The sequence below is a fragment of the Cynocephalus volans genome, chromosome 10 (genome assembly GCF_027409185.1).
Source record: "Cynocephalus volans isolate mCynVol1 chromosome 10, mCynVol1.pri, whole genome shotgun sequence".
NCBI classification, from domain to species: Eukaryota; Metazoa; Chordata; class Mammalia; order Dermoptera; family Cynocephalidae; genus Cynocephalus; species Cynocephalus volans.
Window position 1 is genome coordinate 1,243,924 of NC_084469.1, and position 118,448 is coordinate 1,362,371.

At 41.7% G+C, this 118,448-nt stretch overlaps 3 protein-coding genes, 1 non-coding gene and 1 pseudogene across 10 annotated transcripts; 3 read left to right on the top strand and 2 right to left on the bottom strand.

The window, feature by feature from the left end:
• Positions 1-4,750: 4,750 nt before the first annotated feature.
• On the bottom strand, positions 4,751-8,745 carry TMEM106A (transmembrane protein 106A). Of its 2 annotated transcripts, XM_063108953.1 has the most exons (7): positions 8,544-8,745; positions 7,909-7,972; positions 6,612-6,765; positions 5,956-6,096; positions 5,813-5,856; positions 5,246-5,299; positions 4,751-4,871 (listed from the first exon to the last, which is right to left on the bottom strand). In XM_063108953.1, the coding sequence occupies exons 1-7, from the start codon at positions 8,743-8,745 to the stop codon at positions 4,751-4,753; spliced, it is 780 nt and encodes a 259-aa protein (XP_062965023.1). The 2 variants fall into 2 exon arrangements, with proteins under 2 accessions (XP_062965023.1, XP_062965024.1); XM_063108954.1 differs by lacking the exon at positions 5,956-6,096.
• A 1,460-nt stretch (positions 8,746-10,205) lies between these two features.
• On the bottom strand, positions 10,206-36,344 carry NBR1 (NBR1 autophagy cargo receptor). 6 transcript variants are annotated; one of them, XM_063110862.1, is made up of 23 exons: positions 36,229-36,344; positions 35,579-35,626; positions 34,333-34,391; positions 32,855-32,965; positions 30,398-30,460; positions 29,115-29,133; positions 27,560-27,582; positions 24,889-25,083; positions 24,467-24,544; positions 23,965-24,179; positions 23,271-23,438; positions 22,780-22,989; positions 21,962-22,121; positions 21,578-21,868; positions 20,693-20,842; positions 20,127-20,202; positions 19,299-19,409; positions 18,888-19,049; positions 17,294-17,708; positions 16,028-16,119; positions 15,571-15,628; positions 14,769-14,874; positions 10,206-11,960 (listed from the first exon to the last, which is right to left on the bottom strand). In XM_063110862.1, the coding sequence occupies exons 4-23, from the start codon at positions 32,954-32,956 to the stop codon at positions 11,787-11,789; spliced, it is 2,868 nt and encodes a 955-aa protein (XP_062966932.1). In that variant the 5' UTR covers positions 32,957-32,965; positions 34,333-34,391; positions 35,579-35,626; positions 36,229-36,344; the 3' UTR covers positions 10,206-11,786. The 6 variants fall into 6 exon arrangements, with proteins under 6 accessions (XP_062966932.1, XP_062966934.1, XP_062966937.1 ...); XM_063110864.1 differs by having other exon boundaries at positions 35,570-35,626; XM_063110867.1 differs by lacking the exon at positions 35,579-35,626.
• LOC134389782 (U6 spliceosomal RNA) lies at positions 28,739-28,842 on the top strand. Its single transcript, XR_010024756.1, has one exon. It is a non-coding gene; the product is annotated as a U6 spliceosomal RNA (small nuclear RNA).
• Positions 36,345-38,319: 1,975 nt separating the features above from the next.
• On the top strand, positions 38,320-100,542 carry BRCA1 (BRCA1 DNA repair associated). Its single transcript, XM_063113173.1, has 21 exons — positions 38,320-38,399; positions 53,079-53,132; positions 61,115-61,203; positions 61,781-61,920; positions 62,923-63,025; positions 64,106-64,151; positions 65,963-66,039; positions 66,665-66,778; positions 70,514-70,602; positions 77,798-77,966; positions 82,402-82,528; positions 84,362-84,552; positions 85,926-86,236; positions 88,614-88,701; positions 90,860-90,937; positions 91,419-91,459; positions 93,977-94,060; positions 97,301-97,355; positions 98,960-99,033; positions 99,392-99,452; positions 100,418-100,542. The coding sequence occupies exons 1-21, from the start codon at positions 38,320-38,322 to the stop codon at positions 100,540-100,542; spliced, it is 2,196 nt and encodes a 731-aa protein (XP_062969243.1).
• Positions 91,641-91,755, top strand: LOC134389905 (5S ribosomal RNA; annotated as a pseudogene).
• Positions 100,543-118,448: the final 17,906 nt, after the last annotated feature.

The following is a 118,448-nucleotide window of genomic DNA, read 5'->3' on the forward strand; positions in this document are numbered from 1 at the left end:
TTCTACATGGCTAGTAGAAAATTTTAAATTATGTATAGCACATATTATATTTTTATTAGACAGTGCTGTTTCAAAGCATTTGCAAGGAATTGTTCTTTATCCTCTGGCACTGAAAACTGCCTTCAATGCCCAGCTCCTGAGCTAGGAGGAAGGTGCTCAGAGACAGTGCCATTTCCTGGACAGGGGTTATGCCAGGAGGCATGTCATCCAGCAGCAGTTCTTGGGTGTTGTGGTGGGTGAGGAGAGAAAGCCTAGCCCTGGGCTTCGGCCTCCAACTCCCGGGAACAAAGACCCTCCCGACCAACTACACCTCTGTATTTGCTTGCCTTGCTCCCCAGAGTTTCTCTGGCAGATGGGTGACTGGGTGGGGAGGGAGGAGGATGCCACTTTCCGTGGGCTTCTTGCCAGGAACTGAAGAAACTCCAAGAGGAGGAACAGCAATCTGAGAAAAAAGCCCAGATACCTCAGAAGTCAAAGGAGCCACAGCCCAAAACACTAACAGAGCCACTGGCACCACCAGCACAGCCACCACCACAGCAGTCATCAGGGCAGCCACCACTGCAGCCAAGGGAGCAGCCACAGCTACCGCCACCACCGTCACCACCACAGCCACCATCTCAGCCAACACAAAGTGCTCAAGACTGTCCTCAGTGCTTCTCCAAGTCCAATCTCCAGAAGGATTCTCAAAGACCAGGTCCCCAGCTTGGTTCAGTGGGGGCCCATCAAGCTGGAGAGCAATCCCACTGTATGAACACCGACAGGTTCCAAGGGGGGCCAAACGCCCTCCCAGGCTCTGGTGAGTGAGGTGCCTCAGAGGCGGAGGTGACGGAGAAGAGCCCCTTGCTCTCATCCCAGCCCTACAGGCCATAATCCACATCTGCCACTCCACTCTCTCTGACTCGCCTTGGTGGTCCCTCCCTCTGGGTGGGTTTGTGTCAATTTAGGGCTGCAAAGAAGCCTGCCAACTTCTTCAGAGTATGGCTGAGAAGTCATCAGCCCTTCTTTCCAGGAAAGGGTAACAGAGGAGGTGGGGGTGGGACCAGAAGGTGGGATATGAGTTATAGGCTTAACAAAAGATGTATCGGGCCTGTGAGGTCTGCAACAGGGAACCACAGCATGGCTTCCCAGTTGAGAATCTTCAGGGTGAGCTCAGTCTGTGCCTTGCCCTGGTAGAGGCCTGCCCCCGCCTCCCGGCCCTCAGACATATGATAAGGAGACTAGCCCTTCCATGTTCTATGCTCAAAAAGTGCTGGATGAGTAACTTGTACCTTGTTTCCTCATCAGGTCTCATGAACCCATGCCAAACTGGTCCTACCAAATACTCTGGGTATTCAAAACTCACGGTAAGACAGAGCCACAGAGCATGAAAGGCATGTGGACTCTGGCCCAGTGTCTGAGAGTGTGTATGCTTGTGTATGTGTTTAGTTTAGAGAGGCTTCCTTAGTAGGACTGGACGGAGGGGACTGGAATTATTTCAGAGTCACTTCTGAATGGCCCATTCCTCCACTCTTTGCCCTCATGAAAATCTCTGGGTAGGGCCTGCTGATCAGCACTAAGCATAAATGGAAGGGTTAACAATCTATTTGGGAAGACAAGTGTCAAAGAAGCAAAATAAAGGGGTTGGTTGGGGCAGAGGCAGTTGGGGCAGAAGGCAAGACCTGAAGGCAGAGGCTAGGTCTTAGGATTGTGACTCCCTGGTTAGCAATGAAAGCTCTGAGCCTCAGCTGCCCCATCTGTAAAATGAGAATAATACCACCTACTCAATAGAGCTGTCATGAGGACTGAACGTAGCAATTAAAGGAGGGCATTCAAAGCACTTAGCTCATTGTAGGCAATCAAATCCAGGATGGTAACTCTTAATGAGAAGAAGCTTTGGGAAGGTTTCTCTGGCACAGGTACAAAGGCTGAGAGGTTCTCTAGCACTTTTAGGATGAGGACTGGGCTGCTATATTTCACTCTGAATCCTAATGTTCTGAAACCAGCAGGCCTGGAAACTAACTAGCTTGTTTTGCTTCCTGTCTCTCCCTTTCTCAGTCGACAAATTACACACAGCAATGGTGATCCAGAGATTCAACCCAAGAATCCACTGGCCATCACCAAAAAACAGATGAGCAACTACATCTTTTTACCACCCAGCAACATCTCCACTACAAAAGCCATCCACTCTAGAAGAGGCGGCTAGCCTGGAATAAAATGTGATTTCTTCCCGGAAAGAATCACGAGACTGATCAACTTTATGAGACGGGGATGAGGGAAAGGGGTCAGCAGGACCCACAAACAGGATGGAGAGTGGAAGGCTTCCATGCTTCTCTAGGCAAAGCCAATGGGAGAACTTGGTCTTGGGCCCCCCAAGTCTGCAACTCCTACCACTATTACTATTGGCCCTTACTCAGCAATGAGAGGTCTGTCAGGGGCTTCGGCCTTAAGACTGTCACTGGAGCCATCACTCCTTCCCCCAAGCCCCATGCTTACTGAGATACAGCCCAGGGAAGGAGGGGTTACATCACACCTGAGCAAGCCTAGAGCAGCAGCAGAAAGAGCTAGCAGGCAGGGACATCCCCCGCTCCAGCCCAGTGCAATGCCTGGTCCACAGTGGGCACTCAGCTGTTTAACAGATGATGGGGCCAGGGATGGAGAGAAAGAGCTTAGAGGAAAGGAGGGCTGTAGCCTCAAGCACAGGACATCTGACCCTGAGAAGGAAAGGGGGGGTTGCCTACTAAAATCCTCAGGCCTCTCCCTCTGTGTGTCTCCACCTTTCCATCTAGCAGAGACAACCAAGAGGCTCCAAAGGCACCAGACATTATCCTTACCAGGCCAAGGTACAAGAAGGGGAAGGGCTGGGGGATGCAGGGTTTCAGGCTTCAAGAAGGTGCAAGCCCTGGGAAATCCCTTTTTCCCCCATCCTGAGAAAGGCTGCTTCAGTCACCCCAATCACAACCCAGGTCCAAGGGATCAGATGGGTCACTTCATTACAGCCCTGCACAGCATTGCCTTTGACTCAGACTGAAGGAACCCCGTCTCAGTGCAACCCAGGAATGCTTCCTGAGGGGAGCAGCTGGGGCTGATAGTAGTGGGGGATGGGGGAGAACAGGAATATTAAAGTTGGAAGAGAATTTAGAGATACACAGAAAAAGAAGGAGAGAACAATCTCCTGTGAGCAATCTCTCAGAAGCCAGAAATGCAGGGCACATTATCAGAGGGGCTCAGAGGTCTGGGAAAAGACCTTGACGCCCACACCAACATTAAGAAACAATTTTGAGATAGGCAGTGTCCACCAGCTCCCACCTCACTCCCAGGGGACTTTTTTTTTTTTTTAAACACTGTTAAGTATAGTTTATTGAATACAATATTAAACCTTTACATTTGGTGAGCTAGACACAAGAACTCCAGTCTAGCTTTCCGTGCTCTTGCCAACACCACCTTGACCTCAGCTACCCAGGCATGAAAGCTTGGAAACAGCATGACTCCCTTCCTTCCCCTCACTCCTCCAGCCAGCTAGTTGCCAAATTCTGTCACCACTTCCCCCTCTTCATCTATCCTACTTAAATTCAGCTTTCCCCAACCCCTATGCTCATCTCTCCACCTATCTGAATGATAAAGACCTAGCCACCTTTAGCGAGCAAATACCATTCCTGCTCCATCAAAGTACAGAAACGACCTCCACTAGGAGCCCAGTGGGAACATGGGGGTTGTCTGGGGCTTAGCTCCAGCTAAGCGACAGGAAAGAAAGGGTCCAGACCAGTACTTGCTGTTATGCTGCTCCATACTGTCAAAGCGTGGAGAGGAGCAGAGGCCTCTGGGAGCAGAGGGTGGGCCCTGCTGCTAAGCTGGAGGTGGAACAGAACCCAGCCGCCTTGGCTAGATACTGATAGCTTCATCTGCAGGCTTATGTAAGAGAGCAGCTCAGCCCACCATTTAATTTGCCTGTGTCCACTCTTTTAATAAATACCTTTAAAAATGACTCTAGCTTTGGTTCTGTTTTTCCTGTGTAGGCCTCGGGGTGCCAGGTGACTCCCTTGGCTCCTGCTATAAAGAGAATAATAAAACTGTTTTATAGAGAGGAGACGCTTTAGCTGGAGAACAGCTCTGTCTTCCTAGGAACCAGGGATAGTCACTAACAGGAAGGACAGAGAGCCAAAAGGTCTTAGCCAATCTTACTGTCAGATGGGCAGGGGACAAGTTACCAGAGAGATGTAGGCCATCACCATCAATTTGTCAAATGACCAAAGCAGAGAGGCATAAGAAAGCATCTATGGTCCCCTAAAAGGCCTTCGAGACAGCACTGCATGTCCCCAAAGTCACTTATCATTGGGTGGAAAACTTGAAAAGGGTCTATGTTTTAAAAAGCAGATATAACTACAGCGCTCTCCACATTCAGACAGGAGAAGGGCCAGCCCTAGTGGAGCTGGGCAACCAGTGTGCTCAGCACAGAAAGGGCAGTTGCCACTCCAGGGACTCTAGGGAAGCCCCAAGAAAACATCAGGTGAGACTTTCCTCAAGACAGACCAAGGGCAGGATCTGATGCCAGCCCCTGAAAGAACATGTAGAATTCAGAGGATGTGTGCGTGTGTGTGTACGAAGTTAACTACTCAGAAAGCTTCCTGTGATGAGGGTGGGGGTGTCAGGGTATGATAAAGCAAGGCTTTTCCTCTGGCAAAGTCACTACAGGTCCTTCCTCGGAAACCATGGAGTTGTGGGAGATACAGACCAGGAGTGCAGGTGCCTGGAGTACAGGATAGCAGACTGCAGGTCATGGTGGGTGGGGGCTCAGCAGGTAGGGCACTGATGTGTTTCCCCGGCAGTCCACATATTCATAGCTCTGGAAGACCACTTGCTCTGAATGGCTCAGGTAGGAACAGGTCAGTGTGCCCCTGGAGAGGAAGCAGTACTTGTTGCCACGTCTGGGAGGAAAAGGCAAGCTCTGGCCCTGTTCTGCTGTCTGGGAAGGGTCGGCTTCCTCAGACCTCCTTCCCCCTACCTTCTGCTCCCCACTCTGCCAAGGCACCTGGGGTGGCTGCCCCACCTATGTTCCAGCAGCTTCCAGACAACCCTGTGGCTGTCACACCAATAGCTTAAAAGCAAGGTAAGACCTAGAGAAAGGGCTGGACTTGCTGTTCCCAAGATCCAACTAAGATTCATGGGGTCAGCTTGGAAGACTCTCCCCCGACCCACCACGAGGTGGAGCTGAGGTGGGACTCAAGTCAGAAGTGGGAGAGGGGATATCAGAGCTCCAAGCCCTACTTACTGGATGTGCAAAAGCACATGGTGGACTTTGATTTTCAGCCAGGTACAGATTTTGCTGAGAGAAAGAGAGAGAACATGGGAACACGTTTCGCATTAACTGGCCTGTCAGAAAGTTCAGAGGACCTGTGGGTCCCAGTTTTCCTTGTTTCCCAGGTCCCTTTCCTTCCATCAGGGACTCCAAGATGCCATTCCCACACCTTCCCTCTCTCTTCCTCTATGCAAGGTGAGCACGGTCACCTTGCTGCAATAGCATGGTCACCTTGATTGGCCCAGGTATATGCTGGCCCTCCTCAGCAGAAAGCAAGACACTTATCTTTCTTGGCAATTCAGGCTGAACAGCCCAAGATCACGTTTGTAACGATTAACCAAATTCCAGACTGTTTTTCATTCCAATCTAGGTCCAAATAGGCAGAGGCCAGGAACCCTGAACCCTTGCACATTGTGGTCTTGGCCACAAGAGGGCAGGCCAAAGGCTGGCTGCAGAGATTGTTAAGCAATCACAAAACCTGGTGGGTATTAAATGGGTTTCCAAGCCAGGCTAAGGGAGAAGAGATCAAGGGGCACTCACTATGTGTTTTCATCCCATATCCTGCTGGCTACTGCATAAAACATCTGTCAACCAAACAGGCACAGAGTTAGCCCCAACTCCAGCTGCCCCCTTCCCAACACCACACACCTTGGGACAGGGCTGGCCATGGAGAGGGGAGTCACCTGTTCACTGGCCAAAGGGCCAATGTGTAGGAGGAGGCTATCAGAAACCTGCCCCACCACAAGGGACAGGTGCAGAACCTCGATGGTCAGCTGGGTCACAGTGATAGGGTAGTAGTTGCTATTGGAGATGTTCAAGATATTCTGAGGGTGAAGACAAGGAAAGGGAGAGGTGAGGGTGGCCATCCTTAGAAGGGAGAAACCAACAGGTGCAAAAGCCTGGCTCTCCAGCCTGAACCCCACCCTACCCCGATGGGCCTCAGGTGCCCAGGACTAGTACCAGGAGCACTTCAGAAGGGCTCTTAATGGCAAGGGGCCACCTTTAAGAAGTTAAGCTGGCTCAGGATCCAGTCCCACCCTGGATGGCTTCTCTCTATTCAGTCCTGCCCATCCGGGGGGTCTCAAGCACCACCGCCCCACTCCACCCTATGATTTATTTATCTGGCCCTGATTCTGACCCCTCACAGTGTAGAGTCTCGATCCTACACAATTTGTTACAGGGCTCATGGTTGCTTCTGCTTCTCCCCAGACTCCTAGCACCCTCTGGGTGTCATAAGATCCCTGGCTACCCATGCCCAGGGATGCAACACTGGACAGAGGCTACAGACAAGTGTTGCCGGGAAGGTGGAATTGGATGGAGCTCAGGGGCAACCACTCACTGTTATATTGAGGTGGATATCAGCTTCATCAAAGGCCACTGTAGAGGAGTTGAGGCCTGCAGGTTGCACAGCGATAGACCGGGGAAACAGGAAAAAGATGATAAAGGAGGAGGTCACCAGGCAGATAAGCACTGCCAGGAACACGAAGAGCTTCCTGTTGGAAAGTAGGACCCAGGATGGAGGAGTGGAGAAGTCTGAACACCAAGGAAACTTGGGGAGGGGGTTCAGACACTCTTCGCCATACATAAGGCTCTCCCCTACACATCACTCCCAACAACTGCACATTAAGTTACCCAGATGTGGCCCTGAGCAGGTAGGAGCACAGGATTGAGAGGCAGGCAGTCTGGCTTCCATTCCCAGCTCTCTGTTCCCTCTAACCAAACAACTCCAAGCAGCCATATTAACCTCCCCAAGCCTCGATTTCCTAGTCTGTAAAATGGAGACAATTGTACCTACCTCACAGAATTTGTTATGAGCAAATGCATGAAAATACACTAATCGCAGGTCTTGGCACATAGCAAAAGCTCAACAAATGCTAGATATAGAAGCAGTAAGTCCACATGAATTTTGAGAGTTCTGAATTTTGATATTGATATTCAGAACAGGACACCATCCATCCAACTAATTCAAAATTGAGATATGCATTAAAGAGCCAGCACTTTTTTAGCATCTTATGAGGGGCACTGCTAGTTTCTAATTCTAGAGTGGTGGGGGCAGGCTGCGGGGGTGGCTCCCAGGCTTAAGCTGAGGACCTTGGGAGGAGGTTGCAGGGATCCATGTCAAATGGATCCAGATTACAAACAGGGTCATGAGCCCCCCAGTGAAACCCAGGGCTGCCTCTAAGGTTCTGAAGAGTCACAGAACAGGGAGCAGTTTGTTTTCCATCTCTCCTGGGAAGAAAACAAGCAGGTCTGAACTGCCACAGCGTGGGAAGTACTTGGGGAAAGCTGACTGCCTCAAATCAATCACAGCCAGGGATGCTCACTACCTCCCGGAAGGACTTGCAGAGCCAAGATGTCCTTTCTGTCTTGGATAGGGGGTCATGCTTCCAGGAAGCAGTGATGCTCAGCGAAGGATACCAAGTGACCTCAGACAACATCTGTTGTGGCCAGGGCTTCTTAAACCAGGAAAATCCTGGGGAATAGGAAGTTAGTAGGTCTGAACGCAGTGAGGCTCAGGTTTTTTGGGAAAGAACCAATCGGAAAAAATTAGGGGGTATCAAAATGGCGAGACAAACAAGTGGGACAGCCCCCAGGGGATAATGGCTGGTGGAGCTGGGGGAGGAAGAAGGGCTTACGTGTGCCTGGGCTTCAGCCTCTGGTCCCCATAGGGGATGAGGGCCACCAGCTGCTTTTCCATCTCTGTAGAGAGAAAGAGGCTGAGAGGGAGGGCCAAGAAGCATCCATGACAAATGTTTCCTGTGCCACCTTCCCAAAAGCACCCCTCCACCCCACAGCAATGTCAGAAGCATGACACCCTTGCCCCACAGCAGGACCAGGAACACTGGGTCATGCTGCCGAAGTCGGCAGCTCAGCTTTGCCATCTCTAGAATGGAAGTGAGATTTCCCTATATAGGTGTGAAGAATCTCTGAAAGCCACCTGAAAATCAAAGACACCCAGCTTCTTTGGAGAAGTAATTTGTAACTTCCTGAATGCGACAACACAGAGTGTTGGGGGCACTGAGTGGCTAGAACCCCTCCCACCTCCCATCCCTCCACCAGGGCTGGAAAAATACAACTAGGGCAGGAGGTTGGGTCTCTGCAGGGAGCCCAGGGATAGTTAGCATCTCCCTGGCCAGGCTAAGACTGAGAGACTAAAATCAGAAAAAAGATCCAAGTCCATCCAAAAAAACTCAGAAGGGCTACCACCAGGCCAGCTGGCTAAGAGCTTTTCCTGGATTCCAAGCTATTTTGAGAGCCTTGGGCAACTCACCTCTGGGGATCTCCCCACTGCCTTGGCAGGTGGGACAAGTCACAAAGCTGGCATCAGCAGCCCAAGGCACACAGGAACAAAAAGACTTGCTGCTATCGGTGCTGAAGTAGTTGGCAGCCTTACTAATGGTTGGGTCAGGGGGCAGGATCAACTCGTTCTCATCCTCCTGCCAAGAGCCCAGCTGGGAGAAAGTCTCACCCATTGTTCAGGGGGGATTTTTCACTAATGAGAAAAGAACAAAGTTCAGTGTTAAGCTTGTTAATATTGATGCCAGATGTAATTTTGATTTGAAGTTCTCAAGACTGGCAAGGAACCCACCAAATTTAAGCAAGTTCAAGCCTAAGGAAGAAAGGTATGGAAAGTTGAGCAGTTACAGGGGACTCTCAGATCAGAAATCTCAACACATTTCAGTTCCTTTTATTATTGTAAGAGAGATCATTCTGCCTATGAAAGGGAAAAAAATAGCAGAAGTATTTCGCTTTAAGGAACTTCCCTAAGTGAATGGCAGAGCATCTATTTTTTTTTTTTTTTCTGAGAAAGTTCCTTCAGGGGAAGGAAACTGGATAGGGCTGGGGGGTGGGGAGGGCAGCAGTCTGGAGAGTCCCTTCATCCTCCCCAATCTTGTGATTACTCTGAAGAGGTCTCTAAGAGCACCAGGGCAGAAATGCCTGAGGTCTCCCAGCTGGGTGTGGAAGGAAAGCTTCCATTTCTGAGCCTGAGTGCTGGCTTAATAGGAAGGCAGAGACTCTGAAACAAGGAGAAAAGAGGCTACACTGGTCACAGGTGTAGCTAACAACCCTACGCAAACAAGTTCTGAGAGGGAGCCTAAATCTCTTCCTCGCTGCTGAGGTGGGGTAGAAAGCAAGCCTGGGGAGGGGACAGGAACCTCAGGGTCTGTCCCCCTCACTTGAAAAGGTCAAAGCTAAATCTTGACTCTTCCCAAAAGACTCAAGAGTGGTAGCAGAATGAGATGGGCAAGGTGAGCCACACGCAGATCCTCCTGGGCTAAAATAAAGCGAGACTCACCCGGTCCGGGTCTGGGATCCGGGGCTCCTCTCAACTGCCAAGAGGTCGAGATTTCTGGTGTGCGTCTTTGGGGAGAAGGGCCTCTAGGGCTGGGTGGTCGGGAGGGGCTGGGGCTAGGGCCCGCCCGGACAAGCAGCCCCCTTCGGCAGAGTCCTGGGGGAGCAAATGAGCCGCGTTGGAGGGAGCGGGGAGCAAGGACCCTGGAATCCCCGGAGGGCCGCGCTGCTTCCCACCCTACTCTGGGGCTTTGCCGTGAGCCGGCCGCGTAAGCGCGAACGGAAAAGGTGGGACTTCATTGAGGGACGATTTCAAGTCCCACCAGACACCCCGAGAACCGTCAGCTGAGTTTGGTGCCTGCGTACGCCTGTGTTGGGCGAAGAGGGGGCACAGAAGGTTCTTTGGCCCTAGTCATCGGAAGACAAAACAGGGAGGGAGGGAGGGTCCCGGGAGTGCCTTACCCCAGGACAGGAGCGACAAAAACGGCTGCAAGCGGAGTCGAAAGTGCGGGAGAAGAGCACTCGCTCGGGAAGCTCCGCCCCAGCTGCTCCGGGCCGCCTCCCCCCGCCCACGCGCTGCTGGAGACGCTCTCGCTCTTCAGATGTCACCCGAGGTTCGGGAAGGAGCAGCCAGGCCACGTAAGAGTTTCCGAGAACATTTATTTCACCATTCTTTAAATGGTTATGTACAAGTACAACAGGGCGGATGACCGAACCCACGGGCCCTCTTGGACCCTTACTATAAGACTCAGATGGTCAAGACAGGTCCCGCCCGAAATCAACCCGATTACACACACCCTGCCGCTCGCCTTCTACCCAGAAGCCCCGAAAAAACGTTTTAAATAATAGTTGTTGGCTTGCGGTCTGAATCCCGGTTTATTTAGTAGCATTCAACAGTTACACTGTAAATAAACATCATTATGGCTACTGATTAATTAAAATCGTCATTCATTATAAATACCAACCAGGCTAATAATACTATTTTAACTATCCTTCCTCCTTGGGGCTGGGGTACAGATTCTTCTGGAAGTCATTTTCATGAATAAAACCTAAAGCATTTTTTGTTACCTCTTCCTTCACCAACCGTAGCCAAGACTGCTGTCTGTAAACAGTGTGAACCTGGGCCCCTGGAAGCAAGCTCTTTCCCATTCATCCCGGAGCTAAACCAAAACTTTCAGTGAGTTTGCCCCCACCCAGGTTTTGCAAAACACTAGCCGCGTCTTCCTGTTTCAGGCTCTCTAGGGCTAGATACCTCCGAACAGATTTCAAACATTCAAGAAGTCATCAGCATTTCCTATGTCTCTCACACATATCCTCACCCCTGAACTTTACTGCTATTAATGAAGGTGTCTTTCACTTTTCACGTTTCTACTACCCCCACTCTACCGTAAAATAAGATCTGCCTTGACATTAAGACAAAAGGTTACTGTTAAACTTAATTTTCCCTTTAAGTAACAGAAGGATTTTTTTCCTTTTCTACAGGATTAGCAAAATATTTCACACTACCTAAACTTTTTTCCTTAAATAAAAGAAAAATATATGCAAAATTACAATGGACACTGCTCCAAAGGTGCTGGTGGGTTAATTAGCACACTTTTCTCTCCTTTCGTTGAAATGCAGAGATTTACAGAAGGCAGATACCTTTAAATGCACCAATAGGGTCTTTGGAAAGAAACGGTGCCGATTACAAAGTCTTGCAGGAAAATGACTTTGTTCGTGAGAAGGAAAGAGTAGCAACGTTTCTATCATGCTCTGGGTGTTATACCAATGCCACATAGCTATGAGGCTTGGGGTAGGTTACAGAAATTATAAGAATGATTATTGAAAACAATTTCCAAGGTTAATTTCTTTTAAAAACTGACAACAGATATCCCCCTAAAAACATCCACATTAAGCAAAGAAAAATAACTACAATACAAGCAGAAAGAAAATGGTTGTACAGGAAGTTATACTCTTCTAAGCACTGAAATGGAGTTTTATCCAAACCAATTGAAAAACTGTCGTCTTACTATTCGTCCAAAGTCTAAAGTGAAAATTTAAGTTCTGGTCTTTGATTTGTTCCAAAAAAATACTGTAACAGGTATTGTCTTGATAATTCAATCAAGGGCTCTATATAGATTCATCAGATTAAAAAACAAGCAAGGGCTTCTACCTCACACCCCAATGACAGAATAAAGATAATCTGAGCAGCTGGCAGTTATTTAATACAAGGTCACTCTCTTCAATAGCGGTGGCTGTACCAGTCATTGTTGTTGACCTGAAGGAGTTCTGTCACAACCTGAAGGATGTTGTAATTGTGTTTCTTCAGCAGCCTTAGGTTCAGCTGCCTGTCACAGAATCCCATTTCAAAGAGATGGGCCATCAGGGCTGCTGTCTGATCTTCGGAAACTACTGGCTGTGCAGAGATGAGAAAAGTAAAACAACATTTTCTGTTTAATTTAAATGTTTTTCTTATTAAGTAATGTTTAAGATTACAGCATTCTTATCAACCTGATACCTGATACCAATGGGCCTTCTGAGGAAGTATGGACTGGGAGAGCCCTGCTTTAGATTAGCTATGTTTGTACCCGAAGGAGGAGAGAAGAGAAACCGGGGATCTAATGAACTATCCTTCGTACTAAGAGAATGCTTCAGAAGGGATTTTCTGAAAGAAAAATTCTTTGGCCAGATAAAGGAAAAGATAAAAACAACCCATGGAGACCCTGTGAACATAAAGGTAATTATGATGATGGATAAGTATGAGCAAGATAAGAGAGACTGCTATGAAGATATGGAAAATTTTGTCAGATATGTAAATGAGCTGGACAAACAACTGCTTGCAAAATTACATCCGGGTCAGGCTTCTTGACTCTCCCCCAAAGAATAGAAGCAATCCAGATAAGAGAAAGCTAACATTCATTTACCTCCCTCTTTGGACCAAGGCCTGTGGCAGACACATTACCTTCCTAAATCCTAACAATACTTGTTCTATTATTATCTGTGGAAGCTTATTGACTTTGGAGGCAGATAACTTAGGCTCAAACCCTAACTCTACCATTTACTTATCAAATATACTAAATATCAATCCCCTTATTTATGAAATGGAGATGCAATATACTTTCTATTTTGCAGGGTTGTTAAAAAAGTATATAAAGATGAGAACAGTATGTAAACATATTGAGCACAGCCTCTGTCGTTTCCCTCTACACCTAATTTCATTCTTCCCCTCTTCCCTCTTATTTCAGAACAGATTATCCGTCCTCCTTTCCAGGTTAATCATTCCACATGCCCTTTGCTTTGTATCTCATTACCAATCACCACTTCAGAAATCGTTATCAGTTATCTGCTCTCTTATCTTTATCATTAACTTCTTTTGCTACTGGCTTGCCCATCTCAAGTCTTACCCATCTTTGAAAATGTCTCCTTCTGCCTTATGCCTCCTAGCTTTTACCCTCTGCTTCCCTTTGTGGCCTAGCTATTTCAAACTGGGGCATACTTGAACTCTCAAACTCCTCACTAACCATTCACATCTCTCTACAGCATCTAACACTGTTGACCATGGTCCCCTCATTAAAACTCTCTTCCCTAAGTTCCAGCACAGAACTCTCTCCTCATTTTCCTCCTAGTTCTCAGTCATCTTTTTTAGGGTCCTCCTTTTCCTGATCCTTAAAGGCTGCTTCTTGCCTTCCCTATTCTACCTCTCATCCAATCATATGGCTCCTGCTATAACCTGTATGACAGTGGCTCTCAAACTTTATTGCTAGGCCAAATTTCTCCCCTATGATCCAAATGTATATATCCAATGCACTCTGGATATCTTTACCTTTACCTGGATATGCCTCAAACTCAACACTATCCAAGACTGACCTAATTTTCTTCTCCTACTACTCAAATACATCCTCTCTTAATGAATGGTATTTTCCACTGCCTAAGCCAGAAGCCTGAGATTTATCCTTGACTTCTTTTTAGCCACTTAATCATGGTCTCCAAGTTCTGCCATTTCTATCTCTTAATTATTTCTTCTACCCTTCCTTTCCACCTAAACATGGATTCTTATATAGATTTCTTTACTGGCTCCACCAGCCCCCACACTGCAGCAGAGTGATCTTACTAAGAACAAATCTGATCATGTTAATTGCTTCCCTAAAACCCTTGCACAGTTCCTCCCATTAGCCTTAAAATAAAAACCCAACCCCTTAACACAGATCTGGCCTACATATTTGGTCTTTCCTCTTCTACTCTTTTCCTCAAACCAGACTCGCCCTCCACACTCCCATTTCTAAGTATTTTTACTGGTGATGGAGTTTGGATGTGCTGTCCCCTCCAAAACTCATGTGGAAATTTGATCTCCAATGTGGCAGTGTTGGAAACTGATTGAGTCATGGGGGCGGGCCCCTCATGAATGGATTAATGCTCTCCCTGGGGGAGGGCGGATTAATGAGTGAGTTCTCGCTCTATTAGTTCCTGTGAGAGCTCGTTGCTTAAAAAAACCCTGGCACCTTCTCTCTCTCTCTTGCTTCCTTTCTCTTGCTTCCTCTCTCACCATGTGATCTGCTTGTACCTGCCACCTGCCTGCCACTTTTCTGCCATGAGTAGAAGCAGCCTGAGGCCTGCGCCAGATGCAGCTGTCCCAGAATCTTAAGCCAAATCAACCTCTTTTCTTTATAAATTACCCAGTTTCAGGTATTCTGTTATAGCAACACAAAACTCACTAAAACAACTGGCTACTGCCCTTTCTAAAAATCTCTCTTTCCTGATGAACACTTACTTTATCCTTTAGAACTCAGTTCAGGCATCATCATCTACCAGGAAGCCTTCCTTGGCCTCACCAGGCTGGGGTGTTCCATCTATCTGACAGCACCAGCATAGTATCTTACCCTGTATTGTAAAATCTGTTTACCTCACTTGTTTCCCAAAGTCTTTCCCATAGTCTTCCTTTGGGCAGGAACAGATGTCTTTTTCATAGTGTAGCTCTAGCCCCTTGGATAGCTCCCCTCTATATATAATAGGTCCTCAATAAACATTAGGTCCATCTCCTTTCCTCCCTTAAGTAACTTGGCTAAAGTCATAGAGCTAGAAAGTGGCAGAGCTATATGTTAACCAAAAACCAAATCTAAAGCCCATGCTCTTTTCACAATGCCATGTTATTCTCTAACCCAGACAGATGCCATCATTTTCACTGGTGACTTGGAGTTGAGGTTCAGCAAATAAAATACACACTGACCTGTGCAGTGACTGGTGGCCCAGCAAACAGGGCCTTGTATGCAGAGGCAGCAACAGACAAAGCCCCCTTCATCAGTCCTCCAGCAATGCTGTTACCATGGTGGTGCCTGTAGAGGAAAACCAAATTATATCCCCAAATAAACATAAACCATTATCTTCTTACAAGATAATCTGGGCTTTAATCCTTGAAAGAAAATGAGATTTCCTTAAGAGAAAAAAATCAGATGTAAAAAGGGAATGTGATTGTTTTCATATCAGTTTTATAGCTATAAATCTTAGTTTGATGTAGGGCCCAGCTCTGTTAGTGCAAAATATGGCACTGAAGGAAACACACCATTCTTGGTTAGCATGCCAGCTTTCAATCCTAGCTGGAAATTAATGTGGTCAAGGGCACCCTGGTGTATTGACAGTCTGTCTACTGAATTATTATCTCAAAGAAAACACCGCAAAGGAAATGTGATTTTCTGGACACTGCTCTGAGGTTACTGGGAGCAGAGAGGCAGGTGTGTCTAAGAAAAAATCACTAAGATGCACACTGCGCTTGACCTTCCTGCCTTCCCTTCTGGTACTAAGGGTGAGGTGAATTTGAGTGCACACCTTTCTTGTCTGGAATGTGAACACTCCTAAACATCAGCTTTAGCCTTTTGTACAGTGTTGCTCAAAAGCTTTAGGAGATATAAGAAGGAATAAGAGCTCTCCTCTGCTCTCTGAAGATGGGCACACGCTCTGAGAGGCTCTTTTAAGCAGAAGCAATACTCGGATATCCACCTGCTTCTGAAGAAGAGACTGCACAAGGTCATTACCTTGAGTGGTCATAGCTCTTCTGTCTGCTGTTTACAAGTCCTGATGAGCCTCTGGGCTCTAAAAGCAAAAGAGCTGTTGGTTAGATGCAGCATCCGTTTAAGTGCCTGTTTCCTAACCCACAGCAAGGCTATTACCAAGGCAGGTGGCAATCTGATTACAATGTTTGAAGTCTCTCTTTTTTAAAAAAGTATTTGGGAAGTTTTACGTGTGGCTTAAGTAAGTAATAAGGAGAAACTGTCCAGAAATGCAATGCACAGTGACTGTTTATTGAATCAGAAAAATTAATTCTACAATCTTATCACACTGTTATATTAGTTCTCTAGTACTTTTAGGTCTGGCTTTTTGGGAAAAATTGAGGAGTAACTTTGAGGGTCTATTCACAACTTCATAGTGCTATTGTTGGTTTCCACTAAAAAGGAGCAAAGAAAAAGAGATAAAGCTCAAGCTAGTCATTACCTCCTCTGCTCTGATCAGGGATTGAAGAAACTTCTGGTACGTTAACTGGTAAATCCACTTCTGGGGAACCATGACGCTGTACACGAGGGGTCCTCTCAGAAAGATAGAATATTGAAAGTAAGTCAAAAAGGCACCTATGGCAATGGTGGAAAAACAGAAAACACAACACAGCAGTGCCACATTCTATACAGAGGCTTCACATTTCTGATCCAGATCACATGTGAATCTACAGCTCGGTCAGAAAGGCTGCACTCAGGCTGAGCCCGTGGCGCACTCGGGAGAGTGCGGCGCTGGGAGCGCGGCGACCCTCCCGCCCGCGGGTTCGGATCCTATATAGGAATGGCCGGTGCACTCACTGGCTGAGCACCGGTCACAAAAAAGAAAGGCTGCACTCTAGGGCCAAGCCCGTGGCGCACTCGGGAGAGTGCAGCACTGGGAGCGCGGCGACGCTCCCACCGCAGGTTCGGATCCTATATAGGAATGGCCGGTGCACTCACTGGCTGAGTGCTGGTCACGAAAAAAAAAAGAAAGGCTGCACTCTACTCCCGGTTTTCCTCTTTAGCCACAGTTAAGCTAGAAAGATTGGCTTCGGTTTGGTCACTTCTGCCTATGTCAGCTGGTGTTGACAAAGGGAAATGTCTAGCTCCCTGGGAGAATGGTTATATTATAGTCAAGACTCCAACATTTTCTATACTATCAGAAGAGAGCAATGACTCAGATTGAGTAGAGAATTAAAATATTTTCTATTTGGTTTTGTTGTGTATATTTTTTCCATGTTAGATTTAACTTTCTAATTACGCTTTGTATGGGTTAATATGACTGCTTGCTACCTTTACCCATGAATCAATAGAACAATCAGGGAAGGTCCAGGAATGTTTGTGTTTAAAAACTGGCTCTTGGGCTGACCAGGTTAGCTCAGTTGGTAAGAGCATGATGTTGACAAACAGGTCAAGGATCTGGTTCCCCATACCAGCCAGCCAACAACAACAACAACAAAAAGCCTAAATAAATAAATAAAAACTGGCTCCCAATACTCAAAGAATAAGCAGACAGACTAAACTCAGAAAATTAAGGTTGACTAAAACAAGTATTTCTTTAAATCCAGAATCCACAAATACCGGGAAATAGGACTTTTAATCATCTAAATTCAGACTTCACTATGGATAATAGTCTCTTCCCATGCTGATGAAAAAGCAGGTTTTGAGATCAAGTTGATTTCTCTCACTACTTTACTTCTGAAGAACATGATGGGGGTGTGGATGGTACCTGGGCAGCGGTGGTGGAAGCTCCACCACCTCTGGGATAAGGGGCACCATTTCCAGAGTCTGTGAGGTCATGAGGATGTCACTGATGCTGTGCTCCTGTGGCTGCTTCTCCCCTCCAGGGAGTCTCTCCTCAGCTTTGGCTGATTCCTGCCCAGCCTCAACCCCACACTCGCCTTCAGCCCCTCGCTCCAAGCCTGGCTGAGAGAGTGCAGAGCTGTACATGGAGTCCCCCAGGGGGCGGCTGGTATCAAAGCACTCAGGCAGGATGATGATGTAATCCTCTGAGGAAGCAGAGGACTGACTCTGAACTTCATCTTTGAACTCCTCCTCCTCCTCCACAACTTCTTCCTCAGTGATATGGATAATCTCCTCCCTCTCATCTTCAAGTAGTCTCTCTTCATGCAAGGCAAATTTCACTAAAGGATGAAAGCAACCAATTTTAAGGCAGAAGCTAAAAACATCCCCTAGTACTATCCTTACTTGGAACCTTGCCTTGTGGACCACGAGCTAGAATTATAAAAGCCAGAGAAGAAGGAAGAACCAGAGGGAAGGGCTGCTGCTAGAACCATGGCTATATTCTAAGTTTGAAGACTACGTAAAATTAATAGAACCAAAGCTCAAAAACAAGGTAGGCAGAAACACTCAGCTCTCTTTAATGCACCAGGAATCTTAAAATGAGGAGGCCCTGTTCCTTCTCCTCTTCAAATGATGGTTACTATACTGAGATAGGGTTTAAATCAAAACTGATATACTAGCTAACAGTGCTATAAAAGGTACCCATAAATCCTACCAGAATAATGACGGTGAACATTTTGGTGTAAGTCCTTCCAGAACTTTTTGTTATGCATTTGTACATATGTGTGAAAACAGTAGATATATGTATATACTTTAAACAAAAGTGAGACAAATCATATTTAAAGGTACAGGTCTAATTTCATTATAATAAATACATAATTTTAATTTTTGGATAGTTCTTGAAATATACAGTATTGGTTTTACCTATCTGGTATTTAGAAGTCTGTTATAAAGGAATTTATTACAGCAGAATTTAACCTTGAGAAACTTAGTTTGGTTCTCCTGCTCCTACCCACTATTTCAGACTATTGCCCTTGCAGAAAGCGGACAACTCAGCTGCCAAGAAGTCGTCTCTGCTGAGGAGTTCTGTCAACTTACAGGAAGACTCCTTACTACAGAATCTAGGCAGCACAACTGGCTGCTGTTCTTCTGTGGAATGCAGGTATAATTCTATCCCTGAGAAAGTGTAGAAATGAGTTATGGTAGTTTCTTTGCTCCTGATACTCTAATTAGAACAGTCACGTAGCGTATGCAAAGACTAAAGAAACAAATGATCAGAATTTCTAAGAAAGATCACTCTCCCTCCACACTCAGTGAAGAAGAGTACTACTGGGCTGGCCCATTAGTTCAGCTGGTTACAGCACAGTGTTGCTAACATCAAGGTCAAGGGTTTGGATCCCCATACTGGCTAGCTGCCCCCCCCCCCCAAAAATAAAAGAAGAGCACTGTTAACTACTCAGGCCTGGAAATCACAATTCAAGTGCCACCCGACAAGGTGGGAAAAATTTAGGGACACTCACTCTGCAGGGACTTCTGTCTGCAAGGGGGGTTGTGATCGGGGGCAGCATCCAAGGTAAGGGATCGGATTACAGTCTCACACACAAACTGGGTCCCACTCAGGTCTTCTGCTTCCTCCACTGAAGCAGTGTTCTCACCCTTCCTCTTTACTGACACTGTCGAATCTGAAAGAGACATGGACCTTGTCTGCACATTGTGTTCAAAGTGCTCAGGAGCTTTTACCAGTCATTACCCATGCTGAGACTATGCCAAGGAAAAACTGTTATCTATGCCATGTGAAGGTGGAGACTTCAAAAAATAAGGTGCTACAGAAAACCCATTTAGATGCTATGGTAAGTTTAGTAGGAAGTAGGTGTAAAAATAGGGTGTGGTATGGAAGGATGCAAATACTTTACAAATATTTAACCCCTTACCAGGAAGTACTTTAAATCCTGCCCCTTCACTCTCTTCCTGTATCTGCCCCAAGACTGGCTTCTCTATTAAAGGACTGTCATGTGGCAGAGGAGACATGCAGGGAGTCATATCTGGAGAATGAAGACAGGAGAACCATCAACAGAGAAAAAGCATCACATCGTCAACAGTTAGTGTTCCAAAGCAGCAGTTCACAGCCATCCTGCCTCCTATAGAGCTAAAATAAACTCAGGTATGCTTCAACACCTGTTGTAAAGATTTTCTACAGATTATTAGGTGTGCAAATATCTCAGAAAGATCAATCCATCCAGGAAGAATCATAAACAGTTATTTGGGGGGCTGGCCCGTGGCTCACTTAGGAGAGTGTGGTGCTGATAACACTAAGGCCACAGGTTCAGATCCCATATAGCGATGCCCGGTTAGCTCACTTGGGAGAGCATGGTGCTGACAACACTAAGTCAAGGGTTAAGATCCCCTTACCAGTCATCTTTAAAAAAAAAAAAAAAAAGATAAATGGTTATTTGGCCTGGAATGCTATGGCCAAGATGCAGGGTTGTCAATTTAAAGGACCAAAGGGACACAAAAATCTAGAGAAAAATAGATATAGTCCCATTATGGTGAGGAAGTCTTGCACAAGCCTTGTTGTTGCTTCTGACAGACAATGAGGAAAAAAGGGAAAAGGACCCATACATACCAGCATTACTATCACATTGTGGGAGGAATCCTTGCATCTATTTCCTCAGAATAAAACACTAACTAACAGAGGCTAGGCTGCGGTATTTCTGTGCCTACTAATAAAATAAACAAGATGAACTTAGTAACATTCTTACCCACAGGGGTGTTGTGGGGCACTCTCTCCAATTCTTGGACAATGTTTATATCCAAAAGCTCAAAGGACAGCAGGTCCTGAAAAAAAAGATGGGCAGTGTTAGGCTGCTTGCAGTGCATGCTGAAGCTATGTTTTGTCTCGATGGAACTTAGACCATTGAGCTCCATATCATCTTGGATTCAACTCTGTCCACATTCATGGCTCTCCTCAGTCAAATGCAAACAAGAACAGTTAAATGGGAACTAGATGTTCAAATGACCAAATGGCAGGAAAGAGAGAAAATGCACGGGGTGTGAAGGTGAACCAGATAGCTAAAATGAAGAGGCAACTAAAAGGAAGTTGTGGGGAAGCACAGGATTGAGTTCTCAATTCAAAGAGAAAACAGTTTATAAACTTGCTTCCACAGGTGATCTCCTTCCCATTAAATGCATCTGACTAGATCAAAGTGGATGCATATCTCTAACTTCCTGGGTCCCACCTATAGCTATACTTTCTCTTCAACAAGGTAAAAACTCTTCCCCCAATGCTCTTTCTGTCTCTTGCCCTTCAAAGTGCTGAATCTTCCACCTGGGCAGTCAGAAGGTCCACAGATGGGATGTAGAGCTCCCTCTCGCTGGCAACATTTTTTGTCTTCTGTGGGATGCAAGTTGCTGTCCCTTCCATCTGCTCACTGGCTTTACCAAACTGAATTTCTTCTTTAGACAGAAGAAAAGTTTCCTATAGAGACAAACCATTGGGACAAATTTTAGGCCCTCAACAGAACTCAAGAAGCAGGTTGACAATGCTTCCCCCTAAAACAAAAACAGTGCTATATCTCTACATTTAAAAAACAAAAACAAAACTGTTTCAGTATAATTTTAGATTTAGAGAAAAGTTGCAAAAATAGTACAGAGAGTTCATATATTACCCCTTCAACCAGCTTTCCTTAGCAACAGCAACTTATATTAACCATACAAACCAGGAAATTAACACTGGGTAACTCTAAACATAAGCAGTAAATACTATGCCTCGCTAATACAGGGAAGCTGCATAAGAAATTCTATTAATCAAGTAACAACAAGGGCAAGGCTTATTAGTATTTAGGGAACATACACAGGGATATTTCAGTGGAGAATATTAAGGAGCAAAGCTATCAGTTCAGCAGTTCCACAGGCCAGGCCAGGCAGCCCTTCTTGCCCTTGTGCAGCCAAGAAGCTGACCAAGCACCATTATAAGGAGATACAAAAGCATTCAGGGACTGCCTACACCAAGATTCTAAGGACATTAAAACAAAGCCCCTAAAGACTAAGCCAAATATCAGCATAAAATGTGTTGGGGAGGAGAAGATAACCTTTCATGATTCATGGAAGAAAGACTAGTCATGGGTAGGCTCTTTTAAGTTTCAGTCACCCCACTCCCCCAAATCTGAGTAAATATCTTGGGATACTGGGCCACAGCCAAGTCAATACTCACCTCTTGCTGGCAGGTGAGATCATCAGCTTTGCCTGAGCTTATCAAGCCCTTTTCAATGTCATCAGGGCTCTCTGTGGAGGGGAAAGGATCTACTATGATACTGCACCAGACCCGAGGCCCAAACTGTTGGCCTTTGTGAGAAAGACGCCAATGGGAAGTGTATGTTCCCTCCAAGGCTGGAGCAATGAACTCCACAGACACAACTCCCACGTGGCCGGCCTTCAGGCAGGGAACGAAAACATCCTTCTTTTCTGTAGAAGCCAAAGTCAGGTTTCCCCACATGAACTTGAGCTGAAAAGAACAATAACAAGAGAAACAAAGCTTGTCAGCTGAGCACTCTGCCACTTCAAATCACATCTTCACATTTTGTGGGGAAAAAAATACCTTAGTGTCTGCACTCCATTTTACATTTCCTGTATTTTTCATCCTCCAATGTTTGATAAACTTGGTTCCTGGCTGAAGGTGAGTCCCATCAGGCAAATTCTCATCCACAAATGCTGCGCTGAGTGTTGGCATAACTGGGGCACAGGGCTGCAAAGGCAGCCTGAACAGAAATTCAGATGCTTGGTTAGTTCCTGTTGGGTGTAAAGGCTTCTGAATATTCCACGCTGTAGCTCGAGAAGCTGACTATGACTCTTGAGGATGTACTAATGTATTTGCCTTAAAAATAACACTAATAAGGGCTGGCTGGTTAGCTCACTTAGTTAGAGCATGGTGCTGATAACACCAAGGTCAAGGGTTCAGATCCCCCTACTGTTCAGCTGTCCCCCCCACTCTCCCCAAAAGAAAAACCTAATACAACAAACAAACAAACAAAACCCAGAGGACAGATCTGACTCCTGAGCTAAAAAGCCATGGAGAGGATAATTGATTGGGTCCATAAATACAACAACTAGAGTCAGGCTCTTAAAATATTTGCTACTTTTGCTTCAAATCCAGACTGTCTACAGTGAAGAGAGATCACACCAACCAAGTTCTGAACCTTACTGGTTTCTATCTTTCTGAAGAAGGTAACAAAGCAAGAGTCAAAAATAACTACTGAACCACCAAACCACCCTTTAATAAAGCTAGGATTAGAGAATGGAAAGTTTTAAGGGTTTGAGTGTTAGGGGCTGCCAATAAATAAGATAGAAGTTGGCTGAAGTTCCAGTTTTAGAGAGGCAGACCTAAAGTCTTGGCTCCCACCTTGGCCCTGGGCTTACATCAAGGTATGAGACTGGAGCAAACTCTCAGGTCGGCCCAAAGCAGCCTTGGGGCTCTGGAGTCCATGGATGGAATTCCACAGATGAATCTTCCTGTGGAGTTTAAGCTGCTTTTTAAGTTCCTTGACCTCTGCTTTACGCTGTTTCTTCTCAGCTCGCAACCTTTGTTTTTCTGCTTTAAGAAAGTTCTTATCAACCTGTTTCTGGAGCCTGTGAGACAATAAATGGAAGTCTTATGAAAAAAAAAGCCCTCACGAACAAATCTTGAAGCTATCTGGAGACAACTGCAGTCTCCATCAGTGTCTAGTTTTGTTTCTTAAATTCTTTTTGTAACTATCATTTCCATTTCATTAGCTTTGGATAATTGTTGTTATTGTACACCAGTTGAAAACAAGAACTAAGGGGACTATCTGTAGTTTTATGACTCATACCTTGTCACCAGAACCAAGAAGTCAATCAGAGAACAAGCATTCCCATGTATATGGTTTTACCTGACTTGTTCCAGAGCAGCAGGGAGACGAGGAGTAGAGTACTTTGAGTGAGAGAATGGTTCAGAGGGACCCACAATTGGTCTCCGCAACTTCATTAGGACATGGTTAGTGTCATGGGCATATGGCCCTGCTTCACAATCCTCACAGATATTGTAGGATGGGCATAGGCTGTGGGGAAAAGAATGACACAGTACAGAATGACAGAGTAGGAAGTACCTGAGGTAGGGAGATACTCATATCAGATCAGACTTCTTTATCTGTTCCATTACCAGCTAGGTGGTAACCTGAGCAAGTCACCTGACCATGCATTGTCTCAATTTTCCTCATTAATAAAATGAGAATAATAACACTTTTCTTATACCCATTCCCAAGAAAAATCTATGGGAGGAAGCAAGACATGAAAGCAACTGGAACAACAGGGGAACTATCCATAGTGATCTAATTTTGTTTTGGGGAACATAATGTTGTCTGGCACTGCTAATCCAAACACATATCTGACCACAACAATCTGAACAGTTACCCCTCAACCTACAAAGAATGTGGGTAAAGAGCAGCTTGTGCTTCTAATCCAGAGCTACTACATCTAATGCTCAGAGATAGAGCACACCTAATTTCCCCTTACCTACCCAGAATGCCAGGAAGTTCACAGCTCTAAGGTCTACCAATAGCAAGCTATTCCTAAGTGACTGCTTACCTACACTGGTAGCGCACACCAACGATCCGTCTTTGGCAGCTGCTGCAAGCAATATGCCAGCTGAACTGATTTTCTGGCAAAAACAGTGTTTCTTCTGAAATAGGCATTGAGATTTCTGAGGGACAGGAACCCAAGGGTGGGTTCTGGAGGACAAGCTTCTCACGTAATTTCTGTTCAAGCTTCTCAACCGTTTCTTTAACCACTTGCTCTCTGAACTAAAACACAGAGCAGAAGGTGGGGGAAAAAACTCAAGTTGCAATATTAGAAAGGTGTAACGATATTCATAGATCTGAAACTTCACTGTTTCTAGTATAAGAACATAATAAATAACTAACAGCTACTGAACGAATGAACAGAAACATAGCCAAAAAAGGTCTATTCCTTCTTCAGCTAAAACAAGAGGAAATAGCAAGAAATCCTTTTGATGAGTAGCTTTCTATTTTTCTCATATTCTACCTATGCCATCACTGCTGCTAAAACCCAAGCCAGAGGAAACACTCACTGTCTCCAGGTAGCTTGTGAACCAGTCTGGGGGCTTGTCTTGAGGCTGGTCTATGTCACATGAAGCAAGTGGAAACAACTGTGAGAAAACACAATCCAAGATCTTGGAGGTTACTTTTTTCCTTTCTATTTAAAAATAATTTTCCTGAAATGTATGATTTTGAGGTTTCCTTTGTCAAATTATACAAGCATATAGTTAAAAAAAAAAAAAAGTCACAGCATGAAGTATAAAAGGAGAACAAAGTCTCTATCCAACCCTGCTCTGGCTTCTGCAAAAGTAAACCACTGTTACCAGTTTCAAAAAGTCAGAGACAGAAATGATTATAATTACTCCCAAATCTTTGATTAACACTCAAATCTTGGATCAAAGACAATGGGGCATACGGTCAGAAAGTTGAATAGACAGGTTCATCCCCTCCGTACCTGTGCTGCAGGCTCCTCTGGAGTCTTCATGTCTGATCCTAAGACTCTTACCAGTGAAGAATAATGTGCAAGTGGCTTCTTCCCTGCTCTGGCAGCTAGTCGTTTTTCTGCTACAACTGGGCGTGGGGCTTCATCAACAACATGGTGCCCTTCATGTACTTGCATCTGCAGTTGGTTTCCCTGCTTAACTGCCATCTGAGAGCATATATTATGAAACAAAAACATACCGTGTGATTCTCCTTTCCCAAACTAAATTTTAAAGACACCTAAACAGAAGAGTGTGGTGAATTATGCTGGAAAATATCAGGATTTGTGTTTGCTTTATTAGATGAAAATGACATATACAATGTTAACACTCAGCCTGTTGTTTCTTTGCCAAGAATGTTAACTAGGAATGGTTTTGTTAGTAAAACCACAAAAGTAGGTTTTTGGCATAGCAACTTATTAGAGATGAGATTTTTCAGTAACTGAGTTACTACTTTTCTGTTTAACTGTTTTTTATATACGAGTCCATCGATGGCCTCTAATTTCAACTTTCTAAAAATGTAAATCCCAGACTAACAGAACTGAAGGAACTTAAAGCTGTATCCTATAATTTTATAAGCATTTACTTTTCCATTAAGAATATTATTTTGGGAAGCAAGCTTAATGGTCACATCTCTTTGAAGAGAACCTTCCTAAAAAAAACTATTTTAAAATCTGTACTTCCAGGAGTATTTGGGGTTCCACGAAGGCACTCCGATGTCTAAGAGATTAGGGGCCAAGTCAATGGGGTTCAACCCTCACCACTGTCACCCACAACTGTTCTTCTTTTATCTATTTTTATACATTAGATTTTTCAAGCTTCCATTTAAAAACAGCAGGGTACGTATGAAGTGATGGATACGTATTAACTTGACTGGGGTAATCATTTCACAATATATATGTATAAAAAAAATCACATTGTATACATTAAGTATACACAATTTTTAAAAATTAGAAATTCTTAAAAAAAAAAAAAAAAAAAAGAGCAGCATTCCATAGCCAACAGTTTTGAAAGCTGTTATTCTAGACCAGGGATCTGTAAACTTTTTGTTAAAGGGCCACATAATAAGTATTTTAGCCTTGCGGGCCATATAGTTTCTGTATAACTATGTCACTGTACTACAAAAGCAATGGCATGGTTTTTGTGCTATAGTGGAGTGGGCATGGCTGTGTTCCAATAAAACTTTATTTATAACAACAACCATCCAGCCTACTGGCTATAGTTTGTTGACCCCTATTCTAGACCATAAGCCACCAAGAAGCTTTTAGTAAAATGCGTGGGAGAGTATGTGGAAAAAATTGCTCAAGAAAAACTGTAATGAAATGTGTAAAAATATAAACATAGTATCTTTTTTGTTGTTTTTTGGTTTTTTTTTTTTTTTTTTTGGTGGCTGGCCAGTAAGATCCGAAACCTTGACTTTGGTGTTACCGGCAACATGTTCTCCCAAGTTTGCTCACCGGCCAGCCCTAAACATGGGATCTTAAGTACTATATAAGAAAATGTTTAGAAAGTCTTGCTTTCTGAGGCAAGACAGGCTTATATAAACTATAGTCTCCTGAGGTTAGAGCTCCCTGACTGGATCAGGTGAGCTAATGGTGGCTGTGGGAAAGGTATTAGAGTTATGGAGACCTTAAAAGACTTTCAGTGAAACAATTATAGCTTTGGAGAACACATGAACAGAAAACTCAGGAAGAGCTGAACAAAAGTTGAAGGGTTCAGGGGTACAGCATGTTAGAATAGTTTAAAAGCAGAGAGGAAATAGGAAGACCACATGAAAACTGGAGCACAAGGAAATAGAAGTAAGAACTGATGAACATAGATGGGTATTTCAACTAATTTTGCCAAATGTCCAAAACTAAGAGACTAGCTGGTAAATAAGGACTTCTTAGTAAAAATCAGGAAGCTGTTGGCTAAACTGCTGAAATAAGTGGCAGCCAGGATAGAAGTTCTGACCAGAAGCCAAAAAGGGTAGACTTAGCTCATGATTTGAAAAATTCCATGACTTTCCTTCTAGACCAAAAGTGATTATGTATTGAAAGGATAGCTTGGCACGCCTTAAAGAAGTGACCTCCAGGAATGCTCTAATTCATTACTGACTAAACATGAGATTGTAACTGGATGGTTTATACCATCCCTCACTTTATATTGTAATATTCTATAATAGAGCTATAGGGAACAGGGTGAAAGAAGGAGATGAAAAATGTGAACAAGTAAGCATCACTCCACAGTTTTGGGATTTTTTTTTTTAAAGATGACTGGTAAGGGGATCTTAACCCTTGACTTGGTGTTATCAGCACCACGCTCTTCCAAGTCAGTTAACTGGCCATCCCTATATAGGGATCCGAACCCGTGGCCTTAGTGTTATCAGCACCACACACTCCCAAGTGAGCCACGGGCTGGCCCCAGTTTTTGGATTTTTAAATGCTAGGACAGTGGCACTGGCAATGAGATGAGAAAATAACTAGGAAAAAATTTTCATTAGGAGCTGCCTTTTGCTGAGTGATATGTCCTACTCATCACGGTCTCCCTGAAAACAGATTTCACTGTTTATACTTATTAGTTTCTCCCCATAGCTAATAGAATTCAAGTTCAAGTTTTAGTTAATATTTTTTAAATTATTTGAAAATGAGGTAAAATAACCATTACCTTAAGCGCTTCTTCATATTCTCCTAAAAGGACAAAAAAAGTACACTGTGATATTTCTGCACCAGCCCCAAAGATTCCATAAGTGTTGCCAATTCTAAAAATCTAATGTACAACATAAGGACTATAGATAATAATAGTGTATCATATTCAGGATCTTTGCTAAGTGAGTAGATTATAGCTGTTCTTGCCGTGGGGGTGGGTAAAGATGGGTAATTACATGAGATGATGGATATGCTAATTTGTTTCACTATGGTAACTATTTTACTGTATATATGTATCTCATAACATCATGCTATATACCTTAAACATAAACAATAATTTTTTTTTTTTTTTAAGATGGTCGACCAGTAAGGGGATCTTAACCCTTGGCTTGGTGTTGTCAGCACCATGCTCAGCCAGAGAGCCAACTGGCAATCCCTATATAGGATCCAAACCCATGGCCTTGGTGTTATCAGCACCGCACTGTCCCAAGTGAGCCACGCGCCGGCCCCAAAATTTATTTTTTTAAAAAGTACAGCTAATACTGACTTTTAAGAATTCTTAGCTTATAATTCTTATATATGAATAGATACTACCTTTTTGTGACAAACTGTCTTCTCATTCCACTGCAAACAGAAGCTACTGCAGATCTGTTCTCCTCCTTAAACCCCTTTCTTTGCAACTGAAGTCTTCCAGCTACAAAATCTGAACCAGCTCCCTCATACTAAGCGTTGTGAAGCTCAGGACTCAGGAGAGTTCATGGATAGTTTTGATACTATCATTTCAGATGGTTAAAATAGACTTTTAGGAGCTAGCCTGGGAAACTAACCTTCAAATATAACATGATTCCTGTGGGAAAATGCACTCCAGGCTCTGAACAACCAACCATCTGATAAATAAACTTTGGAAATACCACTTGTTTATAAGTTGATATTAACATATATGACAAGAGAGAAACAAATGCAACACTAGGAGAACAAGAGACATATGAGGCTACTTCAAAAAGTTCACGTAAAAAAAGAATTAAAAGATAGCATGAATCTTTCTATGAACATTTTGAAGTACCTTCATATATATGTCAAACTGGGACGCATATTATTTTCAGAATATCAGCATCTTAAATATAAGAGAACCTCTCATTAAAGTTGTCCTTAGGGTCCATTCAAAATCACCATCCTATATACAAAAAACTGCTATGCAGTGCTTGCTTTGGCAGCACATATACTAAAATTATAATGATACAGAGATTAGCATGGCCCCTGCACAAGGATGACGCGCAAATTCGTGAAGTGTTCCATATTTAAAACAAAAAACTGCTATGCAATAAAAACCCCTTGGTAACACATGGAGGACTGAGCGCAATGCCAATGATTTATAGTAGACTAAATTCTACTTTTTTTTTTTTTTTTTTTTTTTTTGAGGTTGGCCAGTAAGGGCATTTGAACCTTTGACCTTATTACCACCAAATTCTACTCTAAAGTAAATATTGCAACAAGTTTTGAATGGAAATGGAAGTGCCACAATGAACAAATTAAGGTTTTTAAATAAAGCTGAATAGATACTCTCAGGGACTTACCTTGACTATTGATGGATACCTGTAAAAGGAAAAAAGCAACAGTGAATTACAAGTGTCCCATCACAATTGGCCATTTAAGTTTAATAGTAAAAGACTGGTTAATGATAACAATGCATCGTAAAACCTTCAGAAGGAAAGGAGAATGTTTTGTGGACCATTTTTTTGTGTGTGGCAGTTTTAAGTTACTAGTTTTTAAAATCAGTACTTTTTAATGGAAACAACTTGACTAAAAATCTGTTACAGAATTTTGAGACCCATTAAAACAGAGTTTAATGAGAAAAAAAAATTATAAGTGTCCCATCAATTTAGCATTTGTTACTAAACTAGCTTCATAGGATAGATATAAAATCTCAGGTCAAGGGTTCACTTTTTCTACTATCACTTGCTAGTCATGAATAATAATTAAGGAATTTCATTGCTTAACTACTATAACCTCCTTTATTTTAGATACATTAAGAAGTAGCACAATGTAGTGGTTAGGAGTCTCGGCTCTGTAGCCAGAGAGTATGAACTGAACCCCTACTCCACTACTTCCAAGCTTTCATGCCTTTCGGCAAGTTACTTAACCTCTCTGTGCTTCACTTTCCTCACGGATAAAATAGAGATGATGGTAATAATGTACCTAATACACAGTATTTTTGTCAGTCTGACACATTGCAACCACTCAATAAAGGTTAGCTAATTTTTTTTTTTTTTGACCAGTAAGGGGATCGCAACCCTTGGTTCAGTGTTGTCCGCACCACGCTCAGAAAGCACACCAGCCATCCCTGTATAGGATCCCAACCCGTGGCCTCCGCACTAACAGCACCACTGCACACTCCCGAGTGAGCCACGGGGCCGGCCTAAAGGTTAGCTATTTTTAATTAATTAATTAATTAAGCCTACAGAACCCAGGCAGAATCTCATCCAAGTACTAACCAAGCCTTGCCCTGCTTATCTTCTGAGATCAGACAATTTTAGGTGCATTTAGGGTAGTATGGCCATAGACTATTATTTTTATTATTATAAACTAAATGGCAGCTTGTGATATATTTTAACTTAAGATCAGCATATAATTTTAACAGTTATCTGTCAGATATTCTTCTTCAATGTTGCTTCCCTACTTCTCAACTCCACTTTAGATGCCACAAGACTTCTGAGAACGTGCAATTATCAAATCCATTTAAACCACTGCACAAATGATATAGAAAACACTATTCTGAACTTTTCGAGCCCCACATCACTCTGAAGAAATAAGATTTCTATTCTGAATGCCTAGCAATGGATAGCATAATATATTTTACCTCTTCATTTTCCTCATCCAGGTATTTTATTTGAATAGTGTTCAAATCAAATGAGACTTTTACCTGCAAATGAAACACACACACTATATGACCAATACATGAAAAAGGCAGGTTGTAACCAATACCTAGAAGTCACAATGGAAAGACAGGCATATTTCACTACATAAAAATTAAACATTTTATATGGTAAAAAAAAAAAAAAAAAATACCACAAAGTCAAAAGGCAAACAACAAACCGAGAAAAATATTTTTTGGCAGCTGGCCAGTATAGGGAACCAAACTCTTGACCTCAGTGTTACAAGGCTCTACCACAACCAACTGAGCTAACTAGGCAGCCTGGGAAAAATATCTGTAACCCACAATAGACAAAGGGTTAATATCTGCGACAAACACAGAGCATCAGCAAAACTGCTAATAAGATTAACAACCCAGGTAAAATAGGCAAAAATGTACAGAAAATTCACAGAATAAATCAGAATGCCTAACAAATAATACAAAAAGATGTTCAACATCACTCATAGTCCAAACAATGTAAACTAAAGCAATGAGATGCCATCTCCTCAGAATAGCAAAAAAATTTTTAAAGCTATAACATCCAATGTTGTCAAAAATTCAGGGCACTGTCATATACTTCTGTGAGTTGCTACAATTATTCTTTAAAGCATCTGGCAGTAACTATTAAAATTTAAAATCACATGCTTTGTGACCCACTAATCTCACTTTTGGATAGGACAGTTTACCATATAGAACAGTGCATAACTTACATGTACACAGAGATATCTCTTAAGAGTTTATTTTATAGTGGCAAAAAAAAAAACCCAAAATGGAAAACAATCTGTTGGGAATATAGAATAGTTTAATCAGGCTCCCTCGCCTCAGGTCTAGTTGGGTGTGGTGCAGCACACTGTTTGTAAACAAATTGTGTGGGTGGGTGGAGTTAGTGCACAGACACCCAAACGTATCTTTTTAGTTTTGTTGCTATTGTGTGTTCCAGAGTTGTGCGGAGCAGCGGCCAGTGGCCCTGAACTGCTGGCCGCAGAGAGCTCATGTCTAAAAATAGAGCATGTTTACTTTGTGGGCAGCTGCTCAGTTTCTCTTTGGACTGCCTAGCTCCTAGATGTGTGTGTGCAGAAATAAAGACTATTCTTTCTTCAACCAAGGCTCCAAGGACCTTTTTCTGGTTGCCTAGCTGGTAGACCTGCATGTGAAGGGTTTGTGACCCAGTCTGGACAACGGACTTGAGGGGTCTGTGAGCTCCAGACCCAGCTCTAGCTGTACACAATCTTTCAATAAAGGATGGTTAACTAAATTATTGTACAATACTAATAATGCTGTGGACTACAGCTTTAAAAAGAATGGGCTTTGATCTTTATCTACTGATTGAGAACTACATCTAAATTTATTGGTGGGCAAGAAAAGCAACCTGCAAAATAAGCAACCAGTATAATCCCAGTATGACATCTGTATGAATATGGAAAATGTGGGTAAGTACTCACAAGGCTATTAACATTGGTTACCCAAAAGAGGTGGAAATAGTGGATGGGAGAGATGGGAGAATGAAGGGATATTAACTTTTTCTTTACATATGTTTGGATTGTTTTACTTCTTATAATGGGCATGCATTACACTTTCATAATTTAAAATTTACAATAAAGAAAAAATGTAAGCTGTAGAACAAACAAGATCCAACTTCTTTCTGGATAACCATCTGTCTAAGACAGTACAAAGAGCTATTTCCTGGAAGGCAGAGGCGTAGGTCAGATGATCTTTTAAGGTCTCTCCACCATTTCTTTTCTTTTTCAGTTACCATCACACATAACCAGGTAAAGTAGGTTCTTCCCAAAGGGTTTCATTAGAGAAACAGTCACACAGGAAGTAAAACATTCACCATGGCAAAACAAACAAGAGTACAAAGGACAAACCAAGAGGAGAAAAAGCATTAGCAAAGGAGCATACAGATGAAATAACTGCTGACTAAGTATCTATGAGAGTTTTTTTCTGCTCAACTTTGAGCTACTCAGCCTTTGACCTAGCAATAAAAGTAATCGATAGGATCTTGCAACACACCAGTTATATCCTTGGCAGTTCACAAACAACACTAACATTTCTGTTCTCAAGCAAGTGAACATTCCCCTGGGGCCTGGTTGGGGTGGGGCCCACACCAATTCTTTCCTCAGACTGTTTCTAAAATTAATAGGTGTTCTAAATCCTATCTCCCTTTAAAAAAATAATTTTACCTTTCCTTTCTAAACTCTTCAAAAGGAACTTACTGGTTTGTTGCCTTTATTGGAGCTTATCTCCTATATGAATACTGAATCCCTGTCAAAAACAATTTCTCAAAGGCCCAGAAATGGTAAATATGACAGACTTTACAGCTATTAAATCACACTGCTAAAAATAGCTACCTTTGGAAAAATCTATGCCCAAACCACTGAGAAACAACAATGTAACACTCACCATAGCTTCCACATCAGCCCAGGTTGTATTTTCTGGATCAGAAACCAGAAAGCTTTGAGTTTCATTTTTAAAAGTCACATTTAGAGTAACCTGTGGTTCCATGCTGTGGGGCTAGAGTTGAGAGAGTGGTCGGGAGAGAGAAAATACATTAGAAAGGGTTCTATAAATTGCATAAACATTCATTCAACAAATATTTGTAAGGGCCTAATATGATTTAGGCTTGGGAAACACAGCAGTGAGCAAGAGAAACAATGTCCCTATTCCTACAGAATTTACAATCTAGTAGATGGTTTAAACCAAATCTCAACTGTTAAATATGAATTGTTCTAAGAAATAAAGATGTTAGTGTTAAAACTTTGCCATAAAGATTTGTACTTAAGCCACATAAATTATTTCAAAGTTGTTAGAAACTTCCACATTAGAAATAAAAGTCTGCTGAAGGCTGGTTGGTTAGCTCATTTGGTTAGAGCACAGCATTGTAACACCAAGATTAAGGAGATCTCCATACTGCCAGCTGTAAAAAAATTAAAAATTGAAAATAAAGTCTACTGAGAGTATTGGATAATACCAAGATGGGTAGGACAGACAAGGTCTTTACCATCAAAGAACTTAAATTCTGTATGACATGAAAATGACATTCTACATTTTTCTTGGAGAAGCAGATTTTTTCTCACTTGAGCAACTCAGGTTTTCTATTAGATCAATTTTAATAATTTAGAGGCCAAAACACCAGTCAAGAAACTACACAGGGTTAGCACTCAACATCCTTCATCCAAGTTACTATGTTTTTGGACTGTACTGATTTTGTTTAATGCGAAATCTCAAACCAACATAAAAGTGGAGAGAGATGAGAGTAACAATCAACTCAAGGCTACTTTCATTTCATTTATACCCCTATCTCCACCTTTACCCCTCAATATTAGATTGACTATATATAGTCAGCTAATGTTTTAAACAAACTACAATAATTTTTTAAAAACTATTTATTATGGGAAATTTTAAACCTATGCAAAAGTAGAGAGAATAATATAATGAATCCCTATGGATCCATCAGCTAGCTTCCACAATGATCAGCTCAGGATAAGTCTTGTTATGGCAATACCCCTTCCCTACTACTGGTTTATTCTGACAGACATCCATCCTTTCATCCCTAAATAGCTAAGTATAGTATATACCTCTAAAATATAAGAATTTTAAAAAACAAGCACATTATAATGCCTAAGAAGTTAGTAATGCCTTGATCAAATATCTATTCTAGTCATTGTTTTTAATTAAGGATTTTATTTACTGATGAATTGTTACATTGAATTGGTTTGTTTTTGTGGCTTTATGAAAAAATAGTCTAAGTTGTTTAAACATAAATTGTAGTGAAAAAAGTCAGCTCTTAAGGGGCCAGCCCATGGCTCACTTGGGAGAGGTGCTGATAACACCAAGGCCATGGGTTCAAATCCCTATATAGGGATGGCTGGTTCACTCACTTGGGAGAGCGTGGCGCTGACACCACCAAGTCAAGAGTTAAGGTCCCCTTACCGGTCATCTTTAAAAAAAAAAAAAAAAGTCAGCTCTTAAACATATTCATCAACAATTTTTTAATCTGTATTTATAAAGAGTCAGATTCTGCTCCAGGCAGAGGAGATAAAAGATGAACAAGATTAAGTCCCACAAGTTTACAGTGGGGGAGAGGGGGCAGTATAAGAGGTGGGAAGACTTGGGTTCCAGACACAGCTCCAGCATGTTGATAGTCATACAAATGTGAGCAAGTCAGTAAAACTCTGAGCTTCAGTTCTTCAATCTGTAAAATAGGTCTAATATCTCTGCTTTGCCTACCTCACAAGGTAATCATAAGGATCAAATAAAAATAAAAAGAACTTGTGTACAAGTTCTTTGAAAACATCATCTAACTATAAAAATTATTATTATACTATACTGGCCGGCAAAAGAATTATTATTATAATAAACCAATCTTTAAAACCTCAAAATAGTACTGTTTTCCATGGTATTATTGCAGTGCCCTGTGAAACAATACAACTGAGACTGTTATTGTAAGGACCTTTAACTCTCTGAAGATCAGGTAGTTTTTAAAACCCAAAGACAATTATCCCCCATTCTTTGTCTTCACCTAGAGCCGAGTTCACCACCAAAGTAATACCTGTCTCTAGCACCAATCCTACTGACATCTAATATTCATTCACATGAAATGCAATTCTTGGGGTCCTTATGATTTGGGCAGAATCCCTGTAAACTTCCCAGGACCTTGGGCAAAAAATGAGGGAAACTAAGTGACTGACTCTGTCTGACAAAAGTGGGTATTTCGAAATATATTCTTACTTCTCAGCTTCAAGAAACACACTTCCACACTTTTGAGGGTCTGGAAGGAAACTAATCTTCCTCCCCTTTTCCTAAATTACACAATTGGAAATTAGTTTACATACTTTGGAGCTCATCCAGCTGGTCTGCCAATAGGGAGAAAAACAGGAAGTGGGAGATTCTAGCTTAGCTGGACCATATCCAAGTCTTCATAAATAATTGCCTTTCTCTCTTTGGCTTACATGTGAGAATTCTCTCAGCATGAGCATTAATCCTGAACTTGTGGAAACACCAAAGCTATGGTTATCCCCATCTGTCTCTGTAGGTTTAATGCCAGTACAGTTGGGTAGCTGGGGTCTATGCCTCCAGCTTTCAGAACTGACACTACTGTAAGTTCATGCTACTGACCTGACTCACCTTTGCTTGGCAAAAGTCAGCTTTTCCTCTTAGTCAATGTTTTACAGCCTAAAAAAAAAAAATCCCTTTAAAAGCAGAACTGAGAACCTGAGCTTTGATTACTGTCTCTACCTGTACTAGCTACCCAAGTTTTTAAAATGTGACCTGAAAGATGTGTTTGACAAAAAGGAAAATGTGCCTTTCCAATACAGAAGGTCCCCGACCAAGCAAATCTCATCAAGAGGGAAAGAGATCTCAAGAAGAGGACAATGGGAGGAGGAGGATTTGTGGGCAGTATCATTTTTTTCCTGTAGACTTCATCTTAATTTTCCAGTTAGCGTATCCTAGCACTCCTTGTCCCCAGGAGTGTCAACAGCCCATGAGGACTCTCATTTTCTTTACTTAGGCCCTCTTTGTACTGGAAAGTTTCGGCCTTCCATCAGCAGAAGCCGGGCGTTCTGAGACACGGACCATTCATCCCTCCGGCGCTACCCACCCCCTCGGTCCCTCGGAAAACTAACGGCTCTCTCATCCGGTCACTGAAAAGATCAGCTGTCCCCAAACACGGAAAAAGTCACTCCTCTTCTTTGCAGGAGTCCTTCCTTGAACTTCCCCAAACCCTCTTAGTGCGACAGGACCCCACCCCTAGGTAACGGCAGCTGCTTCCTTACCAGCTTCCTGCCCCCGGCGGGTGCCTGCTGGAGGCCAACGCAGGGATCGTTCACTGCCAGATCTGCTGCTATCGCTGCGGGGTGAATCTAACATGGCGGATAGAGACAGAGTCAGTCGCCTGTTTCTCTGGGTGTCCGACAAGATGACTGGCTCTTGCCACTTGTCCCTCAAAACTACCACCCCATTCATTGGTCGAAGCTACGTTGGCGAAGGAGGGCCAGAAGCTACCTGAACCGCACAACAACAAACACTGGGGCCGAGGGGCGGGACTACGAGTGCGCAGATGTAGGCCGCAGCGATTTCCCCTCCCCAGGCAAATCCGGCGACCCCTGTGTTCCGAGACTCGCGCGGCTGGATGGGAGTTGTAGTTTTCCTAGGACTTGCAGGTTCTTTTGCCTATTCTCTACTCTCAAGACACGAAAACGTTACACTCCGATCCATAGCTGTTAACGTGCATAACCGTTCGGAGGTCTCCAATCTATCCCCTGGGTTGTCGTGAGAATCGTGCCAGCTTCCGGTGTCGGAAATTCCTCTCCATAAGACTACGGTTTCCAAGAAACACTGGCGAAGGCCTTTTGTTCCGCAATGCATGCTGGAAATCGTAGTTTTTTTCCCCCACGATCCTTTTATTTACCTAAACTGGAGCCTTCCATTGCGGCAGAAAGGTTGGGGAAATGGGGCCTCTTCTTGCGACTGTCTTGGGCACTGTCTTGAGCTCACATTGCGGCCTCAGGTAGCGATTCCGATCTTTGTACAATTACTGTGACGTAATAAGCCGCAACTGGAAGCGTGAAGGCGAGGGGGCCGGCGCCTAATAGAAAACTCGGATAGAATTTTGTCTCTTCCGTCTCTTTCTAATGACATCGTGCCGGGGGAGAATGGGTGGCCAATCCAGAGTCCCGAGAGACTCTTGGCTCTTTCTGCCCCGCCCTTCCGCTAACGTATCTTGATCTCGTATTCTGAGAGGCTATCGCTCTGCGGCAGCGGCTGGTTTCTTTGGCGACAGAAAAGCGCGGGAATTACAGATAAATTGAAACTGCGACTGCGAGGCGTTAGGTGGCTGAGGCTTTCTGTATCGGGGGCTTCTTGGATAACTGGGGCCCTGGGCCTGGGAAGCCCGGACGCTTTTCTTTGGGTAAAAGTGGGAGAGCCTCGGGGAAGGGAGAAGGACACAGGAGGTGCTCCTAGGGGACAGGCGGGAAACAGATGTGGGGAGGGTGGGGGGAGAGTGGACTCCCGAAGGGGAGCAACATGGGTGTTTATCGGGCTCGGGGTACGGGGAATGGAACCTGAGGGGCCTAAGACGTTGTGAATCTGCGGGAAATCCAGGGGAGGGGGGCAGTTTGTGGGTCGCGTGGGGAGCACTGAGGATATAGAAGGGGGAATGGTGCGTCCGAGGGGGAAATCCTGGTTATAAGAACTGGAATGTGTTTTGCGGGGGACACTGGCATATGACAGAATGGGACCATGAGAAAGAAGAGGGGGCAGGATTGCGTCTGGGAAGAGGAGGAGACAGGAATTTGTGGGAGGGAGAACCCTTAATAACGAACTATATGCGTTTCTGAGAAAGGACAAGAAGGAAGTACGAGTAGAGGGGCATCGGTAGTAATAGATGCTGCCGGCAGGGATGTGCTTGAGGAAGATCCTGAATGAGTGCAGGTCACTGGGAAACGGGAAGGGTAGGGGTGGGGAAGCGTTCGTTGGTGTTGGTTTTGGTTTTAAGCAAGAAAAAGAAAACAGCCAGGATGATTGGAGAAAGCTGAGGCTACCACTCACTCAGTCACAGTCACTCCGCTGTGGTTTTCCCTTACTTGGAGAAAGGAAAGGACTAAATGCAGGGGTTGGAGGGTATCTGTGAATAAAAAATAGAGAATTCAAACTGTCTAATTACAAAAAGCAACTTGTAGAACCTTTAAAAGTAAAGATTTTTGTCATTAGCTCTATGCTTAGTATAATTCTGAAGCACTCCAATCCTAAATTTCTCTTAATTAAAAATGACAAAATTAAGCTGTCGTTTTTATGAGTCTTTTTAAGTGGTTTATTTATATATATGCTTTTCAATGTGTTAGGGTTTATTGGAACAGAAAGAAATGGATCTATCTGCAGTTCACGTTGAAGAAGTACAAAATGTCCTTAATGCTATGCAGAAAATCTTAGAGTGTCCAATCTGGTAAGTCAACAGAAGAGTTTATTAATTTGGGATTATCCCTTACATGATTATCTCCTATGAAAATATATAGAACTGACCTTACATAGTAGAGAGAAAAATCTGTTAAGATCAGGCTATTGAAGTTGCTGCTTCTCTTAACTGAAGAGCTTTAAAAATATAGAAAAATACTAAAGATAAAAAACAAAAGTAAAAAAATATATAGAAAAGTAGTTCTTTTTCTCCACTTTGCTTCACCCTCTCACTCTCCTGGCCACAGACTATCTTGATTGGTTCTGCATTGGGACAGGTTTGGATTAAGTGCTATTTGGGCTTTTCTTCCAGCTCTGAAACAAGCTTGATCACTTAGAATGGACATGGTTAATAATAGCTAAATTAAATCACAGATTATTGGTGTCTGTGAGGAGATAGGTCTTTGGAAGAACCTTTGACTGAAACTGGCCCTGTACATTTAAATAACAATACTGCAAGTCATCAGTCTTAGCAAGTCTGACTCTTTGAGTGAGCCTTTGTTTTTCTTTATCTATAAAATGAAGAAGGGACTAGGCTATTCCATTTTTTTTTTTTAATTGAAGTTTAAGTTACATACAGTGAAATGCAGAGATCTAAAGTGTTGGCTGGTTAACTCAGAGTGTGGTGCTGACAACACCAAGGTCCAGGGTTTAATCTCTGTACCTACCACCAACAAAAAAAAGGAAGAAAGAAAGTGTGCAAGTCAATGAGTTTTGACAAGTGTGTACATCTGTGTAAACCAGTCCCCAATCAAGATATGGGACATCTTCATCACCCCAGAAAATTCCCTAGTGTGTATTCAGAAGTTCTTAACTTGCAGACCCTCCAGAACCCTTGGAGGCCTATAGATAAAACTGTATTTCAATATAATTAGGGTTTTTTTCGTAATTTTGTATTTTTTATTTTATGCATTTAAAAGCATTACTCTGAGAAGAAGGTCCGTGGCACAATAAAGGTTAAAAACCCCAAGGAGCCATTAGATGATCTCTATAGTTTCTACAAAACAAATGAAAAATCATACTTCAAAATCTCCCAATGGAAAGCCAGAAAGGAAAATTAGAAGAATTATTGTCTATGCTCTCTCCTTCTATTCTCTATTCTGGTCATTCTGGCCCTTTAACTGTTCTTTAGACATGTGACATGTTCTCCTGCCTCTGAGATGTTACACTTGTTGTTCCCTATGCCTACAATGTTCTTTCCCTGATACTTGCATGGCTTGAAAATCTTGATTAAAATACCACCTTTTCAAAGAGGCATTTCCAGACAATTTATTTAAAATTGCAACACTCTCAATACACTTTTTATCCCCCCTTTCCTGCTTTATTTTTCTCCCTAACATTTATTACTATCTGACATTCTGTATAAGTTATTCATCCCTTTTCTCTACCCCCACAGAATATAAACTCCATGAGGGCAGAGATTTTTGTTTTGTTTACTTCTGTATCCTCAGAAGTTAGACTAGTCCCTGGGACATAGTAGACAGTCAATACACATTTCTTGAATGAATTTATTAATAAACTAAATTGGTTCTTGGTAGTTTAATTTTTTTTTTTTTTTTAATGTGGTGGTCATTAATGGTGGGTAACATTCAAAAAATAATTGAAAAGTTGCACCTATTGCTCCTTACCCTCAATTAAAGGAGGTCAGTTCATGTAAATTTTTCTTTGTGCTTCATGAAAGTTTCTTCATATTTGTAGTAAAGTTAAAAAGATTAAGGGAAATGCAATTTGTGGTTTTAGAGAGATACAAGATTTATAAGTTACCAACCATTCTGTCCCTTGCCCCTCAACATTCTAGCTAAACAAAAATAAGAGCTAAATGAGATTTACAGCCTAATTTATGAGACGGCCGAGCCAGGGAAGCAAGAAATGACATGGTGGGAAAAAATTGCTTTTGAAAAAGCATAAAACTTACTCATGATTATGAAGAGTGATCAAAAAGTCCTCAATAGTGTGGCATTTGCATCCATTTGTTTTCCATTTCCATGGGATTCAGTCATAAAAATGTAATGTTCTTTCTCATTCTGGTGAATTTAAACCATCAGTTTAAAAATTCAGATACAGTGCCGGCCTGTGGCTCACTCGGGAGAGTGCGGTGCTGATAACACCAAGGCCACGGGTTCAGATCCTATATAGGGAGGGCCGGTTGGCTCACTAGCTGAGCGTGGTGTTGACAACACCAAGCCAAGGGTTGAGATCCCCTTACCGGTCATCTTTAAAAAAATAAATAAATAAATAAATAAAATAAAAATTCAGATACATAAAAATTAAAGATGCAAGAATGAAAGTTAATGCTAAATTATTTTCAGTCAACTGTTGTGTATTTTCCAGCTTCTTACTGTTTATTTCCTGTTTTCTATTAGAAATAGACTAATTTTTAGGAGGGGCGAGGGGAGGAAAAAAGAAAGAGAATAATTTTTAATATTTTTTAAGCTAAAACTGTTCATCCTAGTCATTGTTAAACTTAAAACTCTTTTATATGAAAAGTTCTGAGATGGAGGCCATACCTACTTCACTTCTTTTTTTCCTACAGTACCCAGAATAGCACAATATGCAGTTATGTCTTAATAAGTGATTCCTGATCATGACTGGTAACAGTGTTACTTATGGTAGCTATAGGGTAGGTTTTTAGCCTTTAGATCTCTTGAACTAAAATTCCTTCTAGTGGCCCGTAAATCACTATTGGTGGTTATTTCTGATAATTGGTAATTCTTTCTAACTTTTTACATGTGACTATATTAAACTTTTGACTTTCAGAAGAAATGTCTCCCTGGTGGGTGGTTGTTTTTTCAAACCAATTCAAACCAAAACCCAGTTTCTTTTTCCACCTCAAAATGCAAATCTGCGGAAGGCCTAAAGTATTGCCTGATAGGAAAAGTGTTTAAATGATTTGAATTACTTTTATAGTAAACATTTACTCTCATTAGGACCTAGAAAAGGAACATTTTAATTTCTTCCCTTTTCACTCCTGTTTCCTTTCCAAGCTCTGCCTTCAACAGTCAATTACCTTTTTACATATTGGAGTTCTCATCTGTTCAAAGTTTGTGTTTGCAGTGTGTTTGTGTAGCTTGGATTATAATTACCACACTGAAATATAATCATTTCAGAATTGAATCAATGGTGAGAATGAAAGCCATCTGGTATGATAGTTAAATCCAATTTTTTTTTTACTGAGAATTTCTCTGATATCTAGCTTATCTCAGAAATAGTGATTTAGTAAGAAATCAGAGTCCCTTTTTTTTTTTCAGCAGCTGGCTGGTACAAGGGTCTGAACCCCTCCCCTGAACAGTGTATTAGGCTGCATTCTAACCAACTGAGCTTACCAGCCCACAGATCAGTTCTCTTTGTCAGGGATGTTTTTCTTTTTAAAGTCATATTTGGTTGCAGTAATAATAGTAACATTGGTACAAGTCATCTCAGATTGTGAAGGATTTTCCCAAGTAGTTTTTGATTTTATTCTCACAATTACCTGAGGAGACTGGCAGAGTGGGTCACAGAGAAGGAAACTGAGATTCAGGTAGAGTTCTTGACCAAGGTTGCTCTGCTAACAAAAAAGAGAACTGGTAGCAGAAACCCAGCCTTCTGAATACCCTCCAGTGTATTTCTTTTCAATTGCCCTGGGCTGTGTCAGAAACCCCATGATGACAAGAGTTACACTACCAAACCTTTCACAACATAAGGCTATTGTCCCTCAGCTTTTCTTGTGATTGTTTTCTTTTCTTTTCATTTTTTTGGGCAGCTGGCCAGCACAGAGATCCAAACCTTTGACCTTGGTCTGTTTTCTAAAAAGTTAAACATTAAATCAAAAGAACCACATTCCTGTCACACTAGTAGGTTACCTGTCCTTTGATGTCCTGCCTGGACTTTACTGCCAAAAATCAGTTTCTAAATCTCTCATTCAGAATAAAGCTAAAGACTTAAAATAGCCTACAGGTTCCGACCTGCTCAGCCTCCCAGCTGCATCCCCCTTGATCATTCCATCTGGCCCTGACCTCCCTGCTATCCTTGACAAACACCAAGTATAGTCCTGCTCAAGGTTTGTCTTCTTCCTCTCTGCGTGGATGTTCTTCCCCCAATTGTTGCATAGCTTGTTTCCTTACATTATTTGGCTATTCTCCAATGTCACCTTCTCAGTCTGGCCTTTCCTGACCAATGTATATGTACGTTCCCCCAACACACTGCACTCCCTATCCTCCTTACCCTGCTTTATTTTTCTCTCTCTTTTTTCTTTTTTTTTTTAAAGATGACTGGTAAGGGGATCTTAACCCTTGACTTGGTGTTGTCAGCACCACGCTCTCCCAAGTGAGCCAACCGGCCGTCCCTATACAGGGATCCGAACCCGTGGCCTTGGTGTTATCAGTACCACACTCTCCCATGTGAGCTACGGGCCAACCCTTATTTTTCTCTTTAACACTTATTCCTGTGTGTTCTTATTTATTTCTCTATCAACTATTTATTTATCTATCACAGATAGAACGTAAACTCTATGAGGGCAGGCTTTATTTTGTTTACTGCTGCATTTCCATCTCCAAAAACAGTGCTTGAATACAGTAGATGCTCAGTAAATACTTGTTATATTACTAAATGAATTTTTCTCAGGAAGGCCTTGCGATTTTGTGGATAGGCAGGTAGAGATGGGAACTTGGGTGATGTATTTTCTTTTCTCAAAATTCTTGTATTCTACATTTATTATTTTCTAAATTTCCTTCAGTGAGTATTGATTACACTGTTTTTAGAAAGTAATCCAAACTAAACATCATGACCCTCCAGAAGTAATGTCAGAATAAAAGTACGCAGTACACCTGTAAAGTTTTCTTGCCAAAAAATTGAATTTGATTGAGCCTATAAGTCTGGTTTACAGGAAATAAAGAGGCTAGAGGAACATGTTAAAACCACCCCATGGGGTTACAATCAGCAAAATCCAGAATGTGAGAAGTTCCACAGGTCAAATGACCTATTTCTTAAAATAAACCACAAAGGGGAAAAATGGAGGAGAAATCTGTAGATTAAAAGAGACAAACATTGACCAAATGTACTATGCGAGTCTTATTTGGATCCTGATTTAAACAAATTTAACTATTGAAAACAAGTTTTTGTGATATAATGAGGCAAATTGGAACATTAATTGTATACCAGATGATATTAAGGAAATTATTAATTTTTGGTTTATTTTTTAATTTAATATTTTAATTAAAAATAAATGTTTAATTAAAATTATTAATTTTAGAAGTAATAATGGTTTCATGTTTATGCTAACAAAGTCTCTACCTTTTAAGGATATAGTTAAAATATTTATAGATGAAATGATATGATGGCTGGGATTTGTTTTAAAATAACCTGGGGTGGGGGTAAGTGTGAATGAAACAAGATTGGCCTTGAATTGATAGTTGTTGAAGCTGGGTGATAGTATATGGGATTCATTTTACTATTTTATTTGTGTAAGTGCTTGAAATTTTCCATATTAAAAACAAAAATTTTCCATATTAAAAACAAAAAGGCCGTCACATGCAAAAGAAGTGCTGTGAGGGCATCCAAAAGAAATATAAGCAGAAGTTTTGTCTTTTGGGAGCTTAGAGTTTAGTTAAGATATAGTATGTGCACCTACAGTGATAGCTCCAAAAAGTGTATCAGTGAAAACTAATTAATGTGAAGTATTATCAGTTAATCTTTTAGATGCTAATGATAATATGGAGTATTGAAGAGATTAGTGTAATTCTGTTTTGATGTCTGAAAGCTTGTGAAAGACTCCCAAAGTCGGTAGTCAGTCAGTTCAGGGAGACCCTCCCAAGGAACAGCGAGACCACGAAGACGGATGCAAACAGCAAGAGGTTTATTTGAACACACGGGTACCCGGGCGACACAGTCTTTTGGAAGACTGGCGCGCCGAGTGAAGCTCCTGGGTCCTTTTTATAGCAAAAAGCGCGGGTACAGAAGCGAGAAGCGAGTTTAATTGGTCAGTTCAAATAAGCGCGGGTGAGCTTCGGTTATGTGGGAGTCCTTGAAACAGCTGAGGGGCACCCTGGAAACTGGTGGGAGTCCTTGAAACAGCTGAGGGGCACCCTGGAAACTGTTGGGAGTCCTTGAAACAGCTGAGGGGCACCCTGGAAACTGTTGGGAGTCCTTGAAACAGCTGAGGGGCACCCTGGAAACTGTTGGGAGTCCTTGAAACAGCTGAGGGGCACTCTTGAAACTTTAACTGACTTGTCTATTTCTGGGAACTATCCGCCCTTTGCCTCGGGCCGGGGCCCAGGTGCATAACCACAGATATCCTGTTCGTTATCTGGTCTCAACCTCAGGCTGTACTTTTCCTATGCTAGGGACTTTTAACCAGGGTAATGTTTTGTGCCTTGCAAAATGGCGTTACTACGGCTAGCTTAAAAAGTTCTTTCTTCATTCCCCCATTTCTTTTGTGGATAGCTCTAATCTTAGAGCGGAGTTAAAAGTTATTTTCATTATCTATAGTCTGATATTTTTGTCTAAGAACCAGGACTTTAATTGTACTTATTCTATCATTGATGAATTGGACTAACCTGTTGATGACACAGGGCCCCAGAATGAGCAACAGAAGAAGGAGTACTAGGGGCCCGGCGATGGTTGATAGTAGGGTAGTGAACCAAGGGGAGCTATTGAACCAACCTTCAAACCAGTTTTGATCTTTTTGGCGCTCTAACTGTCTTTTATCTAGTCTTTGTTTGAGTTTGGCCATGGTGTCTCGTATCACACCTGAATGGTCTACATAAAAACAGCACTCCTCTCTGAGGGCCGCGCAGAGGCCTCCCTCTCTTAAAAACAGTAAGTCAAGGCCTCGCCTATTTTGGAGTACTACCTCAGATAGAGAAGTCAATGAGTCCTCTAACTTGCTGACTGAATCCTGGAGGGCCCGGAGGTCAGTGTCCATGGCAGTCTGGAGCTCGGTTAGGCCCCGCTGGAGGTCTATAGGTCCTTTAATCAGAGCAGCCGAGCCGGTACCTATACCTGCCACAATTCCCAGTAGGACAGCTAGGGTAAGTGTGAGAGGTTCTCTCTTAAACCTGGGATGAGGGTTGTCATAGGCCTGCAACAAAGTTTCTTCAGGATGGTAATAGATGCGAGGAATCAGCTGAACCTGGACACAGAAATCCTTAGACTGATTAAAAACTGAGAGGGAAACGCAAGGGGTGAGACCGGTGCTGCAAGCCCACCAGCTATGGTTGGAGGGGAGAAGGTACTGATGGTCCCCGGAGGAATTGATGGATAGGGTCTGGTTGCAAAGATGTTGATGGGTAGAAGGTATTGTTCCTATACATAACCCTTGTCCTGTGACCTCTGTGAGAGTAAGCTTTCCCTGGGTCCCCCAACGGCAACTCTCGGCGCTGGTATAATTGGCCTCTCCCAAAAAGGCTATTCCTTCATAGTAGGGGGGGCTTATGGCCAGACAGAGCCAGCAATGCTCTGTGGCGTTCGGGTTGGTGGCATTTAGAGCTAGGAAGGCCCCCTGTACAAGACCAAAGAGCCTGTCACCCGTGGTGGGGGGTAGAGTGCCTGGTGATAGGAGGCTCTGTGTAGCAGTGCTCCTTTGTGCCGCGGGGGGTTGCCTGCTAGTCATTGGGTACAGCTTGTTGCTAGGAGGTCCCTGTTCTGCAAGGACGGGGTCGGGGCCCACTGCCACAGTTGGCATATTGGTGATATCTAGGCGAATGGTGAACAGTACACCTGGATCGTTTCCCGTCAAATAGAACCTTAGTCCCCAGGTTCTTCCTTGTGCCCAATCTCTGGAATTTTTTCCTTTCTCTGTGAATTTTATTTTAAGGGGGTTACACCAGCCGGTGTTGTCACAGTTTTTACTGCTATCGTTACGTTCTACAGTTATGAGGTCCCATGAGGAACTAGGTCCCCAGTAGACTGTCCCCGTGGTTTCACAACCCCATTCTTTGCAATATAGGGATTCCAGCCCTCCGCACCTTCTAGCTTCTGAAAGGGTCCGGCCATCCCGGGGGCACACGTAGAAGGGGGAAGCGGCAAGCCTGTTTCTAGCTCGGGGATAGCTGCACCCTGGGACCCCCCAGGTGATCTGATTATAAGCTTTTGTGTAGTCTGAATCAGGGGGTCTGATCTGGGCCTAGCCCGATGCTATGTATCCCGGGATATCCCAGGTCTCAATACCCGCCGCCAGGGCACATACATCAGGTTTAAGATCGGGCCACCAAGTCCAAGGCGGCTGGGTAGCCTGTTTGGTCCAGACAACTTCTCCAGTTTGGGACAGTACCTTCCAGGTGAGGATCACAGGCCGGTGGGGGTTCTTACCCGGTGGACTCATTTTTCCGCCGCCGAATACGCAGCTTAAGAGGATGATCAGTCCTTTCCAGCTCCCAGGTCTCGTTTGGTGCCGGGGGTGGTGCAGGCTTGAGATGGGAAGCATGGACCCAGGCAGCGATGCCATCAACTTTTACTGCGGTCGGGGTGGTCAGCAATACCAGATACGGGCCTTTCCACCGAGGCTCAAGGTTGCTGGGTCGATGGCGTCTGACCAGCACTCGGTCTCCGACCTGGAACGGGTGGGGGACAGCTATGGTACCGGGCTGATATGTCTCTTTGATCTGGTCCCAAATCTGGGTCTTCACAACTTCTAGAGCCTTTAAGTGGGTAAATAAGACAGGGAGAAAATTATCATCGGGACCCAGTGTTTCTCCCAACTCAAGTATGGGGGGGGTCCCCCGTAGAGGATTTCATAGGGAGTTAGACCGAACTGGCCAGGGGTATTCCTGGCTCTGAACAGCGCTAAGGGAAGGAGGGCCACCCAGTCTTTTCCACCGGTCTCTAAGGCCAATTTAGTTAAGGTCTCTTTGATGGTTCTATTCATTCTCTCTACTTGACCTGAGCTCTGGGGCCTATACGCACAATGTAATTTCCAATTTATCCCCAGTTGTGTGGCTAGTCCCTGGCTTACCTGAGCAACAAAGGCTGGGCCATTATCTGACCCGATCACCTTAGGGATCCCGAAACGGGGCAGGATTTCTTCTAGTATCTTTTTACATACAGTCAGGGCCGTTTCCGTTTTGGTAGGAAAAGCTTCTACCCATCCAGAGAAAGTATCTACAAATACTAGCAGATACTTGTTTCTATACCGGCCAGGCTTTACCTCTGTAAAGTCTACTTCCCAGTATACGCCGGGTCGATCTCCCCGTTGTCTTTTTCCGGTCTCTCGGTAGGTGGTAGCCGCATTAGTCATGGCGCAAGCTGGACACCGATTGGCGACTTCTTGAACAGTGGACCGGAGGTTCGGGATGGAGAGGCTGGTGCGGCTTGCCAGTTGAAGGAGCTTTTCTGGTCCTAAGTGTGTTAGCTGATGTAACCGCTGAATGAATTCTTTTCCCTGGTCAGGAGTGAGCTCTCTTGGCTTGGTCCTAGCTTGAGCAGGCTCGATTGGCTCTTGAAGCTTTGTAGTTTTTGTTAGCACCTTGACCGACAGGGCGGCTTGTTTTGCAGCCTCGTCGGCCCTCCGGTTCCCGGCCGCCACAGGGTTATTTCCTCTCTGGTGGCCTGGGCAGTGGATAATGGCGACCTGCTTAGGGAGGTAAATGGCCTCTAGCAGAGCCAGAATTTCTTGTTTATTTTTAATGTCTTTTCCAGCAGAAGTGAGCAGTCCCCTCTGTTTATATATCGCCCCATGAATGTGAGCAGTGGCAAAAGCATACCTGCTGTCCGTGTAGATGTTGATGTTTTTTCCTTCGGCTAGGCGTAATGCCTGCGTCAAGGCTATTAGCTCGGCCTTCTGGGCTGATGTCCCTTCTGGCAGGCTGCTTGCCCATACCGTCCGTTTGCCATCTACGATGGCGGCCCCTGCTTTCTTCTTACCTTCCGCAATGAAGCTGCTACCGTCTGTATACCAGGCAGGCACTCCGGGCAATGGCTGGTCCTTCAGGTCCCGTCGAGTCCCAGCTTCTTCAGCAAGGATTTCTGAGCATTGGTGTACTGGGGTGGATTCTGACTCGACTGGTAGTAGGGTAGCTGGGTTCAGGACAGCAGGGGGCGCGAAAGATATTCTTTCGTTTAGCAGCAAACTCTGGTAATGAGTCATTCTGGCATTGGTCATCCACCGATTGGGGGGCTGCCGCACGATACTTTCGAGGCTGTGGGAAGCAATCACAGTCACATTTTGCCCCAAGGTTAACTTATCAGCGTCTTTGAGGAGGAGTGCCACTGCAGCAACCGCTTTTAGGCAGGTTGGCCACCCACTGGCCACTGGATCCAGTTTTTTTGATAGATAAGCTACTGGCCGTCGCCATGGTCCTAGGGTCTGAGTAAGCACTCCTCGGGCTACACCGGCTCTTTCATCTACGTACAGAGTAAATGATTTGGTGAGGTCTGGGAGAGCCAAGGCGGGGGCAGACAGCAAGGCTTTTTTTATGTGGTCAAAAGCCTTTTGATGCTCCTCAGTCCAGGTAAAAGGAATGTTTTCCCTTGTCAGGGGGTACAAGGGTGCAGCCAGGGAAGCAAACCCAGGAATCCAGAGCCTGCAGAATCCGGCAGTACCCAGAAATTCGCGGACCTGCCTGGGGGTTGTGGGAGTAGGGATCTTCATAACTGTAGCTTTCCGGGCCGGGGTCAGCCATCTTTTTCCCCCTTTGAGCAGGTACCCCAAATAGGTGACCTCTTTCTGGCATAACTGGGCCTTTTTAGCTGATACCCGGTACCCCAACTTACTCAGTTCCTGCAAGAGCTTTTGTGTCCCTCTTTTGCAGCCTTCATATGTGGGAGCTGCCACTAGGAGGTCGTCCACATATTGGAGTAATATGACCTGGGGGTTGAGAGCCCTAAAAGGAGCTAAATCTCGGTGGAGGGCCTCGTCGAAGAGAGTGGGAGAATTTTTGAACCCCTGTGGCAGCCGTGTCCAGGTCAGCTGACCTGTGTTACCTTTTTCTGGGTCTCTCCACTCGAACGCGAACAGTGGCTGGCTGTTGGGGTGTAGTCTGAGGCAAAAAAAGGCATCCTTGAGATCCAGGACTGAGTACCAAGTGTGACTAGGCGGAAGGGAACTCAGGAGGCTGTATGGATTTGGGACCGTGGGATGAATGTCTTGCACCCTTTTGTTAATTTCTCTCAAGTCTTGGACTGGCCGATAGTCATTGGTCCCTGGCTTTTTTACTGGTAGCAGAGGGGTGTTCCAGGGCGATTGGCAGGGCACTAAGACCCCTAGGTCTAAGAACCTTTGGATGTGGGGTCTGATGCCTTCCCGGGCTTCTTTAGTCATTGGATACTGTCGGACGGCCACCGGTGAGGCACCTGATTTCAGCTCTACTACTACTGGTGGGACGTTATTGGCCAGTCCCATACCTGTCTTTTCTGCCCATACGGTGGGAAAAAGTTGGAGCCAGGATGGGTCGATGGAGGGAGAGGCCGGCTTTTCATACAGCCGGTATTCTTCTTCTAGGTTTAGGACCAGGCACATGGTAGAGTGATCTCCCCATGTTACTTGTGGGCCCTCTGTGGAAAACTGGATTTGAGCCTTTAGTTTGGTCAGGATGTCCCGGCCCAACAGAGGAGCAGGGCACTCAGGTATGACCAAAAAGGAATGGGTCACTTGCCTATGTCCGACCCTTAAAAGTCTCTGAGTGGTCCAGGGGTAGACTTTGCTGCCGGTCGCTCCTACTACGACTGTCCGCCTGGACCCTACCTTCCCCATGGGTTGGGTCAGCACCGAATGTTCAGCCCCGGTATCGACCAGAAACTCGATGGGGGTCCCCTCCACTGTCAATGTTACCCTAGGTTCGGGGAGGGGGTCCGAACCCCGACTCCCCTAGTCATCTAGGGATAGAACCTTGGCTTCTCTGATGTTCTTTTTCCGGGGACATTCTCTTGCCCAGTGACCCTTCTCTTTACAGTACGCGCATTGGTCTTTGTCTAGAGGGGGTCTTCCATCCCTAGGTGTTTTCTTTGCCCGGTTGCTCAGGTTCCCTGTCTGCCTATCTCTAGACCCTCTTTCACCTACCACTGCGGCCAAAATCCTAGTTAAATTTTTTTCTTGGCGTTTATCACGCCGCCTCTCTCTCTCTTCTGTCTCTTTTTTTTCTCTTTCCTGTCTTTCTTCTTCTGTTTCTCTCTTGTGGTACACCTTTTCTGCCTCCTTTACTAAGTCTTGTAAGGAAAGGTCTTGGAGCCCCTCTAGTCTTTGTAACCTTTTTTTAATGTCTGGGGCTGACTGGCCGATGAAGGCCATTGTGACCGCAGCCTGCTGCCCCTCAGAAGAGGGTTCAAACGGAGTGTACCTTCTATAGGCCTCCATTAGGCGTTCTAAGAAAACCGAAGGGGGTTCTGCCGGTCCCTGCAAGACCTCTCTTACCTTGGCCAAATTGGTGGGGCGCCGGGCTGCCCCTTTGAGACCTGCCACTAGAGTCCGGCGGTAGACCAGAAGACGCTCCCTACCTTCGGCCGTGTTGTAATCCCATTGAGGTCGATTGAGGGGGAAAGCCTCATTAATGAGGTTCTCGAGTTGTGTAGGGGCCCCGTTATCCCCGAGAACGTTCTTGCGGGCCTCCAGAAGAATCCTTTCTCGCTCTTCAGTGGTGAAGAGGATCTGGAGTAGCTGTTGGCAATCGTCCCAAGTGGGCTGGTGAGAGAACATAAGGGACTCAAGAAGTCCCGTGAGACCTGCTGGTTTTTCAGAAAAAGAAGGATGGTTAGACTTCCAATTGTAAAGATCTGCTGAGGAAAAAGGCCAATACTGCAAAGGGACCAAGCCATTTGGCTCAGCTGGGGGCCCTATGGCTCGGAGGGGCAAAGCTACGGTGGAGTCAGGACCGGAGCCGTCTCTCGGACTGCGAGGTTGGCGGCTCCTAGTCCCCGCAGCCGGTCCCTCAGGGCTAGGATCACCGGGCGCTCGGCCTGGTGCCGATCTGTTTCCCTGAGGGGCCAGAGGGGGCAGCGGAGCCGCCGGGTAAGGTGGGGGTTCAGAGAGAGAAAATAGGTCATCTGGTGTCGGGAGGACGGGGGGTTGGGGAGGGGCGGAAGGCTTCCTTGTAGGTGGCCTTTGAGTATTTTCTGATCCCGAAACAACAGCGACTTTGCTGGAGGGTGGCACCCAGGGAGGGGGATTCTGGGCGAGGTCTTGCCATACCACGACATAGGCAACCTGGTCCGGGTGTCCTCCGGTCTCCTGAAAAACAATCTTTTTAACTGCAAAAATGACAGAAAGGTCAAAGGTTCCCTCTGGCGGCCAACCTACGCCGAATGTGGGCCACTCAGACGAACAGAAAGTCTGCCATTTTCCTTTTTTGATCTCCATGGACAGATTGTGAGCCCTGGCTTTGACATCTTTCCAATGATCTAGAGTAAGGGAGAGAGGCGTAAGGGCACCTTGCCCCATCTCGAAAATTTCCAATAGGGGAACGACGACGCAAAGACCTATCACAACTAAGACAAAAAGAAACCAGAAACGGCGACGAGACCGAGTGCCGTAGAAATAGAAGAAAGAGTCCGATGGCAGAGCGCGCCTCCCGAGACGCGGTGAGACCAAAACACAATAATCCTCTGCCAAGGGGTCCACCAGGCGTCCCTGGTCCTCCCCTGATCCTGGGACGTCTCCCAGGATTGCCGGGTGGCGAGCCCCCGAACACGTCTGTTCGCTACCCGCACTTCGCTCCCAGAGCGACTAACCCGGAACAAACTGAAACCAAAATGCGCGCACTCAGAAAGACAGTCAGAGTCACAGGATTAGACACAGAAACGAGACACAGAAACGAGACACAGAACGACTGCTGGCCAGCTTACCTCCCGTTGGTGGGTCGGTGGTCCCTGGGTGGGGGTCTCCGATCCCGGACGAGCCCCCAAATGAAAGACTCCCAAAGTCGGTAGTCAGTCAGTTCAGGGAGACCCTCCCAAGGAACAGCGAGACCACGAAGACGGATGCAAACAGCAAGAGGTTTATTTGAACACACGGGTACCCGGGCGACACAGTCTTTTGGAAGACTGGCGCGCCGAGTGAAGCTCCTGGGTCCTTTTTATAGCAAAAAGCGCGGGTACAGAAGCGAGAAGCGAGTTTAATTGGTCAGTTCAAATAAGCGCGGGTGAGCTTCGGTTATGTGGGAGTCCTTGAAACAGCTGAGGGGCACCCTGGAAACTGGTGGGAGTCCTTGAAACAGCTGAGGGGCACCCTGGAAACTGTTGGGAGTCCTTGAAACAGCTGAGGGGCACCCTGGAAACTGTTGGGAGTCCTTGAAACAGCTGAGGGGCACCCTGGAAACTGTTGGGAGTCCTTGAAACAGCTGAGGGGCACTCTTGAAACTTTAACTGACTTGTCTATTTCTGGGAACTATCCGCCCTTTGCCTCGGGCCGGGGCCCAGGTGCATAACCACAGATATCCTGTTCGTTATCTGGTCTCAACCTCAGGCTGTACTTTTCCTATGCTAGGGACTTTTAACCAGGGTAATGTTTTGTGCCTTGCAAAATGGCGTTACTACGGCTAGCTTAAAAAGTTCTTTCTTCACTTGATGAAGGTAAGGATCATATTCTCTGCTGTATTTTTAGCTCCTGGTACAACAGACATTTAATAAATATTTATTGAATGAACTTTAAGCCTTACCTTGACTCAGTTAGCAGCTTAAATTTGAACTTCTTTACTAACAATATATTTATTTTTAAATAAATTAATGAGCCTAATTTATTTTCTCTTGGTTTTTTTTCCTACTCTTCTAGTTTGGAGTTGATAAAAGAACCAGTTTCCACAAAGTGTGACCACATATTTTGCAAGTAAGTTTGAATGTTTTATGTGGCTCCATTATTAGTTTTTGTGATTGTCCTTCATAACACAGGGAACACCTTACTTGATAGAAGCTTTAACTTCCTAAACTATGTGACGAAGAATTTCATTCTGTCTCAAAGAGTACTTATAAAGTCATCGGAAGTTGGTTGTAGCCATAGTTCTTGGTAGTGTTGACATATCTAGTGGGATGTAAAATCTCTTTGAACAGCTGTTTTTTGTGTGTGTCTGTGGGTGAAAGCTGACTACAAGCAATTGAGAAATAAGCAAATTGTGTTTCAACCTTCCGGTTTCTTCTTTCTGTTCATTTCTGCGTGTCCTTCTCCTTTCCCCCTTCTAAAGTTCAGTGTTTGCCTACTTTGTAATGCTTGTGACGATAGGCAAGGATCTGATATCTGTTTATATTTAGGCTGAAATTAATTCATACCAGTTATTCAAGTTATATTTATGTATTTAAGGATTTTACCCTTGAAATGTAAATGTTTCTTAATGGAAGAATTTCAGAAAAAGTAGAGTAGGTAATTTAATGGAATTAAGTGACTTTCTCCTTTCCCTGATGTTAAGCTATGATCAGGTTTTACCCTGGATATCAACTAATTTGTTTTTAAATATTTTTTCTTTTATAATTGAAAAAGCAAACCATGTACATGGTAATGAGTTTATTAACACAAAATGGTATATGATGCAAAGGGTATTTTCATCCCACCCCAAAGCCCCTGCCTTCCCCTTCCCTCCCAAGAGACAACAATAATTATCAATTTCTTATGTATCCTTTCAGGAATTTTTAAATTCAAGAGTTCTTTAGGGTGCAGCCTTATAACACCAGCATCATGGGTTCAGATCCCAGAACTGGTCAGCCAACAATAACAAAAAAAACAAACAAGAGTCCTTAACTTGGGGTTCATGAATGTTCTTCATGAATTTCCTAAAATTATATTCAATTTTAAGTTCAACTGATTCAAAACTATGGGCATGAACATTTTTTTCTGGGAAGACGGTGCATAACTTTCATCAGATTCTTAGGATGTTTCCATAAGTTTAAAAAAGGGGGGGGCAGCCCGTGGCTCACTTGGGAGAGTGTGGTGCTAATAACACTAAGGCCACGGGTTCAGATCTCTATATAGGGATGGCCGGTTCGCTCACTTGGGAGAGCGTGGTGCTGACATCACCAAGTCAAGGGTTAAGATCCCCTTACCAGTCATCTTTAAAATAAATAAATAAATAAATAAATAAAGGAACAGCTGCTGCTTTAAGAATAATGAAGACTTGCTGAAGCTGAAGGAAACCTATTTCCTTTGGAGGGATACCCTCTGAGCACAAGTCTGCCAGCTAGCTGCTGCTTTCCTCCTTCCAAATTTTTATTTTTACCATTCTTCTGTCCCAGTAAGGATCCAGAAGCCCATTTCCACTTTTACCTCTCTCCCATGTCACTCTACTGGTGTAGATCTGTTTTCGACAGTTTTCTTCTGATTCCTCAACCCCTTCTTCCTGGCTACATGACCAGGGCAACATAGCTTTCTCTCTCTGCTTCAAGAATTTTTAGTTTTATAGCTTTGAGGCCTCTAGAGAGGTGCTTCTCAAACTATCTTTGGTGTAGAACTAGTTTCTCCAAAGACCTATACTTTGTAAAACGAAATAAGAAAGTCCCAGAATTTAAAAGGTCGTAGATAGCTAAAGATTAGCCTTTTACATGCTGGGACTGGGCTGGCTGGTTAACTCAGTTGGTTAGAGTATGGTGCTGATAACACCACAGTTCAGGGTTCAATCCCTGCACCAGCCAGCTGCCAAAAGTAAATAAATAAATAAATAAATGTGAGGACTTTCACTGTTTCTCAATTAGAATCTTTCTAATGAAATGTACTGAGTGCTTTCCTGTCATCTTGAGTAATGAATAATGAAGATATTACTATAGTGAGTTAAGAAAGGATTAAGTTATAAACGTTAGTTACTTTGAGAGCCTGTGGAAGTACATTACAGTCAGGAAATAATATGAGCAAAGGTGCAAAGAGAAGAAAATAGAATACGGGCTGGCTGGTTAGCTCAGTTGATTAGAGCACCAAGGCCAAGGGTTCAGATCCCTGAACTGGCCAGCTGCAAAAAAAACCCAAAAAAACAGAAAAGAAAGGAAAAGAGAGTATGTCTAGGAAAAAGAAACAAATGTGTATAGGAGTTGTGTTAGAAGTTGAAGGAGTCTTCAGAGAGACTCCTTCAGGTCCAAGAGGAGGCAGAAGGGATTGGAAATTGAGAACAGATGCAAGAAAGATAGATACTTGGAAAAGGAAAATAATTCTGTAGGAAAATTTTGAGGTAGCGAGGGAGTAGTCGAGGTAATTTGGGTTTAGTGAAGTTGGAGGTGAAAGTTGGAGGTGAAAGGAGCTATTGAGATTGAGAAGGTTAGAGTTGGCAAATGAGGGAGAGGGAGGAAGGCTTACCATTCCTCATATGGAGAATATGATAGGCAGTAGGAGAAACAGCCACATTTTAAATTGTGTTTTAAATGATATATTAGAATTAAAAGTCTAGAATAATGCCCATGTGATAGATCAACTTTTTCATGAAATCTCTTCTGTAATACCTTTCTAATCTGAATAGCACCTTGAATCTGTATTATGAGAAAGCTGGGAAAAATACCCCCAAGCATTAATTATATTGATTGTATTTTCTCAGGATGAGCTCTAATTGTGAAAAATAAAACAGCTTTAGTGACCTGGGTAAGCCTATAGTTCTGAAATCTTTTATGAAATATATCAAAAAGATAATATCCACCTGGAAAAAAATTACTTAGGCCATCCATGCTTTAACTTGAAGTTTCCAAACAACAAATAAAATGTATAATACTTTTTGGGAGATTTAGAACCACATTGTCTGAAAAATGTAATGTGAGCCGTAACTGTAATTTAAATTTTCTAATAGCCACATTTTTTAAAATTAAATATTTCAAAATTTATTTATTTATTATTTACTTTGGATTATAAATATTTATGGGGTACAGAGTTGACTATCAGTATCTGTGTACAGTATATGACTATCAAACCAATATTATTAGCATGCTCATCATTACAAATTGTAGTTACTCTTTGTGTCCCTTACCAGTTACTTCCTAACTTCCCTCCCTCTCCCCCTTTCCCACCTCTAGTAACTATAGGTCTGTTCTCTCCTTCTGAAGGTTATTATTGCGGTCTTTCTTTCTTTATCTAGTAGCCACATTTTTAAAAGTAAAAACAAATAGGTAAAATTAATTTTAATTATACATTTATATATGTTTACATGAGTTGTCTTCAAAACGTTCATGGAAAGATTGGCATTATCTTTCAAATTTACTTTTCCACAAACTTTTTGAAGTACCGTCATATAATATATATATTATTTAACCCAATTATGACTAAAATTTATCATTTCAAAATATAATCAATTTTTTTTAGGGCCGAGCCTGTGGCGCAGTCGGGAGAGTGCAGCGCTGGGAGCGCGGCGACTCTCCCGCCGCGCGTTCGGATCCTATATAGGAATGGCCAGTGCACTCACTGGCTGAGTGCCGGTCACGAAAAAGAAAAAAAAAAAATATATATATATATATATATATATATATATATATATATAATCAATTTTTAAAAAGTTATTGAGCTATTTGACATTCTTTTTTTGTACTAAGTCTTCAAAAGACTATTTTTTCATACTTACACTATACCTTAGTTCAAACTAGCCACAATGCAAATGCTCAATAGCCACATGTAGCTAGTGCCTTCTATACTGGACAGTGCAGCTCTAGGAACTTACTACTCAAAGTGGGGCTCATACGTCAGGAGCAACAGCATCACATAGGAGCTTGCTAGAATCTTAGCCCTGCCCCAAACCGACTGAATTAGAATCTTTATTTTAACAAGATCCTCAGGAGATTCTCATATACATTAAAGTTTGAGAAGCAATGCCCTGGAATGATGACCTTACCATACACTTATTTGATGGCTAGTCAGATGGGTCAGACCAGGGATGGCTAAGGTCTAAAGACCAGGTATGCTAAGTAAGGCAAGTCTTGGGGTCAGCTAACTGAAGAAATCCAGATCAGTGGTGAGTCAGTGGGAGGTTTGATGGCTGGATACATTAGATGATGAATCAGGGAATTCTGGAGTCTAGTAATGGGTTGGGATGTCAGCAAGATCCAGAAATAGGCAAGGATAATCTAGCAAGTAAATGGAACATAGACTCTCAGGAGCCTAGAGTCGTAAATGAGCCAAAGTTCAGGGTGGTGGTTATAAGGGAAGAAAAGTAGCAGGGATCCAGCCACAGGAGACTGAAAGTTAGGAGTCAGATTCTTGTCCCTAGAAGACACAAGCTTTGACCCACAGGACTGGGATACCAAGCAAGGAACCTAGAATCTCCCAAGTGAAGAGTTCAAAATAGGTGCTTAGTTGTTGGAACTAAAGTACAAATGAGAGGTTTGATCAAGAAAACAAAGCCTTGTTATTAAAACTGTCCAGGCTTGGTAGGACCACTAACATAAATGAATGCCGAGATGCTAAGCTGTGGACCTCTCAGGATCATTAATTCCCTTCCTAATGGCCATATCGGTCCATAATCTTAACTCTGTTGACAGAAAAGATACAGGGGTAGGAATCCAGAGCACCCAATATAATCAAAGGTAGCCAAAAGTTAAAATGTCTTTATTTGACTAGACTTAGCTCTATTAATTTATTGCTCCATGCCAGAATAGAGTCTTACAAGTATTAACAAAATTAGATGAGTTTCCACAACATTGTTAAACTGGTCCGGGTATAGATGTGTTCAAAAGTGAGTACTCTGGCTGGCTGGTTAGTGCAGTTGGTTAGGGAGTGGTATTAATCACACCAAGGTCAAGGTTTCGGATCCCCATACCAGCCAGGTGCCCCCTACCCCCCAAAAAAGAGTACTCTGAAAAGTCCCCAAAATTGGTTTGTGGGGACTGGTCAGTTAGCTCTCTCTTTAGAGTGTGGTGCTGGTAACAGCAAGGTCAAGAGTTCAGATCCCCATACCGGCCAGCCGTCAGAAAAAACCAAAACAAACAAAAATTGGTTTCTGGCACTGTGATTTACTATTTTCTATCAGCTTTTTCTTAAAAAGCTGAAGCAACTTTTTGGAAAACATACTACATTTGCTTAATAAATGTATTGCCTTTCCTTAAGCAGTGGTCTTTAGAAATCCAAAAAGTCCAAAACTTGTCTCAGACATTTTTCTGAGAACCTTGTGTAGACCTTATCAATGTGTTCTTCATTAATTGCTGTATCATATAGATTCCCCAGAGCTCTAAAACAGAATTCATTTTCTGAGCCCTGAAAAATATGTGAATGTTCTGTTGATCCATCAATATTTTTCTTAACTCAGATCTTTTTGAGTCATGTACAAGTTCATTTTCTTTTTTGAGTTTAGTTAACAGCCTTTATGTTTGTCCTTTTTCTAGCATAAAGAAAGATTGGAATCTCTATTTTGGTTGATTTCTGCATACCTAGTTCCCCTGTGTTATTTATATAATTGTCGTACAGCCTACCACACAATATAGCTTAGCTTGTCACTCTACTGTATTCTGCAATACTATGATCAAGGAATTCCCTCCCTACCTATGCTAAATTATTTCAATTGTACCCCTTGGTAGCATGATCCATTAAAGCCTCCTTGATGAATTATACTAGAGTGCAGGTAGTGTTTGCATCTTCTCAAGGAGTGGTAGCCTCTATTCTTTGGTTTTAAATAATAAAGGGTTTTTATGTATGATGCAGGTAGCTTTTTGACACCCTTATCCCCCTGTAGAGCTAGGGCTGGGGTCTGGAGCTCACAGACCCCTCCAGCCCATTGTCCAGACTGGGTCACAAACCCTTTACACAGAGGTCTACAAGCTAGGTAACAGGAAAAGGTCCTTGGAGCCTTGGTTGAAGAGATAATAAGCTTTATTCAGCACACACATGTCTAAGAGCTAGGCAGTCCAAAGAGAAACTGAGCAGCTGCTGGCAAAGTCCCAAGAAAAACTGAGCAGCTGCCAGCAAACTAAACATGCTCTATTTTTAGACGCTAGCTCTGCAGAGCTGCTGCTTCACAAACTGAAGAACACACAAGAATAGCAACAAGCTAAAAAGATACAGGAGCACACATGTGCACTAACTCCACCCCCACACAACTTGTTTACACAGAATGTGCTGCACCACCCCCAACCAGACCTGACACGAGGGGGCCTGACCAAACTACTCTTATTTTCCTCACATGCCCAAACTATTGAATTACTGTTGCGTGCAAGGTGGTAGTTAAAGCCATCTGTATAGATAAAGAAGGACCCCGAGTCTAGAACAGTATTGGATATGTAGTAAATACTGGTGTGATCCATTTTAAGTTAAGTTTTGTGTGTTCTGTGAGATAGGAATCTAACTTTATTCTTTTGCATGTGGCTATCCAGTGGTCCCAAAACAATTTATTTAAAAATACTATTCTTTTCCCATCTAATTGTCTTGGTATTATTGTTGAGAATCACTATGGGTTTATTTCTGGACTCTTAGTTCCATCCCATTGGTATATATGTCTATCCATATGCCAGTACCACACTATCTTGATTACTGTAGCTTTGTAGTGAAGTGCTGAGTTTTTAAAGTAATTATAAGCATATTACATGAACTATTTACCATTTGTCTGATTATATATATATCATTATATATGCCATATTAACTTTTAAATAAGTTTTATTTGATCATAACAGTAAGCCATATGCATGTAACTTTAGTTTTCATAGATTACTGCCTGTGTAGTTTGGTTTTCTGCTTATGCAACATCTAAAAACAGTTAGAGAAAACCACTGCTCATAACACCTGCCATTACCTTTTAAATGGCTCCTAAAGGCAGTGAGATAATCTTTTCATGGCTATTTGTCTTTTGAGTATTCTTTCTACAGAAGGAAATATTTTGAATTGTTCTTTTCTTTCATTATAATTTATAGGTTTTGTATGCTGAAACTTCTCAACCAGAAGAAAGGTCCTTCACAATGTCCTTTGTGTAAGAATGATATAACCAAAAGGTATATAATTTAGGCAATGATGTGACAACAGTAGGAAAATGTGGAAATTCTTCAATAACATGGCTGATGTTCCTGTAATACCATTTATCAATAGAAAAAATGTATAAAAGTGTGTTTAGCAGATAGTAAATTATTTCTAGTTATTTCCCTGAAAATTTTATGGGACATCTGCCTTGTACAGGTATTAGCAACTTAACTGCCTTTTCTAATGCTTCTGAATAGCATAAGAACTGCAGTCTTACCGAAAATAGGACTGCACCACCCTGCCCCCATTGTCTGCTAATCCTGCTTTTATTTTTCTTCATTGCATTTATTTCTGCCTAATTATTTACACACACACACACACACACACACACACACACACTGTGTTTATATATTGAGCATCTCTCCTGCCACAGTGTAAGTTTTATTAGGATAGTGACTTTGTCTCAATCAATACTCTTTCTCCAATGTTTCGTACATAGTAGACACTCAAATATTTAAAGGAATGAATGAGTTATATCTTCCTTCAACTTTCCTACCCAAATCTCTCTTTGGACATTGTTATCTATCTGTGTTTTAAAATAATATAATCATCATTTCACGGCAATTCCCGAGAAGCAGAGCTAGCAGTGAGGGATTGGGTAGGAATCAGATGTTAAGAGTAGTAAGTTCTCTGTGCAGTGGATTTATATCTACTTTGGCTTTATGGTAGTGTTGTATCGGGTCATCAGATTTTTGGCAGACTTGAATGATAAAAAATGATAAAAACAATAAATACTGCCACAGTTTGTTCTGATGTCGATGTATTATAGTGTATGGTCACTAATAGCTCTATTCTTTGAATATAGGTTTTCTACTGTTGCTGCATCTTATTTATTTGTTTACATATCTTTCCTTATTTTACTTTCCTTAAAAAGGTGATAATAACTTCCTAAGTGTGTCTCTCAAACACTTTCATTTCAGAAGCCTTCAAGAAAGTACTAGATTTAGTCAACTTGTTGAAGAGCTATTGAAAATCATTCATGCTTTTGAGCTTGACACAGGATTGCAGTGTAAGTGTTGCATAGCCCCAGAGGCCAGTGCTCAAGTTGCTGTCCATAAAAACTCAGGAAGTTTGCACAACTATTTTCTATGAATATGTGATAAGTTCTTTTGGTCTAGGTTAATTTTAGCTCTGTATCTGTAATCTTTTTTTTAAATCACTTCCATTCGTCTCATTCCTTATTTTATTAATCCTAAGATGCACATTTTTCACATCTTAACATCTCAGAAATTGGGAGTATTTTACTATTGATGGTGTGTCATTGTTTAATTTAGTGTGCTTTTCTTAGTGGTACAGAAAACAATGGTGCATGTTACAATTGCTGGTGTCTTGGACTTAGTAAAATATGATATTAGTGGGCAAATTCATTAGTATTGAGTTGGAAAAAAAGGAGTAGAAATAACTTTGATCGTCTCTGTGTTTGTTTTCTAGGAATAGAATTTCCAAAGTTGACTTTTAAAAAAGTTATAGGTAACCTTAATGTATGGGTAACCACAAAGCATACACAGGATTTCTCTTGGTTTCTTTGATTACAGTTAATACATTTTTTCCTAACTACAAAAATAATGTTCTGTTGTAATTCACAGTTGCAAACAGTTACAACTTTTCAAAAAAGGGAAATAACTCTCCTGAACATCTAAAGGAGGAATTTTCTATTATCCAAAGTATGGGCTACCGAAACCGTACCAAAAGACTTCGACAGACTGAACCCGAAAATCCTATCTTGGTAAAGCCATTTTTGTTTATTCTGGCAACATCTCTTTACAGAGCATTATAAATTAGTAAAAGGTAATAAGTTGCTAGATGCTCATGGATTTATATAAAAAGTCAGTAAAGAAGGGAAGATGGTAAATTAAGTGGTTAGATGAATGTTCGAATCCGTTTGAGTTCAAAGGTCAGGATACCCAGTGTGGTCAAGAGAGACCTTTTAGGCCTTTTCCCCACTTTGGAGCTTTATCTGCTCTGATGCTTGTCAAAAATAGCCACAAAGTTACTGATCTTTTTAAGCATTTGAAAATTACTTCAACTTTAAAAGGTATAATTGTCAAAGAAAACTCAGTGATTTGCTCTGTTGTTACTTATATGTGAATGGATAATGGAGATCTTAAAAATAATAGTTCTTGGGCTGGCGGGTTAGCTCTATTTGTTAGAGTGCAGCCTTGTAACACCAAAGACAAAGGTTTGGATCCCCATACTAGCCAGCCACCAAAAAAAAAAAAAATAGTTCTCATTATAGCAGCTTTCATTTTTCAGTAAACTTAGAGGGGCTGGAAAGGAAGAAGAAAAGATTTATTGAAGTAAGATTGGGCTTTTAAGTATTCTTTCCCTTACTAAATGTTCTTAGGAATACTGAGGTTTCATTGTCATTTATCCTTTTTAAAAATTTATTTTATCTTAGTTGCCAGCCCTGTTATCAGATGTGATTGGAAATGTATGTCAAGCATCAGCTTCAACATATGCTATTTTAATACTTAAAAAAATTTACACAAGTAATACATAATTAGTTTGGAAAAGTTTAAAACAACAGAAAGAGGCGGAAATATTCAAATCACACATAACCCAGACATTTTAGTGTGTAGTTTTTTAGTGATTTTTCTAGGTGTCATAAATTTTAGCTAACTGATGGTTATTGTGTTTTGTCCATGGTCTCAAGTTTCTCTTCAGGAAAAAAAAGCACAGAACTGGCCAACAGTTGGTTGACTATTCTTTACACTGTATTTCTTAGCAGGAAACTGATCTTAGTGTCCATCTCTCTAAGCTTGGAAGTGTGCGATCTCTGAGGACAAAGCAGCAGATACAACCTCAAAATAAGTCTGTCTACATTGAATTGGGTAAGGGTCTCAGATTATGTAAGTTTAGAATAATAGTTGCTGGATTGCGTACAGTTTTGCCAAAAGCCTTGGTCATAATTTATATATGTGGCAGGGAGCTTTGGGAAATGAAAATAAAATAATTTTATGAGCCCTATGGTGAGTTATAAATAACATAAAAGATAGAGTTCTTACCTTGAAGAACTTTATAAAGGAGGCAAAAGAATGGATGTCTTGTTTTTAAATATGTATAAATATTTTTGGAAAGATGGAGAGTAGCGATAAAAAAGAACATGATGGGTTGCTACAGCATTTAGAGGGCTCCAAGACAAACTGTACTAGATTAGGAAGACTTTTTAGAACAGCTGAACTCAGAGTTAAAACAGATCTCTCTAATTGCCAATGTTTTAGAATATATTTATAGTTGGAAAGGGTGGCCCTCTTCAGCTCCCGAGCACTACTGTATGTTTACTGTAATACTAAATTTTACTGAAATTACCTCTTTTATGTCTTTCCTCTCCTTAAGATCATAAATTCCTGGGCAACAGGTATTACGTCTTAAAAATAATCAAAATAATTGTATTAGTTAATATTTAGGAGCACTTAGCTATATTCCAGGGACTGTTGTGCTTTTCTTGTATAACTCATTTAAGGTGCAGGACAAACCTTGGAGGCTGTTACTATTATACTTATTTTACAGATGAGGAAATTAAGGTGTAGAGAGGTTAAGAAATTTTGCTATCGGGGCTGGCCAATTAGCTCACTTGGGAGAGCATGGTGCTGGTAATACCAAGGTCGCAGATTCTGATCCCAGTACTGGCCAGCTGCCAAATTTTAAAAAAAGAAAGAAATTTTGCCAAGGTAGTAAAGCTAGTAAGTGGCAGAGCCATGATTCATACCTGGGAAGTTGGGCTTCAGAACCTGTGCTTTTAACTACTTCTCTGTATTGCCCGACATATCTGTTCTTGTGCCTGCCACATAATGGGTGCTCAGTAAGTATTTTAGACCAGGAGTATCTGTTTTGCAACAAGTACTTTTGTTGAGTTTAACTCTTAATAAAAAACCTTTTGCTGATTTGTTTTTTGGGGGGAATTTTTTTAGGATCTGATTCTTCTGAAGATACAGTTAATAAGGCAAGTCATTGCAGGTATGTCAGAGAAAGCTTTTGTCTGTGAAGCTGGTATTTTCATATTTAGTTAATATTAAAGATGGTATTTCTCTAGATTAGAATCGTGGTATTGGAAGAAATCTTAGATATCATCTAGTTTAATCCTCTCATTTTATAACTGAGGAAATACCCTTTTTGTTTGCTTGTTTGATTTACTTATTTCTTAGTAATGTCCAAAGGAGTTTAGGATTACAGTAGAACCCTACACACACTTGCTTCTAGCAGATGGTTATTCTCTAGCTGAGTTCCTCATATACAATAGTATTGACACAGTAGAAATTGTGGCTGATGAAAATATTAGAGGACTCCATTTTCAACTTTCTTTCCTCTGATTTTTAATTCCACCCATTTCTCCAGTTTTGTCTCCATAAATTATGCAGTAACCTACAAGAAGCTCCCAACTGGGTTACCTGCCAGATTGCTTTCCTAAGGAATTATTGCTTGACCCTAAGATATGTAATAGCAGGTCTGAACTATGTTGCTGTCATTGTCAATCAGTTTTGTTTACCAATGACTTTTTCCTAATCTCACAATTAAAAAGAAGTGAGTTTTTTGTTTGTTTGTTTTTAAAAAGATGACTGGTAAGGGGATCTTAACCCTTGACTTGGTGTCACCATGCTCTCCTAAGTGTGCCAACCAGCCATCCCTAAATAGGGATCCGAAGCCATGGCCTTGGTGTTATCAGCACCACACTCTCCCAAGTGAGCCATGAGCCAGTCCTAAAAAAAAAGAAGTGGTTTTTAACCTGAAAAGAAGCACAGAAGGCAGTGTAGCAAGGTAGTGGTCTTTGCATTCTATTGGGATGTCTGCTCCATCCTAATGCTCCCTTTGTTTAGCTATCTTTGCTTCTGCCTTCTCATTAGGATATACTTTTAAGCATTTTTTGAATGTTATTTTTAATTAATACATGATGATTGTACATATCTATGGGGTATGTGTGATATTTTGATACATGCGTACAAAGTATAATGATCAAATCAGTGTAATTGAGATATCCATCACCTCGTTTATAATTTCTTGTGTTAGGAACATTCAAAATCCTCTCGTCTAGCTATTTTGAAATCTACAATAAATTATTAACTAGAGTCATCGTACTGTGCTATAGAACAATAGAACTTACTCCTCCTATCTAACTATAAATTTTTACCCATTAAGCAACATTTCCCTATCCTGTTCTCCTCCCTACCATTCCCAGCTTCTAGCAACCACTATTCTTACTCTCTATTTCTATGAGACCAGCTTTTTTTTTAGCTTCCACATATGAATGAGAACTTTTTTGGGGGGGGCAGCTGGCAGGTACAGGGATCCGAGCCCTTGACCCTGGTATTACCAACACCATGCACTAACCATGTGAGCTAACTGGCTCTGAATGAGAACATTTAAGCATTTTTTAAAACTATCTTTTGGCTTTCATTTAAATTTTGGCTCCCATTTGCATGTCCATAAAGCAAGGTTCTACACTACTGCTCTGATTTTTGTGACTGTGTCCTCTGTCTTTGACCATTCCATTTCCACTATAAGTTACTAAAGGATAGAGCAGATTTCAAGAAGTGAATGGGGGTTGACCAGTTAGCTCACTTGGTTAGAGCATGGTACTAATAACACCAAGGTCAAAGGTTTGGATTCGTGGACTGGCCAGGTGCCAAAAAAAATAAAACAAGAAGTGAATCAGATTGGTTAGCTTACTACAACCCTACCTGGAGGAGCTAAAATATTTGCTCTTGCTTATTTGACAGTTCTGTGAGCATATAACTAGTGTTCCTCATTAGGGCTTCTCTCTTTCCCTGTAGTGTGGGAAACCAAGAATTGTTACAGATTACCCCTCAAGGAGCCAGGGATGAAGCCAGTTTGGATTCTGCAAAAAAGGGTAATGGCAAGTCTTCCCAACTTAACAGGCACTGAAGAGAGGGTGGGTAGATACAGTACTGTAATTAGATTATTCTTAAGACCATTTGGGACATTTATAATTCAGAAATCTCTTGGCAGAGTTAGAATATCATTCTTTCTCAGATGTCATGATACAGTACAGCCTGATATATTTTAATGGTACTAGACTGATGTGATTATAATAGTACCCTACATACCTGGTTGTTGCCCTTTACTTTTAATTAATGCATTTGTATTCCATCTTTTGCCCACTGGTTTTTAAATATAGGGAGTATGAGTCTGTAGATCTAAAGAATACTATGTGTCCAATGACCAAACAGTGTGCTTTTAATTCACTCATAGAGGTTAGGGAAATAGGAGGTGTGGTTTATGCATAGGGAAAATTCTGAAATTAAAATTTTAATTATCTTGAGTGGAAATAATGAGAACCTAAGTAAATATAAATTAAAGAATATGAGCTATATCTTCAGTATATTTGATAGTTTATGAAGTTAGTTTTTCTAAAAATAACCAGTTGCTTGATATCCACCCTGAAGTTATATAAAGTATATATTTTTTCATGATAATTCAGTTTTTAAGCACCTTGTTATTTCGTATATTTTCAGCTGCTTGTGAGTTTTCTGAGGACATAACTAATATTGAACATCATCAATCCTGTGATAAAGATTTGAACACGATTGAGAAGCGTGCAACTGAGAGGCATCCAGAAAAGTATCAGGGTAGTTCTGTTTCAAACTTGCATGTGGAGCCATGTGGCACAAATACTCATGCCAGCTCATTACAGCATGAGAACAGCAGTTTATTACGCACTAAAGACAGAATGAATGTAGAAAAGACTGAATCCTGTAATAAAAGCAAACAGCCTGGCTTAGCAAGGAGCCAGGAAAGCAGATGGGCTGAAAGTAAGGAAACATGTAATGATAGGCAGACTCCCAGCACAGAGAAAAAGATAGATCTAAATGCTGATTCCCAGTATGGGAGAAAAGAACGAAATATGCAGAAACCTCCATACCCTGAGAGTCCTAGAGATACCCAAGATGTTCCTTGGATAACACTAAAGAGCAGCATTCAGAAAGTTAATGAGTGGTTTTCCAGAAGTAATGAAATTTTAGCTTCTGATGACTCACGTGACAGGGGGTCTGAATCAAATGCCAAAGTAGCTGGTGCATTGGAAGTTCCAAATGATGTAGATGGATATTCTGATTCTTCAGAGAAAGTTGACCTAATGGCCAGTGATCCTCATGATGCTTTAATATGTAAAAGTGAAAGAATCCACTCCAGACCAGTAGAGAGTAATATCAAAGATAAAATATTTGGGAAAACCTATCAGAGGAAGACAAGCCTCCCTAACTTGAGCCACGTAAGTGAAGATCTAATTATAGGAGCATTTGTTACAGAACCACAGATAACACAAGAGCGTCCCCTCACAAATAAGTTAAAGCGTAAAAGGAGAACCACATCAGGCCTTCATCCTGAGGATTTTATCAAGAAAGCAGACTTGGCAGTTGTTCAAAAAACTCCTGAAAAGATAAATCAGGGAATTGACCAAATGGAACAGAATGGTCAAGTGATGAATATTATTAATAGTGGTCATGAGAATGAAACAAAGGATGATTATGTTCAGAAAGAGAAAAATGCTAACCCAACAGAATCATTGGAAAAAGAATCTGCTTTCAGAACTAAAGCTGAACCTATAAGCAGCAGTATAAGCAATATGGAATTAGAATTAAATATCCACAATTCAAAACCATCTAAGAAGAATAGGCTGAGGAAGATGTCCTCTACTAGGCATATTCATGCACTTGAACTAGTAGTCAATAGAAATCCAAGCCCACCTAATTATACTGAATTACAAATTGATAGTTGTTCTAGCAGTGAAGAAATAGAGAAAAAAAATTCCAGCCAAATGCCAGTCAGGCACAGCAGAAAGCTTCAACTCATGGAAAATAAGGAACCTGCAACTGGAGCCAAGAAGAGTAACAAGCCAAATGAACAAACAAGTAGAAGACATTCCAGTAATGCTTTCCCAGAACTGCAGTTAACAAACATACCTGTTTTTTTTGCTAACTGTTCAAGTTCTAATAAACTTCAAGAATTTATCGATCCTAGCCTTCAAAGAGAAGAAATAGAAGAGAACCTAGAAACAATTCATGTGTCTAACAGTGCCAAAGACCCCAAAGATTTGGTGTTAAGTGGGGAGAAGGGTTTGCAAACTGAAAGATCTGTAGAGAGTACCAGTATTTCATTAGTACCTGATACTGATTATGGCACTCAAGACAGTATCTCAATATTAGAAGCTAACATACTAGGGAAGGCAAAAACAGCACCAAATCAACATGCAAGTCAGTGTGCAGCAACTGAAAACCCCAAAGAACTTATCCATGGTTGTCCTAAAGGTACTAGAAATGACACAGAGGGTTTTAAGGATCCATTGAGATGTGGAGTTGACCACATTCAGAAGACAAGCATAGAAATGGAAGAGAGTGAACTTGATACTCAATATTTACAGAATATATTCAAGGTTTCAAAACGTCAGTCATTTGCTCTCTTTTCAAATCCAGGAAATCCAGAAAAGGAGTGTGCAACAGTCTATGCCTACTCCAGGTCGTTAAGGAAACAAAGTCCAAAAGTCACTCCTGAATGTGAACAAAAAGAAGAAAATGAGGGAAATAAAGAGTCTAAAATCAAGCACATACAGGCAGTTAATACCACTGTGGGTTTTTCTGTTGTTTGTCAGAATGATAAGAAGCCAGGTGATTATGCCAAATTTAGCATTAAACGAGTCTCTAGGCATTGTTCATCATCTCAGTTCAGAGGCAATGAAACTGAACTCATTACTGCAAATAAACACAGAATTTTACAAAACTCATGTCATATGTCATCACTTTCCCCCATCAGGTCATCTGTTAAAACTAAATGTAAGAAGAACCTGTCAGAGGAAAGGTTTGAGGAACATTCAGTGTCACCTGAAAGAGCAGTGGCAAACAAGAGAATCATTCAAAGTACAGTGAACACAATTAGCCAAAATAACGTTAGAGAAAGTGCTTCTAAAGAGGCCAGCTCAAGCAGTATTAATGAAGTAGGTTCCAGTACTAATGAAGTAGGCTCCAGTATTAATGAAGTAGGTTCCAGTGGTGAAAACATTCAAGTAGAACTAGGTAGCAACAGAGGACCTAAATTAAGTGCTATGCTTAGATTAGGCCTCATGCAACCTGAAGTTTACAAGCAAAATCTTCCTTTAAGTAATTGTAAGCATCCTGAAATAAGGCAAGAAGAAAATGAAGGAATAGCTCAAGCTGTTAGTACAGATCTGTCTCCGTGCCTAATTTCACATAACCTCGAACAACCTATGGAAAGTAGTCATGTTTCCCAGGTTTGTTCTGAGACACCTGATGACCTGTTAGATGGTGATGAGATAAAGGAAAATACCAGCTTTGCTGAAAGTGACAGTAAGGAAAGATCTGCTGTTTTTAGCAAAAGTGTCCAGAGAGGAGAGTTAGGCAGGAGCCCTAGCCCTTTTGCCCAAACATGTTTGGCTCAGGGTCACCAAAGAGGAGCCAGGAAATTAGAGTCTTCTGAAGAGAACGTATCTAGTGAGGATGAAGAGCTTCCCTGCTTCCAACACTTATTATTTGGTAAAGTAACCAATATACCTTCTCAATCCATCAGACATAGTGCTGTTGCCACAGAGTATCTACCTAAGAAAACAGAGGATAACCTAGTATCATTGAAGAATAGCTCCAATGACTGCAGTAACCAGGTAATACTGGCAGAGGCATCCCAGGAACATCACCTTAATGAAGAAGCAAAATGTTCTAGTAGCTTGTTTTCATCACAATACAGTGCAGTAGAAGACCTGGCTACAAATACAAACACCCAGGATCCCTTCTTGATGTTTGATCCTCCTTCCAAACGTGTAAGGCATGAGTCTGAAAACCAGGAAGTTGTTCTGAGTGACAAGGAATTGGTTTCAGATGATGAAGAAAGGGAAACTGCCTTGGAAGAATATAATCACGAAGAAGAACAGAGTGTGGATTCAAACTTAGGTATTGGAACCAGGTTTTTGTGTTTGCCCAGTCTCTTTTATAGAAATGAGCTAAATGGTTATGCCTTTTCGGAAGCACATTTTATGAGTTTCCACATACAGTTAAAGTAATTCTTAAACTTGAAGCAGGTTTATCCTAAGGTGCTTTTCCTTAAGGTCAAAAGTCATTCACCCAGCTAGGACGTCTTCTCTAAATGAGAGATTTAATGTCCTAATAGTTGGTGGACTTGCTTCTGGTTTTCATTGTTAGGATTTCTAATAGGAAATTCCAGTGTCCCAGAGCAAAGAGTTTAATCATTTTGTGTGACATGAAAGTGAAACCACTACTGCCAATGGGAAGAAACATACAGAAAGTTGCAGCATTTACAATCTGCTTTTACATCTGAACCTCTTTTTTTTATCATTTAAGGTGCAGCAGCATCTGGGGACGAGAGTGAAACAATCCTCTCTGAAGACTACTCAGGGCTGTCCTCTCAGAGCGATATTTTATCCACACAGGTAAAAAGCATGTGTGGATATGGGTGTATGGTGTCCTTTGCATTCAGTGGTATGTATCCCACATTCTTAGATTTGCTGACATCATCCCTTTGATTTAATGGCTTAACAGTTGGGTGTGGTGCCTTGTGACCTCAAATTAGATTGTAAGCACCTCAGTGGAACTCACACTATCTTTTATTTCTTGCACACACACCATCTAGCTCACTGCAGAACACTAAATATTGAATTTAGTGAATAAACTAAACCTTCAAAACCCATTTGCCCTATAGCAAAAACATATATGAAAGCACTCTTGTATCAAGACAGGGGTGTGTTTATTCTTGGTAACAAATTGGTTCTCTTTCTATTAGAGACCATCCACCCATTCACTATTTTGTGGATATTTCTTTGTTTTTTTCTTTTTTAATCTACTAATTGTTCTTTAGTGCTGATAGTAATCTTTTTTCTTTAAAAAGAAAGTATACAATTTTACTTCCTGGACCTAGTGGTCAAGGCCAATAATTTACTTATGAAGAGGATAACAGCTTTATCATCTCTACCACATTAAGTAATGTGAATGTTTCTATACTCAGAAAAGAAAAAAGAAAAAAAAATTTTTTTTTAAAGTGTTTCTGTATTCTGGGCAGAATAGTCTCTTAGAAAAAGTATTCTCTATCTTAGTATTTAAAAATTAATATCATCTTCCTCAAAGAACCTGACTCTGTCTTCTAATTTTTGATTGTCTGGGTTTTCTTTTGGCGGCTGGCTGGTACAGGGATCAAACCTTGGACCTTGGTGTTATCAGCACCACGCTCTAAGCAACCGAGTTAACTGGCCAGCCCCTCTCCTTAATTTCTGTTTTGTAGCAATAGCACCAGAATTTTCCAAGTTCTCATATTCAAAAATTCAGACTGATCTCAGCTTATTTTTTCATGTACTCGTCTCTTACTAGATTGACAACTTTTTACTGTTACCTCTTTGTATTCCCATCACAGGGTCCTATATGGAATACACACACAGCAATTGCTGGTGATAATATTGTTGAGAGTTCTGTACCTGGCTGTGTGACCATAGGCAATTTGCCTACCTTCTCTGAAATGTGATAGGCACATTCTTAAAATGGAGCTGTCTAGACTCCCTTGATTCATCCTGCCATGGCTTCTTTTTCCCATCTAAATCTTAAATACATTTTTAGCTACCACCAAGTAAATGATATTTTTTTTCTGAACTTCCTAAAGTGCCAGATTAGATGAAATTCAGAAAAGCCTGATATTCTTATAAAGTTATACATGTGCATCATAGGAGTCTTAGAAAATACAGTTAAACAAAAATCATCCATGTATGAACCTTGGAAATATTATGTTAAATGAAATAAGCCAGACACCAAAGGACAAATACTCTATTTTTCCACCTATATGAGGTACCTAGAATAGTCAAATTCATAGAGACAGAACATAGAATAGTGGTTACCAGGGACTTGGGGCAGGGAAATAAGGAGTTATTGTTTGATGGGTACAGTTTTCAGTTTGGGATGATGAAAAACTTCTGGAGATGATGATTACACAACAGTGTGAAAGTACTTAATGCCACTGAGCTATATGCTTTAAAATGTTTAAAATGGTAAATTAATTAAATTTTATGAGTTATCCGGAAGTGGTTACTATTATTATTGGTGTATATCCTTTTAGTCTTCTTTTTGTGTGTGCACAGGGGTATTCGTGTATACCTTATGTTTAAGAAATATTTAGATAATACCCTACATACTTATATTGTAATCCAGCTTTTACTGTGTCATTAAAATTCTTCAATGACTTTATTTTTAGTTACTATAGAGGATTCTATTCTTTGGGTGAATCATGATTTGTTCGCCCTGTTGCTGAATGTTGAGGGTTTCAGGGTAAGAGGCAGTTTGCTATTATGTACAGCACTATAGCAGACATCCTGGTAGCTAAATATTTGCCCTGATGATTTCCTTGTTATAAATTGCTGGGACTGGAGTTTTGGTCTTTGATACACATTGTTAAATTGTTTCTTAGGAAGATTAAACCAATGGTGTTTGATAGTTCCCATTTTCCTGTACCTTTGCCAAGACTGAGTAGCATCCAGGTTTTTTTTGTTTTTGTTTTTATTTTGTTTTGTTTTTTCTAAAAGATGACTGGTAAGGGGATCTTAACCCTCGGCTTGGTGTTGTCAGCACCACGCTCAGCCAGTGAGCGAACTGGCCATCCCTATATAGGATCCAAACCCGTGGCCCTGGTGTTAGCAGCACAGCACTCTCCTGAGTGAGCCACGGGCCAGCCCTAGTAGCATCCAGTTTTAAAGTCTTCTAAAGTGTTACTGTGAGGACTACAGATAAAGAGGGCTTGTCTTCTACTGCACATTCTCTGTACAGAGCAAATCCCTCTAGACCTGAAGCCCATTGGAGTCAGGAAGAAACCTTTTAGATGACTGTCTGTTCTGTACCTGAGTTGTGTCTAATATTTTCCACTTCCGCAGGATTGCCATGGTGACTTAATTGATTAAAAGAATTAGGAGTCCTTTTCTCTGCAATTCCTATGATCTTTTCTGGATGTGGATTTGGGGCTGTCTGTATGCCTGTCACCTAATTCTGTCCCTTGTGTTTTAAAATTTTAGGTTCCAGTTTTTCTGATTCCATCTGTCTTAGCCATACTGTATTATATTTGACACTTAACATACTACCTCCTTGGTTTTTGAACCCCTGATCTTATTCCCAGAGATATATCCATTTGTTCAGGATTCATTTTGCAAAGTGTTTTCATCAAGCATCTGCCAAAAACAAAGCTGAAGTCAGATTTCAGACTAACTTAAATCTGAAGTAGCAAAGACAGGAAAAATGAATGAAGTAGTATCTTTCCCTTCTGTTTATACAGAACCAAGAAGTATGTAGGAGATAGAGAATTCCTAATTTGGTATCATTAGTATCTGTTTTTTTTATAGAATACTGATTAACTATATTCATTCATTAATTTCTGCATTAAACCTAAGAACTTACTGCCTCCTAGGGATTGCAGAGACAAAAATGATTAAGGGAAGATTCCTCCATCACAGAGGTCAGGTCCACTTGGGTATACTAATGCATTAGCAGTATAAACTAAGTAGTGAGGGATCATCTGTTCCTGATAGGAAACATTACTGATGGGGACTTCCAAAGGAGACATTTGAGCTGGGCCTTGAAAGATGAAAAGAATTTTTCCATGTGGGAAAAAAGGAGAAGCAGCAATTCTGGCAAAAGCACAGAGGCATGGAATGCCCAGGAGACACAAAGTTGCCTTATGTCACTGGAAAACAGGGCATATGGGGGTGTTGGGAAGAAATAAGAGATAAGATCAGGAAGAAAAGGGCCTTTTGAATGCTGTGCTTAGGGATTTGGACTTTATCCCGAGGGCAATAATGAATAACAATTATGTAGTGTTCAGAAAGTATTAACTTATTATCTGAGCATTGGTATAACACCAAGGCCCTTATGGAAGAAAGAGACATGATAAGTGTGACTTAGGGAACTTCTGCTGTGATGTGGCTGTATTAAAAGTAGAGATCACAGTAGCGTAGTGGGGATAGAATAGAAGAGTGATTAAAGGAACACTTCAGAATTAGAATCGAGAACAGAGACATTGGCTATTTATCTGAAAGAGCAAAGCAATTAAATCGTTCTCCATTTTTCACTGTACTATGATTATTAGCTATCTATATGCATACAAAGTACTTCGAAATGTTCGTGGAAAGATTTGTATTATCTATTAATTCTATTTTTCAACAAACTTTCTGAAGTACCCTCATATAAAAGTTGATCATCCCAATGTACAAGGTTCATTCCAACTTATCCTCCAAGTATTGGTTTAAGGGTTATTCCCAGGGAACTGTTTCCCTGAGGTTAGGTTACTCCATCCCCACAGCTCCCCTTACTTAAACTCCACACACTCACTTATAATTAGCTGTTCAATGTCTCACTGCCTTACTGGACCAAAACTTACTCTGTAACAGCAAGGACTATGCCTATTTTATTAACAACATAATAGGTGGCATTCAGTAAATAAATGAAAAAAAAATTAGAGTTAAACTAAATTATTAAACCACAGGGATACAGATTATGTCATATGTACTAAATAGATGCCCCCTGAGAGATCTTCAAAGGGAAAACTATAAAATAAAGCAAAAAACCATCTTGCTTCCCAGTTTTTGCCTTGGAGAGTCCATCATCCCAGTTCAGGACCAGACTACATTATCAACACTTAAGTGGAACAGAAATCCAATTTTACCTAGAGGCCACCTTTATCAACATATTCAACTCTTCCTAGTCCCAGAAGCAGGATAAAAAGTATTACTTTCATAGTGGTTGGACAGGAGCTCCCCAAAGCTTAAGAAAATCTTTCAACTCATTCAGGAAAACAAGTACCTCCTGCCTACCAGGAAACGTGCTAAGTAATGGGGAATGGAAGATCAGTAAATTAGGCCTCTGCCCTCAGCGACTCATACTCACAGTTCCTATGGGCAAATGGCAATAAAGCACCTAACAAAGTAAAGACCTAAGGACGTAATCAAAATATGACCAAGCCCACAGAAATTTTAAGAAGTCTGACGTATATAACCACCTAAAATTTCATCCAAACAATGTCCACTCAATATATACCACTCTCAGATATATACCCAAAATTCTTGCTTATGTGCACCAGCAAGAAACTGGAAATAACCGAATGTCTAACAGATACATAAACTATGCTATATTCTATCCAATAAAAATAAAGGAACTACAGAATGATTTAAGAAAAAGGAAGCACAAAATGTTTTATTAGCAGCTGCTGACAAGAGCATCAGACAACACACAATTTGAGTATGACAATCCCATAGATGGTTCATTTGAAACAAAGTAGTCTAAAGGAAAAGCACCCACAGTCACTTGAGAGAAAAGGGTACATATACTAGTCCTGCATTTGTAGTAACTAGAAAAATCCATAAACACCCAAAAGCTGAAATTAACAAAGGCCTGCCTTAACCCTATGCAAAGAGTACTTTCAGCAACAGCTCCAAAACAGTTACCTACCAAAAAATATTTTTAGTGTACTTTAAAACACTACTAAACCAAAAAAAATTAAATAAATAAAATAAAACAGCATGAAACCTACTACATTCCAGGTGCCCTGCAAGAGGCTGAAGAGAAAAAGATGAGTAAGATTCCTCAAGGAGCTTAACAATCTGTCAGGAGCAGAAGGACATATGTACAATTATCAATAATATAATAAAATAACTGCTCTAATAAGAAAAAAAAATTAGAATTGAGAAGACTTGGTAACCTATTTGGTTTTGTTCTCTCCTATGTATTCGGTCAATTGCCTGCAGGGGAATTTGTCTTAAGTTATAAAGTACAGTCATGCACCACATAACAATGTTTTGCTCAATGATGGACCACATATATGACAGTGGTCAGAGCCATAGGCTACACCATATAGCCTAGGTGTGTAGTAGGCTGTGCTATCATATTTGTGTAAGTACACTTTATGATGTTTGCACAGTGACAAAATTGCCCAATAAAGCATTTCTCAGAACATATCCTTGTCATTAAATAATGCGTGACTAATTCCTTTGGGAAGACCCAAAGGAAGATTATCTAATTCTAATTCTCCCATTACTACTTTTTATGATTGTCTGATCTATTTAATGGCTACATAGAGGTTAGATGTGATGGTTGTGACAGTAGTGACTAATACAACTTGTGCAGCATTGGTCAGATATCTGTATGATTTCATTCCAGGTTTACTGAGGCAAGGCCTTGGCTTGATTAGTGATGTAACTTCTCATGGGTACCACGTGGTGGCAATGGTGTTGCTGTAGATATTGGCAGCAAAGCAGTCTCAGGGTAGCAGTGGAAACCTTTGTGATACTGGGAATACATTTTCTTGTCATAAAAACCTCTTGAAAAGTATGAAGTCAGTGAAGCAGGAGAAAGAAGATGGCTTGATTTTAGTAGAGGACAAAGTCATTTTCAAGGATCAGAATAAGCGGAGGGTAAAACAACCAGTGTTCCCCACCCCGCCCCCCAACCCATGAGCTTACTGGCAACCATTGATGTTCCTTTTAAAAGTAATCAAGAGATGGAGGGGGGAAAAAAATAATGAAGAAGTGTATATTTTGGAAAACTCCTTACATACCTAAATTATTTGCTTATCAAATACCTTAGACTTATCATATTTCTTCTTAAAATAGAGCAATAAACTACAGGAGCCCCTTAAGCAAGAAGAATACATTGTCTTGAATTGAAAACGATAACTGTCCTTACAAGCTTTCTTAGGGTTGTTTCTCTTGGATCCTTCCCTCCAGCAGGTCCTTCTCTCTGATGATCTCTAGGTATCCTGTCCCTTTCTAGAATAGCAGCACCACGAGGGCTGTATCACCAGCACTAGGACAATGCCTAGCACATAATAGGTGGTCAGTAAGTAGCTGTCAATTAAATTAAACAAATAGATAAATTCATGAATTAGCTCATTGCTTTTCCTGCTAGAAACTAGAGATTCAAATTATCCCAGAAAAGGAAGAGCCAGTATTCTAGGCAGGATTACCGATAGCGTTTTTCTAAAATGTCATAAGAAGAGGCTTTTTCGACAATGCATCAGTCTAAAAATCATACTTTTTTTAAAAAATTAATTAATTAAGGCAGCTGGCCAGTTTGGGGATTCATGTAAATAATTAATTTATTTTTTGGCAGCTGGCCAGTACAGATATCCTAACCCTTGACCTTGGTGTTATCAGCACCATGCTCTCCCAAGTTAGCTAATCGGCCAGCCCCAAATCACACATTTTCATATGGACTAACCTAAATGTTTTATGAGTCTCACAATACCAACATTATCAACAGATTTTTGAAACACAGCCTGTGTAAAATATCAATAGATTCATGCTAATTTTAAATATCAATAGTGTTTCAGTACCTTAATAATTTTTCACTCCCTAGCTTAAAAAGAAAATAACCAACCTCAAAAGAACATCACAACAAAGACATCCCCCCCAACATCATTCTGCAATAATTTCATGGGCATTAATTGCATGAATATGGTTGGATTTAAAGGTATTCAGCCAGAATTTATAATTCCATAGTAGGTGATTTCAATTCCCGTGCCAAAATTAATTGGTGTCACTTATTTTCACTATATGGCAAGTTTCTCAAGGTATATAACTTTCTTGGTGTCATCTCCTGTTTTTGCAGCAGAAGGATACCATTCAAGGTAACCTGATAAAGATCCAACAGGAAATGGCTGACCTGGAAGCTGTGTTAGAGCGGCATAGGAGCCAGCCTTCTAACAGCTCCTCCGCCCTTGTAGCTGACCCTTGTGTCCCTGAGGACCTGCTAAATCCAGAACAAGACACAGAAAAAGGTTTGTAAGACTGGCCAAGCACTGTTATTTTAAGCAAAATTCTTCCCCCTCACCCCGCAAGCCCTTATCTCCTGAAAAGTGAGGACCTAGCTCCAAAATTTTATGATCTTTGCCCAGCACATATTTACTGAGTCACACCATGGGTAATTTTGGAGGCTTGGTCCTTAGTGTCACCTCACAGGTAATTTACCATTCAGAGGGACCCAAGACAGTCATTTCATTATCTGACTGAGCATCTACAATGAGGAGATGTTGTGGGGAGCCATAGGAAGTAAGACAGTACAGTTGTTGCTCTTAGGAAGCTAAGTATAATGGGGGAGATTGGCAATAGGTAATCCCATAATTTCATAAATCTATGAAAAAACATTCAGACATACTCCTTATAACATTGCTGTCAGATCATGAAGACCTATTTAATGTGCTTTCTGATTTATAGGAAAAGACATTCTATACCTCAGGAATAGCACTTCAATCCACAGAAAGCCCAATTATGTGGCAGAGTCAGGTGCTTTATGATATTATAGTTATCAACAAGGCCAGATGGACCTCTGAGAGGAAGCCATTGGAGTAACCAGGCAGGTGGGGTTGATCAGAGCTGACTTCCTGTATGAAGTGAGCGCCGAGTGGAGGAATAATGTGACATAGATGAAGGAAAGAGATGAAAATTTGAGTTTTTAATTGGAGAGACAGCCCAGCAAACAGGTTTTTAAATGGGGGCAAACACATAGGCACTAGAAGACAGGCTAGGCATGGGGTCTACATGGAAAGCTAGGTACTTAGGAACAGGCAGGGATGGTGCGCCCTCCCAAAGTACTCTTCAGCAATGTCTCAGTGATCCCCTACCCTACTAACTTAGTGTTAAAGTTCTTTCTTCGGCATCCCCTCCCACAATCCTAGTGGAAGTCCTAAGGCCTTCCTTTCAGCCTTTCTAGGAACACGAGTCTGTTAATTATTCAGAACAGTGGCCTTGGTCCCCAAGTGTGCCTTGCAGTATTTTTATGTTCAGGAAGAAACAGTAGCTCATGCATGAGAAGCTAGGAACTCTGCTGCTATGGCAGTGCTTCAAAGTGTATTTACTTAAATGCTTTCTTTGTAACTCTATCTTTATTTATTTCATCTCCCAGACAATGAAGTGCAGAGTGCTGTCCCCAGTACAATTCTCTTCTTTGGGGTGCTTTCACTGTTTTCAGTCTAAAAAGAGACTAGTCTTTTAATTCTAATGCTCAAGACATAAAATGTTGTTGTCTAGCTTTGACAATATGTGTAAATCTACTATCTCTTCTTTGGTGTATGTGTGTCGTTTTTTGTTTTGTTTTGTTTTGTTTTTCCTGAAGATCTGTAGATAAAATGTTTCTTTGGATCCCTGTACTGGCCAGCTGTCAAAAATAAGTTTCTTTTGGGCCAGCCCATGGCTCACTCGGGAGAGTGCGGTGCTGATAACACCAAGGCCCCGGGTTTGGATCCCATATACGGATGGCCGGTTCGCTCACTGGCTGAGCGTGGTGCTGACAACACCAAGTCAAGGGTTAAGATCCCCTTACCGGTCATCTTTTTTTAAAAAAAAAAAAAAAAGTTTCTTTTGTGACTTCATTTCTGAAACATTATGTTTATCAACTTAATGTCAACTCAAGTGTTAAGCCTTTTTCCCCCTTAAATTAGTGTGAGTCTAACTGAAACTTAACTTCTTAATCCTGGGAAAAAGAGCATTGTTTACCTTCTGGTGTATTCATTACATTTTTAAAAATAAACTTTATTTTGGAATGATTTTATATTTACAGAAAAGTTGCAGTGGTAGTATACAGAGTTCTTGTATACTCCTCACCCAGTTTCAGTTTATCCCTAATGTTATTTTACATTACCATGGCACTTTTGTCAAAACTAAGAAACCAACTTTAGTACCTTACTATTGAGTGAAAGTCTAGACTTTATTTGGGTTCCACCATCTTCTTTAGAGTGGGGTTGAGAGGACAGCTGGCCAGTACAGGGATCCAAACCCTTGATCCATCTTTTTTTATTTTTAAGATCCAGTATTTGGAAAGATGATGAAAGCCCTTTTTCTAGGGTCTTTACATCAGTGTCCTGCCCTTCAGCATAGATCTGTCATACTCTTTATTAAGGGTCATTTCTAAGCCTGCGTAATGTTTGGGTGCAAATGTGTACAATTACCCCTCATAAATTATGTGTACCTCTCTCTGCAGATAAAGCTGTTTCACATCAGACACTTAGTTTTTTGTTTTGTTTTGTTTTCTCCTGGATCTCCTGTAATTGAAAAAGTAAATATTAGCATTCGTGAGATCATAGCCCATTATGGTGGAAGTGATTTTCAGACACATCTGAGCTTTTCAGTCCTGCAGTACATTTCATTCTTGGAAGCACATGTTAAAAATTCCTAGGTTCCTCCCCTGGAACTTCGGAATCAGTTGAGGTGGGTGGGTTATGCACTTTTTAAAGCTGAGTTTCATAATGGGTTCTATATTTTATAGTTTATCTTTTCTGAAATATCTCTTTCCTTCCTCCCCAGTGTGTTTTCCTTGATTTTTCCTAATACCTTACATATATGCGTAGTGTGTAGTAGGCAGTCAGTAAATTTATTAAATGGTCTGGCCCATACTCCCTACCATGAGGAATGTAGCATGTTAAGACATCCAGATGAAGGGATGATTAAGGGGGACCATGGTACTGTTCTGGAACTTGGGCTCTGGATCCCTGCATTTATACTTCCCTAAACCAGCCAACAAATAGATCATCAGATCATAAGGCTTGCTGTTCAGAGAATGAAATGAGGATTAACAAAAAAGGAGCAGAAATGTTTTGGTCTGTTTTGTTTTATTTTGTTTTTAGGTTCTGTTGAGTTATTGACTGTTAAGTCAGGTTAGCTTATTTTCTTCATAGCTTGAGGCCTGTTGTACTGAAAAGAGGAATTAATATGCTAAATGTTCTGTGATGGAATGACTTTTTAATAGCTGTATTTTTGTCTGAGACTTTCCCCTGACTTTCACATTTTTTTAAACCTTTCCGATGGTTAATTCTGTCTGTCTGGTATGATTCCTTGGAAGCAGCACATTACCTTTATCAATTATCACCCTGTATTGGGTTGGGGCAGGGCGGGGGTGGTGGTACCTATATTCCTTGTTAGAGACCCTGCATACTTTCAGCATGGGTAGCTTCAAGCAGAGTTATTGTGTTCTTAGAAACTCACAGGTCTAAAAAAGACAAGCATAAAGGAAACTATAAATAATGCATTTGAAGATTAACTCAGGAAATCAATGATTATTTCCACCCCCCTCCAGGGCTAACCAGCGTTTTAAAAAACAGTTTAATTAATATAGCCCTTTGTTTAAATTTTAGCCTCAATTTATGGATTTTAGCTTTTCCAATAAAAGCTCAAAATGAATTCTAGTCATCTGTGACTTTTAAATGGATACAAGACATTTGTTTTTTAACTATTTGGTTTTGCTTTTTAAATATTTCTACCTTTAAGCCACTTCCTGGAAGGCAGTGGCACAATAATACATTTGGAGGAACTAATAAGTAAAAAGAATGTACTAATATACCTGAACTTTGCCTTGGGTCTGTTTTGTTTTTTCTCCCTTCTTGTGCCATTTCATCATTAGTTCCACATATTATTTCAAGTTTCCTTATCAACTGGCACCTTGGGTTTTTTTGTTCGTATGTTAGTTTTTTGGGTTTGTTTGGTTATTTTTTTTCCCCCAGTAATTGAAAATGTAAAGCAACATATTACTTATTTTTTTCTTTCTCATTTGATTCCCTTCTGTTTCCTCACACATGCAAAAGCTCAAACCCCCATCCCATATAGTCTTTGATGTGGAGGCAGAAAAGGAGATGGAAAAGGGAATGTGCTTTGTGCTTTCCAGTACTTTTTCTTTTTTATTATCTGAGGAGATTTGGGTATAATTTAGTTTGCTGCAGAGATAAAAATTTGTTACATATTCTTGTTTTCTTATCATCCATGGCCAAAAAATATAAATGTATGGTTTTTTTCAGTCTTGTGTCAGTTTGTGTGTCTCTGTTTACCCAGTCTTAAAGGGTTCCTCTTATTATCATTATTATTTTTTTAATAATTTAGTTCCATTTGGTACTAGCATCTGTCTGTTGCATCAGTTGTGTTTATAAAATTCTGTCTGATATATTTGTTTAAAACCAATGTGATTGTGGGCCGAGCCTGTGGCGCACTCGGGAAAGTGCGGCGCTGGGAGCGCGGCGACGCTCCCGCCGTGGTTTCGGATCCTATATAGGACTGGCCGGTGCACTCACTGGCTGAGTGCCGGTCACGAAAAAGACAAAAAAAAAAAAAAAAAAAAAAAACAATGTGATTGTCACAGCTGCTTTTGAAAAAATCAGTATCCTCACCTGAATTATCACTATCAGGACAAAAAGTAAAGTAGATTTCTTTGTTTCCTCATTCCCTGTAAAGCAGTATTAACTTCAGAGAAAAGTAGTGAATATCCTGTAAACCAGAATCCAGAAAGCCTTTCTACTAAGAACTTCCGAGTATCTCCAGATAGTTCTACCAATAAAAATAAAGAGCCAGAAGTTGAAAGGTAAGAAATGTCACATTATGTTATCTTAGTAACATCTTTACTTATATTGAACTCTTGTTGTTAATTTTTTCACATACTTTTTCCAGTTTTCTGTATACAGACATTTATAATACCTCTCATAGGACACTTCTTTTGTTTAATTTTATGTAGGCTTTTTTTGACTTATGCAAGGTATAAGCTACAACATGAGAAATGTTCAGTTAGATAGATCTGTCCCTTCTGAAGATCAGAATAAAATATAATAGAACTAAAACTTGGACAAGTCTAGAGGCTGATGATAGACATCTCCAAGGCAGCCCTTGCCCTAATTGAAATTTTTGCCACTCTAGAAAAAGTTTAGTTGTTGATTTCCCAAGAAAATATAATATTCAGATTATCTTTCAGGGATGTGTATTCAAATCACTATTGATATAAGACTGTATAGCACTTTGTATTTTCAAAAATACTTTGCCTGCTTCTTCATTTGATCTTTAAAACAAGACTGTGAAAGTAAAAGAATAAGTTCAGGACTATTCATTATTTCTTTTTTTTTTTTTTTCTTGGTGGCTGGCCTGTAGAGGGATCCGAACCCTTGACCTTGGTGCCTTGGTGTTATCAGCACTGTGCTCTAACCAAGTGTATTATTTCTATTTGATAGTTCAGGAAGGAGAGACACAGAACCATTAGGGTCACACATCTCACCACTCTAGGAAGAAAAAGAAATTCATGTTTCTTGAGTCCCTCCTGCATGTATATATTTTTTATTTATCTCTCTAAGAATGGCAACAGGTTGTCAATAATCTAATCACACCATCTTTTCCAAGCCCCTTGGACTTGACTGAGGACATGTTTTTGAGGCTAGGGTGACAGAGAATGAAAAGATCTGGCTTCCACAGGCACCAAAGCCATGATTATAGGTAATGACCTCATTGGCATGCTCTAACCAAGTGAGTTAACTGTCCGTTTACTATTCAGACTAAATATTCCTGCTCTTCCTCCCCCTGAAGTTACCTTATAGAGACTTTTTTGTTTGTTTGTTTTGTTTTGTGGCTGGCCAGTTTGGGGATCCATACCCTTGACCTTGGTGTTATTAACATCATTCTCTAACCAACTGAGCTAACCAGCCAGCCACTTACAGAGACTTTTATCATAGAACCTAGACATTGAACTTCCTCTCTCTACTAGACTATTGGAGAGCAGCTGGTTTTGCTCACCTTCAATTCCAGGGGTTAGCTTTAGGGCCTGACTCATAGTAAGCACCCAATAATTGTTTGAATTAATCTCTGAGGCCCTTTAAAACTATTAAGTATATTATTTTGCAAAGTTCTAAACACCTAAAAGAGTAGAGGAACTATACTTTTCTAACAATATTTTATAGTTGGCTTTTGTTTTTAGAATGACTTTGGACATTGAAAAGTCAGGGGATAGGGATGATTCTATAAATTCTGCTAAAATTGGGTAGAAAGAATGAGTGTAGAGATGTCAACATTAATCAACTAATTTCATATTAGGAGATCTGTGTTTAACACATCCATTTGGACTCAAGTAGAATAAAGTATGGAATTTGAGTGAGTGGGTGGATAATTTGGTAAAATTTGCTGACATGCTTTTAAACAGCTAGAAGACATACTGCCTCAGACCAACCCCTAAGGGGAGATGTTATATGTCAACTATGACATGTTGGCAGGCAGCATGAATTCAGACTTCTAGGCTGTCACATGGGCTCTTTTTTGCTAGTCATTCATGATTTCTCTGACAGTGAGCTGTTTCACTTATGCTTTGGCTGCCTGGGAAGTATGATTAGTCCTTTCACAATTGGTGGTGATGGTTTTCTCCTTTCATACATCTTTCTAGGTCTTCCCCTTCTAAATCCCAGTTGTTGGATAAAAGGTGGTATGTGCACAGCTACTCTAGCAGTCTACGGAACAGAAACTGCCCATCGCGAGAGGAACTTGTTAAGGTCATTGATGTGGAGGAGCAGAAACTTGAAAAGTCTGAGTCGCACGATTTAATGGAGCAGTCTTATTTGCCAAGGCAAGATCTAGGTAATATTTCATCTGCTCTAATGGGAAAAACATTTTTATTTTACTCTGAATCCTACATAAAGATATTCTAGTTCATCAACTTTCAGATGTACTAGTCTGTATGGATGCTTCTGTTATACTTGAGCCCACTTTAAAAAAATAAAGTGTTAATCCAAGTTTACTTGAAAGCTATTACAAGCTGTTAATCTGTCCATATTGGTTTAATTAATGATTTTGAGGATGGGAGAGTCTTGGTGCACTCTAAGTATTTTAAGTCAACTGTTAGAGGTTCTAAGTCCCTAGAATAAAGTTTTAGGCCTCTCTTTTATTGAAAAATGAGCCAAATCCCAAAGCAAGGTCTTCTTTTATGAATATAAATGACTATATATTTTATGCCTTATAAATCCCTTTAATGAGTATTTTGTTTTATGACTTGTAAATCAAAGTTTTAATCAGTAAAGAAAGTTTATAATTAATATTCAAAAACACATCATGAAAGGTACTGTTTGGCATCAAATGTGGTATTTGGCCATGTTCATAGGGGTCATTTTATGAATCTCATACATTCTACTTAGCTGCACTTAATTCCTGATACAGTGACATTTTCTGAAATGTTTCAGGAATGGTGCCTCTGCTCTTTTTAATTTGCTAAGGATATCTTTTGATTTATTAAGTGGAAAAGGTAATGATGTCATCAGTAAACAAAAAAATAGTTATTTGCCATAGTTTTCAACCTTTTTTTCCTGTCTTACAAAAGTATCATATGTTCATTGCCCCAAAACTGGACAATATAAAAAATAAAAAAGAGGAATATTTTAAATTACCTATATTCTTGTCAGTTAACAATAAAATATTGCTATGTTTCTTTATCATTTTACTTAAACTTTTATTTTTAAAATATAGTCACAATAAATAGTATTTCTTAGCCATCTTCTTTAATGTATTAGAAACATTTCTTTTTATTATATATCAGTGTTTATGTTCAAACTATAATAGGTGAACAGTACTCCATTGGGATAAATGTATCACAATTTATTTAATCTTCTATTATTGGACATATAGGTTGTTTCTAAAATTATACTATTATAAACAATGTTCTAGTGAATATCACTATGACTAAACCTTTGCTTACATCTTTTATTTTCTTAGGATACATTTCTAAAACTAGAATTGTTGACTGAAAGTGTAAATACATGCTATGGCTTTTGCTGCATAATGCCATATTGTCCTTCAGAAAAGTTGAAACCACTTTGCACTTTCACCAAGTTTATCAGTGTACCCATTTTTCTCTTAACCTAACTTCTTTGGTCTTTTTAATTCTGAGCAGAGGCTGGAACCTTGTAATTCAAGATTCATTGTTATGTAGATCAAATTTCTTCTCCCATTTCTTTCAGAAGGAACCCCTTACCTGGAATCTGGAATCAGCCTCTTCTCTGATGACCCTGAATCTGATCCCCCAGCAGACCAAGCCCCAGGGTCCGCTCACATTTGCAGCATGCCACCTTTAAACTCTGCATTGAAATTACCCCAAGCTCAAGTTGCAGAATCTGCCAACAGTCCAGCAGCTGCTCATAATACCGATATGTCTGGGTATGATGTGAGCGAAGAAAATGTAAGCAGGGAGAAGCCAGAATTGACATCTTCAACAGAAGGGGTCAACAAAAGGATATCCATGGTGGTATCAGGCTTGACCCCACAGGAAATTGTGAGTGTATCCATATGGGTCTCCCTAATGATTGAGATTTAATGACATCCTGCAAATAGTTTTATTATACAGGTACTATCTATGAATAACATATAGGAAGAAATCTAAAAAACAAGCACAAGTCTATTACTAATTACATTAATATTTTCTGAAAATTTGGATCTAGATATAGATATAATAGGGATTATTTTACATATATTTACTTGAGAAAATAATTATTAAATATTAGCAGAAAGGTTATACTTTTGGGTATGATATAGAGCTTTTGAATTTGAATTTTCTTTTTATCTAAAAAAGCAAGCAGGTATGGCTCAACTCCCCAGAAAGGCATTTTTTTTCTGCCCTTGGTTCACATTTGAGTGAACTTATTAGCATGTTTTACTAAATCCTGGCTGGGAAGACAGTTTTTTAATAGCCTACCCTGTCATTTCTGTCCTATAACATCCCTTGCTGTTAGGATTTTGGCATCTCCATGGGCTCCTCATGCCAAAAATGGGAATGGTTTCACAATGTGGAAAAATACCCATTAAAATATTAAGACCACTGGAACCTTGTTTCTACTTGGGCTGCTTGTAGATTTCAGACATCCTGGGAAATTTACCTCCCCTGTAATTAATTGTCATTGGTATCACTTCATAATAAAATAATTGAGTATTTCTCTTAAACCATGGTAAAACACACCAGACTATTAAATGGATTCAATAGTGGGTGCCATTTATTGCACACTGAGAGATGATAGAGTCATCTGAAGTATCTTACTTAATGTATCCTTTCTAGGATAAGAACCATTTTTCATACAACTTCTCCAAAGGTAGCAACTCAGCATAGCATTCTCTGTGTAGTGGGCCAGATGCATCCCACTACTAAAAGGGCACAACAGACTGCCAGGTAGATGCAATGAATAAGTGCAAGATGATGGCTATTAACATTCTCCTCTCACAGCCCCACGGCTGGACTAGCAATTTGCTCTGAAAATTCATACCTGTGTCTGTTTAAATGGCTCTTGATCACTTGCCTACACATCTAGAATTCCCATTTATTCATTGAAAATTAGCATTTCTAGGGCTGGCCCATGACTCACTTGGGAGAGTGTGGTGCTGATAACACCAAGGCCAAAGCTTTGGATCCCTATATAGGGATGGCCGGTTAGCTCACTTGGGAGAGCATGGTGCTGACAACACCAAGTTAAGGGTTAAGATCCCCTTACCAGACATCTTTTTTTAAAAAAAGAAAGAAAAGAAAATTAGCATTTCTTATTTCTTTGTTTTACAAGTTCAGTTTTTCAGAGATGGCTAAAATGGTCCAATCTTTGTAGCCATGGGCAATTCTGAGCTGCAGATTAGACTACAAGTGGCTTGGGTACATGGTGTCTTTAAACAAGCAAAGAGGAAAACTTTGAGCTCTATTCAGACTTGCTGAAGTGTTGTAAATTTATGATGAAAGCTACTGACTATATTACACATGATTAACTCTGAAGCCCATATTAAGATCATCTTGTCAGCAGTTGCTCTTCTAACTGAACACTGTTTCAAAGCTGGCATTTCAGTAATTAACCAGTTCACAATTGCTGATGATCCTGGCAGAGGGCAGTGGTGAAAGGGGGAGGATGTCATTGGCTTCTCTACCCTACCTTTTTTCAGTGCCCTGTTGCAATGTGGAGTGAGGCATCATGAAAGAAAGATGGCCTGACCTCCATTGCAATATTGTGCAGCACATAATACTGGGGTGGGTGGCAATGGCTAAAATGATGGCCTTTGGCAAACAAAGTTATCTACCAATTATGTCAACTGTGCCCATAATGGATCCAGTTAATTTCTTTTACTGCCTATTGATTTTTGTTTGGTTGGTAGATAATAGCTGAAGGACTCTGGATTTCTTTTGGGAAGAATATGAGTCTCTTTCAATCCTTCTCCTTAAGAGAATTTATCGATAGTTTTTGCACTGACCTTTAAAAGCATCTTGACTTGAGTGTTTTGAATCTTGGTTTTAAGCCATGTATATCTGTAACAATTTTCTACGCAGGCTAGTTACCTCTCAGCTTATAAAGTACAGGCTGATAAATCTAAATTATAGTATAATAGTGTCACTATGCAACGAAACTTTTAGGGAATCAAATGATATCTGCTATTAAAGACAAAATTAATATTATTTTGAATCCTTGGTTCTAATTCCATGTCTGCTAGCAAAGACTTAGAATTTCTTCCTCTGACTTGTACATGGTTTTTATTAAATTATTTATTTCAAGTCTTCGTGTATGTTAGAATAAAAAAGATGTACATATTCTGAGAAAAATGGAGACTCAAAGCTAGGATAACTAATTCTCTAACTTGTACACAAGAGGTAATTTATTATAATACAGTATTTGATTTGATTTCAGATGCTTGTGCACAAGTTTGCCAGAAAACACCACATCACTTTAACTAATGTAATTACTGAAGAGACTACTCATGTCATTATGAAAACAGGTATATGAAGAACCTTTTCATAATATGTTGTATCTGTTGCATAAAACCACATGAAGAAATAGGAATATTTCTTAAGTATAGCATGGACGATAGTCTTCCAATAGTCAATCAATTATTACTTTATGAAACATAAACAATAGTTTTGCTGCTTCCTGACCCCCTTTTGTTTTGGGTTAAGATTTGGAGGTTGATGAGCCAGAATAATGAACCACTTCTTCCTGTCTACCTGCCTGGACTACACTGGGTGAAAACCTTTCTGGTGAGCCAGAGCCCAAGTTCTGGAAGAACAAGGAGGCAAAGGGGAATGGGGCAGAAGCAAATTTCACTGAAAATCTGGAGACCCTAACTCCATGTAACACCTACTTTGAATGTGGTTGAGAGCTTTTCAGGAAACAAGTTTGATAACTCTCAGAAAGCCCTTACATACTAGGGTACTTCAAAAAGTTTGTGGAAAAATAGAATTAAAGGATAATATGAATCTTTCCATGAAGTTTTTGAAGTACCCTCCTGTGAAGAAGGAAGAAATGAAGGGGACAGTTTATTTATCCTACACTTTCCCCTTTAAATCTTAATTATGACTGTGTATAAAGGAGACCTCTGGGAGTTTTTAATTGACTGTGAGCTAAATCTGAGTAAATATTTCAGGGCTGCTAAAAGAGTTTATTTGAAATTGGGCCTTATTAATACGAGCCTAATGTCTGGAGCAAATGAAGTAAAGATCTGGACCCCCACTGTATTCTCTACTTGAATGACTGCCTAGAAGATGATGTTGTTTTTTTTTTTTAAGATGGTCACTGACAAACTATAGAGTGTTTATCCAGAAGTAGATGGTGAAGATGGGGAAAAGGAACTCAAAATAATGTCATTTGAAGAAGAAGCTTTAGGGAATAAGGCAACTGTCTTCAAATAGCTGAGTAATTGTTATCTGGAAGAGGAGTCAGATTCACTCATGGGGTTCCAGAAGGCAGACAAAAACCAGTGCATGGAGGACACAGGAGATGCAGATTGTGGCTGAACTCTAAGACCTTTCTAACAAAATTGTTTCTCTGGATATATTATGATCCACTCCAGGATGTTTCTGTTCACAGAGCTGCAGGTGCTTGAGCAGAGGGTCCAAACCCCTTGGACATGTTGCTTTAGGATGTCTAAGATCCTAGTTTTATACTGTAGGAAAATTGTACCACAGGATCAGAGGGTAGTGCTCACTGGAACCAGGTGCCAGAATAAGGTACCACAAACTAATTATTTTAGAGACAAGTGTTATTAAACTTTAATACATCTTAAGCTATAGGCTTGGATCAAAGCTGATGAAAGGTGAAAAGAAGACTTTAAAATGCAAACTAAATCTAAAGTAGTTGAGTCTTTAAACTCAAAGGCAATATATAACATTAGCTACTTTTATACTAAAAATGAGCTAAAATTTCTAAGTTTAAAGCATAATAATTAAATGAGCTTTTGCAGCAGTTAAAAAGCTTCAAAAACTGTGAGGAATTGTGTGAGGGAGAGTGGCTGCTGCTACTATTTGCAAATAGCCTGCTGAGTTTAGTATTTAATTAAATACATTTCTTCTTTAAAAGTAAATGGTCTTCCCTCAGTTTGTTTAGTTCTTCAGAAGTGTCTTTGAAACACTGGGAAATAAACAGAAGTGATTCTTCAACTACTGCTTTCTGAAATACTTATGTAAGAAAGAGAAAAGCTATGAAAATACTCTACTTTCCTATCTTTCTCAGGGGAATATTAGGGGATAGCATTCCCCAAGTAGTAGTTCTGGGGGTGAAAATTTGTCATTTACATTGACATTTCAGATTTAGGATTTGAAGATACTGTTTTCTTCTCCTTTCACGTGTTACCATCTAGTAAACTAGATCTTCTCCATCCACATTAATGTTACTGACATGAGTAATTCCTTGAACACAACGATGGAGATCTTTAGCTAGCCTTGGCATCTAGAAGATGGGGCAGACATTTCTTCTGGTCCGTACCTGCTGGTTATAATTAGTGGTGCTTCCAGCCTCTGATGCTCTTATCAGGGATCTTGGAATCATCAATCTAGAGTGATGTTGAGAGCGTGAGGAGCTGGGGCTCTTTAGCCTGTTGGGGCAGTTCTTCCTGATTTTGTTTTTAATTTATAATCCTTTGGATGTTTTTCATTCTGCAGATGCTGAGTTTGTGTGTGAACGGACACTGAAATATTTTCTGGGAATTGCAGGAGGGAAATGGGTAGTTAGCTATTTCTGTAAGTACAATACAGTTTTTCCACTCCTCCCTTTAACACCTCAGAATTGCATTTTACACCTAACATTTTAACACCTAAGGTTTTTGTTGATGCTGAGTCTGAATTACCAAAAGGTCTTTAACAGTAACACAAAACTAGCTTTATGTTTAATGCATATTGCTTTTTTCAGATAAGCTGGTGGTATTGGGAAAATGGATTTCTTTTATAACTAGTAGGACCATATGAACTAGGGATTTATTTAATAGTGGGCAGAAATCCATGTGCAGCAGGCATTTTTATAATGTTTAAATTAAGCATCAACTGTATGTCCAGAAGTAAATCTCTATAACAAGCCTTATTAAAGAGCTGTGCCTTTAGAGGGAGAGGACCTCGCCTCTGTCATTCTTCCTGTGCTCTTTTGTGAATCGCTAAACTCGCTACCACCATAATAAGAATATGTTCTTCTGTTCCATGTGACCTGTCTTTTCTGGGTTCTCTTTAGGGGTGACCCAATCTATTAAAGAAAGAAAGATGCTGGATGAGGTAGGTACTTTATGTTACAAGTGCCATTTGAATCACATAGTCATGAAAAATTTATCTGCTTTCTTCCATCAATGCACCACTTTCCTAAAATTATCCTTGGCAATAGGGATCATCAAGAGTTATGCAATATGTTTTTTTTTTTAATTGGATATGTTTTTTTTTTTTTTAAAGTGTTATGCAGATTTATAGCCATACCATCCTGAATGTGCCTGATGTCATCTGATCTCTGAAGCTAAGCAGGGTTGGGTCCAGTTAGTGCTTGGGAGACCGCCTGGGAATACTGGGTGCTATAGGCTTTTTAAGAAAAAAAAATGAGTTATTCAGAGCAAACCAAGAAATTCTGTGTTCTCCCTTGTTGTAGATTTCAAAAGAAACAGTCCTTTCCTTGGAGGGAAGGGAAAGGAATTTATAAAGCAGAAAGAAAAGATTCACAGGGACAAAAAAAAAGGCCCAACTGAATCTATATGTGTACACACTTGTAGAAAACTGGCTGTTCAATGTTGTTGAAGAAAAATCCTGTGTATTAATATGCAAATTTATCTGTTTAGAAATCAGATTCCTTCAAAGGGATGTTGCTCTTTATGATACTGAGAACAGTGAGAAGTAAATAAGATGGAGTGTAGGAAGAGGAATAATTTTAGAACACCCATTTACTAGCCGATGATGACAACAGATCAGGCAAAATAGCAAAAACAGTTTTAAACTATTATGCATTGTTGGAAATATTCATAATTAACTAAAGGACATTTTTGTGGGCTTTAACTTTCATTCAGTGACTGTTTATTGGGAGTCTACTATGTGCCAAGCACTAGGCATACAACAGTAAACATGAATGACCGAGTCCCAGCTCTGGTAGGATTCATGTTCTAGTGAGGGGAGATACACAATAGGTAAAGATGAGTTAAGACACCAGTAATGCCATGAAGAAGTATGCAGAACACTGGATTAGTAATTGGCTGGGAATAGAGGTTGACTACTTTTGTTAAGGAGTCCAGGGGAAGGCCTTTCTGAAAAGATTGAGCTGAGACCTAAATGACAGGAAAGGATTGACCTTCAAAAAAGTAGGGAATGGGTATTATAGACAGAGGAACAGCAAGCATAAAGGTCTTGAAGTAGGGATGAACTTGTTTTATTAAGGGAAAATAGGCCAGTGTAGCTGGAGAGTAGTAATTGGTGAATAATGTGTAGAGGGAAGAGGTTAGGCAAGAGGTGGGAGGTCATAGACAAGGGCCATATCAGGTAGGAGTTGATGCAAGCCATGATAAGGAATTCTAATTTTATTCTTAGGGTAATTGGAGACATGGAGATGGTAAAGAAGAGGTTGGTTTGGGATGTATTTGGAGATAGGACGCTAATGGATTAAATTTGGAGGATGAGGTACAGAGGAATCAAGCTGGCCTGTTAGCTCAGTTGGTTACAGCGCATTGTTTTAACACAAAGGTCAAGAATTTGGATCCCCATACCAGCCAGCTGCCAAAAAACAGAAAGTATAAAACAAAACTGTCTAAAGAGAGGAATCCAGGGGGTGACTCTTGGGTTTTTGGCATGAACAAAAGGTGGATGTTAGTAATATGAAATTAGATAAAGAAGAAATGGGGGCAAAGCATTTGGGGGGCAGGGCAGGAGGTAGGAGTGGAATCAGGAAGTATTTAAATGTGTGAATTTCAAGATTTATACTAGACATCTGGATAGAGAGGTTAACTAGGCAGTTAGACACATTGTATGAAGCTCGAAGCAATCAGAACTGTAAATATGTGAGTCAACTTCAAACAAATGGTAAATTTATCACTAGACTCTTCTTCAAGTGACTAGGAAATGGTAAGTATTCTTTCTCCTAGTAACAGCCTGTGGTTACATTCTTGCCTTTATTTTTCTTTATAATACTCGGCAATACACGCAATCTTCCGTGCAATCTAAGTTTCAGTCAGAATTGTTTCTAAACATTCTTCCCCAAATTTCTCCCAAAAACTCTAACCTCCCCAATTCCATTATTTATGTTCTCATCCTTGACTAGTCAGAATAGTGATTATGAGGAACCTCTAACTTTTTTAGTGTATTAAATGTATATTTTATCATTTTGGCTTCATTAAATCTCAAGGGAAATCTGAAAAGCCCTTATTCCTTTAGATGGTAATATACAGTTGATTTTAAGAGATCAGGAATTCTTCGGTTATCTTGGTAACAGCACAGTATTAGCAGTTTAATCCAAATGCTAAGTGAATGTTATAAGAGGGGATAGATGTTAAAACTTAAAATGCATTAAGTCCCAGTGAGGTGAAAATCCAATTGTTAATTTCTTCAGACAGATTTGCTTCAGTGGATTGATTTCAGCAGCTGAGATTCTGGTCATTTCACCTAATCCACCAAAAGGAATGATTGTGATTATTTGTTTGTTTGTTTATTTTTGTTTGTCAAAACTCTGCCTGGAGATTCTGAATGCCTATGCATCTGTTTCACTTCCATTGATGGAGGTTTCTCTTTCTCTGATCCCTATGGTTTGGGTTTGGTTTTTTCCAGCATGATTTTGAAGTCAGAGGGGATGTGGTCAATGGGAGAAACCACCAAGGTCCAAAGCGAGCAAGAGAGTCCAAGGACAGAAAGGTAAAGCCCTCCTTCCCCATGTTGACAAAAACCCCATCCTACCACTCTGCATTTCGACCCCTTCCTGGAGATGGTCACCATTCTGTGAGGCTCATTACATAAATACTGTGCTACAGCACTAGCTAGGCACTTTCACAGAACTTCTTTTTTAGTTCTCCCAGCCCAGCAAGGTAAATAAGTGTTGTCTCTATTTTATGAATGAGGGAACTTAGAAGTTTAGAAAGGCTGTGTAATTTGGATTCCAGTCTGGGATTTAAATCTCAGCTAATAAGTGGAAGGGCTGGGATTTTTTTTTTTTTTTAATCTTTTTATTTATTTTTTAAATTTAAACATAATTGCTTATACATATTTGTGAGGTACAGAGTTGAGTATCAATACCGGTATATAATATATGATGATCAAGTCAGGATAATTAGCACATTCATCATTACAAAACGTAATCATTTCTTTGTGTTGAGGACATTTGATCTCTCTTCTAGTCATTTGATAACATGCAGTAAATTATTGTTAATTAGAGGTGCCTAACTTAACTGTACATCAGTAGAACTTACTTTTCCTAACAGAGCTGGGATTTTAAACAGATGTGAATGTAAAGCCTTTACTCTTTCTACTTCACTGGCTTGTCTTTCTCTAAAGCAGTGTGGTAAGGGCTGTGAGCAGAACGTACACAGTGCTGTCTGTGGAAGCATAGAGGAGGAAGTGATTAATAATCAACAATACCTAACATTTATATAATGTTCACTCTATGCCAGGGACTGCTATAAACTAATTAACAATTTTACAACAATCTTGGCTGGTTAGCTCAGTTGGTTAGAGCACAGTGTTGTAATACCAAGGTCAAAGGTTGGATCCCCTTACCAGCCAGCTGCCAAAAAAAAAAAAAAAAAAAAAACCCCAATAACAACGCTATGGGGTGTGTACTATAATTATGCCTATTTTACAGATGAGAACATTGAGGCTCAGAGTGGTTGAATAAGTTGCCCAAGTTCACATGGCTAGTGAGTGATGGAACTAGCTGCAAGTCTAAATTCTTAATGACAATACTGTAGTTTACTGGAAAGTTATAAAAGGCTTCACAGAGAAGAAAAATAGATTATTCTAACAACTTTGGAAATGAGGCCCAGGAAGACTCAGTGAATTTTCCCAGATCATATTGTAGCAGATGATGTAGTCAGAACTATGTCTTCTGAGGGACAAGTCCATGCAAGATTTTACACCTGCCTGTCAGGCCTGAGCCGACTGCTTTCTCAGGTCACTAAGTGCTTATATTCCCAGTCTGCTTTCCTTCCTTTTTCAAGTGTGCACCACCAGGCATTTCAAAACATCCCCATACAAAAAGCCTTCTGTCCTTTTATAGAAACTTGAGAGGGAACCAGCAATGGTGATTTGCTAAGGAAAACTTCTTTGGGAGATGAACATAAATCAAGCTTGGAGTTCTGAACCCTGGCGGTCAGCCCATCCTTACCCTCTGAACCTATCAAGTAACTGTTCCAGATGCCAAGAAAAGCTGCTGGCCCTATTTCTGCTTCTGCCTTCACCCCAGGGGAGCTCTGTGTGAGCCAGCCATTTGTTTTTACTCTAGTGCATGCAAGGCAGAATTAGCACCAGATTCTTCCCTCCTTCAAAGGAAATTCCAGTGCTTTGGGTTTTTCCTCCATTCAGGGTAGCAGTGATGGAAAGTGCCTAGTCAAAGTAATGACATTCTGAATATAACAGATATCATCATTGTATTTTCCTCCGGGAGAGAAATGTATTGTAGAGGTGAAACTTCAAATTTCTTATCTCATAACTAGACATCCTCATCAGTGAGTGTCAACCTGGATGTAAGAATTCCTAATCTTTTGTACTTTTCATGGGAGCATTTGGCTCCTACTGGCTGCCTGGGGAGTAATTTTAGCATTATGAGCATCTAGGTCCTGTCAACAGGTTGAGGGAGCAGTTTATTCATACAGATAGTGAGAGGGGCATAGATGGAGGTGGTCACTTAAAACAGAAGCAGACTTCTCCTGGTAGCCTTTCTCCTCTGGCTGTAGTTAAAGGTTCTGTCTGTGTGTTTGTCTCTGTGCATATGTGTGTGTGTGCGTGCAGAGAGGGCAACCATTTCCTAAAAGACCATTTTTGTGTTTTTACCTTTCTGATTTTTCTCTATCCTAGTCTCTTTTTAGTGGAATGAGAAGGTAGGAAGACGGTCAAGAGAATGTGAGTTACCCAAAGTTATATATAAAAATATATCTATTCTACTGACACAAATTTAGGTTTCTTTGAAATGATACCCAAGTCTTTCTCTAAGAACCCATGCCAGTGTATGTATGAGAATTCGCACTGTGCAACGCAGTTGCCACCAGCCACATGGGACTGTTAAAATATAAATTTTAAAAAATTTAAATATGAAGTTTAGTTTTTCACTCACCCTAACCACATTTCAAGTGCTCAACTACATATGACTCATACCTACCTTACTAGTGCATATATAGAACATTTTCATTATCACAAAAAGTTCTTTTGGACAGCTCTGCTGAGCACTGTAAGTGGAAGAGGTCCCTAGAAGGTGCAATGTGATCTCTGTCTTCAGGAACCCAGGCAGTCAGACCAGCTCAATAAAGACAGGTAGAACCAGCCTTCACTACTAGGTTAAAAATTGCTTATGTTGCCTGAAGATGCAATGGCCGTTCTTATAGCAGTGTGAAGGAAGGAACAGATGTTTGGGGACCAGAAGAAAGAGGAGAAAAGGAGCATGTACACATAAAATAAACATAGATTTCTCTGCTGATTGGGTCATGGTTAGTATTGATGTACGAAGTCTGGATAAACATCAAACTTCAGCCAATTGCTTTGGATTTAATGCCATCCAAGCCTTTTATTAAACATAAAGAAGGACCAGTTTTTTTTTTCCCTCATATCTGTAACAAGAAGTGAAATCACCTGCAAAGGTCATCAGGAAGGAGCCTGGGCCTGATTGGTGACAAGGTGGGATGATCAGCCCTTGAATGACAAAGAATGACTGTATGGTGTAGATCAATTACATATGTACTTCAAAAAAATCTTCTGAAATCCATCAGTATTCTGGACATTGGACTGATTGTCTCTGGGAAGTGTAACAATAATTGTCAGGAAGTAAAAGAAAAAGAAAAGTTCTGCCTTTTTGAAAGACTCTCTTTTTTATAAAAGCCTGTACTCATTTTATAACTAGTGTTTCTTTCTCTCCATCCCCCTGTCCCTCTCTCTCTTTCTCTCTTCCAGATCTTCAGGGGCCTAGAAATCTGTTGCTATGGGCCCTTTACCAACATGCCCACAGGTAAGGGTCTGAGAGAACTGCAGAGTTCCACTCTTACATGGTGGAATGTTATAGGCTAGATCACCTTCCTGGGGTTCCTCAGATTGGTGAGATGTTCTAGAGGTTATTCTATTTCTCCACTACCCTCCAGACAAAATGGCACCTAAATGTTATCCTATAGCAAAAACCTAGACATTATGCCCCTTCTCAAGAGCACAAAGGTGGTGAAGAGTTAGGAGCTAGGGCATAGTGTATTCTGTGCTCAGATGAGGGTTGAGCTGCTGTTTGGGCCCATTGGACTAAGCAAGGAAGGGAATACTAAATCAGGGAGAAGAGACCTTTGGTTTTGTAAACATCAAGAAAGAATTCTGCTCTTCCTTAATCATCTTAATTCAGAGTAGAAAGCACAGCAGCTGCGTAAGCCCTGTGGGTGTGAGGCCCCACACAGGCCCAGAGCAGGGGAAGACTCTTGATGAACATTTTCTAATTAAACTTGACACTGAGTGTGATGTTATATTTAGGACTGTTGTGGGGCTCAACCCTGGAGTTGTGTGGCACTGAACCATTGATGTGTGTATGGATTTGTTTTGTTCTTTTCAAAACAAAAGCTACTACACACTTCTGCCTCCTGTGCCCCACTTCTGCCCCAGGGACTTAAGTCCTCTTACTCAGAGAAAGCCCTTAGCATCTGGTCACCAGCAGATGAGTGGCAGCAAGAGAGACTGACAATGTAATTTTGCTCCCATCTTGTGTATTGGTTATTGATTGAATTTGTATGAAATTTCCAAGTACCACTCAGGGATTTCTCACTGTTTTTATACTTTAGTATAGCAAAGACCAAGGTATCTAGAGGTATCATTTTGGTGGTTAATCAACCTCACTTTGAACAGACAAACAGGAGCGCCTCAGCAATTCCCAGAAATAGGCTAATGGGAAAGAGCAATATACATGGATGCCTTGAAGAGCACATTCATAGGGGCCCAGAAGATCTCCATGGGTCAGTTTTGCTGATTTTCCAGGTGCAAATGGAACATCTCTATTATCTCTTCTGATTTCTCTTCCCCCAAGTATGTTGATTCCAGCTCAGCATGTATCCTTTCCCCATGGATATGCTTAGTTTCTGACCATGATGACGTGTATTTTTTTTTTGACTAGATGAATTATCTTCCTGTCTCTTAACATTCACAGTAATTACCACCAAGTATGATGCTCTCAGTGGTTGTGATTATCATTTACCAGCACAGAATTAGGATGCAACGAGGGAGGGAAGGAAGGTGGGTGGTTTTTTGCACAATCTTAGCCAGCAATTTGGCAAATTAGTGGAAATTAGATCTTGAGTATTTTGTTTTTCTTTCAGTCTTTTATTTGAGAAACTATCAAGCCTTACTGCCAAGTGGCCTTATGGAGATTAATAGCAAGAGTAGATGGCAGATCAGTGTCAAATTGACTTAGAATCCATACTTCTAGTATGAATTCTAGTTTAAAGCCTTTCTGTTCTTTGGAGCAGAGAGACAGGGACTCCCACAGTCTTGCTGTAAGCCTTCATCCAGAGGAGTATGGGGTAGAGGGCCCAGGTTAAGTATGCAGATTACTGTGGTGATTTTAGGTCTAAATATCCTGTTTAGATCAACTGGAGTGGTTGGTGCAGCTGTGTGGGGCTTCTGTAGTGAAGGAGTTTTCATCATTCACCTGTGGCACAGTAAGTATTTGGTACCCTGTCAGAGAGGGAGGACACAATATTCTCTCCTGTAATTGAGCAAGGATGGTACCAATCAGTCCCCGTGGACCCCCCTACTGTAGCCTCAGGAGCCTTCTCTGACCACATTGAGAGAAGACTCCATCTGTAAGGGATGAGTAAGGACTTGGGAACTATAAGTATTTAACATACTGAGGGAAGGCTCTTCCCTTCTAACCATTTTTGCCATGTGCCTTTCCCCCTTCTTTCTGTGGCTGCCCCCAGAGTAGTCTGTTTTAACAATTATCAAGAAATGGTGAAGTGACTGTTCCAAAAGTCCTATTCTGACACTCTCCATCCTCTTTCCTTCCTGGGGATGCAGGATGCTCACCCAATTGTGGTCGTGCAGCCAGACGCCTGGACAGAGGACAATGGCTTCCATGGTAAGGTGCCTGCATGCACTGTGTCACATGGAGTCCTGTTGGATAGGTTTGGTTCACCACTCATTACCTGGTGCTTGAGTAGCAAAGTTCTTGGCACATTTTAAATATTTGTTGAATGAATGGCTAAGGTGTCTTTTTTTTTTTTTTTTTTTTTTTGTCTTTTTTTGTGACCGGCCGCACCGCGCTCACAGCCAGTGAGCGCACCGCACTGGCCATCCCTATATAGGATCCGAACCCGCGGCAGGAGGGCTGCTGCGCTCCCAGCGCCACACTCTCCCGAGTGCGCCACAGGGTTGGCCCCTAAGGTGTCTTTTAAAATTTTTTGTTGTTTGTTTTATATTTTAAAAATAGTGCATGACTATTTTCATTGGGGGAAGTTTAAATATGAATGTTCATTACAGGGCCAAGCCGTGGCGCACTCGGGAGAGTGCGGCGCTGGGAGCGCAGCGGCGCTCCCGCTGTGGTTTCGGATCCCATATAGGACTGGCCAGTGCACTCATTGGCTGAGTGCCAGTCATGAAAAAGACAAAAAAAAAAAAAATGAATGTTCATTACAGAAAATATAAACCAGCACAAAAACAATAAAATAATCCAGGTAGTCCCACCACTAGGAGATGATCATTATAAAATTCTACCAGGCTTGTCTGTATGTACTCGTATGTACAAATGTGATCCTACTCGTCATACTATTTTTGTATTTTCACTTAAGATATTGCAAACATTTTTCCACATCATTAAATTGCAATGCTCTTTTACTCTCTCTGGTGGCTTTTCCTTTAACAGATTGAAGTTTATGTTAATACAGTTGCCAGAGGCTATAGGCTTTTGCTTGACAGGAACAATATGGCTCCTACCTGATTAACCCTAAGAACTCATACAACCAGGTCCCTGGAATAGATTAACTGGAATCTGGCCTGGGAGAATGTGAATTGACACTAATCTCTGTTTGTGTTCTCTGTCTCCAGCAATTGGACAGATGTGTGAGGCATCTGTGGTGACCCGAGAGTGGGTGCTGGACAGCGTAGCCCTGTATGAGTGCCAGGAGCTGGACACCTACTTGATACCCCAGATCCCCCACAGCTGCTGCTGATTACAGCCAGCCACATGTGTAGAGCCACAGGACCCCAAGATGAGCTTAAGAAGTGGCATTTCCAGGCACTCTCACTCTCAGTCCTTCCACAGTCCCAGTTACTAAATATTTTATGTACATTGGCCTGAAAAGAAGTTCTGGCTACGTAAGTGTCCCTTAAAATTTTTCTGCTTCAAGTCTCCCTTTGAAATCTGCCATGTGCACAAAATTGTGATAATTTTCACCTGAGAAGAAGTTAAAACCATTTAAATCCCAGCAACTGAGCAAGGTCCTGATTCATTATTTATCAGCCCTATTCCTTGTATTAGGGCTATTGGCTTAGGACTCGAGGCAGAGTGGCTTCTCCTCAGGAGAAGAGCTGGTTTCCCTAAGTTTGTTTCTCTAAAACCCTGTGTTCATAAAAGCCAAGAGTCAGGCACTTCGATGGAAGGAGAGTACTGGGGATCTGTGATGTAATTTAAATGAGAACAGTCCTTGGGCAGCTCTCAAATGTTGGAGTGAAGCATTAGGGAGGAAATTCAGAGGAAGATAATGGAAATGAATATGAAAGTTGAGGGCTGATTAGAAGAGATCTTCAAAAGTCTGAGCTATAGTTACTGGATTTCTAAAGAATGTGCTCTGAAACAGCAGAATATTTTGAAGAACCAGTGTCCAAAGAGAGTCTTCTAATTCCCTGTCAGTAATAAATAGAACGTTTATTATTGTACCTCTGGTATGTAACCTATTCCCCTTAAAATATAAGATCTCTGTTATGAATATTTCATGTCTGTAAAATGATGGATCCCACCAAGAATGGAACTATTGCTTTCTTTGAGGTAATTTTTTTTCCCTTTGCTCCCTACTGTTGAACCATACAGCTTAATAAATAATTTTGCTTGCTGAAGGAAGAGAAAGTGTTTTTCTTAAACTCATTATCCAGGACTGTTTATAGCTCTTGGAAGGACTAGGTCTTCCCTAGCCCCCCCGTGGGTAAGGGCAATGCAGACTTGTGTCTGCAGATGTGTGCTGTTAACACTGCAAATATGAAAACACCAAGGTGAAAGGTTCAGATCCCCATGCCAGTCACCCCCCAAAAAACCCAAAAAAACAAAGATAGCAAACATTTCCACCAAGGGGCCAGCATGTGGCTCACTCGGGAAAGTGCGGTGCTGATAACACCAAGGCCACGGGTTCAGATCCCATATAGGGATGGCCTGTTTGCTCACTGGGTGAGCGTGGTGCTGACAACACCAAGTCAAGCGTTACGATCCCTTTACCAGTCATCTTTTTAAAAAAAAAAAAAAAAAAATTCCACCAAGAATGACTTCTTGAGATTAACACCTGCAGACTTTCTCAAAACCTTTTTGCTGTACTTTAGTCTCCTTGTCTATTAAAAAAAAAAAAAAAAGGGCCGGCCCGTGGCTCACTCGGGAGAGTGCGGTGCTGATAACACCAAGGCCCCGGGTTCGGATCCCATATACGGATGGCCGGTTCGCTCACTGGCTGAGCGTGGTGCTGACAACACCAAGTCAAGGGTTAAGATCCCCTTACCGGTCATCTTTTAAAAAAAAAAAAAAACCATCTACCTCTTAGGGTTTTACCTTTCGTATTTTCTATTACTGCCATAACACTGCCACAAATGTAGTGTCTTACAACATCTTCTGTTTATTATTTTACAGTTCTGTAGGTCAGAAGTCCTAGGTGGCTCAACCGGTTTCTTTGTTTCAGATTTCATGAGGCCAGAATCGAGGTGTTGGCAGGGCTATATTCTGTTCTAGAGGTTCTGGGAATGAATCTGCTTCCAAGCTCATTCATGTTGTTGGCTAAATTGTTGCAGTTGTAGGACTGAGATCCCTGTTTCTTTGCTGGATGTTGGCCAGGGTCACTCTCAGCTTCTAGAGACCACCCACGTTCCTAGGCTCCTGGTCCCTCTTCCTCCATCTCCAAAGCCAGCAGTGGCTGGTCAGGTTTTTCTCACACTGTATCTCTGACTGCTGCATCTTTCTAACTTCTGCCAGAGACATTTCTCTGGTTTTAAGGGCTCAAGTGATTAGATTGTACCCACCAGCAATAGATAATGTATTTAAGCTGACTCAGTAACCCTGGGCCCAATCCGGGGTGATATCCCTATCTTAAGGTCTATAAACTTATTTACAGCTACAAAGTCGCTTCACAGCAATACCTGGATTAGTGTTGGACTGAATAACCGAGACATCAATGAGGGAGGACATCTTTAGAATTCTGCCTATCACTTCTATTTAATATGTGTACCATCATTTCTTGGTGCTCACACTATTCAGAGATTGGAATCCTCTTTGAGGCAGAGAATGAAGTCATCACACAATTCAGTTCTGCTATATTTGTAAGAGGGGGAGGGGTGCGAAAGGAAAGAACATGGAGCTAACTGCTGTTATTACATTTTATCTCAGTCTTCATCACAGCCCTGTTAGGTGGGTATTTGTTGCCTCTTTTGAAAAATGGAACTGAAGCTCTAGAAAATGACTGCGTGGAACTCTGAACCCACATTTTTGTCCCATCATTTAGCTTTCTGTCTGCATCAGCCACTGACCCCAGGACAGAAGGCACCAGTTCAAGCCTTAAGGGAATTTTGAGAGAGGAGTGGGTTGTGAGGAGAACTAGCATTCACTTCCTTTGTTGGTCCTGGTGGGAGACAGTAAAAGGAACCCTATGTCAAGGAAAGGAGTTTACAGGATTAAATCATGGCTTTTATATCCACTCTCATCCAGCCTCCCAGCTTATGATTATGTGTCTTTCAGTTGTCAGAGCTTTCCAATTTAGCATCACCTACAGCTTGATCTCTCTGGGACCCAGGCCAGCTCCCTGTCTGCCTGCCAGCCAGTCGATGGGTCTCAATGTTTGTTAGTAGTAATGATGGGCAGGGAGCAAGCAGAAGTGCTACATTAGGGCCAAGTCTTCTGTCCCACAGTGTCTCATTTCCAGTGACCAGTCATGGCTTACTGGCCCTTGGGGGTGAGTCAGGCCTTGCCCTGCTGCCCCCATCACTGTTGCATTAATGGGAAAAGCCACATCTATCTAGTACACCTGCCTTTTCAGGAATCCTGGGTGACAGTTGAAATGATTAAAACACATTAAAAAGTGTTCCGTAATTGTCTCTCAAGGTCTCCCAACAAATGTGTGCCCCATCTGTTTTGAGCTCTGCATAACCTTTCCCAGAAGTCAACTGGCCCTGGCCTCATGCTGCCTGTCCCGGTTTATGAGTCCTATCTAGTGATGGAGTAAATCTCTTTGTTCCTTTGACCTCTGACTTTAAGATGTCCTCCCACTTTTCCACCCCACAATCTCTAGCCCTCTCTGGGCACAGCAGCTAGTTAAGGAACTAGATTCTGTACTGCCTTTATCTTACTCCACAAAATGAACTTCTTCAAAGAAGCTGGAAACGAATTAGGAAGTTTATCATGCAGACACAAGGGAAGAGTTCAGCAGATTATCTCCTTCCTAAAAAGTGCAACCAGAATCATCAACAATGTATTGGCTCCAAAACATGCTGGAGAAAAAGGAATCAGTGTTGGGGTGGTTGGAGCGGAAGGAGCCAAGCTGCCCAGAGTGTATCCTGTGAAGGCTGCAAGGAGGAGATAAGGGCAACCCCAGAGGCAGACAGCACAGAGAAGAGCAGGGTGAGGGGGAACTGCAGATCTACCCACAGAAACATGAGAGAATGGGACCTGCTACCCAGGGAATGTGAAAGCTCGCTTATCAACAGCTGTAAAATGGCTGAGCCGGAGGCCCCTTCACACTGTACTTCAGTGATGCTTTGATCCCTCCAACAGCCTGTAAACCTGCCTGTAACAAGAAGAAAATTAAAGAAATGAATCCGGGTAAATAGAAAATTAAGAAGAACTGGAAACAGCCAGTTCCTGCAGAGAGTAGGGATTGGAAGTTGTAGAGGGAGCTAATCCTGAGTGTCTGAAGGATCAGCAAAATCTAAGCAACGGTTTGAGGGGCTGGAAAGAATCTAGATCTGCAGAGACCCCTGACTTTATGGTTCCTGGGGAGCATGAACTTTAGAGACCTAGTTTCAAGGATTCAAAATGATATGTGTAGAGCTAGGGCTGGGTCTGGAGCTTACAGACCCCACGAGCCCGTTGTCCAGACTGAGCCACAAACCCTTCACACGCAGGTCTATGAGCTAAGTAACCGGCAAAAAGGTCCTTGGAGCCTTGGTTGAAGTAGGTACAGTCTTTATTCAGCACACACACGTCTAATACCTAGGCAGTCCAAAGAGACTCAGAAACTCGACTGCTACTGGCAAAGTCCAAAGAAAAACTGAGCAGCTGCCAGCAGAGTAAACGTTCTATTTTTAGATACGAGCTCTGCCAGCCAGCTCTGCTTCACAAACTGAAGAACACACAATAGCAACAAACTAAAAAGATTCATGGGTGCACATGTGCACTAACTCCACTCACACACAACTTGTTTACAAGAAATGTGCTGCCCCACCCCCAACTGGACCTGGGTCGAGGGAGCCTGACTACACTGTTCTATTTTCCCCACAATATGGCTGCTTAACATGTGGCTTAGTACAATGGTTTTCAAAGTATGGTCACCTGATGGGGGTGGAGGGACAACAGCATCAACTAGGAACTTAGCTATGCATATTCCCAGGCCGCACCCAGACGGACTGAGTCAGAAACTCTGGTGGTGAGGCCCAGCAACCTACAATTCTGCAACAGACTCAAGATTGAAAACCACTGGTTTAGTGCAAGAGGCTGCTAAATGGTATAAAATGTTACCTATGATATATTATTTGGTCTCCAAGAGAGGTGAAGGATAAATAAGGTTTGTGGGCTAGTAAGTGGTTCTTATCTACAAGGTTGCAGCAGCTGGCTTCAGTTAACTCCAAAATGGCCCTATAAGCAAATACAAAGCAGAGGACAAAGATTAAATTGTATTAGCAACCTAGCTTTAAAATAAACAGTTAGAGGTTTACGAGGTTTTATTAATATTTAAATTGCAGTGAAACCACAGCTGCAGCCTTTGACTCCAGCATAGAGATATGCAAATATGGCTTTCAAAAGAAAGGCAATTTCAGACAGCCCTCAAGGTAACAAGAACAAATAAAACCAATGATTTTGCAATTTATCTTTATTGACTGATGGTGTGCAAGGCACAAACAGCTCATACCCAGTGTGAGTCAGCAGTAGCCAAGCTTTCTGAGGGGAGAAGAGAAAGCTGGCCAGGAGGGAGAAAGGCAGGCAGACCCATGGACTGGTGACAGGAAAGACCCCGGAAGACAACACAGGCAGTAGTGGGAGGAGACGATGACTAAATTAAAAGGGAAGGAAAATGGAAACCCAGCCCTGAGTTCTCTCGACCATCTGATATCGCCAGGTCTCAGGGACAACAACAATAATAATCATTAATGACTAACATTTGCACACTCCTACTAAGTGTCACACACATTCCCCACATACAAATGAGGAAAATGAAGCTTGGAGAGGTCAAGCAACTTGCCCAAGGTCAGACAACAGGAAGGGGCAGAGCCCAGACTCAACAATTTGTGTGAAGCTTAAGCCCATGCTCTTTCCGGAGCATTTTGCTGGGAACTGTCCTAGAAGGCAGTGAATAACAATAAGATTAGTGATTGAGGGGAGACTACACGCCCAGTTCTGTGATAGCCTCTGTGTGTGTGTGTACTTGTCGAAAGGCAGGAGGAAAGATCCATTTCCAGCCTTCAAATTGCTTACTCTTCCATGGGTGAGGCAAGAAAGCCACAGAAATCTCTTACAGAATTTTGGTTCAAAAGATTTTGGGGGGCTGCATGGTGGGGCCAAGCTCTGCCTGCTGCGGGGGGACTTCTAGAGGAGGCATCGCAACTGGGCATTGGGGCTTGGGTAGGATTTGGCCAGATGAAAAGGAAGCCAGGAGATTCCAGAAGGCCCTGGTGAGAACCCCCAGCTACCAGAATTGGAAGAAGGAGCACCTGATCCAGAGAGAGAAGAGATGAGAGTCCACTGAAGATACATTTCTCTGACCCTTCTCTCCACTCAATCTCCCCAGACTTCCCATCCCAAGCTCAAACCCAACTTCTCCAGTGTCTTACCCACTGCTCCCTTTCAGACACCCTGGACATCAAATATGTGGACCCACATATTCTTTCTCATACTGTATCATCTACTGGATGAGTCCTGATCTACCATCTCCACAAGACCGAATCTTGGCCACCCTTCTCCAGAGAGCCTTCCCCAGGTTTTTTACGCCAGAATCTCTCCCCACTTGGAATACCCCGGAAGTTTTGCTTTATCTATGACTCCTTCAACTGATTAGTTATTTGTGTGCATATTCTATCTTCTCTGTTTGACTAGAAGGTCCTTACAATCCCTTATGGACAGGATTAGTATCACTTTATCTTTTTTACAACTCAGCTCTATACCTGGCAGATACCTTATTAGGCACCCAATGAGTACCTGCTTAAATGAGTTAAAGGATGAATGAATAAACTTAGTGAATTGAAGGGCTTATTTATCTGCTGGCCCCACCCTCAAGAACTTTGGAAAACCAGCCACATTCTGCCACTGGAAGTGCTCATTCCCTTCAGTCATTCCCACCCATTTTTCTAGGACCCTGATTTATTCCAAAAACAACGTAAGGAATCTAAATGTCCAAGAATCACTCTTCCTTTTCTAAACCCACACCTACAGATTTCCTCTTTCTCTTTTGCCTGTCATGAAACCCACCCTCTTTTGATTAATCAGACCAAAAGCCACCCAGACAAAACATCAGTTTTCCCTATTCATCAGCGAGGCCTTCTCCAGGCCGGCCACTCAAGGCAGACAGAGAGACTTCTGCTGCCATCAACAGGGAAATAATTATGATGTTCATGATCATCTCTTTGCAAGTTCAAAGCACTAACAGCCATTATCTCTCTCTCCTTACTAGGGTAAAGATTGCTAACCCTACTTTACAGATGATAAAACTGAGGTCCAGAGCCTTGTCAGAGGTCATTCAGTGAGTAGGTGGCAGACCTGGAACTAACTGGCCCAGGAGTCCCTATTCATTAGGCCATAGATGGAAATACTCTCTCTCATTACGTTGTCTGGGTCATGTCTGGGAGAGAGGGATTATGAACTCCAGTTGAGTAGGAGCAGGGGCTGAGGAAGGTGAAAAAAAGTTTGTAACTGTGTAAAGATTTTTCTCTGCAATGCTGCAGCAGCTGACACTGGTTAATTCCAGAAGGGTTTTTTGTTTGTTTTGTTTTAAAGCATTACCACATGTCCTAGATGAGGAAAGGGAGAGAGGGTGAATCTGAAAGTAACACAGACACACAGATAAGCAGATGTTTGCCATCTTCTCTTGAAAACCACATAAACCAAATGGCAATGTATATCAGCAAGAGAAACTCAAGTTACAACTTAGGAGGGTCTTCCCAGCTGTCAGGCTATAGGACTCTGGAATAAGCTAGTACTGAGTAGGTAGAAAATCTTCCCTTGGTAAACCCTGTCCCTGGAGCCTTGTGAAGGGAGTTCTTTGCTGGAGGCAAAGGGCTATGGGGGTTGTATCAGGGCACTCAGCAGCCACCAAGGTGAGAAGCCTGCTGATGGGATCATCCCCAATCCCACAGTGGCTCTGAAAGCCATAGAAATCAAGATCTGTGCGGGAGCCACCTCTGGTTTCTAACTAAATGACAGAGAAATTAAGAGGGGGGAAAATATCCCCATAAAAATTCAAGAGGTCATTTCCTAAAGACATGGCCCCAGGGCTGTGCTGGCCAAGGAAGTGATTTCTCCTTCTCACCAAAGTCCAAGCCTGCTCTCCTATAGTATTGTCATAGGCCTGGGGATTATCCTCTTCACCCTAGGCCAGCCCTGACCTTTTCTCTGCCTTTACCCCAACATCAGCCTCCGTTCCTTCTAGACTCTGCTCAGGCCTCAGCAGCTTTCCTGTCTCTGTCCCACTGAAGGCTGTAGGGCATGGAATGGGCAGAGGGGGCATAAAACCTTACACCACCAAGGTCACAAGTTTGGATCCCTGTATAGGCCAACTGCAAAACATAAAACAAACACAAAAACGAACCTTAGTCCAGAGGGCTGGTGGTCACACATCATTGTGAATGCACTAAATGCCACTGAATACACCTTAAAATGGTGAATTGTATGTTATGTGAATTTCACTCAATTTTTTAAAAAAACAAAAAACTGAGAAACCCGTGGGGTGGGGAGAGGAGCTAGGCCTGGCTCTGAGGCTTTTAGGGTTGGGGCTCCTTGCAGGGAGTGGCAATGAATAACAATGGAAGACCGGTCTGGGTCTCCCCTGCTTTCTCCTCCAGGACCAGGTGGGAACTGGGGCTTGGGAGAAAGGCTCAGCTGGGGCGGCGCTGGGCTCTGGGCAGAAGAGAAGCCCTCAGTGAGTGACAGGAGGCTGCAGCCTTCAGCTCATTTGCATCATAAGTGACTGGTTTTCCCTGCTCGTCCCTCATTAGGACACAATGGACAGTTGTTTGCTGGTGCAGCAGATCCATTTACCAAGGGAGAGAGGAGACAGAGCACAAGTGACTGACGGGGAACCGTGTGCTCCCCCAGACCACTGAGACTCTTGTTCTCGCACAATGGAAAGGGATCTTAGAGAGCAAACCACTCCCTCATTTTACAGAGGAGGGGATTGAGATGCTAAGAGGGGACGAGATTTGCGAAGAAAGTCAAACAGGGAGTGCAAGGCAGAGCTGGGGTTTCTAGATGCTACCCTCTAGATTGTAGGCTCTCATCCCAGGGCTCGTTTCACTCCCCTGCGATGCCTTCTCCATTCCCCATTCCCATCTTCTGGTTCTATCTCTGTGGTCTCTCTCCTGTTCCTAGCCTTGGTTTCCATCAGTCTCTTCCAGGCCTGTCTAATTTCTTTCTCTGATCCTGCCGCTCTCTGTATCTTTTCCTCTTGGTTTCTAGGCACCTAAGATACTAAGCTTTTAATTAACCCCTGCCCTAACAAGGGCAGATCTGGCAAGAGAGGCAGCACTTTGGAAACTGTCTTGGTATGTTTGGGGGATAGATGGGAAGAGAACAAATACGTATTGGGGCCTATTATAAACCAGGCACTAAGACAGACACATGACACGCTTTATCTCATCTCATCCTTTCAATCTTGAGAGGTAGGAGTTCCTAGAGCCAAAGAGACTGGGGCTCAGAGAGGCTGAGTAACTAGTGCAAGAGCACCTGCTGACAAATGGTAGGTGTCTGACTGACTCCAAACTCTTGGTTCCTTCACCTCACCCTGGCAGAGTCTAATGCAGGGGCCGGGTAAGGAACCACCCATTGATTCCTGGCTCAAGCAAGGCACAGTCTCACTGAAGGACACCAATGCTTTGTTGCTCTCCGCTAAGCAGCGATTGCCTCCCCCTAGAACCCTCTTCTGTCCTCTGACTCTCACCTTCCTCTGGGCCCCTTCTGCAGGGTGGTGAAATCTCACAAATGCAGGTTTTTGCGCCTCAGGATCAAAAGAGAGAAACCTGACAAACCCAGACCACAGGGGTCTCTCTCCTGCTAACACCCCCTCCCGGGAGTTCCCGTCTGCCCCTCCCCTTTGTGGGTCAAGCCTGCCAGTGGCTATGTCTATTTCATTGTGCTCTGGGGGAAGGGGAGAGCCAGGGGGTGAGTGGGTCTGTATGCATGAACATAAGGCCTCTGGGTTCATTCTGACACTGAATGAAAAACTCACCAATTATTCGTCCAATCTCATTAATATGCAGACAGACATCTGTTATTTAGGAGTCAACAGCAGAGGCATTTTCTCGGGGGGGGGGGGGGGGGGGGGGGGGCACATATGTACATGTCTCCCTTGTCTCTCCTGCTGCTGGGGAGTAGCTGCTTGGGAATCGCCCCATCCCTCCAGACCTGCAGTGTCCCCTCCCTTTAACCCTCGTGAAGCCTCGAGGAGAGCAACTAAAGGACTGACTAGAGATGGAGGGAGACCTGGGAACCCAGCTGGAAGGAATGAGGCAGGAGAGGAGCTGCTCTGTGTGGAAGAATCTCCTAGAACAAAGAGCTGGACCCCTTCCTGGGGAACAGAATGAGGAGTAGGGGGAGAGAGCTGTACTGGGATTGCCTGCCAGGGTCCTGACCCTTCCCCCTATCTTCCTCAACCTGCAGGACAAGTCTGAGTGTATCTGGGGTGTGGTCACTATGGCAACATAGGGTTCTCACCCAGAGACTTCAGAAAAAATAATGAGAGTTCAGGAAAATGAATACCAAAGGACCCCAGCCTTCGAAGGAGTCACTAAAGCTTTCTCCAGCCCCTCAGGATAGGTGTGGCAACAAGACACAGCCACCCCAGGGTTCAATCCCTGTACTGGCCAGCTGAAAAAAAAAAAAAACGGCACAGGCACCTCCCCATTCTTGTGTCTTCTGGCCTTCCTCCAGCCCTCCAATCCCAGTGCAAAATACCTGCTCCAAGAAGCCTTTCCTGATTCCCTCAGGAAAGCCCAGCTCAGAAGTACTCAAGCCTGCATGTCTTCTTTTTTTTTTTTAATTTTTTTTGTCAATATACAATGTGGTTGATTATTGAGGCCCATTACCGAAATCTCCCTCCCTCCTCCCTCTCTTCCCTCCCACCCAACAATGTCCTTTCTGTTTGCTTGTCGTATCAACTTCAAGTAATTGTAGTTGTTATATCTTCTTCCCCCCGCCCCCCGGTTTGTGTGTGTGTGTGTGAATTTGTATATTAATTTTTAGCTCCCACCAATAAGTGAGAACATGTGGTATTTCTCTTTCTGTGCCTGACTTGTTTCACTTAATATAATTCTCTCAAGGTCCATCCATGTTGTTGCAAATGGCAGTATTTCATTCGTTTTTATAGCTGAGTAGTATTCCATTGTGTAGATGTACCACATTTTCCGTATCCACTCATCCGATGATGGACATTTGGGCTGGTTTCAACTCTTGGCTATTGTAAAGAGTGCTGCGATGAACATTGGGGAACAGGTATACCTTCGACTTGATGATTTCCATTCTTCTGGGTATATTCCCAGCAGTGGGATAGCTGGGTCATACGGCAGATCTATCTGCAATTGTTTGAGGAACCTCCACACCATTTTCCATAGAGGCTGCACCATTTTGCAGTCCCACCAACAATGTATGAGAGTTCCTTTTTCTCCGCAACTTCGCCAGCATTTATCATTCAGAGTCTTTTGGATTTTAGCCATCCTAACTGGGGTTAGATGGTATCTCAGTGTAGTTTTGATTTGCATTTCCCGGATGCTGAGTGATGTTGAGCATTTTTTCATATGTCTGTTGGCCATTTGTATATCTTCCTTAGAGAAATGCCTACTTAGCTCTTTTGCCCATTTTTTAATTGGGTTGCTTGTTTTTTTCTTGTAAAGTTGTTTGAGTTCATTGTATATTCTGGATATTAATCCTTTGTCAGATGTATATTTTGCAGATATTTTCTCCCACTCTGTTGGTTGTCTTTTAACTCTGTTAATTGTTTCTTTTGCTGTGCAGAAGCTCTTTAGTTTGATATAATCCCATTTGTTTATTTTTCCTTTGGTTGCCTGTGCTTTTGGGGTTGTATTCATGAAGTCTGTGTCCAGTCCTATTTCCTGAAGTGTTTCTCCTATGTTTTCTTTAAGAAGTTTTATTGTTTCAGGGTATATATTTAATTCTTTAATCCATTTTGAGTTGACTTTAGTGTATGGTGAAAGGTATGGGTCTAGTTTCATTCTCCTGCATAATGATATCCAGTTCTCCCAGCACCATTTGCTAAAGAGGCAGTCTCTTACCCAGTGTGTGGGTTGATTTCTGGATTCTCTATTCTATTCCATTGATCAGTGTATCTGCTTTTATGACAGTACCATACTGTTTTGCTTATTATAGCTTTGTAGTATAGTTTAAAGTCAGGTAGTGTTATGCCTCCAGTGCCGCACTCTCCCAAGTGCGCCACAGGCTCGGCCCCTCCAGCTTTATTTTTCTTGCTCAGTGTTGCCTTGGCTATGCGTGGTCTTTTGTTATTCCATATAAATGTATAGTTCTTTCCATTTCTGAGAAAAATTTCATTGGAATTTTGATGGGGATTGCATTGAATTTGTATATCACTTTGGGTAGTATGGACATTTTCACTATGTTGATTCTTCCAATCCAAGAGCATGGGGTATCTTTCCATTTTCTTGTATCCTCTCTAATTTCTCTCAGCAGTGGTTCGTAGTTCTCATTATAGAGATTTTTCACATCCTTGGTTAACTCAATTCCTAAGTATTTTATTTTTTTGGTGGCTATTGTAAATGGGCAGGCTTTCTTGATTTCTCTTTCTGCATGTTCACTATTGGAGAATAGAAATGCTACTGATTTTTTGTGTGTTGATTTTGTATCCTGCTACTGTGCTGAAATCATTTATCACCTCCAAGAGTTTTTTTGTAGAGGCTTTAGGCTGTTCGATATATAGGATCATGTCATCTGCAAACAGGGACAGTTTGACTTCATCTTTTCCAGTCTGGATGCCCTTTATTTCCTTCTCTTCTCTGATTGCTCTGGCTAGTACTTCCAACACTATGTTGAATAGGAGTGGTGAGAGTGGGCATCCTTGTCTAGTTCCTGTTCTTAAAGGAAAAGCTTTCAGCTTTTCCCCATTCAGGATGATATTGGTGGTGGGTTTATCATATATGGCTTTAATTATGTTGAGATACTTTCCGTCTATACCTAACTTATAGAGGGTCTTTGACATGAACCAATGTTGAATTTTATCAAATGCTTTTTCAGCATCTATAGAGATGATCATATGGTCCTTGTGTTTGATTTTATTAATATGGTGTATCACATTTATTGATTTGTGTATGTTGAACCAACCTTGCATCCCTGGGATGAATCCCACTTGATCGTGGTGAACAATTTTACGTATGTGTTGCTGTATTCTGTTTGCGAGCATTTTAGTGAGGATTTTTGCATCTATATTCATCAAGGATATCAGCCTGTAGTTTTCTTTTTTCGTTATATCTTTACCTGGTTTTGGTATCAGGATGATGTTTGCTTCATAGAATGAGTTTGGGAGATTTGCGTCTGTTTCAGTCTTTTGGAATAGTTTGTAAAGAATCAGTGTCAATTCCTCTTTGAATGTTTCGTAAAATTCTGCTGTGAATCCATCTGGTCCTGGGCTTTTCTTTGTTGGGAGCCTTCTGATAACAGCTTCAATCTCCTTTTTTGTTATTGGTCTGTTCAGATTCTCTGTCTTCATGGCTCAGTTTTAGGAGCTTGTGTGTGTCCAGAAATTTATCCATTTCCTCCAGATTTTCAAATTTGTTGGCGTATAGTTGTTTATAGTAGTCTCGAATGATTCCTTGTATTTCAGATGAATCAGGTGTAATATCACTTTTTTCACATCTAATTTTTGTTATTTGAATCTTCTCTCTTCTTTTTTTTTGTTAGCCATGCTAATGGTTTGTCTATTTCATTTATCTTTTCAAAAAACCAACTTTTTGATTCATTGATCTTTTGTATTGTTTTTTTGGGTTTCAATTTCATTAAGTTCTGCTCTGATCTTAATGATTTCTTTCCGTCTGCTAAGTTTAGGTTTGGATTGTTCTTGTTTTTCTAGTTCTTTAAGTTGTTCACTTGCCATCTTTCCATTCTTCTGAGGTGAGCATTTAATGCAATAAATTTCCCCCTTAGTACTGCTTTTGCAGTATCCCACAGGTTTTGGTATGATGTATCATTATTTTCATTAGTTTCAATAAATTTTTTGATTTCTTGCTTGATTTCTTCTTGGACCCATATGTCATTAAGTAGAATGCTGGTTTTTTTGTTTATTTGTTTGTTTGTTTGTTTGTCTTTTTTTCGTGACCAGCACTCAGCCAGTGAATGCACCGGCCATTCCTATACAGGATCTGAACCCGCGGTGTGAGTGTCGCCGCACTCCCAGCGCCGCGCTCTCCCGAGTGCGCCACGGGCTTGGCCCCAAGTAGAATGCTGTTTAATTTCCATGTGTTTGTATAGTTTTCAGAATTTCATTTGTCATTGATTTCTAATTTTAATCCATTGTGGTCTGTGAAAATACATGGGATAATTCCAATTTTTTTGAATTTGTTGCGACTTGATTTGTGACCTAATATGTGATCTATCCTGGAGAATGATCCATGTGCTGATGAGAAGAATGAATATTCTGAGGTTGTTGGATGGAATGTTCTGTAGATATCTGCCAAGTCCAATTGGTCTAGAGTATTGTTTAGATCTTGTGTTTCTCTGCTGATTCTTTGCCTAGATGATCTGTCCAATATTGACAGTGGGGTGTTCAGGTCCCCTGCTATTATGGTATTAGTGTCTATTTCCTTCTTTAGGTCTAATAGAGTTTGTTTTATAAATCTGGCTGCTCTGACATTGGGTGCATATATATTTATGATTGTTATGTCTTCTTGATGGACCAATCCTTTTATCATTATGTAGTGTCCCTCATTGTCTCTTTTTATGGTTTTTAGTTTAAAGTCTATTTTATCAGATATAAGAATAGCTACTCCTCGGGCCGAGCCCGTGGCGCACTTGGTAGAGTGCTGCGCTGGGAGCGCGGCGACGCTCCCGCCGTGGGTTCGGATCCTATATAGGACTGACCGGTGCACTCACTGGCTGAGTGCCGGTCACGAAAAAACGACAAAAAAAAAAAAAAAAAAAAAGAATAGCTACTCCAGCTCGTTGTTCTTTTCTGTTTGCATGGTAAATCTTTTTCCATCCTTTCACTCTTAGTCTATGTGAGTCTTTATGGGTAAGGTGGGTCTCTTGAAGGCAGCATATAGTTGGGTCCTCCTTTTTAATCCAGTCAGCCAGTCTGTGTCTTTTGATTGGGGAATTTAAGCCTTTTACATTAAGAGTTGTTATTGAAAAGTGTTGGTTTATTCCTAGCATTTTATCGATTATTGTTTGGTTGTCTTAGGTATCTTTTGTTCCTTGCTTTCTGATTTACTGTTTGTTTTCTGTATTTGTTGGTTCCTTGGGTTGTAGATAGCCTTTTTGTTTGTTTGTTTTCTCTTCATGAATGCTGTTTTTATTATACTAATGGGTTTTGATTTTTCTTGGGTTTTTATGGCAGTGGTAGTTATTTTTCAGGAACTGAACCCAGTACTCCCTTGAGAATTTCTTGTAAGGGTGGTCGTGTGGTGGTGAACTCCCGCAGTTTTTGTTTGTCTGAGAAATATACTATTTGCCCTTCATTTCGGAAGGATAGCCTTGGAAGGCCTGCATGTCTTGGTAATAAAGAATAAAAGTTCACATGACATTGGCTCAGTCCCTTTCAAAGGGTCAACTTTTCTACATTCTCTCTCCTCTGAATCCTCAACAACACAGTCAGTGAGATGTGGTGATTAGCCCCTTTTTCTGGTTGTGCAAACTGATTTCAGACAGATGCTGGGAGAACTTCTGCCTCCAAATCTCAAGCTCTTTTTGTGACTATCCCTCCCAGGAGGGCTGGAGTCACAAGGGGACAACCTTCATCAGCTGAAGTGTTTCAGGGGTTACACCGAGTTGTCCCACTTACCCCCTCCCTCCTGTCTTCACCCCTCCTCGGCAGGCTGAAGGCTGATTGCCAAGGTTAAGAAACACTGGCAGCACCACAGCGTGATTAGTTGTTTATTTCATTAAATGATTAACGAGGCTACTTAGTTTCCCAAAAGAGTGTCTAATTTGTGGGGGAAACAGCTACAGAGGAGGAAGCTGGGTCTGACTCCTGCATCTGGGGTGGGGGTGGGAGTAAGGTCGTCTCCCTCCAGCCGGCAGGGGCCTTTGACAATCAAGGAACAGCCCCATTCCCTCCTCCCACCCACTGGGCACAGCCCAGAGGCAAAGCTTCCTCTCCAGAAATAAAAAGTCTGGCAACCCAGACCTTCAGAGGGGACCAAAATCTGTTCCCAGTGGTATTGGAAATGTATTAAACTTTGGGGTTCCTCCAGCTGATTTATCTTCCTAATTATGTTTGCTTTAGGTGATTATTGAAATGCGTTTGCATTCCCTGAGCACAAATGGCAAGCAAGGGAGGTTGGGAGAAGAGAGGGGACACAAACACGCTACACTTTGGCAGCTGCAGGCTCAAGCCTACTTTGTACGAGAAGTCCAAAGGAGCCACTATGCCAAAATCCCAAGTCGATTTTTAGGGCAGGTCCTTGTGGGGTAAGGGTCAGTCCTCTGAGACAGAGGGAGACCCACCTAGCTGGGCCTGGGAGCCCCAGCCCTCTCCAGCTTCCTCAGCCCAGGACTGGGGATCCTTGAGAAGGGTTTAAAAAGTCAGCCCCTAATGAGGTCCCGGTGTGAGGAGGTGGGCTGTCCAGTGCCCTTGAAGTTATCCTAGAATCTTAAAGATTGCCTGGGATAGACCAGGATAGGAGTCCTGTAGGACAGGGAGGGAAAGGGGTGTCTGATGAGCCAGGGAGTGGGTGGGGATTTCCTTTCCTCTCAAGACTGGGGGCCTGGCATAGGGAAAGGAGAAGCTATTTTAAATGGCTCATCTCAGAGCCAAATCCCCCAGGCTCAACATCTCATCCAGATAAAGTCTATCCAAAAAACAAATTCAATCACTTCACTTTCTGTTTGCAATCCCTGATGGCTCCACACATCCTCAGAAGGAAGTCCTGGTTCCTTTTTAGGCCCTGCGGTAACCTTTTTTTTTTTTTTTTTTTTTTTTTAAAGATGACCGGTAAGGGGATCTCAACCCTTGACTTGGTGTTGTCAGCACCACACTCAGCCAGTGAGCGAACCAGCCATCCCTATATAGGATCCGAACCCGTGGCCTCGGTGTTATCAGCACCGCACTCTCCCGAGTGAGCCACGGGCCAGCCCCTGCGGTAACCTTGATGTACCTTCCCAGCCTTGTCTTCTGCTCTCCCTGGCATGGGAGCTCCAACAGTGCCATGTTTGTCCTCACCTCCATGTGTTTGCACACGCCATACTCTCTGCCTAAAGCACCTTCCTACCCCTTCCATGCCTGGTAAACTCCTCTTCAACCTTCACACCAAGCTGTGAGGAGCTCCCACAGCATCTGGTACATACACAGACATCCCTCAGCCAAGCCACTCTCACACCTGGGGTACCTCTCTTCCCCACTGGACTGGCCTCCAGAAACTCAGAGACTGGTCCTTTCAGTCTCCCAAGCCAGTGTGTGGCACACAGATGGTGCTCAGTACCTATCTGCTGAATGAGGGAGGGATGGGCTGTGAATTAGGGTGGAATTCCAGCAGATGGGAGGGTAAGTTCTGTGTTCTCTCCCAAAGTGTATTTGGGAGCATAGGCTGTGGCTGAGGGGAGGGGGAGGGGAGGGCCAGGGATGGTTCCTTGGGGAGAATGTCACCAAAAAGAGGCCAGTGGGACCAGAGCCAGGGAAGGAATACAGGACAATCTGAAACCAGATTCCTGATGAGAAAACAGACCAGTACTGTCCTTCCTGACAAGCATTCTGGCCATCCCATCATCAGTGTTCCTTCTCTAAGGGATGGGGTGGGGGTGACCCTAAACACAGCTGATGCTCCCCCCAAAATCACCAAGGAGCTCAGGATGGAAAGAGGGAGAGACTCCCTGACCCAGCCTCTGACAAGACCCCCAAATCAAATTACTGGCCCCTTGGGAAACTTGACCCTGTGCGGGGTCAGCTTCTGTGATGTGGAGGTTTCTGATGCCTTCCCTATTCCAACTCTCAGGGCACCAGCAGGCTCCAAGTCAGGGGTGGAGATGGTGAACAAGGGGCCTGGACCACTTCAGCAGGACCCCTCCCACACTAGCAAGGGGTCCCAGCTGGGCTGAGTAATGCTGAGTAATTGCACATCAGTCCACTCTAAAACCTCCTAATGGCCTGAGGATTGCCCACCTCATTAGCTGGGATGAACAGTCTCAAGATATCTCATTCTGGGCCGGCCCGTGGCTCACTCGGGAGAGTGCGGTGCTGATAACACCAAGGTCCCGGGTTCGGGTCCCATATACGGATGGCCGGTTCGCTCACTG

Excerpts from the sequence above, each read along its gene's own strand:
- TMEM106A (XM_063108953.1), bottom strand. The coding sequence starts at position 8,745 with ATGGGTGAGACTTTCTCCCAGCTGGGCTCTTGGCAGGAGGATGAGAAC. Across the intron at positions 6,766-7,908 it reads AGGCTGAAGCCCAGGCACAC|GAAGCTCTTCGTGTTCCTGG; the intron begins GTAAGCCCTTCT and ends ACTTTCCAACAG. Across the intron at positions 5,857-5,955 it reads GCCCTTTGGCCAGTGAACAG|ATGTTTTATGCAGTAGCCAG; the intron begins GTGACTCCCCTC and ends TTTGGTTGACAG.
- NBR1 (XM_063110866.1), bottom strand. The coding sequence starts at position 32,956 with ATGGAACCACAGGTTACTCTAAATGTGACTTTTAAAAATGAAACTCAA. Across the intron at positions 22,122-22,779 it reads CTCCAGTCTCATACCTTGAT|GCTGCCTTTGCAGCCCTGTG; the intron begins GTAAGCCCAGGG and ends ATTTCTGTTCAG. Across the intron at positions 19,410-20,126 it reads GCCCCACAACACCCCTGTGG|ATATGACTCCCTGCATGTCT; the intron begins GTAAGAATGTTA and ends TTCATTCTCCAG.
- BRCA1 (XM_063113173.1), top strand. The coding sequence starts at position 38,320 with ATGGATCTATCTGCAGTTCACGTTGAAGAAGTACAAAATGTCCTTAAT. Across the intron at positions 77,967-82,401 it reads AGAACAAGACACAGAAAAAG|CAGTATTAACTTCAGAGAAA; the intron begins GTTTGTAAGACT and ends TTCCCTGTAAAG. Across the intron at positions 94,061-97,300 it reads GAGAGTCCAAGGACAGAAAG|ATCTTCAGGGGCCTAGAAAT; the intron begins GTAAAGCCCTCC and ends TCTCTCTTCCAG.